Here is a 110,442-nt window from a genome sequence, read left to right as displayed (position 1 = left end):
ATACCCTTAATCCCAGCATTCAGAAGACAGAGACAGGCAGGTCTCTTGAGTTCAAGGCCAAGGGCCTGGACCACATAGCGAGTTCCAGGCCAACCAAGGATACACAGTCTCAAAAACAAACAAAAATCACATGGCGAAAGAGCTGGGAATGGAACTCAGTTGGTAGAGGGCTTGTCTAACACCCACAAGCTCTCTGAAGGTTTGGACAGAAGGATCAGAAGTTCAACATCATACTCAGCTAGGTTTGAGGCCAGGCTGGGTTTCAAATAAGCCCATTAAAATAAAATAAGAAAAAAATATCACCTTGTGAAACCCACAGCTTCTCAAAAGAAATCCTCATATGTTGTCTTTGAGAATGTGAATTATTATAGTCATTATGGAAAACAGTAGAGATATCTTGGGGAGACAAACCCTGAAGATAGCACTACTATGATCCAGCAGTCTAACAGGTTTCAATTCACAAACCAAAGTGCTGTCTGTGCTCCCAGCTCACACATAATATTACAATGACACATTAATTACAATAGCTCAGACACAGACTAGATATACTTGCCTATCAATGCAATATAGAGAGAAAACATGTCATATATACACAACAGGGTATTATTTATCCTTTAGGAAGGAAACTGTCATTTGCAACATGGATGAACCTGGAAGACAATACTGAGTGATATAAGCCAGGAACAGAAACACAAATTCTATGTGACCTCATTTTTATGGGAGTCTACAAAAGTCAAACTCAGGAATGAAATGACTTCAGATCCCAGGGCAGTGGTTCTCAACTTGTGTGTCGCAACCCCTTTGGGGGCCAAATGACTTCTTCACAGGGGCTGCCTAAGACTATTGGAAAACACAGATATTTATAATTCATAATAGCACCAAGATTACTGTTATAAAGTAGCAATGAAGTAATTTTATGGTTAGGGGTCACCCAACAGGAACTGAAGGGTCACAGCATTAGGAAGGTTGAGAAGTACTGCCCTAGGGCATAGTGATGAGGAATAAAGGAGATTTGGGTCAAAGAGTATATGGTTTTTACTAAATGAAAGGAAGATATGTCTGTAAAGTATTATAGGAAGTGAAAGCTACAAATAATAATAACGAACAGTCTTCAAAAATCCCTGAGAGCAAACTTTGGCCAAAAGAAAGAAAAAAGTGAGCTGATAGATATTTGTAAATGGATTTACTTATTCCAGAGTATGAACATATATCAAACATATTATACCCCCATAAGCATATAAAATTCCTGTCAAATACATAGAAAAAATAAAACAGCTTCTTATAATTTGCAATCAAAGATGTTTTCTTTGAAATGCTTGGTGCATAAATTTCCCCATTCTCCAGAGCTCTTAAATCGAGTCTCAGCTGTCAGTGGGTGACTTCTCAACTGCTCCCAGCTTATCTCGTGTTCATTCTTCTAGAACATGTTTTAGATTCATCTGTGTGAGCAACACCTACAGTTCTGTACGAGGACAGCTGTTTATTCGATTGTGTGTGTGTGTGTGTGTGTGTATGCACAGACAAGTTTGTACAGCATGTGGAGGCAAGAGGTTGCTGCCAAGTGTCTTTCCTCAGTCACTTTCACTGAGAAAAGGGTTCTCACTACCTGGAGCTTCACCTGCTCCTGTCTCCCCAGTGCTGGATTATTCGTATGCACTGGCACACCTGGGTATGTGTTGAGGATCTGAATTCAGTCCTACGCTGGTGAAGAAGCACTGTACTAACTGAGCCATCTCCCCAGAAAAGATACTAGCTTCTGATGTAATGAAACCTTTTCTATTGGTGATTAAAATATGTACAATAATGGAGCAAATGTGTTCTAAGCTGTGTGGTAGACTGATAGTCTTGTGGCTACCCCTGCCCCCATACAAATTCACATAGCAGGTAAATTACAGCAACCATAACTATAAATGCATCGAAAACTCAAACCACATGGCCAGATAGTACCATGCCCAGTTGAAATGTTCACAGTGGCATTCCTTAGATAGCAAACACTAACAAACAACCTAAAAGTCCATCAACAGATCAACCACATTATAGTCACAACTATATAACAATAAAAATAAATGGACTTGTAAAAAAACAAGTCACAAAAGCAAACATACATTGTGCCATTTGTATAAAATTCAAAAACATACAATAATAACAGCAGTGCAAACACAATTCAGAATAATTCCTGCAAGAAGGGACACATAGAACTTTCATAATAACACTTATCTCTTACGCTGCAGCCAGGCACCCAAACGCTTTCATTTTCTAGGTTTTATGTCTTATATACAAGTTTATGGGCTTCTGTGATATGAAATGATAAATTTTTAAAAGACTGAAACTATGAAAGATGTTAAATATTAATGTTACCACGTATGCATAACAATAAAATTTATATAAAAAAGTAAACACCAAATGCCTCCCTCTCTTCCAGAGCCCCACAGCATCAGTGTGACCTGAAGGCAGCGGTGCTACCATGGGAAGGAACTGCAGTCGGCGGCGCACCCACGTCAGGCGGGGCAGACCTGCTGCACTTGGTCTGCCTCTCTGCTCATCGGTACTTGGATCTTTCTTTATCCTTGCATTTCTTTGGACTTCTGCTTCGGTCCCTCTTTCTGCTCCTCTCCCTCTCATAGGGATCTGTCTGGTACTTAGGTTTGTGGCTGTTGCTATAGTGGCCATCCCTTTCTCGAGATCGGCTACGACTGCGGTTCTGACGGCGGTCTCTCTTTTCATTCTTCTGTTTCTCCCAACAGCTTTCTTCTTCTTCATAATGGCCAAAACCCATTTCCCTGTAGATATCCTGTCAAAGAAATGCAGTGTTAAAGTCAATCAGTAAAACAATCATCTATGAGCTATGTCAATTCATGAAGCCCAGAAAAACCTGCCATTGCAACAGCTCAAATTCATTCTTTTATCTTTTACTATCATTTTTTCTGCAGGCTCAGCTATGTAGCCCGAACTGGTAATAACCTCATTCATTTCTTTAGCCTGGGCTTCTCTCGGACACATGGTTTCAGTGTGTGTACTACCACTAATACTAGAATTCATAAACGATATTAAAGCAAATAACTCAGAAGAGTTAACCTTTTTTTTTTTTTTTTTTTTTTTTTTTTCAAGACAGAATTTCTCTGTGTAGTCCTGGCTGTCCTGGAACTCACTCTGTAGACCAGGCTGGCCTCAAACTCAGAAATCCGCCTGCCTCTGCCTCCCAAGTGCTGGGATTAAAGGCATGCGCAACCAACGCCCAGCGAGTTAACCTTTTTTAAAGGTCTACTTGGTTCACATCTATTTTAGTTGACCTGAAAGATTAGTCCCAAAACCATGGAGCTGAAGCAGCCACATAAACACTGAAAAGGTCTTGTTTGTCTTCCTAATAGAGTCTGTGGAATGAGCCAGGGCTTCACACATGCCAGGGAAGTATTCCGTGACACCCCTAGCCCTAGTGCAAAGCCCAGTGTCCCAATAATATAAAGCCATAACTCCACTTCTCGTTCTCCACTTCCCCAAACTGTGGTTCCATCACTGAACTGCAGGGAAACTAGTAAAGTTCCCTAATAATTCTACAAAGAAAGTATCACTCAAATAACACAGTAGGAAGTGTGCCAGTCAGGCTAGAATAAAAATAGACACTGCAAATTTTGGCTTGAACAGCCCCACAATCCCTTCCAGGCTGGTCTTAAACTCACTCTGCAATCAAGGCAAGTCCTGAACTCTTTGATTCACCCTATCTCAACCTCCTAAGTAGCTGCAATTAGAGGCCTCTGTTGCCATGCCTGGCTCATTAAAAATAAAACAAAACTAACTTAAAAAAAATTGCATTGGGGATCAAACCTAGGGCCTCTTGCATACTAAGCACACATTCCACTACGCCACCAGCCCTGGTTAATTTTAAAGTGTTTTATAATGTTATATCTATATATCTTCTAATACATTTTCTATGGTCAGACTGAGCTGATACATGTGTTAACACTCTTAGTATGTCAGACATTTAAGGTGGTACATGCCTTTAATCCCAGCATTTAGGCGACAGAGACGGGTGGATCTCTATGAGTTTAAGACTAGTTTGATATACATAGCAAGCTCCAGGACAGCCAAGGCTACACAGTGAATCTCTGCCCCCAGACAAAGAAAAATATCCTATTCTTAAAAGTGAATTAGGAAACAATGTATGCTGTCAAGAGAATAAAATGGTGTATCTGGGCTGGAGGTGCAGAGGTAGACATATTAAGAGTGTTACTTGGCAGGGTTATAGCTCTCAGTTCAGTGTCCAGTTTGACCCCCAAAACATGGATATTTGGAGAAGTGAGGCCCATTTTGACTACTTCAACTAGATACTACTCAAGTTCCTGTAACCTAGTAAAAATTCAAAACCTCAACAACACAAAACAACCTATGGAATTAAGGCATGAGGTAAAAAATTAAACAGATGAGTTTCTGAACTGAATCGCAAGGCTGCCACTCAACAAGCAACAATTTAAAGAAATAAGTTAAAGTTCCCTTCAGAAGCCAAACTCTCCCAGCAAACAGCAGCAAATAGGAAAATCTTAGCTACACTTACAGCTTGTACTGAAATTCCCATTAGTAATTACGTCTTTGAGACTGAAATAGAAAACAGCGATGCTGAGTCTTCTTACCCAGAAAAGGAATACAGCTACATTATCAAATCAAACTACGAAATCCAAAAGACTTACTTCAATGTACTTATAGGGAGAAGGTTAGAAAAATATATTTTAGAATCTAACACTTTTATAATTACAATCTCCATAAATTATTTTAAAACTTAAGAGTGGGTGTCAAAGAACAACTCTCATGGGGACATTTCCTTCCACTGTGCCGAGGCTGGGCCTGCTCTGTCTTTATTTCTGCTAGGTTAGAGTAGCATGTCCCCATGCTGGTCCTCAAGCTTCTAGGGGATTTTCCTGTTTCTACTTTCCACATCAACACAGAAGTACAGAGATTACAGATGTGTGCCATAAAAGCATGTTGTTTTGTTTTTCTTTTTAAAGGGAGGTTCCAGGGACTGGACTCAGGTCATCAGATTTGCATGGCAAGTGCTTTTTACCTACTGAGCCATCTCTTCAGCCTTTAATTTAAAAAAAAAAAAAAAAAAGCAAGAAAAAAAGAAAAAGGACTGCCATTGTAAAGTCTTACTTAAGTAATCAGAAAGTAGAGGCTAGGGAGATAACTCAGTCATAAAGTGCCGGCATACCAGGACAACGGTCTGAGCTCAGATTCTCAGAACCCGTGTGAAATGTTAGGTGAGGTGGCATGTGCCTGTGACCCTAGCTGGAGCAATGACAAACAGATCAGCAAGCTCTGAGCTCAGGTAGAGATGCTGTCTCAAAGAAAACAAGATAGAGTACAACAGAGGAAGATACTTAACTTGAACCTCTGACCTACACACACACACACACACACACACACACACACACACACACGCACGCATCCCACAGATATATATACACCTGTACAAAAATGCAAAATACCATAAATATACATTTAAAAATACTCACAAAGTAGGGTAAAAAGGTTCCTAACAGTGGGGAACTTAAAACATGCAGTCTTTGAATTTCTCTAAAGCTATGATTATGTCTCTCAGGCCTGGATTCATTTACTGAAATAAATACAAGCTTGAATACCTATAGCTAAAAGCAACATGTGGAGAGGGGGCTTAAAGGGCTTTAGTAGAAAACATGTTAAATATTCATAGGAATTTGATATGATATCTATTTTTAAAGATTGGGGTGATCTAGAACTAAACTAACAGAAATCAAGAGAAAAGAATTGGGCTATGGAGATAGCTTAGTGGGAAATTATTTATAGGCCAAGCACTGTGGGCTGGCAGAGACAGGAGGATGGCTCAAGTTTGTGGGCTACCAGTCTAGCTGCAGGTTTGGTAAGAGACCCTGATGTAAAGGAATAAGGTGAAGAGTGACAGAGTATGAACTGATACCCTCCTGTAGTCTCCAGAGCATACTCCTTGCATACACATCTACATATGTGCTAACCCCCCCCCCCACACACACACACAAGCATACATAAGAAATTTTGTGGGGGAGGGAGGAGATACTTTGATTAGATCACCTGGAATGCAGCAGTATGGGTCAATTCTATTAGAATAACAAAGGACTAAGGAAAGAGGAGGAATGAGAATATGTTCCCGGTAAAAAGAACAGCAGTAGACTGTGAATCTGATCTAAATTATGGTTCCATGGCATACTATCTGTTGTGAAATGGGGGTAAAAGACCTTACCTTACATTTTTCGGACAAAACAGTCTTTATTCCTTTTCTTTTTACATATTTATTTGAGGAACACTTGAAGAAATGGACCAAGATAGTTTAAAATCTGAAACAGGATGTGAGTGATGACAATCTTTAAATAGCTAACAGGCCATAGAGAGACCATGGCTCTGTTAGATGACAGTGGGGAGCAGGAATGCATGCTATCTACGAGTATTTATCAAATATATACTTACTAAAATAATTTAGATCTAGGAAGATACTGAGTACCTGTATTCAAATCTCCAGCACTCACTCAAGCCGTGTATGAGTACAGTTCTTTAACCTCAGAGCTGGGCCTGAGGGAACATAATGATTTTGGGAGCCCTATAGCCAGCCAGCCTGGCCAAAACAGCAATCAAGTTCAGTGATAGACTATCTCAAAAAATAAGGTAGAAAGCTTACACAGGCAAATATACTTGAACATCCATGTTAACACACACACACACACACACACACACACACACACACACACACACACACACACAAAGAGAGAGAGAGAGAGAGAGAGAGAGAGAGAGAGAGAGAGAGAGAGAGAGAAAACACTGTTAAATGAATACCAATATAAAAGATATCATCATCTACAAGAGAAAGAAAAGGGGGGATGGGATAAGGTTCAAGTTCTGCTTGAACTTATATGTACTAGTCTGTAGATTTCTTCTTCCTCCTCCTCTTCTTCTTCCTCCTCCTCCTCCTAGTCCTCCTCTTCTTCTTAACCCAGAGCCTCACTACGTAACTCACCCTGCCTTCAAACTCTTGACCTTTTTGCCTCAGATTCCCAAGCACTACTGTTATAGATGTGTACTATCATAGTGTTCAGTTAGATTTTATGTTTGAATCTTACTGTTTTAAAAACTACAAACCACTTAATCACACTACCTGGGAGGCAAACAAGCAGATCTCAGTTTGAAGCCAGCCTGGTTTACATAATGAGTTCCAGGCCAGCTAGGGTTACACAGTGAGATCCTGTCTCAAAACAAAGCAAGCCACAGAACAAAACTATAAACCAAAACAATGTTTTGCACAATCCATTAATATGAAACAGAAAATGAGACCCATTACCTGAAATAGGAACCAAACCAATGTCATAGCCACAGGAGACCTGTAAGTGACCTTAAAGCTGCATCTTGACAGTACTAGCTGAAGTGATGAGATTAGCCAGACATAGAAAATGCTTGCCCACATTTATTGTAACAACTGTCTGAGCAGTAGCTCCTTCGTCAAAGAAGGAAACTGTGACTCAAAGTTAACTTGCCCAGGTCACATCAATGACAAGCAGTGCAGAATTGTCACTCTTAACTCTCCTGACAGCAAAGCCTTGACTCTGCCTACCCTGTCTATCTGTGTCTCTGCTTCACAGGCTTACTCTCCTGTGTTCCCTCCTCCTTACCTCAGTCTACCAAAATCTTTTCATTCACCAAGACCATCTCAAATGACTAACATGAAATAAAATAAAAGCATGTAGTTAGGATGAAATGACTTTTTTAAAAAAAATTTACTTATTTATTTATTTTATGAGTACACTGTAGCTGTCTTCAGACACACCAGAAGAGGGCATCAGATCCCATTACAGATGGTTGTAAGCCACCATGTGGTTGCTGGGAATTGAACTCAGGACCTCTGAAGGAGCAGCCAGTGCTCTTAACCACTGAACCATATCTCCAGCCCCTGGAATGGCTTTTAAAAAATTAAACAAAGGGCTACAGTAGGCTAGAAATGATTTCCTTTCATTATTACTGTTTTATAAAATATGCTGCTCAGGAGAGTTTTGGTGTGATGTTTAATTATGAGATCAATTGTTATTTTACATCTACAAAACAGGACATAAAAACTTTAAGGGCTAGCCAGAGATTAAGAGCTCATGGCTGTCATCCTATCAATTGGAAGGTGAAGAGAATCAGTTCAAGGACAGCTGCTGCCACAAATCAAGTTCAAGGCCAACCAGGACTACCAAAAACCCTGTCAGTAAACAAGCCAACCAAAGGACTCTTAAAGCCCACTGGCAGTGCTGCACATAAAACACATGGTGAGCACCATTCACAATAGCTGTTATGGACACAACTAAGTGTCTAACAACAGAGGAACGGGTGAGCACAATGTCAATCGCCACAAAGGAAAACTCTTCAGCCACAAAGTGTGATGTCCTGTGTAGTAAAAGAATGTAACTGGATAATCATCTTCAGCAAATGAAGTCAGCTTCAGAAAGACAAACTGTGTAAGTCTTCTCTCATTTGTGGTTCTAGATTTTATACAGTCATGTACATATAGATTAAATATAGGGGGACAAGGGGACTAATAGGGAGTGGAGGAAATATTTGCAATATACAATACATACACATGAGATTTAAAATGAAATCAAGAGGCTGGAGACGTTGTGCCTCAGATAGAAGTGCTGACTGTACAAGCATAAGGAACTGTGTCAAGGCAAGGTCACAAGCCTTAACCAGAATACTAAGAGGAATGGAGGCAGGAGGATTCCAGGTTCAGTAAGACCCTGTCCCAAGGGAATAAGATGGTGAGTGATAAAACAGGTCAGAGTGTCCTCCTGGGCTTCCCTGCATGCATAACCCCATGCACATGCACTACACACAAGTATACATACACATAACCTTTTAACTTAGTTTGTAAAGTGCTGAGGGGCTGGCAGGTGCTCAGCACTTAAGAGGACTTAATGGCCTTCCAGAGGACCCATGTTCGTTCCCACCACCCACGCAAGGTTGCCCCATAACTGCCTTTAACTCCAGCTCCAGGGGATCCAACACCTTCTTCTGACCTCCAATGGCAAGTACCATATATTTACAGACATATATGGATAAAATAATAATAACAAGTCTTTTGAAAAGTATTGAGAAATTACGCTAGCAATTGAGAAGCAATTTTTAACATAGACACATTTGGTTTTATAATGAGAATGAGTATCCACAGGTAAGCAGTCCAGTCTTGATTACAATGTAAGAATATATAACAGATTACTCTGAAAACAGTATTTATATCCTGTGGGATACATTTTTTAAAATGAAAGAACTTTATTCTGTGTGTCCATTCTATAGCTCAGAGTAGGAATTGCTATTCAAAACTATCTTTTACCTCCTAAATCACATACCAAGATGCACTGCACAAAACTATAAACTATTGACTTCTCCATTAAGCCTGAATATACCTGATTAGGATTTCTGATTGGCATGTAATCTTCATCTTCTTTTTCTTCAGAGCAGTGACGCGTTTTCTTTTTGTGTTTTTTACTTGTATGTGAGTGACTTGATTTTGCGTCTTCTGCCTGCTCATCTAGTATAAGATCATATTTTGTACTGAAGCATTTAATTAAGGACAAATGGTATAAATGATGGATAAGAAACAAGCCATAAGAAATATAGCAGATAAGAGAAGCCATAAAGCAAAATGTAACTTAAAGCAAATAGCATCTGAAAGCATTGCATACATTTCTAAAACATGTAACACACCATCTTCACTGCAATCCAGAGAACTGGGAGGGATCCTGGAATTAGCCAGCTAACAATCACCAGGCAAAAGTTATAAAAAGGACAGACACCAAAATCTATTTGTCAATAATGAAAAACTTATATTTAGAAAGTGAAACACATCACCAACTAAAGAAACTAAAGGTATTATGAACCCCAAAGCCAGATACACTCTACATAAATGCATTGCATGACTCTCCTTAGGTCAGCTGGGAGAGGATTTAGCAATAAACAGTGATGATGTGGAAATTTTTATAAGAATTTATAGCAACTAAAACTGTAAGTCACATGAACACAGATATACACATTAGAACCATTTTTAGTTATCAGAAGGTAAAAGAATGTTTAAAAATATATAATTATATTTTAGTATCATAGCATGATGTAATATAAAAGGAGTTATTAATTATTTTTAAATGTAATGAAAGGCCTATATGAGTATTAAAAGTGAAAAAAAGTTTAAGTCAAACACTATGTGAGATCCCAGGACTCAGGAGACAAAGCAGGCCAATTTCTGTGAGTTTGAGTTTGTAGCAAGCTCCAGGCTAGCCAGAGTTACAAGGTGAGTCCATCTCAAAAGAAACAAGCAAACAAAACTACACAGACTGAAAAGTTAAGAGCTAAGAGTCTTACTGTTCTTCTAGAGGATCTATGTTCTGTTCCCAGCACACAAATCAATTAGATTACAACTGCCTGTAACTCCAGCTCCAGAGATTCAACGCTCTCTTCTGGCTTCTTCACGTACCCTCATTTAACCATGTGTATAACTATGCATAGATACACACATAAAGCATAATTTTAAAAAACAACAACTTAAAAAAAAAAAAAAAACTTCATGCTCATATTTGTAATCCCAGCTATTCAGAAGGACGAGGAAAAGAAGAGATTAGTCTGAGACTAGCCTGGGCTACAAAGTAAGAGCCTGCTGGGGAAAGGATGGAGACCCCACATACACATTACTGTAATTTTAACTTCAATAAACTCTATTAAAAATAAAGGACTGAAAGAAAAAAATAAAAAGCACTGTAAAAGTATATCTTATTCAGCTGATGTAATTGTCATCTCTGAGGCTTACTGCCTGCTTGCTAACCTAGGCCTAGTCCTGGAAGCTTCTAGCCTCAGTATAATCTACTCCAGATCTAGAATGTTTTCAACCTCTGAGACTTACTGTTCAATAAGCTCACCCTTTCTTGTTCTTTCTGTTCTCTTGCTGGCTGATTCAACTCAGCTGTTCTGGCTCAAAACTCCTCTCTAAACTGACTGATTCAATCTGGCTTCTCTCTTTCAGCCTCTCCTGAATTGCTCTGTTTGGCAATCTGTTTAATCTCCTGGCTCCTTCCCATTCTCTAGCTTGTTCTGATTTCATCTAGCTCGTTCGTTCTCTCTCTCCAACCTGTTTTCTATAACATTCTCCCAGTAAAACTGTCTCTTTTTTTCTGCACTGCCCCAAGTTGCTTCCTTTACATCTCTCTTCTTGGATAGATCCTATTCTGTCAAATCAGTCTCTGATTCGTCACTTTGTCTGCCACTCAATTAGACACCGCTTTCAAACATGGGTGCTTTCTTCTACAAACTAAGTTTACCTTCATTGTGTGGGATTACTGGTGTGTGCTAAGGGCATGACTATATTCCAGCCAGAAAGATTAAGGTGTGTGCTAAGGCTGAGCCACACTACAACTAGAAACAGATTTCCTTTCAGTAAATAACACAATCTTGGGACTCACAACGTGATCAAATATCCTGTAGCAAAGCACCATTTGTGAAAGTAACAGAAGTGAGCAAATATTTTCTAAATGTTAAATAAAATGTGTCACTAAAACTTTAATTGTAATTGGAGAGAAGGGTGTAATGTAGCTGTGTGGTAGAGTACTTCCTATCATGCAGAAACCCCTGGCTTCCATCCTAGCAAAATAACAACAACAACAATGATGATGATGTTTTAAATCGGAAATAAAGTAATTTCGCTAATGTAATAGAAAGCCTTAGAATAAAATAAAGCACACACTGGGCATGGTGGTGCACACCTTTAATCTAGGCACTTGGGAAGCAGAGGCAGGCAGATCTCTTATGAGTTTGAGACCAGCCTGGTCTATATAGTGAGTTCTAGGACAGCTACGTATGTAGTAAGACCCTACCTCAAAAATATAAACTAAAAGCATAGAACTAGTGTAAAAATAATCCCAGTCTCTGTAGTGGACTCTGAGAAGGCTGAGCTCTGGAACATGAGAAGTATGAGGAAGCCTAACATACTATTTAGGTTCAGCTGAGACAGAAGTTAACATAGTCATGTTCTTTAGGACCAGAATGTAATGCCTGTTTTCATACGCATACGCACAGCTTTCTGACGATGGGAAAGAAAACTCCCAAGGCCCAGGATATAGCTCAATTAGTAGAGCTGGGGTATAGGTCAATTAGTAGAGTGGTTGCCCAACATTCATTGGCTTCCTTATAATCAGAAGGACCTACGTGGTAAGCAAGCTTCTGTACTTTATGCCCTACATGTACTTGATTTGTTCTTCCATTGTAAGTGGTTAGTCTAAACTTTCCTTTGCTGTGAGGTAACATTTGCACATGCTTGTCTAGGCCTTTTATGACTGTAACTTTAATAACATGCCTTCTAATGTTCTTTGTTAAAGACGGGCCTCAGCTTGCTGTGAAGACGGCCTGTGAAGACGGCCTGTGAAGACTTAGGGTGATGCTGTCAGCAGCCTTCAGACACATCCTGGTGCTTTGTGAAGCGCAGACAGGCAACACATTTTGAATAAAGCATGAGCATCTAAAGGCCACCGGATGCTCATCCTCCTTGATGAACACTGGGAGAAGACATGACTATTTAACACAGACGAGAGCCTCTTTCCATCATCAGAAACAGGAGACAAAGACACATTTTACCAAAGATAGTCACCAAATAAACGACCTTTGCTACGTGTAGTGTGATAGATTTATCATGGGAAAATCAGTTATAGTTGAGCAAATAGAAATGGCCTAACATGAGCAGTATGTTTCACTGCTTTTTAACTCTTTGAAACTTGGAAGAACCTGAATTACACGGTCCAATCAATAGACTTCTTTTTAATCCTATAAATGTTAATTCTTGTACCAAACAGGAAGGAGCCCTACATAAAAATTTAACGAAAAGATTTAGCAAATCTTTGTTAAAATGACAATGTATTATATAGAAGAAAAAAAGCTACTCATGTGGCAGAGAACTACAAGATTGTGTTATTTAAATAAGGAAATAAATTATAAGAGAATGACTAATACAGGATATTCGATAGAAAGGAATTTAAAACATTAAATATATATAAATAGTATATATAAAAATAAATTTATTTTCTGAAGATCATTTGAGAACAGTGGGTAAGTAAGTAAGGTATTTATCATAAGAGTAGGAGGTAAGATATTTAGGCCTAAGGTTTCCTTCAAACCTAACTTTCTCCATAATACAAAGTATACTGAAAAAGTCAAGTCTATAGGAAAACACTGACCGACTGTGACAACAAGCTGTTCCCTCATAAATGACCTACACAGTGTAGGCCAAGCATACTGTTCTTGTAAAGGATACTCCTGTTTGGGCTTTACTTTTTCTTTCAGAACCAAATTGGCTGGTTTATCCTGTTCCTTTTCATACTCCTTGAAATCACTCTTGGTGTATTTCCCACCTATTTATTAAAAGGAAAAAGAATTAGTATCACATAATGATACACTAACAACTGTATAAAACACAAAGGACTATGTATGAAAGGCACACATTGGGAGGTAGGGGAGGTGAGGAAGAACATAAAACTTCAAGCCTGTCTCTGCTGTTACTTTCGTTGAAAGTGATGTCCAGTTTTCTTGGTAGTCATATGCTGCCACCTAATGACATGTGTGAATATTGCAACATCCAACCGAATAAACAGCCCTACTACATTGTTCAAGCAGAGCCACTAAGACCACTAACTCTACTGCCTCAGCCAGCAGCTTATACTACTCCTAAACAGACATGTGACCACCCACCACCAATAGGACCTGTGTTTATAACATGTAAAAAACACATCAAGAGGCTGGTTTGGGAAAGGGTATGGGCCTGGTAAGACTGGTAAACCATGCTGGGACAGGTTTCTTCTTCAACCACAAGAGAAGCCAACTCAGAGAGAAGCTGAGCCTTCTGCACTATGATCCAATTGTGAACACAAAAGCTCTTCTCATGGAACAAAAAAACGTCAGACTCCCTCTAAGCAGTGGGTTGGAAATGAACTGTATGTGAGAACACTGAAGGCGAGGCGCTGGTTCAGGCCGCAGTGTGCACTGAACAAGAGTTTCCTCTACAACCAGCCTCTGGCGAGGTAAAGGCTGTCGTGAAAAAACAACGTGGAGAAAAAAACACAGACCAGATATTTCTCTCTCTGGATTTTTTTAAATAGACCTTAACAAAAAATATTGAAAAAAAAAATCAATTCATTTTCACGAACCACTCAAATAGGAAAGGAATCTTAAGGGAAACAGAGAGAGCACATGGCCACAGTCCAAGTCACTTCCTCCTGAGAGATCACAGCTTCCAGTGGCCTTCCAACTGACAACTCTAGTCATTGATTTCTCCCGTTCTGAATCCTCATAAGGTGACACAGCCACTACTTACTACCCAACAGCCCTATTTACTTCTTATTTCTAAAGTGCAGGAACATCATGGAAAACTAATTATAAATGGTATAGAAAAGGTAATCTTGTGGCTGTAGTGATGGCTCCATGGTTAAGAAAAAGGTCTTGCAGGGAAACCTGGGTCCGACTCCAAGCACGTACACAACAGCTCATAACTTTTTATAACTTCAGTTCCAGAGGCTCTAATGCTCTGGTCTCTGCTAGCACCAGGCACACACAGTACACATACACATAGAGAGATAAAATATTCAGACATATAAACTAAGAATGAATCTTTAAAAAAAGAAAAACTGGTAATCTTCATTTTCCTGGTAAAATTTAGCATTACATGTGAATAACTACCAAAGTGAAAACTTTTTTCTGTTGTTGTTATTTTGTTGTTTTTCTGAGACAGGATCTTAACTATGTAGCCAGTATAGCCTGGCTATGAAGAAAACTGGGCTTGAACTCAGAATCTGCCTGCCTCTGCCTTCCCAAGGCACAATCCTAAGTGAAGTCTTTTTAAAACACTGTAAAAAGATCTTTTTAAACTCAGCTACACTTTTTAAACTTTTAAAAAGTTTGTATCTAAAAGAACCAAATTATTAAAAAGTCACAATTATTTCACCAGTAGATGTCTTTAATAGGCAATTTAAATAACTTATAATCAAACATTAAAGACAAAGGATTTTCATCCATCAACAAATATATACACACACATTCTAGATAGCAGCTTTATAAAATCCTAATGACCTGAATTCTATTAACATTTCTCTTAATTAACAGCAAAAAAATTAAAGCACATGCATGCGCGCGCACACACACACACACACACACACACACACACACACACAAAAGCAGAACATTGGTAAAAGGAGATAAACCAACATACCTTTTCCTTTCCATTTAACCTTTGCAACAGACTGGCTAAAATCCACATGTATTCGCCTGTCATCTATAAGTACATTATCCATTTTGAAGAATGCTTTCTCACAGTCTTCTTCCTAATAGTGATTACAAAAACTCAGGCATAAATGTTTTCAGGAGAGATTTCTGCAGCTAGAACAAATACTATGAATATAAAAAGGCTGTTATTACTAAAACTGATATTCAAATACTTCTTATACACCAGATATTAAATGTATTGCATCTACTATCTCAACCATGGTAATAACCTTTTGAGGCTACATCGATTTATTATCTTTATTATTTCAAAACAACAACAAAACAAAAATGAGAAAAAAAAAAAGCTAGAGGACTCACACTCTAAAATGTCTAACATGAGCATGGTACCAGCACCTAGAACTAGATTTTAAACACATATGAATGCCTGGTTTACAACAAAGATGGTCCCATAGAGCTCTGGGAACAGGAAGGCCTTCATTTTCAGTGGGACTGGGTCATATGAGTATCCAAAGTCAGACAAATGAAATGCAATACAATCTACACAGGGCACAGACAAATCACAGACCCCATTGGAAACAATCTAATAACATGGCTTATGAAAATAGTACAGAGGGGCTGCAGACAGGTGGCTCAGTAGGTTCTTGCATTTGCTACTTTTGCAGAGGACCCATAATTGGTTTCTACCACCCATTAGCTCACAATCATCCATAATTCTTTTTAGTGAGTACAGAGCTCTCTTACAACCTACAAGGGCAGCATACATAGTACATGTGCATATATGTAGACAAAACACTTATATACATAAAATTAAAATAAATAAAGCTTTAAAAAGAATATAGAGAATATTCTCATGTCTTTAGAGTAAGCAGATTTTTTAGAGGCCATCTGGAGAAAATGTTGACAAATGAGACTAAATTAAAATTATTATTTTTGTGTTTATCAAATGGGTAATCCACAGAACACAAGATATATACGTACGCCGTATATTTTTAAAAAGAGCTTACAGCCGGACAGTGGTGGCGCACGCCTTTAATCCCAGCACTTGGGAGGCAGAGAGTTCGAGGCCAGCCTGGTCTACAGAGTGAGTTCGAGGCCAGCCAAGGCTACACAGAGAAACCCTTTCTCAAAAAAACAAAACAAAAAAACAAAAAACCAAAAAAACAAAAAACAAAACAAAACAAAAAGCTTACATTCATAACATATAAAGAGTTCCTGAGAGTCAATAAAAGGCAGGAAATGCTGTAGGAAAGCAGGCAAGTACCCGTTAATAAACTTGATGCACAAAGGCAGAGTGAGGGGGCAGGAGATCCTGCACGGGTACCTTGTTTCAGGAGTACACTTGGCCAGTGTGGTGACTCAGCAGGTTGCTGTGCTTGCCACACATGTCCAACAACCTGGGTTTTATCCCTCAAACCAACAGAAAAAGCCAGAGGTGGTGGCGCTCATCTATAGTGAGAGCACTCCCTAGCAAGATGGGAGGTAGGGACAGAAGACTTGGGAGCCTAAGTCAGCTAGCTCTGCAGCACAGCAGAGACAGAAACAAGAGAAATCTTGCTTTAGAATAAGATGAAAGAATCAACACCCAAAAGTTGTCCTCTGACCTCCACATGTGGGCTATGGTACATGTGTACCCCCCACATACTAATTACAATATTATTTAAGCTTATATTTTGAGATTTTATTTTTCTGTATGTATGAGTGTTGCCCTGAATGCACGTCTGTGCGCTGTGGAAGCTCTGCTAATTAATGTTGAAGTCTACCAATGACCTTCTGGGAGTCAGCACATAATAGAGGACTAAGAGTTGTACATATGACATTCAGAAGAATGAGGTAATGTCCGTCATGAAGTAAGCACTTGGCCAACCAAGCTATCATCACTAAGGCAGACCTAGCAGCTGCTACCTGACCCAGTCCTCACACTACACACTAAGGAGAGGAAAGCCTTGGGAAAAAGAGCAAAATAAGTGAGCACTGCCCAGTAGCTAGCCAGTGGTTGACCCTAGATTGAAACACTCCACCATTTCTCTTTCTGGTATTCAGTTATATAGTTAATAGTATGTGAAGGACTTTCCTAAAACAATAACGCAGGCAGACTGTAGCTGAACTTTACAGCAAACAAATGTCAACATCAGTAGCTGTTGGATTTATTTCTAATGTAAAGTTAAAATAGCTAATGTTCTTGGATACCTAAAGAAAAGCACAACCCTAGAAACTGAAGAGAGCACTACAGCTTTTCGTCTTTAAGACTTCTCAGAGACAGACAGTCCATGCAGTGATGCACAGCTCTAATCCTAGACACATGGAAGCAGGAAGATAACGAGTATGACATTAGCCAAGGCAAAAAGTAAGGAAGAAAAAACAGAATCTGGTATATTTACACTATGACATACCTTTTCAAATTCAATAAAAGCATAACAGAGGGACTCTCCTGTTTTCCAATCCCGGATAACTTCACAACTGAAAAAAAAATTTTTTTTTTTTAAAGTCACTTTAAAAAAGAAAGCAAGCAAAGAAACCATTTGCTCTAATCTTCACACCAGAACAAAATAAGCCAGCTGTTAAACTCACAGAACTCTATGGCTCCAAAGTCCCAGTTCTATTTAAACACATACACATATAGCTTATCAATCCACTAAATTAATTATCTAAATTCTATTCCAAACACACAAACCAGGCTGGGAGAGCCAGGGGGAGGCTTCCTTTGACCAAAAATAAACTGCAAAATTATTTTCATTTTAAAATTATTTTACTTAGTTTTACATTTCTTATTTTTAGATTTCTGAGGTAAGGTCTTCTGAGTATCCCTGGATGGCCGGTATTCACATGAAACCCAGGTAACTTCAAAATCACAGCAATCTTCCTACCTCAAAGATTAAAGATTTGTGTAGTGTGTACTGAGATTAAAGGTGTGTACTATCATGTCCAGTAAAATCTTTAAATCCTAAGTCTTTTTTAGTCCAAACATAAAAGCCTTAAACATCTGTTACATATAGCAGTTCTTAGTATGTTCATGCTTTGGAATTTGTCACAAGGATCCACTATATAGCCCTGGCTAGCCCGGAACTCAGTATGTAAACCAGGCTGGCCTTGATCACTGAGATCTCCCTGCTCCCACCTCCCAAATACTTTGATTAAAGGCACAAGTCACCATGGTTTGAGCTTATGCTTTGGATTTTAAAGTAAATGAGCCTCAAATTTAATGGTAAGTACAATTACCATACAGAACTAATAACCAAGGGAAATACAAATGCAATTAAGTACAATTACCATACAAATAATAACCAAGGGAAAGAGTCAAGAAGGTGAGTTGAGACCAACTGGCTTGTCTCTCTCCAGGTATTATATAACATGAACCATTTTAAAAACATTAAATGAAAGGACATGCTAACATAGCACATGTTAACCAGTTAGAAAAAAGTCTCCTTACTGGTTTTGAATGTTTTCACATTAATAATATAGGGAAGGTACCCACGAGATGGTTCAGAAAGGAAAGCCACTTGCTCCTGAGACTGATAAGCTAAGGTTACTCCCCAGCACCTACATGGGAGAAGGAGAGAACCATCTACTACAAGCTGTCCTCTGATCTCCATATGTTCCCAATAAATAAATGTATATATTTCTAAAAAGCCAGTAACAGTTTATTTTTATGATGATGATGACGACGACGACAGATAATGACGTCTGGAGAAATCACTCTGGTTAAGAGCACTCGCTGCCAAAGGACCCAAGTTCCACTCCCAGCAACCCAGTGGGCAGCTCACAACTATAGCTCTGGTTCAGGGACCTGGTGCCCTCTTCTACCCTCCAAGGACACCTGCACACATGTGGCATATACTCACACAAGACACAGACACACACACACACACACACACACACACACACACACACACACAGACACACACACACACAGACACACACACACACAGACACACACACACAGACACACACACACACTTTTAAAAATAGTAATAAATATTTAAAATACTCAATGATAAAAAATAACATAGGAAAAATTAATCAAAAAAAATCTTTTTAAGATTTATTTATTTATTTTATGTATGTGAGTACACTGTCACTCTCTTCAGACTCACCAGAAGAGAGCATCAGTCCCATTACAGATGGTTGTGAGCCACCATGTGGTGGCTGGAAATTGAACTCAGGACCTCTGGAGGAGCAGTCAGTGCTCTTAACCAATCTCTCCAGCCCAAGAAAAAAAATTATTCTAAATTAATTCATTTTCATTTTATGTGCATTGGTGTTTTGCCTGCATGTATATCTATGCAAGGGTGTAGTTAAAGACAGTTATAAGCCACTATGTGGAGTCTAGGAGTTAAAACCAGGTCCTTTGGAAGAACAGTCAGTGCTCTTAAACACTGGGCATCTCTCCAGCTCAAGAAAAAAAAATTTAATTGGGTTAGCCTGGTAGTTTATAAAATGATTGCTCTGAATGCAAGGGGACCCAAGTATGCAGTGATGTGAGCTTATAATCACAGCACCAGAGAGGTGGAGACAGGTGGATCCCCAGGATTCAAGTGTGGCCAGCCAGTGTAGCCTAGTTAGTGAGCTCTAGCCAGCAAGAAATACTGGCTCAAAAAAAAAAAAAAAAAAAAAAGTAGACACTCCTTGAAGAGAGCAGCCAAGCAGCTGTCTTCTGGCCTCCATACATTTGCACATACAAAATAAAAATACAACCTACAACAACAAACCAAAATTTTTCATTTCTGAAGTATGGTGATATAAACTTAGGCTGTTATAGTGAGACCATGTCTTAAAAGCCTAGTACACACACACACACACACACACACACACACACACACACACACACACACGACATATAGCTTAATTGATGAAGTTTGTCAAGTATGCAAGAAGCCCTAGGCTCAAACCACAGAAACAGTGTGGTGGTCACCTCTAATCCTAGTGCTTATGAGGTGGAGGCAGAAGGATCAGAAGGTTTAAAGTCATCCTTGGCTACATGGTAAGTTTAAAAGATAAACACATAAATTTGGAAAATTTCATTCTGACAGACTGCTGATAGTTTTAGGAGCAGAATTAAATGAGTAGGAATTTTAAATATTAAATAAGGTTGAGAATATTATAGAAGTAGTCTTAAATTGCTCAACTCATATATTCTATTATGAAAATTTGTGCTAGAAATTGAAGAATCACTCAAATATTAAATTAAATTAATGTGTCTGAAAACATACTTTTCTTTCTAACAGTTGAAACACTTACTTGTAAAATCACCAGTATGAAACTCACCTTTGTGTAAAATCACACAAAGGGGGTGGGACTATGTCTCAGAGGAAGAGAACTTGCTTAACATGCTTGATGACCTAGGCTTGATCCTCAGCCCCACAAAAAAATAAAATAACAAAAAGTAAATTTAAAAATTCACTCAAAGCTGGGTGGTGGTGGTGCACGCCTTTAATCCCAGCACTTGGGAGGCAGAGGCAGGTGGATTTCTGAGTTCGAGACCAGCCTGGTCTACAGAGTGAGTTCCAGGATAGCCAGGACTACACAGAGAAACCCTGTCTCATAAAAAACAAACAAACAAAATCACTCAAAATTGACAAACTCACCAAAAATGTGTAATTAAAAAGACTCTGCTGAATGGTGTGACATATGGCTTTAAGTCTTAACACTCAGGAAGCAGAGGTAGGCAGATCTTGAGTTCAAGCCCACTATATGGCAAGTTGCTGGCCAGTCAAGGCTACATAATAAGATCCTGTTCCAAGAAGACAAAACATAAAACAAACACCCACGCCAATCAATTAATACCTAGATATTTCAAATTTCTCTTTTACTAAACCTGGGATTACCTTCGTATTGGCCCAAATCTTGAGAATATTATCTCCAAGTCCTCATCTGTGGTCACTGGATTCAATTTACACACAAATAGCACGTTTTCTGGAGGTTTAATATCTGCATCAGGTAGGTCTCCCACCTAAAGTTACAAATAATCAAGCATACAAATCAATTCTTTTAGTTTCCATTCCAAATATTTTTGTCCAAGCCCACAACACTGATTTCCTAAAACCATCTAAATTTACACCATGAACTATAGGTTCAGGGTGAAAAAAATAATCTAAAAAATATTTCAAGGGCTTAGAAGATATCTCTTGGGGTAAAAGTGCTTGCCATCCAGCCCAGAGACCTCAGTTCTAGGACTCACATATACCAGAACATGGTCCAAAACGGGAGTCATGTGAGATTTCTGAGTACTTATGAGAAAACTCCAAGAAACCAAGATAAGAGTCTTATGAACTCAGTTTCTTCAAAATCATGGAATTATTCTTGGATTGTGTTTTTCTGCCTCTCCCATGTGTAGCAGCAGATAGGAGTGAGTTTACTTCAGATTATGTGTCACAACTGGCTATTGTTATCTGTTTATATGCCTGTATGGGAAAACATGCTTTTTGCCATGTGCAGTTTGCCCGTCCCACTTGCAACTTGCCCTTGTGATTATTATACACTCACGTGACTCCTCTTAACCCTGAGAGTATAAATTGTGCAATGCTCTGAATAAAGTGAGCTATTGCATGAGACTTTAGTCTGCCTCATTTATCACCTTCATTCTCCCAGGTCCCACTGCCTTTAAAGCAGTAAATACACATGGTGGAAGAATCAACTTCCAAAATTTGTCCCTTGACTTCCACATGCAAACCATAACCTGAATGTATTTACACACATATATACAAAAAACAAAATGTAATAAAAATTTTTGTAAGTAAACTGATACTGTATCTTTCCTGACATTTTACTTTATTTTGAATTACTTTATTTTGAATTAATTGTAATATTAATATAATACTAATAGCTATGTTTTTACCTAACTTGATAATTGCTGCTAATTTTTCAAGCAATACTATCATGTTTCTATCCCATTTCTTACTTCTAAATTTTATTTATATTTCAGACAGACTCTTACTGGAGCTCTGACCAGACTCAAATCTGCATCCCTACTACCCAAATCTTTTGAGTACTGATATTACAGGCCAGTTCCACCATACCACCCACACTCTCCAATGTAAAGGCAAGTACAGTGAAATCAAAAGGGTTATAGCTAGGACACAAATCCAGATCTATTGTGGCTTCAAAATCCAAATAACACCCATGTTTTCTTTCTTGAAGTATTTTTGATATACTGCGTGTAGAACATAGGTTTTGAAGAATAACAATAGAAGCCACTGGGGCTAGCTCATTGGTAAGGCATCTGTCATCAAGCCTGATGACCTAAGTTGGACCCTCATGGAACACAGATAACCAACTCCAGTAAATTGTTCTCTGACCTTCAAACATGTACCTAACTAACGTACAACCACACACAAAATAAAAATTGTACATTTTAAACTTAATAAGAAACTACCTGCTAAGAACAAATACTCTCCCCTGGTCCCACTGTCCTGCTTCTCTCTCTCTCTCTCTCTCTCTCTCTCTCTCTCTCTCTCTCTCTCTCTCTCTCACACACACACACACACATCACATGTTTTTTATTTTCTGTTTCTATTCCTTATCACACCTCTAAGATGTTTACCCCATATATCATCAAGCAATATATTATTTAGTTTTGCTTGTTACTGAATTTTGAAAAACGATTATGTAGTCTTCAGTCATACCCAATTCTTTCCAGACTGCTTTTCAATATGGAACCACAATTTCTGCATAGTTTTCTTCCTTATACTCTCAAATTTAGAACTTTTCTACACAGTTTTCCCAATTATACCTTAGACCTTTTACTTTATCCAAACTACAGCCAAGATCAACGTCCGCTGCTGCAGCAAGCAGCACACTGGAGGGTGCTGGCACGCTTCCTACTAAGGAGACCACAGAGGGCAGCCGTGAGGTAGAACTTCGAGGACAATAACATACTTCCCACAAGCATTTTGAGGGCAATAATACCCTTTATATGTATATCTGAAAACTGAATTGCTGACTGAAAACCGAATTGCTGACTGAATAAACACACCAAAAGAAAAATCTTGAAATTCAGCAACATAAGAGCCATGAATCTGCTCAACATTTCCAAAGCCAGCCAATGGCAACAGCAGCCGATTAGCTATGCCCGAGAGGTTTCACAGCCAGGGATGGTGGCACACATCTAGCATCCAAGATACTTGGCAGGCTGATGAGCCTAGGAAACTGAGACTAACTTGAACAGCAAGTAAGACCCTGCATCAAAAAAAAAATTTTTTTTAAAAAGTATCATAACACCAGGAGAAAAAAACAAATCAACAGAAATCCATAAATGAGAGAAGGACAAATGAGAAACATTAATGGGAAAAAGATGCAGGAGGCTGAAGAGATAGCTCTGTAGTTGGAGCATGTACTGCTCTTTCCAGCTACATGAGGACCTGATATATCTGGTCTCCATGGGCACCTGTGCTCACCAAATTCACAAACACACATATACACATAATTAACTGGGCTGATACAGTTAGCCAAAGAAATGTCAATCAGTGTAGGGAATGATTCATCACTTTAAAATAAACTTTACTATACAAGAAGATGTAGTCTTCAAAAGTTGTATGAATACTAAACTAAAATTCAAGTAATAGGTATAAATTAGATAACCATCTCCCATTTTTTTAAACTTCTTTTTTTTCCATTTGTGTGTGTGTGTGTGTGTGTGTGTGTGTGTGTGCGCGCGCGCGTGTGTGCGCGTGCATGTGCATGCCATGGTGTACAGACAGAGGTCAGAGGACAGCGACAGGAGTGAGCTCTGTCCTTCCACCACATGGGCCCTGGTGAACCCACCCAGATCATCAGGCAGGTCAGCTAGTGTTTTTACTCATCGCCTCACCTTAACCCTTCTCTTTTTTTAAAACAGCACCCACTAATTTATGGAAAAACAGAACCAATCTGTTTATTTTCATGGTACTGTGTCCTACAAAACGCATTGGTGGCACACACCTTTGATCCCAGTACTCAGGGGTCAAAGGCAGATAGACCTCTAAGTTTGAGGCCATCTTGGTCTATAGAGTGATTTCTAAGACAGACAGGGCTACACAGAGAAACGCTGTCTCAAAAAACCAAAAAACAAACAAACAAACAAAAGTAATCCAGAAAAAAAAATCTCATTCAAGTTTTACTAGTTTATTATCACAAAAACAGACGAACTCCCCAAAATGTGTTATGTAAGTTACATAACAATTATCTTACCATCTCTAAAAGAATAGCTTGAGTTTTAGCCTCTTTTTCTGCCTTTATTTCTTCTACTTCTTCAGCTGATCTTCCTTTGAAGTCATCAATTTCTTCATCTGCTCCTATTCGACCGCTCTGTAATACAGAAGTTAAAACTCAGAAGACATTATGCTTTACTCTTAGCTTATCAAACATAACAGAATAGAAATTTACAAACATTTGGGCATTCATTTAAATTAATTCTATAGTATTTGACAGACTTGGCTTTGGAGTGATTATAAAATCAAAAGAAATATTTATATAGATACTATTATCCAATTAAGTGTTCAGTAGAAAGAATACATAATTTTAGAATTAAATACCAAACACAACCATAAATTCAGCTTTGAGAAAGCCTATGTATTTATACTTTAAATACCTGAATGTTCTCTGCCATCTACAGAAATGGCTAGGTCTAGCCTGGCTCCAGAATATCCCCACTGAAAAAGTGTCTTCCAAGACAGTCATTCAGTTTGACCCTGAAGCTATTCTCCTAGGGTTAAGTGATAGAAAAACTTCCAAAGCACTGTTTATATAAAGTTTCATAACTGAGACTCCTGGTAGAATACGAACTAAAGAGAGAAATTAAGGAAATAAAGAGACAGCTACAAAAATAACCATCTCTGTGGGTGAGAAAGAAATTCTAAACTTGCTCTGTGTAACAGATCAAGCAAGATAAGCAATAGAAAGAAATGTCTTAATTTACCTGTACAAGAAGGTGCCACTAGCTGGGGGGTGGTGGGGGTGGGGGGTGGTGAACTCCTTTAATTTTAGCATGAGAAGAGGCAGGCAGAGCTTTGTGAATTCGAGGCCACCCTGGTCTACATAGCAAAATTCTAAGCCAGCTAGAGCTACATAGAGAGACTCTGTCTCAAAAGAAAAGAAATGAACAATACCACCAAGGTACTACTTACATCTAATTGTTCCTTTGTAGGTTCTGGTGATCGATCAGGAATTAATAAATCAGGAGGGTCATCAAATGGATCATCTAATATCACTGTATGATTTATCCTTACAAAACAAATCCAAGTCAAATGTTACATTTATTTCAGAATCCATACTTTTTTCATAGACTTTAGCACGTAAGTTATTTCTACTGCCCAAAGACTCCACAGGGCTTGGACCTCACTGACCTACAGTATGCTTGTATAATGAGCAGCATTGTACTCCCTTTGACACTGGTGCTCTGCATGACTTTATGATGTAAAGTAAGCCTGGCATGACAGCTGGCATCTGTAACCCCCAGCATTCAGGAGGATGAAAGAAGAGAATCCCAAGTCTGAGGTTAGCCTGAGCTAGAAAGTAAGTTCCAGGAAAGCTGGGCTACAGAGTGAGACTTTGTCTCAAAATACATACATGAAAAACTAAACAGAGAAAGAAAAAGTAAATACCTAAACCTTGCTATTTACACCTTATTTTTTTTAAAAGAATCTGCTTTAAAAAATAAACTGAAGCAAAAGTAATTCTAATCAACATAACAACTAGTACAAAGAAATATAAAAGCTCCTTTTCACAAGGATTCTAATGATCTCATATTAATTCACATTTTGAATTATTAACTGGTTGTGATGGCTAATTTCAATTGTCAATGTGGCAGAATGTGGAAACTCCTGGAAAGGGAATCTAGATTAAAGTGGTCTGTGGGAATGCCCGTGGAGGATCTGCTGAACAGAGCTGATGGGACAACCTTCCCTGACCATGGGAGCACCTGGACTGAATGAGGAGGAGGGAGCTGTGCACAAGCACTCCTGCTTTATCCCTGTGGATGTAACTAGTTGCCTCAAGTGTCATTTTAACTACCCTACTGCAGCCTGGAGCTGTGAGCTGAAGTAAACCCTTTAGTCCTAGAGTTACTTATGTCAGAGAAATTCATTACAGAAGAGTAAAAGAAACTGAGGTATTAGTCCTATGTGTAGAAATCTCACTCATGTCAGTATAATACCACAGTGTTAAAACATTCTAGTATATTAAGAAAGTAAAGCTAACCACACCTGATATCTTGATATGGTACAAAATCCTTGTCCACAAAGGTCTCATTGATTTTCTTAACTATATCCATGCCTTCTGTCACTTCGCCAAACACTGTATGAACACCATCAAGGTAATCTAAATCTTCTCCTGTAGTAATAAGAAACTAGACCAAAAGGCACATAATAAATATTTGAAAACATATATAACTCTGAAATCACTCACAACTATAAAAACCATAAAACCAAGACTCTAGATTTACTGTATCAATTCTTATATACTGATTTTTTAAACTAAATAAAAAACAGAGATTGTGTTTATATCAACAGGTACAAAGATGCTCCCCTGATAGTTTAAAATACTTCAACAAGACAGGTGTGGTGGCACACCAGCATGTATACAGTGCCCATGGAAGCCAGGGGCCATCAGATGTCCTGGGACTGGAGTCCCAAAGCACTGGGAGTCATCATGTGGGTTCTGAGAATTGAGCTATAAATTCTGGAAGAAGAGTTAGTACTTTAATCATTGAACCATCTGCCCCACTCCAACCCCTGCACTTTTAATGTGGAAAAGAAATAATTTGACATTTCCCCTAAAAATGTCCTTAATATATTTTCTCATTACTGAATGACTTGAAACGGTAGCTTCATAGGCTCCACTCAGTTCTTCATGCCTAAGCAAAGCTCATCTCCATCCATGCACGTCCTAACCTGAGATCCATGTTGATCACTGCCATTGTTCACCATGGACACAGTGCCTTTCTTCTTGTGCTTAATCCTTGGCACTTTTTCTGCCTCAAAAAAGCTTGCTTGATCACCATACAGTTGTCTGAAAGTATATAATAAAGTTATACAACTTCAATACAATATCAAAATGAAATACAGACGTACTGCAACAGTGTGGCAGCGTCTTTATAAACAGCCCACTGATCCAAACACTCTTTCCTTTTCCTTACAGGCATTCTGGGAGCTTAGGAAACCACTATAGAGCTGGAGTCATATTTTAATGTGATGATTGAACCACCACTGCCTGGAAGATTGTAACAAGTTTGAAACAAGCCCGGGCAATACAGTGAGTCCCAGGACATCCTGGACTAGAGTGAGATTCTGGCTCATGAAACCAAATCGACAATAACTGAGATGGACGTGATGACGCACATCTATAATCCAACACTTAGGAGGCTAAGGCATAAGAATCTTCAGTCTGTCTAGAGGTGGTGGTACACACCTTTACTCCCAGCACTTGGGAAGCAAAGGAAGGCAGATTTCTGAGTTAAAAACCAGCCCGGTAGCCAGGCAGTGGTGGCACAGGCCTTTAATCCCAGCTCTTGGGAGGCATAGACAGGTCGATTTCTGAGTTGGAGGCCAGTCTGGTCTCCAGAACAGCCAGGGCAATACAGAGAAACCCTGTCTCACCCCCCACTCCAAAAGAGTTTGTTTGTTTGTTTGTTTGAAATACAAAGCAGCCTGGTGTACAGAATGAGTTCCAGGCCAGCCAGGAATAGAGACATCCTTTCCCACAAAAAATAAAAAACAAAACAAAAATTTGAACCAGAGCCAAGCCTAAGCTACATGGTGAGTTCTAGATTAACCTGGGCTACAGAATAAGACCACCTCAAAAGCAATCAATAAAAGAATAGATAAATAAAAACAGAGGGTAGGGATATAGCTCAGTTGGTACAATGTATGTTTAGTATACACAAATTGTATGTTCAGTTGCAGCACTGTAAACCCAGGTGTAATGGTGCATGCCTCTAATGTCAGTACAAGAAAAATGGAGGCAGGACAATCAGTTTAAGTCCATTCTCAGCTTGGTAGGGACTGAGTTCAAGATCAACTTGGGTTACATGAGATCTTGTCTCTAAACATGCGCGCGCGCATGCACACACATACACACACACACACACTCTCCTGCCTGGTTATTCTTTTATCAGCTTGACAGATGCTAGAGTTAGTTATCTGGGAAGAGGACCCTCATTTAAGAAAAGGGCTCTATCAGGTTGCCTGTAGGCAAGTATACAGACCATGTTCTTGATTAATGATGGACGTAAGAGGGCCCACCCACACAAGGGTCAGTGCCACCCTGGCAAGTAGTTCTGGGTTGTATAAGAAAGTACACCAAGCACACTGTGAGGAGCAAGACAGCAAGAAGTGTTCCTTCATGGCTTATGCTTCAGTCTCCCTTAAGTTCCTGTCCTGGCTTCCTTCAGTAATGAAGTGTTACCTGAAAGGAATAAGCCCTCTCCTTTTGAAGCTTCTTTGGATCATAGTGTTTTATGATAGTAGTAGAAACCCTAACTAAAACGCATGCATAGGAACTTACCCAAATATAGACTCTCCTCCACGGCCAGTCCCTGTGGGATCTCCTGTTTGTATGATAAAATCCCTCTAGAATATACAAAATTCCTTGTTACTTCAGAGTTTGCTACATGTTTTCAGTAACAAAGAACATGACTAATACCTACCAACTCACCTGTACACTGTGGATGAGGCAATAGTTGTAATATTTTGTTTTGCACAGCTTCAAAAAATTCAAGCAAGCTAAAAGAAAGTAAAAACTAAATTACAGGAAAGCAAAAAATCAGTTTTAGACAAATTGATGACAAAGAAAAACAAAGGTTCTGTGAGCTGAAAATTTTAGGATGGGAGCCTTGCCAAAGGAAATTTATCAGTAGGAACAGGCTTTGAGCATTCCCAGCCTCACCCTACTTCTGGTTCACTCTCCCTGCTTGGTGTGCTCTGCTAAAGATGTGATCTCACAGCCGCCTAATTCAGCCAAAAGCTGACGTGCCTGCCACACAATTATGACCTGTCCCTCTGGACAAAATATATTTATTTATCCCAAATAAAGCTTCCATAAGTCACCTTCTGGTCACCATGTTTTGTCACACCAGCAGAAGAGTAACTAATACAGCCTTCTAGATATTTGGCACTGGCTGGCATCACAAACATCAATAAATTATGGCTCATGCCCTTGAAGAACTTATAGATACATGCTAACAAGTTCTTAAGGCACTATGAAACCACACAGAAAGTAAAATACATGAAGCTTCTTGCCTTCTGTAAATTCTATTTATGGGACTAGGGTCATAACCAGGTATGACGACATATGCCTGAGAAGAATTAGAACCATGAATTTAAAACTAGTGTGGGATATACAATCAAAAGCAGACAAAAAACAAACAAACAAACAAACAAACAATAAAGGTCCTCACATCTAAACTAATGACACTGGTATTTCTAATAAAACCATCTATGTTATTTAAGTCATTATATATACATAACTATTACACACACAGAGAGACACACAGAGAGAGACATTCTCAAGTCAGGGTTTCTCTATGTAGCCCTGGTTGTCCTAGAACTCCCTCTGTAGACAAGTATGGTCTTAAAAGTGGAGATCTGTCTGCTTCTGCTTTAAGTCCTGGGATTGAAGGCATGTACCAGCTCTGTAAAATAATTTTCAAAGATAGTTTTAAAAATGCTACAAGGGTTCAAAAGAAAAAAATGTTTACAGCTGGGGAAGTTAGAAGACTATATGGAGTAGACATGAAAAGAATTTGATTGTATCATATCTTCTGTTCCTCCTCCTTCTTCACGACAGGGTTTCCTCTTCTTCAAGACAGGGTCTCTGTGTAGCCCTAGCTGTCCTGGAACTCATCCTGTAGACCAGGCTGGCCTTGAACTCAGAGATCCAAGTACTTCTGCCTCCTGAGTGCTGGGATTAAAGGCCTGTGCTACCACTGCCCAGCTTGGACCAGGGTCTTAAGATACTGGAGATATTGAGGTACAGTTCCTGCTCTCCTTGCAGCACATCACTGGGAGGAGACAATCATCCACATAGTTCAGGACAGTAAGTACATGTTCTAATAAAATGAGTGCTGTTCTGATTTATATAGCCAATGTGGACAGAACAGAAGAACGAGATTAATTGTGGCTGATCTTTATTGGAGCTCCTCTTATATATAGTCAGGAAGTTCTCAGAGGGACAGGCGTGGAGAGGAGTGTGGCCATTGGTAACAGTAAGGATAGGGAAAGGCTGCAACAGAAAGGGAAGTGTTTGTGGGGAGAGGAGGGACAGTTGAGCATGGAAGGTGCACACAGCAGGAGGAGCCCCCTGTGCGGTTCTCTTTCATTTCTGCAGCTTCTTTCATTCTGTGGTCATCTCTGCAGTTCTCGGGCAAGGACAGTGACTGTGGCTAATCTCTCCTGGTTTCCCAACGGACACATTCTCCGCACAGCTGCCCATTATCTCTCCAAGGCAAGTATGCCATGCTATAGTCTTGCTCATGAAGCCTTCAAAGTCAGTCAAACCATCAAAGACCATCGACATTGCACATAGGGCTTATTTGGCCTGACCGTAAGTCAGTGGCAGCTGTTGCACTCCACATACCAATTCATCCCAGCCATGCCAGATTTCTTGCTATCACCAGAAAAACTCCAAAGAAACTGCTAAGAAAAACCTTACCTGCCACTCATCTCCAAAATATCTAGGTTTCTTCCCACCTCTCTGTTTTCCATCGCAATGTGCACATCCTTCTTTTAAGACTCTAAGTCCTAAAAGCCCGCTTTGTTCTCTCTCAACTCTCTCAAACTCTAGCTTATCAGCCACACAGGCAGACACCAGATGTCATGTAGCCAGGAAGAATCCGACCGTCACCTTCCCGAAAAACGGACGTGTCCTCCCTGCTTTCATCATGACAAATGATGTCATGTCAAGACGTATTTAACCCTTTTTCCTTTCACGAGTAAAAGAAAGCACAGCAAAGCCACGAAAGCTATGGGTATCGCCTATGCAGGCCACCTCACACAGAGACACAAGCCAAAGTCCTTCAACACACACACACACACACGCCACAGCCTGGGCCCGCTATGAAACAGGGCCACCTCACACAGACACACACACACACACACACACACACCCCACAGCCAAGGCCCGCTATGAAAAACATACACACACACGCCACAGCCAAGGCCCGCTATGAAACAGGGCTCGAGCCAGAAACAGCGAAGGAAAGGGAACTTGGGCAGCGGCTCACGGCCCCGCCGGGTCGCGAAGGCGACAGGCCTCACCACGCGGACGCTCCTCGGTGTACAAGTCGATGACCACGTCGCCCAAAGTCGTCTCCAAGAGAACCGCCATGGCGCCGGCTTCTCCGCGGGAACAAACGCCCAGGTAATGACAGGCGCAGGCGCAGGCGCAGCCAGCGCGCGTCTACGCCTTACGTCACAATCTGTGCGACGGCGTTTGGCGTCACCCGGGGGCGCCGTCGCCCACCTTGGAGGCGCAACTTGCGGCAGCCTGGTGGGCGGGTCATTTGACTCGGCGGCTGATTTCCGGTGCCTGTTGTCTTACTGCTATGGAGGCTGTTACAAGACTCTCCTTCGCCCTTGGTGACCCGAATAAAGCCTCTCAAGAGGGCCGTTCCATAGGAATAGCGTAGCCAGCCGAGAGCTGCAAGACCTCCAAGCCCGCGGCGCATTCTCCCCTCGCCTTTTTAAGAGGTTGCTCTGCGGTTTCCATAGTCTCTCCATCAAAAAACCGCCAGGCCGGAGGCATCGGTTGCTGCCTGAAAAGGTGACTAACAAGCTTTGGTTTGGGGGTTTTCTTGCTGTTGATTTTTGAACATGCTAGTGTGCACCTCAGGACTGTACATGGTTTAACGGCATAGAGTTTTTGTGCAACAAATTAGAATACAAAGGCTTCAGTCTTCTATCGGAGGGGTGTGTGTGTGTATATACATACTACCGGTTTTTTGTATGCTGATACGATGTTTCCATGTTTTATTACACTCTTTTCTAGTCAAGCATCTTACTTTTATGTCGTTTTAATGTGTATTTGTGAAAATCAGAGATACGATATGACATCATAGGCATATCCAGGAAGATGGGGAGAAAGGACTTTTTAAAGGTAAACTTTTTATTTTTATTTTTAAAGGTATTAGGAACAATCCCATGGCTCAAAGTGTTCACCAAGCATGTATATTCTTTATATTCCAAGGAAATTAGGAAACAGAAGATGGTAAAGAAAAATGAATTTATTTACAGCCTGGTGCCATTTAGAAGGGTCTAGTCCAAAACCCTGCACCTGTGACCATCTTCTAGCTTAGAAAATCATAGGATAAGGGCTAGAACACATGTAGATTTAACTGCAGGAGTTAATAAGTCACTGAACTAATTTGTTCCTTTACCAATGAAGCCATTGTGAATAAATTTCTCTGCCTTTTACTATTATTTATCTCTTTCATTGGCATAGTTTGGATGGATAACTAAGCCTGTCTGGTTTGAATTGGAAGAAAACAAGATTATCCTCAAAGAAATTCGAATGGCAGTACAACATTGCCTTGCATATGTTTCAAACTCTGGTACCAGAGTTTAGATCTGGTTTTGCTAAAATAAATAAACAAACAAACAAATAACAAAATAAAAATTTCAACTCCATAAGGTATTTAAAAAAAAAAAAATGAAAGCCTGTGTTCATGTTCTTTACTTTGGTTGACAGTACTTGTCGAGGCCTGAGCAAAATGTTGAGAACCTCTCCACTCCATGCTTGGCAGCCACTGTATCCCGGCCCAAGTTGCCACTCCAGTCCGCGGGTTGGAGTTCAGCAAGAGAGAGAGTGAGGACGGACTCCAAGAATAGAGACCAGACAGAGTGTGTTTCAATCCCATTTATTCTTCAGTCTCTCTTCTTCTCTCCAAGTCCCAAGTCTTGAGTTCCTAGTTCCTAGTTCCTAGTGCCTCCAAGTTCCAAGTTACTTCTTCCAAGTTCTCTCCCAAGTGCCTGCTTCTCTGTCTCCTCTGTCTGATGTGTCTGATTCTCTGTTCTCCAAATTGTTCTGTCTAGAGCCAAGTGTCTTCTACCTAATGTCAAGTAATCTGTTTTCCTCCAAATTGTACTGTTTCTCTGTCTTCTCTCTGCTATGTCTGATTCTCTGCTGTCTGCCTCTGCCTTTTATATGTCTCACTTCTAGGCCATGCCTTTTGGTCACACCTATAATCATGCCCTTAGGTCTTGTCTCTAAATCTGATCTCTAGGTCACTTCTAAGTCACGCTCTTAAGTTACACACCTTTAATCTCACACACCCAAGGTATCTAAACCAAGATTATTGGAGTGTGCTCAGCTGTTTTAGGCTATTGTAATCCAAGTCTTATGTCAGGGTATATGGCTCAAGATGGCTGCAAAGCTGATAGCCTCTTTCTGCTAAAAGTCGGCCCCCAACAGGTCCCCCTTTTAAAATTTTTTTCAAAAGGGAAGACTGGGAAAATTTACGGAAACCGTGCCTGTCCTAGGTTGGAACAAAGGACCCCAGCCTCCCTTTCCCATCCTTGGATACTCAACAGCCATTGGTTGAGCTCCTGTCTTAGGATGGTGAGGCCTCCCTTCTTTTAGGGGCAAGGGTCTCGGTATGCTCTCTTACCCGTCACTATCCGGCTTAGCGAGTAAGTTAGGGTATATACCTCATTAGTCTTGATTACCAACCATTGCCTGCCTAAATGTTTCTCCTAGCTGTCTCTTTACAATTCTCATGATACTCTGATTTCCAAATAAGATAGTCTCCACCGCTAAGAACTGCTCTCACTAACGTATTCCAATCACTAGAAGTCAGCCACTCCTCTGCCATAGACTCTAAAATTGCAAGAGTAAAGGGAGCAGTGGCACCATATTGAGATACTGCATTTTTTAATTCTTTAATAATTTGAAAATTAAATCCTGTGTGATGTCTCCAAGCAATCCCTTGATTGTCTCTGGTCTCTGATACAGGGAAAGCCTCAGAGTTTCCTTTCTCCGATGATCTGTGGCTAATCTTAAGCTAGACGACAGAGACTGTCTTTGGACTCCTGGTTGAGGAACACAAGGAGCCAGGGGCTTTTCGCAGTTTACCTCTTGAGACATCTTTCCTGTCTTTAATTTTTGTAGCTGATTAATTAAGTCCTGATACTCTTTTTCTAACTCTATTTGTTGTTTAAGAACAGATATTTTTTCCTGTAACTCCCTTATGGGATCTATAACCACTATCTCCATTGAGGTAGCATTTGGAGGTGGAGGTGCATAGGGAGGGGGTCTTCCGGAAGAGGGCCATTCAGGGTTATAATGTTCAGCTGCCTCTTCCTCTAGGTCAGCACAATCTGACAAATCGTCATCAACCTTTGGTTGTATTTTGGATTCTAACTTACGCTTCTTTTTATTTTGAACAAAAAAGACAGCATTCAAGAACAAAAGCAGAAAATTAACACATGTGAGCAGCAAACAACAAAACCAAAACAGAGAGTTGAATTCAGGCTGACTAATTTCTTGTCCCATTTTCATTACCTTTCTCGAAGCAAACCAAAACAGTTGGATTCAGGTTGACTAATTTCTTGTCCCATTTTCCTTACCTTTCTTGAAGCGGCACATTCGTGATCACCTTCTAATTTTTCAGTCAACCCTTCTTCCAGTAATGTCCCTCACTGGATCTCTCGTTCTCGCTGCCTCTCGTTGAGCGCCAAAAAATGTTGAGAACCGCACTAGCCCACGTTTGGGTGCCGAAAATGTTGAGGCCCGAGCTGCCCCACTTTGGGCGGCCTAAAATGTTGCGGCCCTCTCCACTCCATGCTTGGCGGCCACTGTATCCAGGCCCAAACTACCACTCCGGTCCGTGGGTTGGGGTTCAGCAAGAGAGAGAGTGAGGACGGACTCAAAGAATGGAGACCAGACAGAGTGTGTTTCAATCCCGTTTATTCTTCAGTCTCTCTTCCTAGTCCAAGTCCCAAGTCTTGAGTTCCTAGTTCCTAGTTGTACTCCTCCTAGTTCCTAGTTGTACTTAATCTCTGTTACTCCAAATTGTTCTCTACGTTGTACTCTCTAAAGTGTCTGATTCTCTGATCTCTCTTCTGTCTGCCTCTCGCCTTTATATGTCTCACTTCTAAGCCATGCCTTTTGGTTACACCTTTAATCATGCCCTTAGGTCTTATCTCTAAATCTGATCTCTAAGTCATACTCTTGAGTCACACACCTTTAATCTCACACACCTTTAATCTCACACACCCAAGGAAAGTCCTGGGTATCTAAAGCAAGATGTTATCAGAGTGTGCTCAGCTGTTGTAGGCTATTGTAATCCAATTCTCATGTCAGGGTATATGGCTCAAGATGGCTGCAAAGCTGATAGCCGCTTTCTGCTAAAAGTCGGCTCCCAACAAGTACTGATATGTTAATGTCCTTAACATTTCTTAAGACCATAATGGACTCTTGGAACAGCAGAGATTCTCAGGAGAGATACCCCTCAATAAGGGCAAATCTAATAGCCAAGCCACGCCAGTAGGACAGGAGTGATAATCTTGTGAGAATAAGATTGAGTTTCTCAGGCTGAGATGGTGGTTCAGTGGCTAAAAACACTTATCATCCCAAGGCTTACAGCCTGTTTGGACCTCGGGAACCCATAAGTTAGGACAGAACCAACTCAAATGCTACCCTCTGACCTCCACATGCACACCATATCCATGCACCCTCACACACATTTTTTAGAGATTTTTGGAGGGAGTGCAGAGATGCATTTGTGAGTAGTAGCACTGGCTGCTCTTCCAAAAGACCCAGTTCAATGCCTAGCATGCCCATAGCTGTTAACAATAATCTGTAACTCAAGTCTAAAGAGATCACACATCCTCTTCTAGCCTCTAAGGGTACTGCATGCTCATAGTGCACAGACATACATGTAGGTGAAATACCCATACACATAAAATAAAAATAATTTTTTACAAGTTTCTCAAAGATGACTTACTAAGGACTTTGTCAAGGAGTAGTTGGAGATGTACCTCTGTTGATACAATGCTTGCCTAGCATGGATACAGCTCAGGATAATGTTTCTAGCACCTTATAAACTAGGAATAATAATAGTACATGTCTGTAATCCCAGCACTCAAGTTGTGGAAGCAGGAGAATCAGTTAAAGATCATAACCACTGTAGCAAATAAAAGCAAACCTAGGATGCATGAGGTCCGGCCTCAAAGCAAACATTTGAGTCAGATCTGCATATCCTTCAGTGAACTGAAAACCTGGTAGGACCTAAAGTATACATAGGAACTTATATACAGACTCTTAGCAACATACAAGACAGTGGGAACAACTACACAGAGGCAGAGCCAACATTTGCAACCAGTGGTCCTGAAGGAATTGGCAGAGGCATGACAAGTCCTGGCAGTCCATCTGTGAAACACTGCCCACTAACTAGGACAGCACTGGTAATCTGATCATCCTAAGGAATATTCCCATTGCAGAGGACTGCCCAAGCTACAAACAGGATCTAGGACTTAGGAATAGAATGCAAGAGAATCCAGAAGCAATTCAACAATCAAGTGGGGCTGGTTTTGTGTCCTATTTCAATCTAGCTCTCTCCCCCTCCACACCTACACTGTCAGTGCCATTTTAGGATGCCAGTTTTCCCCGCTCTTCCTTGCCCTATATACCTGCCCTCATCCCTGTTCTCGTTCATTCCAGATTTCCTTTTACTTTATCCTCTCCCTGTGAAAATATTCTGGCCTGGTTTGCAGGGCCTATGTTCATCTGTCTCCAGAGAGTCAGTGTTATTTGTGTTAACTGATAGCCTAGCTTTACCTCTTTCTTGAATGTATTCCCTTCTCTTCCCATACTCTTTGCCCTGTAGTCCTCTACTATCTATGTTCTCTTCCTCTTCATTATCTCCATCATCTAATCTTACTGTAGTTTTCTTTTTATTTTGGACCACACTATTAAGTAACTAATATATTAAGTGACTAATATATTAATTGTCTCTGCTTAGATGGAAGGGTATCCTGGGACTTGGAAGCTCAGAAACCGTAACAGCTCTGAGGGAAAAAGATCCCAATAGAAGGGCATCCAGAGACTCAGGAGCTCAGGAACCATACAGCCCTAAGATGAAGCCTCCTCAGCATTGCAGCTCCCAGGGGAGGGATTCCCCCTGCTGAGCTGAGAAGCCTCAGCCCCACTCCTTCACTTCTCTTTGCTTCTTGGCTTCTTCTGATGAGAGAGTCACTCCAGGCAGTAAATCTCATGAAAGAGACTTATTGGAGGGTCCAGGGTGTAGAGGGACAAATCCAGGGATGGCTACCTTCTGCTCCCAGGAGCAGACATCAAAGAATTGGACAAAAGGAAGGGCTTATATAGAATTTCTTAGGGGCAGAACTTGTCAGGGCACAGATTTCCAGATTGAGGATGAGTGGGATTTCAAGTCCTGAGCTTGGGGAGCTCAGGAATTGTTGTGTACTTCTGTTCAGAGATTAGTGGGTTTCCTGTTCAGGGACTGATAGGGTTTATTCACTTTCCCTGCCTGTGGCCCATGCGTTAGGGTGTGAAGTCCTTCCTAGCCACAAGCAGCTTTGGCTTAGGCTCCATCTCTGTGGAGCTGCTCTAGGAGGCTGGAGAGAAGGTGCTGCCTTCTGTGGACAGCTTCTGTGGGACAGCTCATGCTGTGGTATATTTGAGCAAGGTGGGAGGCTGAGACAGGAAAGAAGGTATCACCACTGTGGACAGCTCCTCATGAAAGCAGCAAGCTGAGGTATTGCTATTTTGACAGATGTTGACATTTTGACAGCAGCTGTTTTTGACAGCTTCTTTGGGGACATCTTTGGGTGGCAGTAGGCTGGGGTGAGAAGGAAGGACCAACTGCAGCTTTGGTGGATTTTGCAAGACTTAGGACTACACTGTCTCTTCATTGGAAAAGATGTATGTTGCCTATTCACACCAACTCAAGTGGCAGTTAACTCCTTTTGCAAACTTTGTATACTTTGTAAACTTTATAAATCCCCAAGTCAGGAAAGGGGCTGGCCCCAGGCCTAAGGATCTTTAGAGGCCAATCTCATCACCCCTGCAGGCTTCCTTAACAGCCCTGGCCTTAGTGTTTTCTGCCAGCTTTAACATTGATTCCCAGTCCCAAGGTGGGAAAGTAGCCAAGCCCTGCCCTACAAGGGAAAAACTCCCGTCAATCCCTAAACTTCTCCAAGCTCAAAACTTGAAATCCCACTAATCCTTACACTGGAAAGCTCCACCGCCTAAAAAATCCTAAGAAAGCCCTGCCTTCTGCTCAGTTTACTGTTTATTACCCAAGCAGCAGCAGCCACCCTCCTGGGTTTTTCCCTCCCAGTAAATCTCTGTGAGGTTTGTTGTGCAGTGTGACTTTGTGGTATTCCTTGGCTCCTGATTGCCAGGATACCTTTCTGGGTACTTCTGTAGAGGAAGACTTTCCTTTCAGAGCTGCGAAAGGCAGAACCTCTAGCAGACTGAGTGGAGCCAACTAACTAGGTCAGCTGGCCCATGAACCCTGGGTTCCAGGAACTTGGCTGACCACAGAATAGATGGTTACATGTGACTAAGTTCTAGAGAAAAACATGTATAGGATGTTTCCCCTGTGACCATAGTGACTGTTTCAAGAACCTTGTTATACAAACTGAACAAGGAACTGTGCTTTCCCTGTGATCCCCCCCCCCCAATGTTCCCCCTGGCTGTTGTTTTTTCCTTTAAATACCCTGCTGTCCTCCTGCTCTGGGTCGAACTCCTCTGCCCTTGCGTAATTTAAGAGTCTCAGCCCCAGCTCGCTGGTCCTGACAATAAACCTCTTGCTGCTTACATCAAGATTGGTATCTTGTGAGTTCTTGGGTGGCCGGGACATCTCAAGACTTGAATGAGGGTCTCCCTCTTTGGGGGTCTTTCATTTGGAGGCTCATCTGGGATTTGTGACCACCCTTATCTCCAAGAACCCATTTGGAGGTAGGAGTCTCTGTTATTTTTGTCTTGATTTGCTTGTCCATCCATCTGTCTGAGTGGTCTTCACAAGAGGAAACGAAGGGAGCGATCAGCAGACGTGCTGGTGGATCACTGACTGTAGCCCCGGGAGACGTCCCAGAAGGATAGGGACCCCAGGGACGCCTGGGTGATTCCCATCTGGAGGCCGGGAGGAGTCGGTGGTCCTCTTGGAGGAGAGGACATGAGAGGTCACAAGAGACCTCTCAGCTCTCTGTTTCTCTGAAGTGTTGGCTTTCGAGATTGAGGAGGATTTTTGTCTCTGTGAGTCCTGTGTCGGTGTTTTGTATTACTCGTGACAACGGGATGGACTGTGATGACTCCCTTAAGTTTGACACTGGATCATTGGACTGAAGTAAGAACAAGAACACATAATTTGTCAGTTGACATCAGGAAAGGACCATGGCAAACTTTCTGTGCCTCTGAGTGGCCAACATTTGATGTAGGATGGCCACCAGAAGGTACTTTTGACCTAAACATAATTTTTGCAGTAAAAGCAATTGTCTTTCAGGAAGGACCAGGGTCTCATCCCGATTAACAGCCTTATATCACCGTGTGGCAAGACCTGGTCCAAGATCCCCCCCCCCCCCCCCCATGGGTTAAGCCTTGGGTGTGGGGAAGGAAGCCAGGCTCCCGAGCCCTGGCCCTTCGAGAATCAGAACACAAACCGAAACCAAAAACATTGCCTGAGAGAAAGACCTCAGCCCCTCCCCAGATCTATCTCGAGATTGAGGGACCCCTGAATGGCTGAACCCTCCACCGCCTCCCTATCCACAGCCCCCTCAGCCTGAAAACAATGGGCCACCCGCTCCGGGGCCACAGGGAGTCGAAGGAGGAGGGCCAGCCGAAGGAGAAGGGCTCACCATAGGGAAACGGAGCCGGAGAGGACAGAGTCCGGAAAGACCGGACTTTGGACCCCCGGTGTCCCCACCAGCTCTCTAGCGGCTACAGTACTGGCCATTTTCCTCTGTTGATCTATATAACTGGAAAACTAACCACCCTTCTTTTTCTAATAACCCCGCTAGCTTGACGGGCTTGGTGGAATCTCTAATCTTCCAGTTCCAGGTGGGAGACACTGTCCTTCTTCGATGCCACCGAGCAGGGAACCAGGAGCCCCATTGGAAGAGACCATACCTGGTGCTTCTGACCACCCCCACCGCGGTGAAGGTAGAAGGAATCCCTACTTGGATCCACGCCTCCCACGTGAAGTGGGCTCCCGAACCTTCTAAAGATGAGTGGGAGTTGGAAAAGACTGTGGACCCTCTTAAGCTACGCCTGCATCGCAGGCACTGCTCTGAGTAAGAACACCAATCCCCATGCCCCTCAACAACTCACCTGGCAAATTGTGGACTCAACTACTGGTGCCGTTATAAACAGTACCCAACAGGTTGCCCCTCCAGGGACATGGTGGCCTGCCCTATACTTCTGTCTCCGTCAGATCAACCTTGCGGCTAGGAGTTTTCCCCCCAACCTCGTACGCAGCTATGGGTTTTACAGTTGTCCTGAGTCTGATAAGGATACATACTGTGGAGGACCCCAAGTTTTCTTCTGTGGAAGATGGAGCTGTGTTACCTCAAATGATGGAGATTGGCGGTGGGCTACATCATCCACTGGGGATAGGCTGACGTTTTCCTTTGCCAACTCAGGACCAGGCCCACATGCGGTAATGGAACTATATAAAGACAAGCCGTGCTCCCCAACCGATTTAGACTATATAAAGATGCAATTTACTGAAAAGGGAAAAGCGACAGACTTTTCTAGATGGCACAATGGTATGACCTGGGGCATAGTCTTTTATAAATATGGAGGTGGGATGGGATCTCACCTTCTTGTTCGCCTGAAAATAGAGAGCCCTCCAGCTCAATCTTTAGGCCAACAAAGTGTTGTCTGAACAAGGTCCCCCAGCCCCCGTTCCACCTCCTAAAGAGACCTATGTCTCCTCAGGGGCTCTTACACCTAGGCCCTCTCTCCGGGGTCTTCAATAATACCACTAGTCATGATGCTTGTGGCTGGGGGACTAGACATAGACTGACACTCACTGAGGTCTCAGGCAGAGGGACCTGCCTGGGAAATCTACCAACTGCCTACAAACATTTATGTAATGAAACTCTTAAGAGCCCCAAGACCTCTGATAATAGGTACTTCTTTCCTGGTCTAGATATGTGATGGGCTTGTAGCTCAGGACTGATGCCTTGTGTCTCAACATCAGCCTTTTATGACACTAAAGATTATTGTGTACTTGTACAGTTAGTCCCTAGAATCTTTTATCATTCTGCCAGCACCTTCGAAGATGAATTGGATGTGCGTCCCACCGGACAGTTTCGGAGAGAACCCATCTCTTTGACTCTGTCAGTGATCCTAGACTTCAGGGTGGTGGCCAGTGTCGAGACAGGAACAGCCGCTCTAGTACAAGCCCCCCCTCCCCCCCCCCCCCCCCGGTATTTCCATGCATTAAGATCAGCTATAGATGAAGATTTAAGAGCTCTAGAGCAGGGGCTGGAGAGATGGCTCAGTGGCTAAGAGCACTGACTGCTCTTCCAAAGGTCCTGAGTTCAATTCCCAGCAACCACATGGTGGCTCACAACCATCTATAATGGGATCTGATGCCCTCTTCTGGTGTGTCTGAAGACAGCTATAGTGTACTCACCTACATAAAATAAATAAAATCTTAAAAAAAAAAAAAAAATAAAAGAAAGAAAAGAGCTCTAGAGCAATCTATAGCCAAGTTTGAGGAATCATTAACCTCCCTTTCAGAAGGGAGTCTTACAAAATAGAAGAGGATTAGATCTGCTGTTTTTAAAAGATGGTGGTTTGTGTGCTGCTCTTAGAGAAGAATGTTCCTTTTATGTAGACCATTCAGGAGTGATCAGAGACTCCATGAATAAACTTAGAGAAAGACTAGATAAAAGACAAAAAGATAAGAGAAGCACAACAGGGATGGTTCGAGAGTTGGTTTATCAGGTCTCCGTGGATGACCACTTTGATATCTTCCCTTATGGGACCGCTCTTGATTTTGCTTTTGCCTTTGCCTATAGGACCCTGTGTGCTAAATAAGCTAGTCTCCTTTGTTAAAGAATGAGTAAGTGCTGTTCATATTTTGATGCTTCACCAGCAATATAGAGCTTTGTGGGTCAGGAAAATGCAGATTATGATGATACTGAAATTTAGTTCTATAATTAGAACTATGCACCAGAAGTGGGGAATGAAAGTGAATGGAGCCAACTAACTAGGTCAGCTGGCCCATGAACCCTGGGTTCCAGGAACTTGGCTGACCACAGAATAGACAGTTACATGTGACTAAGTTCTAGAGAAAAACATGTACAGGGTGTTTCTCCTGTGACCATAGTGACCGTTTCATGAGCCCTGTTATACAAACTGAACAAGGAACTGTGCTTTCCCCATGGTTCCCCCTCCAATGTTCCCCCTGGTTTGTTGTTTTTTTCCTTTAAATAAATACCCTGCTCTCCTCCTGCTCTGGGTCAAACTCCTCTGCCCCTGCGTGGGTTAAGAGTCTCAGCCCCAGCTCGCTGGTCCTGACAATAAACTCTTGCTGCTTACATCAAGATCAGTCTCTTGTGAGTTCTTGGGTGGCCATGACATCTTGAGACTTGAGTGAGGGTCTCCCTCTTCAGGGGTCTTTCAGCTGCAACACTTACAATGTACACACTTGTTTTCCACCCAGAGGGCTGCAAGTGGATGTTGTTAACAGCATGGTGATCTGTGCTGTTTATAGGGCCACACCATACTATTATGTTTATCCCAGACTCTCCCTCCCTCTTTACCTTTCTCAGGCTATAGGACCCTCCTTAGAAGAGATGCCACAAGTTATTTGTAGCCTAATGCCCTCTAAACATCTGAAAGACTGAGACCAAGCCAGATCCTAGGCACTCAAGCTATAGAACCCATCTTCATGGTAGAGGTCACATGTACTTATGTAAAAGAATTTCAGTGAAATCACACTGTAAGCTTTATTTTACACACTGAATTGAGATAACCATTACCAGAAATGATGTTTTTCTCAAGTTGTAACATACTTAAATATATCTAAAACAAACTGCCTGGTATCAGATTATAGAAGTATGAACCAACACCAGCTAACTAAGTGGTGTTGAACCAGGTTTCCTTCTTGATGAATACAGACTGTTTCTCTGCCAACCTTGACATTTGCCAGAGCCCCATGAGTCTCTATGCAAAAGCACAAGTAAAATGAAAAAGACAGTAAGGTTTCTCTCAAAAATACCAGTCCCAGAGTGTTGACACTCAGTGGGAATCGTTTAGAAGAAATTTCAAAGAATTCAGAGAGTGATGATATGTTCAAAGACATGAATGTGGGCATGCATAAACTGAATTAATTCCAAGAGAATATACAGCCAAGCTAGGGGAGGGACTCAATGTGTGAAAGTGGAAATGTTAATAAAGAGAAAGGCTAAAGATAATTATAGCAAAAAAGTGTCCCAAATGTAAGGTAAGAAACATACCTGCAACAAATAGGATCAGAATAGAAATTTGCATCATATTATGGTTAAAACACTTAATATAAAAAACAAAGGAAGTGTATCAAGAGCTCCAGGAGAGAAAACACCAAGACACATATAAAAGCAAACTTGTTAGAATAATAGCTTAGTTTTCAACAGAAACATTAAAAGTCCCAAAGGTGCAGAATGTATTTCAAGTTCTGAGAGACTATGGCTGCCAACCCAGACTACTATACCCCAGAAAACTATAATTGATAGACAGAAACATTCCATGATTTAAAAAAGGCTAATAGAATTTATGAGCATGAAGCCAACTAGCTCTACAGAGGATACTAGGAGAGGAACTCTTGAGACTGGGGAATGATACATACATAAAGAGGATACAGGAGAGAAAAGTAAAAGATGCTACAACAGTAGATAGACAAATGAGGATCAAGGAAACAAACACTTCATAAAGACAACAAAGTGGCAGGGATTAACACACCCCTTTCCTGAATATCCATGGCCTCAGTACCCAATCAAAAAGAGGAAGGCTTGCAGATGTGTGTTTAAAAAACAAAAGCCAGGTGGTAGTGGTCTACACCTTTAATCCCAGCACATCTTTTATTTGCTGCCTCCACCAAAACCTACACATCCAGCAAAGACAGAATTTGTCTTAGAGCAAAAGGATGGGGGAAAGGTATTCAAAGCAAATGGAATTAGGAGAAAGTAGATTTTGCTACTCTAATATCTGACAAAATAAACTTTAAAACTAATCAGAAGATACAAAGGAAATCACTTTGTATTGATTACAGGAACACTTGTTTTAGATGGTACAGTTCTAAACAAATCCACTGAACACGTGAACCCAACTTTATAAAGCAAACACTGCTAGATGGAGCCATAGACGTAGCCCTACTCTCTCACCAATAAACGGTTATATGTATGAAAAACCTAGAAACACTGGAGTTAAATGACATCATAGATCAAATGGGTTGAACAGATTAGAACATCCATCCACACACTACAGAATACACTTCTTAGGAGCCTGTGGAACTATCTCTAAAATAGATCATATATTAGGAAAAAAGTCAAGTCTCAACAAGTCCAGAAAAATTGAGATAACCTTTTGTATCCTATTTGGCTATAATGGAATAAAAGCTAGAAAGCAATAGAAACCACACAACAGAAAATAGGAAGGAACAGAAAATTCACAAAGTATATATTAAAACTATTGAATATGAATGCTAAACAAAATAAAGGAGAAAAATTTTAAATTCCTAGTGTTGAGTGAAAACAAGGATAGAATGTACCAAAACCTATGGGATACAACAAAAGCAAACTTAAGAGAGACATCGGTATCACCCCTCCATGGCTCAGGAACACTGGAGAAGTGGGGTGCAGAAGGGATGAAGGGCTGAGGGAGCAGTGTGGAATGCTGTCTTCCAGGCATGGCGTGGCTGTAGCATTGCTGAGCTCACAGCCGCTGTGGTTATTTGCACATGTTTGAGCCCATGAACACTGTCATACAAGGGAAGGGTCCACAGGGCTCTCCCTAGGGATTTATATGTAGTTAATGATTGATGGGAGAAAGAGGTTTCCTTCAGTGGAAAAGAGCCCATGTCATTTTACAAACTCACCCATGTCCAGTTAACAACCCTAATAAAACTCATCTGAAAGAGAGATGAAAGTGGAAGAGTTGCTGCTAGTTGGGAAGAGGAAGGCCATTGGTGGGAAGGGAGGGAGAGGGTAATGGGGGGTGGATAAGATTGAAATAAATTGTACACGTATGAAAGGTTGATAGTGAAACTTGTGCATACTTAGTACACGCTAGTGAAAACACTTTTAAAAAACACTGATGTAGCTGTGATGAAAGTTGTAGGTTATTTTGTATGTAGTGTATTTATGTTTCTTTTTGTATATAAGTCTCCTAGAATGCAAGGCTTAGAAAAATGCACGACAAAGCGGGTGTCCTGCAAGCTAGAATTGTTAATGGTGCTACCATTTTCTAGCCTTGTGTTCCCGATTGTACTGTGACTGCTATTTTATTTTTGTTGTAGTTTTTGAGGCAGGCTCACTACCATCTCTAAAAACTATTTATCTATATGTGTGGTTCTGTGTCTCTGTGAGTGTGTGCAAGTATCCATATCCAGAAGACAGTGTTGGATGCATTAGAGCTGGAGGTACCAGTATCTATGTGAACTGCCTGATTTGAGTGTTGTGATCCAAAGTTCACCTCAAGATTGAGCAACAGTTCCTTTTAACTGCTACGCTACATGCAGGTCATGACTAAAATCTTTAAGCAGCAGTACTAGATAGATCTAAGCATTCAAGAAATGCCCCTGTAATAACTGAAAATACCAGACATTGGTCACTGTTAACTTGTTGTGGCCTAGACTCCTCTCTTGAATCACTTTGGATTCTAAAACAGCAAAACCTTGCCGTGCGGGTCATCTTGTTGATGAGACCACACTCTGGAGCAGAAGTGATCATCTTGTAGGAGCCGGAATAATACTCTAATGGGATGTGATGAAAGCGATAAGGATTTCTTTGGCCACTTTGCAGAACCAGACCTGAGACAGTGGCAAGACCACAATGTGACAAGCAGTGTTTATGCATCCTTTCCCATATGTACTGATTCCTCCTCTGTTTAAGTCCAGAGCTCATGCCAGTACCCTGAAGACTAACGTGGAGATCATTAGTCTCTTATTTGTTCTTTTTCCCAATGTGGCTACACTAAATAAATCTCTCTCTGCTTTTCAAAATTGTCTGTTTAATTTGTACGTTGATAACTGGTGGCCAAACCTACCTTTGGGGAGAGCCAAGAGGGTGTTGCAAGACTTCCATGCTTTTTGGCTCGAAACTTCAGTTATTAAAAACAGACACATATTATCATGAATTGTTATCATATATGCGGATTGTTGTCTATATGCAGGTGAGGTCAGGCACAAGATAAAGCCAGAGCCTGTGACTGGGCAGTGGATAAAGAAGGCGGGCTTAGAGTTTTAGAAATGGGAGAGGTAGGGAGACACAAGGAGAAGGAAGGAAGATGGAGGAAGAGAAGGACAAACCAGATCTCTATGGCTTTAAATACCACATGTAGCTATGAATATCATATAAGAGATGGATTGTTACAGGACAATTTGTCCAACCTAGGTGGGCAGTTTATATCAATATCAATTGGCTCTGAGTTCATTGTGTGGGTGTTTTGTGGGTTGAGAATTTACTGATCTACATCTGACTGAAAAATTACAGGCCTCTAGAATTTTGAGTTTTCTTGGGTTACAGGGATTTGTGACGGCTAACCACAGGGGGCAGATGGCTAGAAATTTGAGCAGAATCCGCAGCAAGAGAACTGAGAGTTGGGTGGTCACTGCATGGGGACCGTGGAGACCTTGGGAGCGGGGAAACCGAGTTATTAAAACATGGCTGGTGCTAGCGTGGGATGCTTTTTATATTTCACACAACACATATATTAGATTTTTTGTGAGGTTTAATAAAATACATAAAGAATTTAAACAAAATTGCATAATACGTGTTGACTGGCAAAGACATTTCTTTTTAAAGCCTTATTATTTTGAGTATGTCTGTGTCAGTGTGTGCCATGGCACATTTGTGGAGGTCAGAGGACAGTTTGGCAGAGACGGTTTGTTCCTTCCACCTTCACATGGATTCTAGGTATCAAACTCAAGTCATCAGGCTTAGATGGCAAGCACCTTTGCAGCTGAGCCATCTTGCTGACCTTATACTAATATTTCTATTACTTAACTATTTATACGAATATGGCATATTATCACTGGGTCTAATAAAATTTATTTATTAGCCAGGCATGGTGGTGCACACCTTTAATCTTAGTAGTTGAGAGGCAGAGACAGGCCAGCCTGGTCTACATAGAGTTCCAGGCCAGCTAACGCTACATAGTGAGACTCTATCTAACCAAACAAACAAATAGAAGAATACAAAATAATAATAAAAAAAAAAAAAACCCAAGACTTTTATTTTTAAAACAAACATGGATAATAAGGTTCCAGTAAAAGCAGTTTTAAAATTTCTTAGAAAAGCTGGGCATGGGCACCTCTAATTTTAGCACTCAGGAGGCAGAGGTAGGTGGTTCTCTGTGAGTTTAATCCCACCCTGGTCTACAGATGGAGTTCCAGGACTGCCAGGGCTGTTACACAGAAAACACACACACACACACACACACACACACACACACACACACACACACACCATACACACAACAAGAACAACGAAAACTTAGAAAAATGAGGTAAGATTTGACTGCCTATGATGAAACACCATGATCACAGCAGATTGGAAAGGAAGGGGTTTACTTGGTTTACGCCTCCCAGCTCTGGTCCATTACTGAGGGGAGTTAAGATCGGGTGGGAACCAGGAGGCAGGAACTGATGCAGAGGCCATGGAGAGGTGCTGCTTCCTGCCGTGCGTGCTTGCTCTCCATTGAATGCTCAGCCTGATTTCTTATAAAACCCAGGACCACCAGCCCAGATGGCCCCTCCTACAATGGGCTGGCCCTTCCCCATCAATCAGGAATTTTAAAAAATGCCCCACAGTACAGCCCCATTTTATGGAAGCATTTTCTTAATTGAGGATCCTTCCACTGAGGTGACATTGGCTTGTGTTAGGTTGACATAATACTATTCAACAACAACAACAAAAAATGTGTTTTTTTTTTCCCTCTTGTACTCTTCTGGGAATCTTTGGGAAGTTCAAAAATATGTAGTTGGCTAACTCTGGAAAACACCAAATATGATGTGTTGTACTGAAAGCCCTGTGACTCACTCTGTTCCAAAAATTGCATCCAGACAGAGCACTCCCCAGATTTCCCTTTCCTGGCAAGCTTGCTTTGCATCACAGAAAACAGTAAATTCAAATTTTGATTGTGAAAATAATAGAAGTAACAATGAAATAAGTTACTTAGGAGGCAGCCATGTCCATATTTGGGTTCAAAGGTTATTATTAATGATCAGTTAAAGGTGTATTCTGTGTTTTACATACTTCACTTTCTAAGCTGTTAGATGTTTCAAAATATTTTCTGCCTCAAATATCAGAATGCATCAAATGTGCACATGATTAGATTGGCTGGATATTAGATAAATTGAACCCTTAGATGAGATTTGTGCTCAAATCCAGTTTACATGAGCTGACTCAAAAGAAGATCAAAGTGCATACTGCATTGATACTGACAGGTTTGTAATTCATAAGCAACTACCAAGTTAATTCTTGATTTTGCATATGAATGTGAAAGTCAGGGGGATGAGACCGTTTTCTTCTGAATAGAAAGTGAATAGAACCTTTCAACTAGGTATATTCAAAGTTGGGTCTTGTGTGGTTTGGGGGTCTTGATAGCTCATCATAGTTGTGGTAACTTTATTTTTTTCAAATCATGTGATTTATGTGTGCATGCAATAAGATGGTACTCAAAGAAAGCAATGCCATACATACAGTAAAGTCTCTCTTTACCAGATAACCTTTTAAATACTTGGTCCCTTTTTTCCCCTTTGTCCAAAGAATAGGTGCCAAGGAGAATCTGTTTGAGCTGGCTCCATGCTCCAAGGTTTGGCTGCTTCTTCCTGGAGCTCATGCCACAGCAGAGACAGTGAAATAAAGAAAGAATAGACTGGGCCAGGTGGTGGTGGCCCACGCCTTTAATCCCAGCACTTGGGAGGCAGAGGCAGGCAGATTTCTGAGTTCGAGGCCAGCCTGATCTACAGAGTGAGTTCCAAGACAGCCAAGGCTACACAGAGAAACCCTGTCTCAAAAAAAAAAAAAAAAAAAAAAAAAAAAAAAAAAAAAAAAAAAAAAAAAAGAAAAAAAAGAAAGAAAGAAAGAAAGAAAAGACTGATATTAGGAAAAACTCTCTTGCAAAACAAGCAGCCTTATCTCTCCTACTACCTTGTCACACACACGTACTTTGGGACCTTTTGCATATATTCTATATATTCTGCACTCCACACATGTCTTTTTCTTAACTCTGGATTAATTTTTTAAATATTTATTTGTGTGTGTCTGTGTTTGCATGTGTGAAGGAAGGAAGACCATAGATCCTTTGGAACAGGTGGTTGTGAACCACCCACATTGGGCCCTGGGAACTGAATCCCAATCCTCTGGAAGAGCAACAAGCACTCTTAACTGCTGAGCCATCTCTCTAGTTTTCTAGACTCATTTTTAATTCCAGAAGTTTATCATAGGGTGAAATAGCCAGTGGTTCTAGATGACCACAGAAGTAGGTAGGATTCATTATAGAATCCACCTATAAGTTAGTACTGATGTACAGTACCTCATAGTGGTTGAGTAGTTAAGAAGTGAACATTTTCTGGTCAGTAGTGGTTCACACCTTTGATCCCAGCACTTGGGAGGCAGAGGCATGTGGATGCCTGTGAGTTCAAAGTTATCCTGGCCTACAGAGTGAATTCCAGAACAGCCACGGCTACACAGAGAAACACTGTGAATGCTTGACCAGTCCTTTTTAGCTTTGCTATGAGGAATCTCATCCTAGTTTCCTCTTTGCCCTGTGTTGTCTTTATCAAAAAGAATTCCGAGACTCACAAATGTAGTGTAGAGATAGATAGAGTTTATTGCAAGGTAAAGTGGGGGTACTCTCAAGGTTGACATGTGGTCAAGGAACCACATTACGAAGGAAACACTCTCAAGGGGTGAGAGTGGATAATAACCAGAGAGCTTTCCTGAGGGATGGTTTTCCTGTCCAGATGATTGACAGACCCATTTCAGTTAACTCGTTTTGTTTTGTTTTGTTTGTTTCTTTTCTTTTTTAAGACAAGGTTTCATGTAGCCAACAGTGACCTTGAGCTGATGGGATTATAGTCCTGTATCACACCCAGGTTTTGTTTTTATTTATTTATTTATTTATTTATTTATGTATGTATGTGTGTGTGTGTGTGTGTGTGTGTGTGTGTGTGTACACGCACTTGTACCACGGTGGTATGTGGACATCAGAGGATAACTTGCAAAGACTTGGTTCTCTCCTTCCATCATGTGTGCTCCCAAGAGCTAAAGTCAGGTTTTCTGGCTTGGCAGCAAAAGCCTTTATCAGCTGCACCATCTTGATGTGCCCACACTTAGTGCTGGGAATGAACCCAGGGCTCTCAAGCACTCTGCCAAGGGAGAGGTGGATTAATTCTTAAGGAAGGGGACAATGATATGGCTGTGCTTTACTAAACAGCCTCCAGCTAAATCGTAATAGACTGCTGTGTCTCCACTCAGATCTCATACGTTTAACCAGTAGTCCAAGTCCAGCAATTTCATTTCCTGGATTTACAAGCTGCCAGTTATGCAGGAGGAGGTCCATCCTCAATGACCTATAAGCCTGCTAATATCTGAGTGCTACCTAGCAGGTTACTGTAGTTTAAAAATAAGGCATATGCAAGAGGTGATAGGAGATAAATGGCTTCAAAAACAGAAAAAAATCCTTTTTATGGCAAAGGTTTTATTTTTTAAAAAACTAAATAACTTTCTTATTCTGCCTAACAGGCCATATGTACAAACACTTGTCAGTCAGTATGCAGTCCAACATTAAGAAAACTCCTTCCCTGGGGGAGCAGTGAGCATCTACCCCTACTTCTAAGGTCTATGGCAAACCAAAAAACCCACTGGCATTCCCCTGGGGGAATCCTTGGGTTTGTTGGGCTTATACATGAAAGGGGTTAGTGACAGTGATGTGGGAACCCCAAAGCAGTGGTGGGAAATCATCTAACATGGCTGAGGGCTTCTCAATAGCCTCCTAGCAGGAAGGAGCCCATGTCAACTACTCTTCCCCAGCCAACATGTTCCAGCCCCTCCCTGAGGCTCAGTGCAATTAGGACAGAATTCTTTTCCAACCTGCCTCATGACCTGAATTGGATCCCCATAAACCACATTGTAGAAGCTGAGAATTGACCCCAGGCTGTTGTCCTCTCACGTCCATAGGACACCCTGCCCCACAATAGATAAAAGTAAAGGGTTTAGAATGTTGGTTTGGACAGGTGATGCAGAAGTTGCCCCAGTACTTCATAAAACTGCTTAAGAAATTCTCATCTGTATCCAAAGGCAACTTCTGCATCAGCAGAAATGGTGGTGTTTGCCTGTAATCTCAACACTCAGGAGGTAGAGGCAGGAGAACTGTTACAAGTTGAATGTCAGCTTTCTGTAGATAACGAGTTCTGGGGCTGCATAGTGAAAACCAGTGTAAAAGCGAATACCTCTCCAAGTGCTAAGTGTTTTATTTTTCATTCGTAACAGCTTGTAAAATGACTAGTTGTGCTTTTACTTTGTAAATATATGAACATATTAATACTAATTAAAAAGTACCATCAAGGTTGAGCTGACAGGGTGTCACATTACTGTAATTCCAGCACTGAGGAGGTCGAAGCAGTAGGATCAGTAAGTAGTTCAAGTCCAGCCTTGGCTACTGTTTTGAAGGAGAAAACAGAAACACACTCCAAAAGTAAAGGCTTCGTAAAGAATTGCGCTTGTTTGGAAAGAAATTCCCTTTCTTATCCCAAACGCTGAGAGGAAGCTCACGAAGTTGGCTCCGCCCATAGACGTCAGTGGGCCCGCCCCTCCCCGCGGCCCCGCCCCAGCCCGGGCCGCCACGCCCTCACCTCCCACCGCCCCGCGCCGGTGTAGTTCAAGATGGAGGGCGCCCTTTCGGCGCTGCTGCGGCTCCGGCTGTTGCTGTTCGTGGTGCTGCCAGCCGCCGGGTGGCTGACTACCAACGCTCCCAGGCCGCGGTCCACAGCCCCGCAGGTAGGGCCGGGCGGGCGCGGCAGGCCGCTCCTCTGCCGGGACCTCCGGGAGGCCGGGCGGGGTGACCCGGAGGTGGACAGCCCGGGGTGCCGGGCTGGACAGGGTCTGGACGCCCGGAGAGAAGGGGAGGCTTTCCCGGATGCCAGTCGGGGTGGGACCCCCGAAGGGGAACGGACGGAAGGCCCGCAGGCGTCCTTGAAAGTGTGGTCAAGACTGCGGCCGTCGAACTTGAGGTTCGTAGCGCCTCCCGAACCGGTGCGGGTCCTGCCACGCTTTGCTGTCGAAAATGCTGTCGCCAGTGACCTCGGACATTTGTAATGGCTCCTTCCTGACTTAGAGCCCGGCCCTGGCGGTGTTTGTGTTGCCCAATTAGCAGTTTTCCAGGCCACCTGTGCCTGCTCAGCCGCGACCAGGAGGGAGCGCCTTTCCAGGTCGCGGGGCCACTTGGGCTGGTAACTGAAGGAGGTTGAAGGTTTTAGCGCTTCCCGGAGGGGATTTTTATTGGGGGTGTGTGTGTGTGTGTGTGTGTCGGGGCCCTTCATGCCATTGCAATATTCAGGAGGAGCCCATTTTTTTTAAACGTTTGTTGCCACATTTGGCCCTTTCAGTTGTATAGTGGGAGAAAGTTTGGAGATTATAAAATCCGAGTTTTTTTCAAATGACAAGAAACTTAGGAGATTAAACACATTATTTTGTAAGAACACACTAAATACAGAAGTGACTGTCATGATAAATGCCACTTTTTATTTTTAAAAAGTTACTTGTTATGAGTGTGCATGCTGTTGGAACAGGAACTTACGACCTAGCAATGGAGGTCGTAGGATAACCTTGTGGAGTCAGTGTTCCCCATGGTCCTGTTTTGCAACAAGTGCTTTTTACAACCCATGAGCCATCTCTCCAGCTCTTTATTCTGCTTATAATGTTTTATGCTAGAACTCTTCTGAATACAGAAATCACAAACATGCCGCGGTGTCGGTAGCAACAACCTTTGCAAGTCTAGCATACTTGTATGTGAAATTGTAGTTAAGCCGCAGTTGCTTCTGGGTAAAAATAGTAACAGTGCGGACAAGCACCAAGGAACCAAATGAATACTGAGTGATTGTAAAGTTATAGAGATACAGACTTATTTCTTTTTTTTAGAATTTGGGAGATTCTACATCATCACTTGTGAATCTAAGAAATATTTGAACCTGTCCACACAGTCAGGAAAAAACACCTTACTTGGAAGGTTCAGTCCAAACACTATGGGCTAGCTCTTAGTGACTTTATCATTTCATCTCCCTTTCTAGGTCTTCATCCCACTTTTGGAGAGCAGGAAAAACACCCATACACATAAAATAAAAATAAAGGTTAAAATTTTCTTTTAAAATTCTCAGAGGAAGAATTGTGACCTAGATCTGAATTTAATGTCAGATGGAATTGTCTTTTTGCAATGAAGCCATTCAAGAGCATCAGAACAAATTGTCTGTGTGTGGATGAGTGGAGGCATGTGAGATCCTTCAAGCATGTCAGAAATGAATGTCATATGCATGCACTTAGGGGACACACCTCTGGGTGTGTCTGCAAGGCCATCTCCAGAGGTTTAACTGAAGAGAGAAGACCCCCGTGTACATGCAGGTGTACATGGACACACACTCACAAGCACATGCACACGTGTGTGTTAGAGATGGAGCCCAGGCCTGTGAACCTTCTTAGGCTCTGTTGTTGATCCATATCCCTAGAAGAGAATTAAACTTGTTTCTTTGAAGACAAAACAACTAATACATCTGTATCTTTTGTCTTTCACAAACCTTGTGCTAAGCAAATGAGAAGATGTAAGTGTAATAAGTTACAAGTGTGTTGTGTATTTATTCTTGAAAGGCAGAAGCAGTAAAAACGATTCTCAGAGGCTTTTTTCGGGCTCGTGGAAGATTGGTAATCTCTGATCCTCCCATGATGGGAGGAGGCAGAGCAAGAGTGTAAAGCACCTGTTCAGACTGCACTGCAGAGAAAGGGCTGCTGGTGTGCAGCTGGCTTTCTCCTTTGTCTCTTTATATTCAATCCAGAGTAGCCCATGATCTGGTGCTAGGCACACACTCAGGATGGGTCTCCTCAGTTAAACCTCTGGAGATGGCCTTGCAGACAAACCCAGAGGTGTGTTTCCTAAGTGGTTCTAAGTCCAGTCAGCTTGACAGTGAGGATTAGCTATGGGCGGCGGGGCAGTGTGCTGTGGAGGCTGGTGTGTTATGGTGAGATGGCTCAGTGGGGAAAGATGCCTGCTGCCAAGACTTGTGATCATTTATAAATTAGTTTATGCACACAAACTAATTTAAAGTAACAGAAATAAATTTTAAAATAGTTGATAAGTTATTTCTAATTGGACATAGGGAGCTCAGACCAATTTGGCAAAATTTTTGGTAGGTCAGACATCTTTGAACACAAAGCTCCCTGGTAGAAACAAAGACCCGGTCTTTGTTCTGGAATGGGCTGCCTCTGGGGCAGCCTCAACTCATCTGAGAAAGCCCAAAGGTTCCTGGACCCGAAAGATTAGGCAGTAGCTGGGGATGGGTTACTCACCAAGTCCAAAGTTGATGTATTCTGTAGAGAGGATAGGTCCGGGAAGAAGTGATCCCCATTTGGCCAGGAAAGACAGGGGCCACCAGGCTTGGGACTCCTCCTGGTTTTTGGCACCATCTGATAAGTTATATCTCCCCTAGTAAAATGAGTCAATTCAAGCCAGATTAAAATATATATATATATATATGCAGGTTTGTTGGTAAGCTGCTATTGGGTGGGCAAGCTCACCCTTGGGTGGCCCCGAGGAAGGAGGGCAGGGAGTCACCATGGGAAGGGAGACAGAGGGGAGAGGGAAGAGAAAGAGAGAAAGCACACACAGAGAGGAGAGAAACCAAAATGTCTGGGTTATATAGCGAAGAGCCTGTGGGGCAAGGGCAGCTCAGCCCCTAGGTGGAAAGTTCAGAGTTGGGGGAGGGCTATGCCAGGGGGGGACTGAGCAATGTTGGAAGATCCTGGAGGCCAGGTCTGCTTGGTAAAATATACACTTCAGCCTCTTGTCCTGGGTTCTGAAACCAAACAATAATAAAAGAAGAAATGGGAAGTGAATTGGTTCTTCTAGGTGAATGGCTTAGCAAGGAAAAGCAATTGTTTCGAAGCCTGACAGCCTGAGTTTGAGCCCCAGAACCCAAAGGTGGAAGGAGAGAACAGACTCCTCCAAAGTTATCCTGAGCTCCATAGATACACTGTAGTGTGTGTGAGCCTGCACTCATGTGGACAGCACAATGATAGCAAATAAAAATGTAAACGAAGCAGGTGATTTTAGATATGGAAAGTGCACATCTATCCAACCTATACCTTTGTTTCACAGGATGGCATCAGAATTAATGTAACTACCCTGAACGACAATGGGGAATTATCTAAAGAACAGGTTTGTCTCCTTTTGATTATATTTTTACTATAACATTTAGCAAGGAATTTTTACTGATTGTATTAGTCCATTTTCTGTTATTACATTGACATGTCCAAGGCAGACTACTATATATAAATATATGAAATCTATGTCCAGCTATATGAGGCTTTGCTAATGAGGCTGGGTGTAGCATCTCATTCCTGTAATCCCAGCACTCTGGAGGTTGAGGCTTACCTCAAATTAAAAATCAAATTAAAATCAGCCTGTGCTTCTTAAGTAGTGAGACTGTCTTAAGAAACCAAAAACCAAGGGCTGGAAGAATGGCTCAGTGGTTAAGAGCACTGGCTGCTCTTGCAGAGGATTCAGGTTTGATTCCCAGCACACCCATATGGCCACTTACAGCCATCTGTAACTGACCTAGACCAGCAGGTCATCCTTCAGTGACAGGGTTCTGAAGGTGGGGGGGAGAAGATAAAGAAGATAGAAAAATTGGGGTTGGAGGGGCTTGCATAAGCTCTATCTTATGTCAAGCAATCTTATTATGGTGTACAGTGTCTTGTGTGTGGTTTTTTATGGGAGAAATGGTATATTGTCAGTAAAAGTCTACCATTACTGTGGGAAGAAGTCAGCAGGAAGTGATTCAAGCAGTTCTACACAAGGGGAACACTGGATATCTCAAGGGTGTCAGAGGATGGGGTTGGGACACATAACGTAGCCCCTTAAGGTGAGAAGTGTTGGATTCTCAAAGATCAGAATCTGTAGCTGTCCCAGTGTGTATATGTGTGTGTGTGTGTGTGTGTGTGTGTGTATGTATGCATATGCATGCATGCATGTATGTATGTATGTCCAGGCCATACTGATTCTGCCAAGCATGCTCAAGGTTTAAAGAAGGTTTAGAAGAATGTTCCTGCTCTACATCAGTGCCTCAGGGAAAGCCTGGGATCAGCCTTGCCTTCAACATGTATCTTCACTGCCAGGGGACTAGCATCCTGTTTTCCTCTTAGGCACTACACACACACACACACACACACACACACACACACACACACACACACGGTGCACAAATATACATGCAGGCAAAACATCCATACAAATAAAATAAAACTAAATAATTTTTTAAAAAAGAAATCAAACAAAACAAAATCACTAAGCAAAACCAAAAGGGCTTTTGTTGTTTGGGTTTTAGCTTAGTTACAGAGGTTCAAGGACATACTGCTGGTGTAGGTTGTCTTTGGTCATATGGCAAATGGGCCCACAGTGATAGGAGCTAAGAGGAGAACAAATTTATTTTGCCAGATACCAGATAAGAGAGACTGGGTCCCACTGTTCCTTTGAAGACATTGTCCTAGGGATTACACATCTACCACTAAACTTTGTATCTTAAAGGGTTACCCCTCCCCCAAATATCACCACCCTGAGAGAGAACAAGCTTCCAATTCGTGGATCCTGGAGGGGCAAAGCATGTTCAAACTATAACACATACAGACTGCCACATACAGACTTAGATGATGTGTTTTTGATATGAAGAGTTTGTGGTCATTTATAAACCATTGGAATTAATGTATGCTGCTTTATTTTAAGGTTGTTCTTAACATAACCTATGAGAGTGGACAGGTATATGTAAATGACTTACCTGTAAGTAGTGGTGTAACCCGAATAAGCTGTCAGACTTTGATAGGTGAGTACTACTGAACTGTTTCCAACATTACTCTGTCTTTAATAATACTAAATTAGTTCTGAATGTGAAGTACCACCTTAAAGTTTCTCTAGTAGTTTCTCTAGTAGTAGCTAAGGCATTTAAAACTATGTTGATTATTGATACACTGTTTACGTGTTCCTTCCTGGGACTGGCCTTTAGTTTCTGGTAGTTTAGCAGTGTAAGAGTGGACATAGACATGGGCTAGCCAGCTCAAAAATCCTAGTTCTCATCCTGGTTGTAGAAGATAAACAGATACTAACTGTGTGTGTGGCTCCTCCTATATTTCTCTTACTCATCTGTCAACAAAACGCTTTTCTTTTTAAAGACTCATTTCTTTTTTTTGTGTATGGTGTTTTCTCGGCATGTATAGCTATATACCATGTGTGTACCTGCTGCCCAAGAAGGCCAGAGAGGATGTTGGATGCCCCGGATCTGGAGTGGTAGGCAGTTGTGAGCCACCATATAAGTGCTGAGGACTGATCCCCAGGTCCTCTGTGAGAGCAGCGAATTCTCTGAACTGCTGCTGAGCTATCTCTCTCTCTCTCTTTTCTTTTTAAACCTTAAGGGCTCTGGTTATTTAAAGAATCAGATAATGTTATGTTGGACTATATAATTTTATTTGAGTAACATAAAAGGCATGGGAGGTGTCACTCCTGCTCTGTGGCTTGTGAGAAGTAATGACTGGGCCTGTCTGGCACTGAGGTGGGGAATTAAGCTGGGCTGTTCATTCATGTCTGGAAGCAAGCATCACTGACTCTTTCAGAGGAAGTCAACATCAGGGGCTTTTGCTGTTCTGAATTTATTTTACAGTAGGAGTATGAGAATTACCTCTCTGCTGTATTTTTCTTGTGCCACAAGCTGTGGTTTTAGCCATGCTGATCAGGCTGGAAGGGACACTAGTGAGTAAACAGGCAACTAAAACACTGATTCATTAAGCCAGGCACTATGACATGCAGATTTGTGTTTCCATAATCCAAGCTCCTGGGTTGGCTGAGGTAGGAGAATTGCTGGGTCTGGACAACTTAGTGAGGGAAGATGCATGCCTCCTGCCCCAGCTCAGAGAGGTGCTGGAGACAAAGTTCAGTGGTAGATACCTGCCAAACAAGTGGACTGCCGTCCTCAACACCACAGTAAGCACAACAAAACCACTTAGACAATAAAAGAGGGGATGCTGACGTGCCTCTCTGAAGGAGAGCTAGTTGATGGTGCCAGAGAACTCAGGACTGACAGCACTGGAGCCCAGAGGGCACTAATTACAATTACATCATGGTCACATACCCTAAATTACCGTAGTGTGGTATGGCTAGAGCCTAAAGGGGCTCTGAGGTGACCAACAATACTAAGTGGTTAATGAATTGGTATCCAGTGTTCTAGATCAAAGGAACAGCCCTTTAATGGCTCACAACGAATATAAGCCCCTAGGTGTGCATTTAGGAATGTATATTTGTGTGCTTTTTGACAAATAGTCCTCATATTTTGGAAGCAACAACTAAATGACCATGTTGTGGCAAATCAATTAGTGTGTATTGCTTTAAAAGTGTTTTAAAGGTTTATGTTGTCTATGCAGGTACCCAGAGGTTAGAAGGGAACATTTTATCCTATTACAGCCATTTGTAAGATGTCTGCTGTGCATGCTGGGTTCTGCATTCAGATCCTCTGATAGAGTAGTATGCTCTCTTAATGGATGGGCCATCTCTCTAGTCCCCTAATTTGCCTTTTGGAAAAAGTCTTCTTATGTGGCCCTGCTGGCCCTGTGCTGTCTTAGCTGCCCAGGTGTTGGGATCAGAGGTGTGCGCTTCTATTCCTGGCTGCTTTACTCTTTTAAAATGTTTTCTTTATCTTTGAGAAGTCCATACATGAATACAATGAAATATGTTCAGATCTTTCCCCATCACCATTACAGAGGGAGACTCCTCTCTCTTTCCTCACTCCTGATCTGTCCAGCTGTAAAAGTCACTTATTGGGTGCAAAGAGTTGAGGAAAGAAGTAAAAAGTAAAGCCTTGCATGTGGGCCCTCCTCACTGCTTATTTTGTGAGCATGAGACTGACTCCCTGGCAGCTTGTTGTCCATGTGCACTGCGTTGCTCTTCACTGGCAGACACTATGAAACCCTAACAGAGGTGCAGCCACGGTAGCATGGCACATTCCGACTGCAGACCAGCAAGCGTTTCCTTATCCAATGAGTGGACGCCATTGGAAGGACTTGCCAGCTCATCTTTGCTTTTATACATCTGAGGCTGGTAAGGTCAAGGACAAAGGAAGCCAGTAAAACACGTTTGCTGCAGTCCTGTTCCAAGTCAGTGTCATAGACGTCATCAAACTGCTGTAATGGCAATTTTTGTCCAAAGTCTCACTACGTTTGTTTGTTTGTTTGTTTAATAGTGAAGACTGAAAATCTGGAAAATTTGGAGGAGAAAGAATATTTTGGAATTGTCACTGTAAGGATCTTAGTTCATGAGAGGCCTGTGGCATTCAGTTACAGTTCACAGCTAATTGTCATTCAAGAAGAGGTTGTGGAGATTGATGGAAGACAAGTAAGACACTATGCTTCTTAACTAGGGATTAAATTTGTGTTCTGTCTGCAAATGTTGATTGCTTTTGTTTCTGAATCAAAGAACAAGAAGGTACTTGTCTTAGTTACTTTTCTATTGCTGTGAAGAGACACCATGGCCAAGGCAACTTAGAGAAGAAAACATTGATTTGTGAGTGGCTTATGGTTTCAGAGGATTAGTCCATTATCATCATGGCAGGACACGTGGCAGTAGGCAGGCAGACATGGTGCTAGAAAAGGAGCTAAGGGCTCTCTGAGAGAGAGAGACTGTGTCTCTGAGCTCACCTCCTGTGACAAGGCCACACCTCGTAATCCTTCCCAGACAGTTCCACTAACTGGGGACCCATCATTCAAACAGCCTGTGGGGGCTGTTCTCATTCAAACCACAGTACCCTAGAACTGTCTGGGTCAAATCACATAGAATTTCTTTTGTTATTTTTGCATTTGGCTTTTTACATATCTGACATTCGTACTCCTTTGTATCTTCTGAAATGTGCCAAGCATCTGCAGACAGATGGAGGGACTTGGTAATGTTTGTAGTTCTGTTGCCATTTCCACGGCGCTGTGTGAATGAAGTGAAGCTGCAGCCAAAGCTGTAAATGCCACACAGTAGGGGTGGGAGGGGGAAGCTGTAAATGCCACACAGTAGGGGTAGGAGGGGGGAAGCTGTAAATGCCACACAGTAGGGGTGGGAAGGGGAGAAGGAGGATGAGTTTCTTAGTTACAAAATGAAGGAGAAAGGTTCACTTTTAAACTGTAGGGCATTATTTAAAATTAATGGTACTTATTTTTTTCTTTCATAGGCTCAACAAAAGAATGTTACTGAAATTGACATTTTAGTTAAGAACCAGAGAGTACTCAGACATTCAAACTATTTTCTTCCTTTGGAAGAAAGCATGCTTTATTCTATTTCCCAAGACAGTGACATTTTATTCACGCTTCCTGACTTTTCCAAAAAAGGTATTTAAAATATTAATGAAATTATTTTGCTTTATATACTTAAAAAAGATTATGTGTGTGTGATGTGTGTGTGATGTGTGTGTGTGTGGGGGGGGGGGGGTGACGTGTATATGGATACCTGCAGAGGCCAGAAAAGAATCAGACCCTAGAGCTGGAGTTCCAGCATGGCTGCTGAGAACTGAACTTCTTGAATCAGTGCTACTCCTGTTTCCCAAGTCTAGGGTTACAGGAGTGAGCCACCATGCCTGGCAGAACTCAAAATGTAGATTTTTCTGTGTGACCAAATGGTAACTTCTGTAGCACCTCTGGTGCTAACTCAGTAAATAAAATTCTTGTTCTGTCACAGTGAAATGTATGTTAGTGTCGTAATCACAGCTATTATTGCTGTGCTCTGGTAGGGCTTGGAGCAGATGCTGGCTGCTGCTGCAGTTTGGTAACCTTGTTCTCCCTCTTCAGTAAGAACTGGTAGCTCACTGCAGACCAACAGCCACTACCTCATCGGGAACGTGGAAACCACTGTGGGCGGAAATGCTTTACCTGGCAAGTTGCCTGAGACTCCTCTCAGAGCAGAGCCTCCGTCTTCATACAAGGTAATTCAAACACTTGGTGGTATCTTTTCGTGGTGCTGCCAGAAGCAGTTATGGTTATGGTGAAGATAAATGTATCCTTTAGGATGAGATAGAAAACATGAAGACAGACAGAATAGCGGATCATGTTTAATGATGCATTTGGTTTTGATATTGTTATTTCAGACTGTAGCCTAGGCTGAACTCCTAGCAAAGCCTCCTGCCTTTATCAACGGAATGCTGGTACTATAGGTGTGAGTCACCACGCTTGGCTCAGTTGGGGTTTGTTTTACTTTTTAAACATTTATTTATTCTCTGTGTGTGCACACAGGCATGTGTGTGCTGTGCATGTCAGGGACAACTGTCAGGACTTTGCTCACTCCTTTTACCTGTTGATCCTAGGAACTGTATTCAGGTCATGAGGCTTGACCACTAGTTTCTCACTGAGCTATCTCACTGGCCATTATGTTAATCCTAATGTGGTTTTCATGGTCTTCCTGTTTCCCTCTGAAAGCTTCACTTAATGATATAGTCAGGTCACGATTATCAAGGTCATGGACTTCATTTAGTTGGGAATCTTCAGTTTCAAAGTTCATTCTTACATTTCCACCTTTTAAAAATCATTCAGCTCTCACTTTGTGTACACAAAGGTGCAATGTGCCCCGAGTTCCCACACAGTGATTGAATGTTGCTAAAATGATACATTTGGAGTCACACTGTATAGGATTAAAATGTGATCTGCTGTTCATTAGTTAATGCAACCGTGGCTCAGTTCTTAACTTATTTCTTAGAGTAACCTGTGCTTACTCTATCAAGTACTGTAAAATGTTGCATCAAGGTGTCATAAGGAATAAATGGGTATTTCATGTGAAACTACATTAATACCCACTAAGAACATTCATATTACACATGACATTTACAGATATAGTTCAGGGAGTATCCTAGTATGTCTGCCCCTGAATGGGTAAGGTCTATGCAAGTAATTCTCACTGAAGATCAAAACTATTGGTTTGGGGTTCCTGGCATCCAGGTTAGTAGGGCAATGTGCACATTGGTATCTTCCAACAGTCAGCCTCAAAGGGGACTGTTTTCATAGCCTAACCTTCAGGGCCCATATTTGGATCTTTTCTTGCTCTTAAAGCATGGAACATGTATTTATCAATGGGCCACCCCCATTCTAAAAGCTGTGGAGTTTGTTTCTTCCTTTCCTTGTTCTTTACCTGCAACAGTGGACAAGCTGTCTACTAATCAGTCAGCATTAATATTCCTCTGTGTGTGTGTGTGTGTGTGTGCGTGTGCGTGTGCATGTGCGTGTGCACATATGTGTCTTGGGAACATAAATTTTAAATTTGTAAAATAGTTTATTTAGGTGCATTTTAAAATAAAATTTTGTTGTTATATGTGCCCTGCAGTCACCCCATGCCATCACTGTAGAATAAGGGAGAAGCACTCATTTTTGAGCTATTTATTTACCTTACCCAAAACCAGGCTTTTTTCTCCCTTTCTTTTTCTTCCTTCCCTCCTTCCTTCCTTTCTTTCTTTCTTTCTTTCTTTCTTTCTTTCTTTCTTTCTTTCTTTCCTTTTTTTGAGTTACTTTTGACATAGATGTAACCACTGTTAGACTCAAGAAACAGGTTGTTTCTGTCAACCCAAAGCCAAAACATTAAGAAATTTGGCCAGGCATGTAGTAAATAACCCCCAAAATATTACACAAGAGGCCAGGCATATGCCTTTAACCCCAGCATTTGGGAGGTAGAGGCAGGTAGATCTCAATGAGTTTGAACCCAGTCTGGTGTGGGGCTAACGGGCAGGGCCACCAGACAGAAGAACTGGTAAGGTTGAGCAGGCTCAGACCCCAGGGAAATCTCAGAATTGAGAATGGTAGGAGTGGAGCCAGCTCCCTGCCAAACTACCTGATCTGGAACAGATAACCATGACACCCCACTGAGAGGTCCATGGCAATCAGTAACATAGCATAAAAACCTGGAGTTCTCCATGCTAAGGAGGTATCTAGATAGTCCCCAGTGTTCAGCCAATGAGCTTCCCTTCCTGGGCATTCCTTCCTGCAGAAGGTATTTAATTCCTAGTTTACCCTGAGTAAGGTGTATATATTCACATTCGCCATCAAATAAAACATTTTGGGCAAGCAAGGACCATCTCCTTCATCAAGGATCGCCATGGGCCTTTGTCATAAAGATTTGCCATGCCTAAATCTCCTGGAGAAGGTCTTCCCTCTCCCAGCCCCTCCAGACTCTTGACACTCACTGGGAACCAAACCAGATCCTGCCCCAATCCGAGGCTCAGCCTTCCCCTGCTCCAAGTAAACGCCCTGAGGGAAAGCACTTCAGGACAATCGCATACCCATGGGACCCCCATTCCCAACTCTCAGCAGTACCCAGTGGCACCTGGGTACACAGGAGAATGGAAACCAAAGCAATTGTCCCAGACCCCACTGTTTCTCACCCAAGAAAACAGACCGAGGACCCCCATTATGGACTGTTGTAGGGGGAGGCAGAACACAGTCTGTTGTGTTCTGCCTCCCCCCAGCTGCATGCCAGTGGGACCCCAGTGGCAAGGCAGACATGCAGTCCCACAGAGAGAGGCCCCATCTCAAAAGAAAACAGAAATTTAAAATCTCAGTTTATGGAACAAGCCTTTCTCATCAAAAGCCATTTCCCAGGTGATGTGCCAGTGGATGGAGAAGTTCAGGAAAGCGCTCTGTCGGTTCTGGAGCAGCGTGGTCCCAGTGCTGTTCATGCTTCTGAACGTCATGGTGGTTGGAGTTCTGGGAGCAGCAGGAGTCATAGCGGTGTTAAAGCTGCTTTTCCCAGTGTGTGAGAACAAGTGAGTAACAGAGTTTAGAGACATCATTGATCTTAAATACAAAAAAGGAGGTTGTTTCACTGTGTGTGGTAGAAAGTATTGTCTAGTACATAGTAGAAAGGGTCCAACAGTGAGAGAAAAAATTACTTTTTTTAGCCCATTTTCCAATTTTAATGGAATTACAAAACATTTAAGTACTATTTGAGATCACCATGCTTTCAGAGATGCAATCATGAACAGAGATTTGCTGAGTCTCGTAAGAGTAGAGAATGAACAGGAAAACTAGGAAGTGTATGACTGGAGCCAGTGAGACCCACACCAACTAGTCTCGACTCCAGAGCATCAGTTTAGTTCATGTCAGAAGACCAGTGGGGACTTCCCCTCGGCACCATGGGGAATACAAACAAAAGCACCAACATTCTCGTACTGAGGAGGTAGCTGAGGATGGCTTTGACTTGTGATCCTCCCACCTGCACCTTTGAAGTGCTGGGATTATAGGTGTATGCCAGCAAGCCTGGCTGGACACGGAATGTTCTTGATTTCATTTGATACTGTGGCCACTGGCAAACAGGTTTGTTGACTCCACTCCACTCTTCATTACTCTGACTCTCAGCTTTTACATCACAGGTCATGAAGTTGATTACTGAATGGCTAAGAAAGGACTAAAGTGGCCACAGAGTTCTGAGGGCGAGAGGCAGAGAGCCTGTACAGTCACTGCCTGCTGTTAGAGTTCAGCACAGCTCATTAGCTGTTCAGACACTGGCTGTGCTGCCAGCGTTCAGTGCTGGCCGTGAGCCCAGTGGTTCTGAGAATGGCAGTTCCAGCAGATCTGGTCAGGCAGGAACAGAGTTAGGAGCATTAGTTACCTGTTAATCCTGATGACCTGATGACTGCTTAGTTTGTGAATGCTGCCATCCAGTCTTAGGTTCCTGCTCTCTCGGTTTGAGTGTTTTTAGATGGGTCTCCGTATGCAGACCAGGCTGGCTCTGAATTCACGAATGACCCTCTAGCCTGTGCCTCCTGAGTATTGAGATTCTAGGTGTGAGCTTATACAGGACACGGGTGGGGGGACTGCATTATCCATGGGTCTGGTTGCTTGGTAACCACTGGCCTGCTTTCTCTAATATGCTTTTAAGCCCATTTGCTAAGTTAGAAGGTAGTAAACTTATTTAATTCAGTCATCAGCCTTTGCATCATGGCCTGTGTTCAACAGCTGGTGGGGACTGAGTTGTCAGAGCAAAAGGGAGAGTCACTGTGTCAGCATTTGGAACCCAAAATGAAGCAAACTGCTGCATTGTATGAAATGGACTCTCTTAGAGCAGGATGCAACTCGAAAACTGTTGTTGTATGCCATACAGAGTCACTTAGAGCGGCACACAGCCTGAGCACATGTACAACAGCTTACAGAGTCACTTAGAGCGGCACACAGCCTGACCACATATACAACAGCTTGCTTGACTTTAAACTGACCTTAGTTACTGTTTTAAGGGTAGAAGTCAGGAAAGGTAGCATAGGATCTTGGGTTCAAGATGAAAACCCATTGTGTGGTCAGGGTTGTGTGTCCTTGGACAGTGTCTGGAAAGCTGCCTGAGCTTTGCTTGCACCAACGTCCACCAGTCCAGGGCAATGACAGCTCTTGCCTTCATGTAGGACCAGGCAGTGGTCTGTTCCTTTCTGGTCGTTCTGTGTGTTTGGTTAAAGAGAACTTGGAGCCAATATCTGTACAAGCTTTATAAGCCATGAGAAGGAAGGAGGACTGTAGCCTAAAAGCAGTGTTGTTGTATACCAGCTGACTGGAGATGTGTGATGTTGGCAGTAACAACTTACCTTGCATTTCAGAGGAATTCTTCAGGTGGATAAAATGAATGGGATCTCTGTGCCTATCATCTTATACCCAGACAGCGGCTCTGAGAAAACAGCAGAAAAACTTACAGATAAAACGGATATTTAAAACACCATCTTCAATCATGGTCTCTATTGTCTACTGTCCCCAGACTTGTCATATAAATACCATTTTATTTAAATCATTAATCAATCAATTTATACATAGAAATTGCCAAATTCCCAAGACCTTTACAGTTGGCCTTTTCAGTGCTAGCTTACAGCTTACCTCGTTTCACACATGGGCTGGCTGTTCAGAAGACGTGGAAAGATGACTGATAGAGAACCAAACTGAAAGGAGAGGTGAGACAAAGCCAAGTGCCAAGAACTCCCGGTGCCTTTGCTGCAGAAATTGTATCTATTTGATTACTATTGTAAGATTTTATAAGAAGCACTTTATGAAATTCTAATTTAAAAGCTGGAGAATTTAACACTTATTTTTTTTTACTCAGTACAATGTGCCTTTATATCACATACATGACTCAGTATAAAAATCACTGAAGTGTATCATGATTTGTGTCTGTACCAAAACTCCTTATCTTGAATGCACCAGGATTTGTAATAGTGACATGGTCTCACTCTAAAATAAACTTTTTTTTTTTTTAAGAATTGCTTTATTTTTAATTATGTGCATGGGGAGGAAGTTTGTGCACATGAGTAAAACTGCTTGTTGAGGCCAAATTGGGCACTGGATCTCCTGCAGCTGGAACTGCACAGTGGTTGTGAGCTGTCTGCCTTGAGCAATGAGAACCACACTCAAGTGGTGTGTAAGAGCAGAAAGAACGCTTAGCCACTGAGCTATGGCTCCAGCCCCGACACAGGAGGATAGATGTTAGAGGGTGGTTTGGGGCACTATGCATTCAGACATCTGGTTGTGGTCCAGTCCAAACATGATGGCATGGTCAACCATCTCCAGTTTCTGTTTTCTATCACCCCTGATCAGCCCCTGATCAGGCAGAAGAGAATAGTGGGGGGAGAAGTGTCCCAGAGAGACCAAAGTGGGAAAAGTAGAGAACCAGAAGGTGTGGAGAAGCAGTGTGGGGAGGTCAGGATTCACCATGAGATCAGGATGAGAAAGCAGCCACAAGGAGACACATGGACCAGAGCAAACCAGGGCAAGACCAGATGGCAAGTAATGGGGCTCAAAACCTGCTCAGCTTAGGCTTAAAAATACTAGGACTTTGTGTTTACTTAGGAGCCAAAATGGGCTAGAGCAGGCATAGCAACGCCCTGCAGTTATTTGGGAACAAATGGGGCATAGAAACCTTACCAAAGAATTACATTTACAGGTAAAATATGGCTGTTTGGGTTAAGCAAAGTTTATTTGAGAAACTCCTGCAAGTGGTATAGTATATAGGTCCTGTCATTCACATGGCTGAAACTAAGGCTCAGCTTTTGAAGAAGTTATCATGGAATTAAGGCTATGGCCTCAGTCTTCTGGTTCTAAGTACAGTATATCTATAAGCACGTTTCATCCTGTTTCTTTACTGTGACTCAGAATTGCCTATTTCAACAGTGTTATCTGGTACACACAGCTTATTTATTCCATGCAGTATTTTTTATTCTATTTCATTTAAAGAGTTTTGATATGGCACATCTGTAGTCCCAGTACTTAATGACATGATGGAAGACCTCACTAGGCCAGAGTGAGACTGGGTAAGCTTTTTGGTTGTAACCCATTGTAAAAACATGGCCCAAAGAAAGTACTTGCTATTGTCTTGCCTTTTCTACCAATAGTAGGGAATTGAACCCATGAATGCCAGGAAAGCACTGCACTGCTGAGCTACAGGCCCAGGAAAGCACTGCACTGCAGAACAGGCCCAGGAAAGCACTGCACTGCTGAGCTATAGTCCAGGAAAGCACTGTACTGCTGAGCTACAGGCCCAGGAAAGCACTGTACTGCTGAGCTATAGTCCAGGAAAGCACTGTACTGCTGAGCTACAGGCCCAGGAAAGCACTGTACTGCTGAGCTACAGGCCCAGGAAAGCACTGTACTGCTGAGCTATAGTCCAGGAAAGCACTGCACTGCTGAGCTACAGGCCCAGGAAAGCACTGTACTGCAGAGCTACAGGCCCAGGAAAGCACTGTACTGCTGAGCTATAGTCCAGGAAAGCACTGTACTGCTGAGCTACAGGCCCAGGAAAGCACTGTACTGCTGAGCTATAGTTCAGGAAAGCACTGTACTGCTGAGCTACAGGCCCAGGAAAGCACTGTACTGCTGAGCTATAGGCCCAGGAAAGCACTGCACTGCTGAGTTATGGCCCAGGCCTACTGGGTAGGAAGGATGACAACTGTGACATCTAAGTTGAATCTTGTTGGCTTTTGATCACTTTTTATGTAGTCCAGGCTGCTCTTAGACTCAACATGACCTTGATCATGGATTCTCCTGCATGCTGGGATTACAGGTAGGTGACACTATGTTTGGCTGTATATAGAGCTGGAAATCAAACGTAGGGCTTTATGTAAATGTGACATATCCCTAGCCCCAGCTGGATTGTTTGTTTTTTCAAGACAGTGTTCTTGGTGTAGCCCTGGCTGTTCTGGAACTCACAGATAACTGCCTGCCTCTGCTTCCCAAGTGCTAGTATTAAAGGTGTGGGCCACCACTGCCCAGCTTAGCTGTTACCCACTAGTACCAGTTTGTCTTTGCCGATTCCATGAATTGTTAGAAAAAGCACCAGTTCCAACTCCAAGTGACAGCGGTGACTTATATGTTAACCACACACTCAAAGATTCTAGTGAGATGTACTGTGATTTCCTTCCCTCCCAGTAAGACGTGTGACCACAGCACTGTACTGAGTTTACCTGAAGGTTTTCTGCTGCTAAGATGGTTAAGTGCCTCCTCCCCACAATGTGCATGTGCACCCACGAAGGCCAGTAGATCCACAAAGGATCCTTTGGAGCAGGAGCTTCCTAACTTGGGTCCTGAGAATCAAACCCAGATTCTTTGCAAAGGCAGCAACTTCTCTTAACCACAAAGCCATATCTCCAACCCCAAATACATTATTTTCTTCTCAGTGGAAATGGAACCCAAAGTTTTATCCTATTACCTGTGGCTGCATGTGTGCATATAGGCCAGTCATCAGCCTTGGGTAGTATTCCTTGAGGTACCATCTACCTTTTTTGAGATAAGGTCTCTCAATGGACTGTTAGACTCATCCAGTAGGCTAGGCTGGCTAGCTAGAAAGCCCCAGGAATCTGCCCATCTCCGCTCTCCACAGGTGGGACTACAAGTACATACCAAGACGACCCTTTTTTTTTTTTAAATCTGGGTGCTGGAGACCTGATCAGAACCTCGTGCTGGCACGGCAAGCACCTCCGAGCCCATGACATTAGCTTTCACTGCACTCACTGCTTTTATCTGTGCCATTGCTCATCTGTCTCAGTCTGATGCTTATTGTGAATGTGAGGAAATGGACTGATGAGTCTGCTAAAGGATGATGAACAGCATAAGTGTAGGAATACGACCGGCACTGCATAGCCTTTTTCAAAGGCAGAATAAAGTCACCTAAGCCAGGATGGTGACACAAGCCCCTAATGCATAGGGGAGCAGAAGCAGTGGACTTTCTCTCAAAGAAATTATTCAGAAAATACTACATTTTCTCCACACCTCTTAAATGAACATTAGAGAGTCCTAATTTCTTTCCTGAAGATTTTTAATTGTGTGTTTGTGTGTGTGAGTGTGTGTGTGTGTTTAGGTGTCTAAGGATCTCAGAGGCACCATATCCCCATGAAGCTACCCTACGTGCATACTTGCAACTCAATAGAACATTATGCATGCACTCTTCAAACTACTCAGCCAATCTCTCTAGCCCCAAGAGTCCTAGTCTTACTCCGAGAGAAAGAAAAAAGCTACCATGATATCAGACGAGAAGGAAGACACACAGGTCTAGCTATGCTTTAACTAGCTGCATGTGTGTGTTCACTAGTTTTCTGTTACTACCACGAACAACAGTAACAAGCAGTGGGAGAGATGCTGTTCTTAGCAGAAGCCAAACAGTGCTAAATTAAAACAATCAATGTGCAGTTCAAAAATATTGTCTTTATTCAGAGCCAGAAAGAATTTAAAAATCACACCATTATGAAAGTTTAAAAAAATATAGCACTCAATGCACTGAAATACTACATTTAATTGTTTTTCAAAGACTTAAGGCAGATTTCTCACAGTTTACATGTGAGAACTTAGCTAGCACGATCCAAACTCAACTATCCATTTCTCGTATCTTTCAATGTCTGCAGCTGATACTGATTTAGAAACCTTCTTTAAAGCCATTTCAAAATCCTCCATGGTGGTAGGCATGTGCATTTCTTCTCTTGAAAGGTTCCGGATTTCTTCTGGGCTCAGACCCTCAATCCGTCGTCTCATGGCCATCAAAGATGCGTCCCTAGGTTTTAAATTAAAAAAAAGCCCAAAGTGTTATTTCAAAAACAGAAAAGCAAAACAAAAACAAAACCTAACCAAAACAAAAAACCTGTTAAATTCTCTAAGATCTTATACACATTATATGCGTACATAATACATTAAAGCCTACACTGGAAATGAGAGCTGCTTTTAGCTGCTTTTTAGCAGTGTCTCTTCCACAGTGAAGGAAGTACAATTTCATTCAGTTCAGTATAAATGCTGACTATACAATCCGAGACAAAAGTAAAAGGTACAATAAAGAAAACTGTATTAGGGCTGGTGAGATGGCTCACTGGTTAAGAGCACTGGATGCTCTTCCAGAGGTCCTGAGTTCAATTCCCAGCAACCACATGGTAGTTCATGACCATCTATAAAGGATTCTGATGCCCTCTTTTGGCCTGCAGGTGTACATGCAGCAGAGTACTTAAACATTTAAAAAAAAAAAAAAAGGAAAAAGAAAAGCTTGCAATTACATCTACATATCTGCTCAATAAAGAATAGATATTCACCATGGAAACAGAAAGGAATGTTATCTACAAAATTAACCATTTTTTCCACATAAAGGAAAATCAGGTCAGGCAGGGTTTCCCCTTTCCCTCTATTATAGGAACAAGACATCAAGAATGTCTTTTATAAGCTGGGCAGTGGAGCACACACCTGGAAGGCAGAGGCAGGCAGATCTCTGAAAGGAGAGGCCAGCCTGGTCTACAATAAGTTCCACAATAGCCAGGACTACACTCTTTAAGAAAAAGTTTTATGTAGCTCAGACTGACCTCAAATTGTCAGTGTTCCAGGGATGACCTGTACTTCTGATTATCCTTCCCATTGTGTCCTGAGTGCTAGGATTACAGTTCACCACGGAATCTTAGTCATATGTGGCACTGAGGATCAAACCCAGCCAACTGCTTCATGCATGATAAGCAAGCATTCTACTGCTTGAGTCATATGCCGCATTCTTTGACCAAGTTCATTCTTAACTGCAGTCACCACAGGGACAGTAACTTCATTTGTATACAATATCTCTGATCCTCATGTTCTGTGTGATGTGCTCACTTAGAAATGAAGAAGTATGTGCAACCAGGCCCCTGAGACTTAGGTTAGGACTATGTCTTACATTGAGGACACAGTGACTGAAAAGAACTCTATCACTGCACCCCATGAGTACATTAAGCACACTTCGGGGGAATCCCACCTAACACTGCAGAGAAACAGTACTTTTTGGACTTGTAGCTTCCAAATGAACTGTGGACCATCATATGCAAATATCTTCCCAATACTTATCACTAACTTCAAACCAACTTGCAACCATAAATGTATTGTAAAGTGGGGCTCTTCATTTTTTACAGTGCTTGGGATCAAACACATGGCTTCACAAGCTATGCAAATACTCTACAAAGGAGCCATAGGCCTTGACCAGTGTCGGCCGTCTGCCTAATATAAACACCTACAACTGAAGTTCATGCTTACAAAGTATGAGAGAAATCCATACCTGCACACATTGGTAATGTCTGCACCCGAGTAGCCTTCCATGTTTTCTGCAATGCTCGCAAGGTTAACATCGTCAGCCAATTCCAGCTCTCGTAGACTTATTTTTAACAGTTCTTCCCTGCCTTTTGCTAATGGGAGAAGCACATTTGAAAATTTAAGCCTTCAATGGGAACAGAATACTGTTTATCTTGCTCAAGCCTACTTTCTGATATAGTTTTAAAGATGATCTCATAATTTGGCTCAGGTGGCCGTGAATCCTCCTGCTTTAGCCAAAGAGAGGTGATATTCAGGCTTAAGTGACCATGTGCACTTCAAGTGCACAGACTACCAAGAACTGTTCTTCAAGTCTTGGGACGAGCACGCTTCTGATGTTATCCAGCCTTCCAGGTGTAGCCAAACAGCTACACAAGGAAAGAGTATATATCTAACTCTTCAAGGAAGGCTAGTATCAAATTTTAAATTATAAAACACACTTGATAACTGGTACCCCTGAAAGAGCTGTAATACCCGATGGTAACGGAATGTAGATTCTTTTCTCCAGACGGCGTCTCAGAGCCTCGTCTATGTCCCACGGGAAGTTAGTAGCTGCCAGAACCATAACCATTTTGGAAGGGTCATCATTTTCTGAGGCACCTCCAACACCTAAAAGGCAGGAAGAATAAGTTACTGAGTGGGAGTCAGGAAAGAAGGCTCAGTTCTTTCTTTACAGACTGTGATATCCGTGCAGTGATGCACGGCAGTGCAGTTTTCCAGTCTCCCTAAGGCCCATGTGAGTCTGTGACGCAAGGAAAATGAGGTTTTACAGCACACAAAAATGTCAGCACACAAGGGATTTCATGGTAACACCAGATCAGATCAAATACTTGCCAAATTATTAAAAAAAAAAAAAAAACCATTGTGTATATTGGTGCATGACTTAAATCTCAGCACTTGGGAGAAAGAGGCAGGCATATCTCTGTGAGTTTGAGGCCACCATGGTCTACATAGTCTTGAGACAGCCAAGACCATGTAGAGACCCTGTCTCAAAACAAACAAAACCAAACCATCAGGCTGGAGGGATACCACAGTGGTTAAGAGCACTGGCTGCTCTTCCAGAGGACTTGAGTTCAATCCCAGCACCATGTGGTGGCTCACAACTGTAACTCTAGTTCCTGGGGCTGTGACACCCTCTTCTGACCTCCTCTGGCACCAGGTATGCATAAGGTGAACATACATAAATAAATATAAAACATTCATAAAGTATGAATATATTTAAAGAAGTATTCCAAATATATATATATAACCTCCAATGTTTGCATTTCTAATTGAGTTCTGTGGCTAAAAATAAGAGACCAATATATATACCAAGAGGGGTGTGTGCGCGCCATTATTTATGATGTGTCGTTCTCCAAGAATACCCATTTACAGCTACTCATCTCAAGTGCCGTCCCCTCTGTCTACCTGCAGTTGTGAGCACAGACTGCATGTGCTGGGCTAGCACTACAAACAGAGTCAATCCTGTCCCAAGCTCGTCTATGCACAGACATGCACATACCATCCATTTGAACCAGCAGCTCGGCTTTCACCCTTCGGCTTGCTTCATGTTCTTCAGAAGTTCCTCGGCGGCTACAAATGGAATCTATCTCATCAATAAATATGGTAGCTGGGGAGTAAAACCGAGCCTAAAGGAAGAAACCAAGCAATACGAGGTTTTAGAGGTTTGAGTTTTCCTGTTTAAAAATAATCCAAAGCTGAGGATGCAACCTAGTGATAGAATGCTTGCCTAGTGCTTACGGCCCAGTGTTACAGAAATAAACAATTTATAGATTAGAAACTGGGAAACATGGGGCTGGAAAAATGGCTCTGTACTTCTCTTGTAAAGAACATGAGTTCAGTTCGCAGACACCCAAATGGACAACTCACAGTCTTCTGTAACTGCAGTTCCAGGGGATTCCACACCCTCTATTGGCCTTCGGGAACCAGCATATACATGGTGCACAGACATACACAGAGGCATCATACATACACAGACAACATAAAGAGACTCTTTAGGAACGTGGAAGACAGCTGAAGAGGCTGCCATACTGCACCTTTCCCTTTAGCCTAATGGAATAAAAAGAAGGCATGGCATGTAGTTTAAGGTTTTTTTAAAAGTTATATTTATTTGTGTGCATGTGTGTACGTGTCGGTGTAGGAGAGCCACACAGCATATATGTGAAAGGACAGTTGGCAGGTTCCTTCTCTTCCCACCATGTGGGTCCCAGAGATCAAACTGAAGTTGACAAGCTTAGTGGCAAGTGCCACTGAATAATCTTCTTGTCCTATCTTTTTTTCTTCTTTGGACACAGGGACTCATGAATCCCAGGTGTCCTCAATGTATTATATAGCTAAAAGAACCCATTTATTCTGCTAGGATTTTAGCAGAGCAGTCAAGCAAACAGGTCTGAAACAGCTTCTAATGAAAACATAGATGCCATTTTTTCCCACTATATAATTAAACTGGCTCTCTCTCAGAAAAGTGTGTACGTGTGTGTGTGTGTCTATAAAAGTATGTATGTGACTGTGTGTGTGCACAGGCATCTGTATTTCTCTCTCTCTCTCTCTCTCTCTCTCTCTCTCTCTCTCTCTCTCTCTCTCTCTCTCTGTCTCTCTCTGTGTGTGTGTGTGTGTGTGTGTGTGTGTGTGTGTGTGTGTGTGTGAGATAAATACAGGGTTACCCTGTACCCTATTAATAGTATGAACAACTGTGGTTAAGACATTTAGAGATATTGGTAGTTAGTTTCAAGTTCTATGAAAAGCTTGGTTGAAACCATTTCCTTACATTATAGAGTCTAATAGAGAAATTCTAGATAGATGGCCAATTTTTACATAAAAATGTTTACATTTCTATACATAAAGCATACTTTAATGTTTTTATGTACACCGTTAGATATTGCTATGTTCCAAGCACATCAAAAATTTACACTTTATTTTGCATGTTTTCATACCAAGGAAAACCCACTATTTCTGACTGATTCTTCTCAAGGTCTGAGTCAGAACTGTCTGACTTCAAGCAGAGACTACAGGACATAGGCCAAACTGGTTTTGATAGGCTTAGAGAGATACCATGAGGAGATTTTCTCTTTCTTTTTTTCGTTCATTGTTTTGTTTTGCTGAGATGGGGTTTCTCTGTGTAGCCCTGGCTGTCCTGGGACTCGCCCTGTTGACCAGGATGGCCTGGAACTCACAGAGATTTGCCTGTTTGTGCCTCCCAAGTGCTGGGATTAAAGGCCACCACCACCTGGCATGGAAAAGTAACTTTAAAAAAGCCCTATATAGATGATACTTTCTGCTTGACTTTAAAATAAAACTTAACAGTTTAGACAATTTGTAATGTCATATGAAAAACCATGGACATTTTCATTGAATTTAAATGGTCTTATTTAAATCCAGGCCTTTGGGGGCTGAAGAGACTATAGCTCAGCAGTTAAGAACACTGGTGTTAGCCAGGCACTGGTGGCGCACACCTTTAATCCCAGCACTTGGGAGGCAGAGGCAGGAGGATTTCTGAGTTCGAGGCCAGCCTGGTCTACAGAGCAATTTCCAGGACAGCCAGGGCTACACAGAGAAGCCCTTTCTCAAAAAAACAAAAATAAATAAATAAATAAATTAATTAATTAATTAAAAAAATGCCTCCTGGCCTATGAGTTGTCTAAGTCCAATAGGCAATAGAAATAAAAACAGAAACAGAAAGCTTTCCAGAAAACAGCTCTGAATATTTTAGTTTCATTGACTATTCATTTATTTATTTGTACTTTTTGACCTTAGAAAGTGTAAGATCTGAGATAGTATCAGCGCCACCTCAGACTTTTTCCACTAGAATTAAGTATTCATGTCTTCTTCCTCCCCAGGACTAGCTCTCATAGTATCTGAAGGTACAAGGTGAGCCGACAAGGGAGAAAGGCAATCAATAGTCCAACCCAGCTAATACCGCCAACAACAACCCCACACGTAAAGCTATAGGGATAGCACATAAGAGGATGCAGAGACTGTAAGAGCCAAAGGACCAGGGAGACAGTGTCTTCTAGACATGGCAGGGAAGCTGCACCCATGAAGTCCTAACAATATGGCTGCCTAAACAAGACCTGCACAATGACACCACCAGTTAACATGCCAATGTGGATGGAGGAACTCCCTAAGGCATCAACCTGAGATGAAGGCTTACATGCAGCTAATGGCTGCACAGAAGGGGATAATCAATCTTCTCTAGGGACAAGACTCCAACGGGGTTATCTAATTCCAATGTCAGCATTAGGTATACATATGACAGAGAGGGGTTGGGCAAGAAAGAGAAGGGAAGGGGATTCCTATCTTCGTCACTAAGTAATGGTGTGATGCCACCCTATTATGGAATCAGTTGCACTACTTCTTAGAGGCAAGACTGTAGTCATCGGTGAAGCTTAACAAAGCCTTTAAAAGATAGGCAAGTTCAGTCCAAACAGTACCACAACTTGTAGAATTATATTGTTCTTATTGATACTAGCATTTGTGAGGGGAAATCAGAAAGAGAAACTCAAGTTACCCCTGCTCAGAGGTCATGGTAGGCAGCAAGATGGCAGTCAGCAGCAGGGTGACTAAGTGAAGCCTTCTGCTCCATTAATAGGGTTCCCTGACAGAAGGGTCAGTCTAAACTCGGTGCCTCAGAAACTTCTGCATCAGAAGGGCTGCCCATCACTGCACTTTTATGTTTTAGTACATACGTATTTATCTGTGGGTTTATTAAAGTATTTTTCCTTTTGTATTCATTCTTCATTCATTCATTTTTCGTTTATTATGTGACAGGATCTTACTATGTCATTTTGGTTGTCCTGCAATTCACTATGTAGACCAGCTTGGCCTCAAACTCACAGATCATCTGCCTCTGCCTCTCAAGTGCTAGGATCAAAGATGTACACCACAAGTTTGGCTTCTCGGGGTTCTAAAGTGAAGCATACACCTAGATTTGCTGATGCACCAGGAGCCACTAGACACTGCAGAAATAAAAACTACCTCAGAAACACAGAAGAAAGCCTGTACCTCAAGAAAAAAAATGGAATTTATCCAATGTGAAGATCCAGAATTATCATCGTGGCATATAGAAGAAAAAAGAGAAACTTAAAATTAAGAGCTGAAGAAAGTAATTTGACAGTCGGGGCTACACAGAGAAACCGTCTCGAAAAAAAACCAAAAAAAAAAAAAAAGAAATTCATACACTGGGTCACCACACTCAAGGTCACCACACTCAAGGTCACCACACTCAAAAGTAGGAGCTGCAGAGACAGATCATAGGTTAAGAGGGGTTTTTTTTTGTTTTGTTTTGTTTTTTTTACTGCTCTTGCAGACAACTGCAGTGTAATTCCCTGCACCCACAAGAGACTGATCACAAACACCTATAACTAACTCCAGCTACAGAAGACTGAGCACCCTCGAGGTCTCCACAGGCATCTGCACTCATGTGCAGACACAGACATACACAAATACACACAATTAAAATAAAATTAATCTTAAACAAGTCCCTGGCATAGGTGATAGACTGGAAGTGATCAAAGTTCCATAGCTACTTAAGATTCTTGTCTTAAGCTTGTTAAGGTAGAGCACTTACCATGTCACAAACAGGGTGCTGTTCAGCAGACATAATTACAGAGCTGGCAAGATGACTCATGCACATAAATGTACTTGTTGCACAAGTGTGAGCCCTGGAATCCACATAAGGGTGGGAGGAGAGAACCACACAAAATTGTCCTCTGATGTCTACTTGAGTGTGGTGATATGCACATGCCCACTCCCCATCATATATATATGTGTACACACACAACATTAAAATTTTAAACAAGCCAACTGGCCATAATTATTTTAGACACTTACAGCACACTAGTAATGCTCAGAAAATTGATGTGGCTCCACCTCTGGAGGAAGGGAGACAAGCAGAAGCTCATGATCATGAAGGATACGTCTATGTCAAAGGCATGGACTCCGGTCCTAGGCAGTGTCATCCTAACCATGTAATGCAGAAAGTCAGAGGTAAAGAATCTCTTTTAGAGCTGTTTCAAACATTACCATTTCAAACAGAAGACGGACAAGCTTCTCAGACTCTCCTCTGTATTTGGAAGTCAGAGTTGATGAAGAGACATTGAAGAATGTTGTCTTGCATTCTGTGGCAACTGCTTTAGCAAGAAGAGTCTTTCCAGTGCCAGGTGGGCCAACCATCAGCACACCCTGTGGGGAATATAATGGTGTAAGCAGACTCCACATGCCATTGCTATGACCTTACCTCTTGTTGTTGTTTCTTGAGGATAATAAACACAGATGTGGCCTTGACCTCCTGGGCTCTAAGGATCATCCTTCTCCACTCTCTGGAGAAGTGGGACTATCAGTGGAGACTACCTTGTACAATAGCTTGCCCTGGTTCTAACTAATAACACTAAGTACTAAATTTTACTACATTTATATACAACACTGTGACAAAGAGAAAAGAGTAAAATGAATATTTCATATCAAAAAGTTTATTTATTTATTTGTTTGTTTTAAATAGGGCCTCATTAATTTAGCCCTGGCTCTCCTGGAACTCACATGTAGACCAGGCTGGCTTCAAACTCACAGAGCTCCACCTGTTTCTGCCTCCCGACTGCTGGGATTAAAAGGATATGCCACCTCTACCAGCACAGATAACTTTTCTATGACACAAAAGGAAGATAATCACATTAAAAGTTTAGAACTCAATTAAAAAAAAAAAGGAAAACAGATAATTTATTAATCATTATCAAAAGATTAACTATTAGTAATTGGTATTTTAAAGAGGCAGATGTTTACTCTTAACCCAGATTTGTTTAAACAGCTCCTTTTCATATTATCCCAGGATCTTCAAAACCATCCATTATGAGATAAACATATTGCTGAATTTGTCTAAAGAATTCCAAATCTACCATGACAAAGTATGTGGTAAGAAAAATGAAATGCACTTGCAAACCGGGTCCTATGTGCAAACAGGTCATTCTAGGAGTGCTATGTATGGGTAGAATGGTTTTGAACACTGTATTGCTTACTCAGAGAAGCCTGCATTAGCTTTTGATCAAAACACTCTGAATACCACATAAATTCTTTCTTTTAAAAGCTGTTTTGAGATAGGGTCTTATTCTAATCCAATCTGTCCTAGAATGCACTATGTAGCCAAGGCTTACCTCGAAGCCAAAGTGATCCTTCTGCCTCAACTTCCCCACTTTCTCCAATATAATAAGCAAAGGTTCTCCATAGCAGCACTATTCCCTCTGCTGGGGATGAGGGTACAAACTTACTTTCCATGGCCTCCTAATGCCCTTAAAGAACTCTGGCATCCACATTGGTAACACCACTGCTTCCTGAAGCAACTTTTTGGCTTCTACTAAATCAGCAATATCATACCTGAAAGAAAAGATACTTTATCAGCCAACCCCTTAGATCATATATCCAATACTATATCACCCTGAAAACCATCACCAACACAGGTTTTTCTGCCACAAAATATTCAATCCTTTCTTGGGCCCTGAAGAATACACACATGACCAGTATATACAAAGGATACACCTTTGTCTTTAGTTCTTGGCAATAACAGTTTTCAGTTTAACAGATCTTCTCTGTTCACTATCTGTGTTGCCAGGCTAGGATAAAATTTATGCTGTGGTATGACCTAAGTTAAGATTTGAGCACTTCCTTAACTAAAGAGTTTGGGACCATGTTTTGGGATGGGGAATTTTTGCATATATTTCACTAATTGAACTTTCTCTAATCCAGAAACTATTATTATTAATTTCATCTAAAACTCTCCAAACTTTCTAAGGATAATGGCTCTGCTTTAAAAAAAAAAAAAAAAAAATGTGGCTCAGGGGCTGGAGAGAAGATGGCTCAGCGGTTAAGAACACTGACTGCTTTTCCAGAGGTCCTGAGTTCAATTCTCAGCAACCACATGGTGGCTCACAACCATTTGTAAAGGGATCCAATGCCCTCTTCTGGTGTGTCTGAAGACAGCCTTAGTGTACTCATATACATAAAATAAATAAATCTTAAAAAAAAAAAATGTGGCTCAAGGCTCTAGGTTGGAGAAAGAATGATATAAGCAAGCACTTAGGAGGAAGGAAGCTTCTTCCCACAGAGGAAAGTAGTTTAACTTGAAAACATATCCAATGCTGGGCTGTGGTGGCGCACGCCTTTAATCCCAGCACTTGGGAGGCAGAGGCAGGTGGATTTCTGGGTTCGAGGCCAGCCTGGTCTACAGAGTGAGTTCCAGGGCAGCCAGGGGCTACACAGAGAAACCCTGTCTCAAAAAATAAAAAAAAAAAAAAAAAAAAAAAAAAAATATATATATATCCAATAACCAGGCAGTGGTAGTGCACATCTTTAATCCCAGCACTCAGGAGACAGAGGCAGGCCAACCTCTTCAGTCTGAGGCCAGCCTGGTCTACAAAGTGAGTTCCAGGGTAGCCAAGATTATACAGAGAAACCATGTCTTAAAAACCAGTGCATTTCTGGATACTTAATTTTCAGGTTAGGGATGCTGAATCTGCATTATCATAGATGGCATTTTTTAAAATAAATTATTTTTATTTTATATGCTTTGGTGTTTTGCCTACACATGTATGTCTGTGTGAGGGTGTCAGATCTTATAGTTACAGACAATTGTGAGCTGGGATTTGAATCTGGGTCTTCTGGAAGAGCAGTCAGTGCTTTTAAGCACTGAGCCATCTCTCCAGCCCCAGGCGTCTTAGATCTCATAATGTCTTAGAAGAACAGTTGCTAAAAAATAATAAACAGCGACATATAGCAGACATCTGGTATGTTTCCAACTCTAAGAGGAAGACGTCAAAGTGAAAAAGTCGTCAACATCATTATGAAGTTCTCCCTAGACACTAGAGTATCTACTGGTGCTACTAGTGTATGTAGCAATTTTATATGAAAATAGATTTTATTTATAAATGTCAATTACTAGAAATATTTACATGTTATAAAAACACCTATTAATCATCTATATTTTAAAAGAAATAGAAAGTAGCTGACAATATAACTAACTTGTGGGAAAGTGAGCTTCTATAATATACTGTAAAAAGGTACAGACCTTTTATTAGGTATAAATAAAGTTGAGAATCTAGCACTAATTGCAAATCAAAGCAACACCTACCCTAAGCTATACACAAGATGCATACATTAAAGATCTCTACCTCGGGTTGGTGAGATGGCTCAGTGCGTGCAAGTGGTTATTGTACAAGCCTGAGGACCTGGCCCTCAGCACCCACAGGAATGTGGGATCCTCTGGTCTCTAATATGTGCCACAGCAACGCTCTGCCCCATCATACGTACAACAATAAAAGTTTGAAACAATAAAAACCTCAACCTTTTCAACATTAGCAGGGGATCCAAAAGATGAAATTTGTGCTATCTTTGTCCTACTTTGTATATGAAATATTAATTTAAAAGAATCTCAAGGAGCTGGGGATATTCAGTTAGCAGAGAACTTGCCTCACATGTATGAGACTGTGTTCAACACCTAATATTACACATCCAAACAAAACATAACAAAACAAAATAGAGGTTGGAAAGATGGTTCAGCGATTAAGAGCACTGGCTGCTTTTGCAGAGTGCCAGGTTTGATTCCCAGCACCCACAATGTAGCTCATAGGCATTTATAACTCTAGTTCCAGAAAACATGATGCCTTCTTCTTCCTCCAAAGGCACATAAACATACAATGACATACATGCAGGCAAAACACCCATACACATAAAATAATAAACTTAACAGTGCAAAATACAAATAAAGTTTTTTAAAAAATGTGAACTAAAGTCTGGGTAATATAGCTCAGTTCCGTTAGTCCTCATCAAGCATGCAGATGCCCTAGAGTCCTTGCCATCACCATAGAAGTTGGGCACGTGATGTCTGTCTGTCACCTCAGCACTCAGGTTAAAAGGACTGAGGTTCAATGCCATGCTGTCTACACAGCCATTGTGAAGCCAGCCTAGTCTACAGGAAACCCTGCCTCAAAACAAGCAAAAGTAAGACCCTCAAGACAGCAGACTGACACAGCTCAGTGGGAGTGAGCTTCACTGCACGCACTGCACGCACTGCACATGTCTGCACTGCACACACTGCACGCACTGCACATGTCTGCACTGCACACACTGCACGCACTGCACATGTCTGCACTGCACGCACTGCACGCACTGCACATGTCTGCACTGCACGCACTGCACGCACTGCACATGTCTGCCTCAAAGGCAGACGTCTAGCACACATCATGTTTTCTCCATCTCTGCTTCCACAACCGTCAGTTCAATGACCATATGATGTGACTTACCACCGAACGTTGGGATTCTGAGAAATGATATCTCTTTCCAAAGCTTCTACTAAGTCCTTGTCATACCCCGTGCTATCAAACTTATTTGCCTCTGGTTCTGTAACTGCAGCAGGTAATCTGTTCTACATGAGGAGATAAAAAAAAGAGAGAGAGAAAAGTTTTTAATTGACCAATAATTTGCATTTTTGTTTATGGGAGTCAGAAACAATAATCAGACCAAAGTGATTTTGCTGACTGAATGGTCTCCTTATATGGTCCCAACATTAAACAAATTTCTGATCTCCTTGCTTCCCAAAGTGCTGCCATTATCACCACACCTGGCCAAGGAAAACCAATCCTAATCAAAGTAGATTTCTCCAAAGAAACCAGGGAGGTCAGAAGGAAGTGATGCAGTATTTTCCAAGGTTACAAAGAAAACCCAAGATCCTTTCAGCATAACATCCTTCAGAAAAGACGATGAGAGCAAAGTATTCTTAGAGAGACAGGCATGGGCACACGTGCCAAAGATCCCAGAGACAAGAGGGCTGGGAAAGCATCTCAAAAATTCAAACCAAACTAAAACCAACCCCACTCAAAGAGAGAGAGAGAGAGAGAGAGAGAGAGAGAGAGAGAGAGAGAGAGAGAGAGAGAGAGAGAGAGACTGCAGATAAGAAAAACTAAGAGAACTTTATCAACCCTGAAACACCAGGAAGCCAGTAAACAATCCATGGAACTATGTAAGTCTGTTATGTTTTATTTCCTCCTAAGTTTTCTAAATTACATTTGACAGCAAAAGCAAAAACTACAACAGTCTGATATGTTTATAACTGTAAATAGGAAAAATAAAGGAATATCTGACTTCTGAGAACAGTACAGAGGTCATAAAATAACTATCAATAAATCACTTTGTACACACTCGTGCATAGACACACAAATGTAAAAACAAAACAACCCAAAAAACCTCAAAGCCCACTTCAAATTACAACTTCAAAAGGAGCTCAAACATGTGACAAATGAAGTAAGACAATCAACTCAGGGCCTAAATCAGGAAGTCAACAACATTATCAAAAATTCAACCAGGAAATTAAGATTCTGAAAATAAATGTTAGAAATGAGAGTCATCCATTAAAAATAACAACAAACACTTACTGAAAAGCATCACTAATGGATTAGAACCGTAAGATTATCAGGGTAGAAGATATAATCAGATACTATATTCAAACAACTACCACACACAAAAAAAAGCATAATGACAAGTTTCAAGAACTCTTGGATATGCTCAAAGCTGAAGGTAAGACTCCACAGTAGAGAATAAAAGCTCGGCTAAAGTCTAAAGTTACCTGGCTGGTGACATGACTTGTCCACTAGTGGCTAAGCCTCATTCATAACAAAAACTAAAGGCATGGAAAACCCCCTTCAATGAAGCTATATCAGAAAAATTCTCTGAGCTAGGAAAAGACATGGACATACAAGAGGCCTTTAGAACCCATACAGACATAATCGACTCTTTACAAGACCAATTATCATGTAGTATCTAATCAAATATTTTAAATCTATGGGACACAGTCACAACTGAAGTGAAAACTCAAGGGTTCTCTGAAAAGTTGGTTGGATGGTGTTTTACTGTGGCAAACACATGAAGAACGTTTAGCTGAAGCGGACACAGGAGCGAGGATGCTCTGCTAAAGCAAGCACATGAAAGGACACGTGATGACGGAGTCTTTGCTAACAACATGCATGTATTGGTCTGCCTTCCATTGCATAGTTGAGCTGCATTTGATTTTCCAAAGAGAATCGCACCAAAAACTGTCTGGTGTTGTGCCTTGGCTTTTTTGCCACTTCTGTGGGCTCAAGCTGATTGGCAGAGAGATGTTAGCTAAGATAGGTGCATGTGCTGAGGCGAGACCTGTGGAGGATACATGATATTTGGAGCGAGTATAAAAGGACTGCACGGACAGTGAAGGAGGCTGAGCTAGGCTTGCTTACAGAGCTAGTTGTTTGTGGGTCTCAAGTCCTCACTGATCTTCACTTCCCTGAAAGAGGCACAGCCAAAAACTTCTCCTGGTGTCCTTCCAAGTCCCTCCTGCGGGCTGAGGCCGAGGCCTAGCTGTCTTTGCTAGGTAGTGCCACCGCTGCTGATTGGTGTTTGCTATCCTGACTCCACAAAACTGTTTGCGAGAGGATTGAGCTGCCGCTGCTAACCTGTGAACTGAACTGCTGATTTCTTGACAACACAGAGGGGAATTGCTCCAAAGAACCTTCCTAAAAAGATCTACCCCCATCCTTTCTTTCTCACTGCCTCTGGTGAATGATGGGCAAAAAGAGAGGCTGAAGTGTTTAAGAACTATCATTAAAAGTAAACTTGGAAAAAATTATAAAGTTAAACACAATATTAAAGCTTAGGGAGAAAGGTGCCTACAAAGGCAAACCTAACAGAGCTCTCACCAGAAACACTATAGAAAACACTGAACACATTGTAAGTGCAGAAAAGAATTCCCAAAGCAAGATTATTATATCCAGCAAAGAGAGGTTTAAATCCTGTGGAGAAATAGAGACTTTCCATGATAAGTATGAATTAAAACAATTCAGGACCATGAGGTCAGCATTATATAAAATAAAATACTAAAAAGGACCTTATGTATAGGGAAAGATGACAATCACAAGTAGATCACATGAAAGAGAGAAAACAGATTAACAAGAACAAGGAGAGATCAAATGTATTTGTGTGGTCAGTCTCCATAATCAACTTGATGAGATTCAGAATCATCATGGAAGCCAATTTCAGGGCTGGACTTTTCCAGACTAGGTTAATGAGTGGGAGGGTCCACCCTAAGTCTGGGCTATGGTCCCAGCCTCGGTAAAAAGAAGGGAGCTGTGTACTGGCACTTGCCCTCTCTGCTTCTGACTGACACACAGTAAGCAGCAGCCTCACCCCTGCCATTATGCCTTCCCTGGCACAATGGACTTCCTCAAACTGCAAGTCAAAGTACAGCATTTCATCCCTTAAGCTGCTATTGCTACAGCAACAAGGAAAAGTAGTGACATGAAGTCCAATTCTGTACTTCAGCAAACCCTAAGATTCTATGATGGTCAAACACAAACAAGAACTAAATAAGTCAGGAGAGCGACCAAGACAATGGCAGCAATCAACTAGGATCTTGAACTAATTAATTTAAAAGTTAAAGGTTTCAGCTCTAATTAAAAGATGCAGACTATCCAAGCGGTGGTGGTGCACACCTTTAATCCCTGCACTTGGGAAGGAAAGGCAGGTGGATCTGTGAGTTCGAGGCCAGCCTGGTCTGCAGGATAAGTTCTAGGACAGCCAGAGCTACACAGAGAAACTCTGCCTCAAACAAACAAACAGACAGATGCAGGCTAGATGGCTGGATCAGAACACAAGATCCAACTACCTGTGTACAGAAGATATGAGTTACCAGTAAAGACATACACACGGTAGAGCAAAGGACAGCGAAGCATGCAGCAAGAGTGGGGGGAGGGACAGAGGACTCCTGTCCTCAGGAAAGCAGACGGTGGAGATACAATAGTCATTAGCTATTAATATGTTGGAAATCCATCCAAAGAAGGAACTGGAGATGCATATAACCAAACCCTGGCATATCTACTTCATAAAACAAACACTACTGAACACACAGGACTAGATGCAATAGCAAGTGATTTCCAACTTCATTCTCAGCAACACAGCAGAAGAAAAAATAAACCTTAAAAAAAACCCCAAACTATGACTGCATGTATGATACAAGCACACATATGCTACGCCATGGTCTGCATGTGGAGACCACAGAACAATTCTGTGACGTCAGTTCTTTTCCTCCACCTCCACGCAGGTTCTCCGATCAAGCTCAGGTTGTCAAACTGTCAAGGTCTTCATCTGCTGAGCCACCTTGCAGGTCCAGACAAAGAAACACTTTACATTTAGCTGGAATTTACCCGGTTATGCTAGTGAACACCTATAGCCCCAGCACTCGCACTTGGGAGGTGGAGGCTGGAGGATCAGGAGTTCAAAGCCAGCCTCCACTATATGAGTCCCTATCTCAAAAACAAAATCACTACCACCATCAACAAAATCTTAAACTACATTGATCAAATGGGCTTAACAAAAAACCCACTAATAACTGCCCACACACAGGTACAGAATAAGCACTCTACTAAACAAGCAGCCTATAGAACCTTTAACAACACACGTATAATTTCTTGTATCCTAACAGACCACAATGGAATAAGAGAAGGTCAGTGGTGAGAGAAACCACAGACACTACAGATGGAAATCAAACAATGTCCTCCTGACCTCCTGAATATTCGTGGGTCACTGAAGACACCAAGGAAGAAATACAAAACTCCCTAGGAAATGTCTCAGCAGGTGAAGGCTTTCACACCTGGCAACTGGCCCTTGATTCCCAGGATTCCTGTGGAAGGAGGAGAGGACTCACTCTGACCTCCACACATGTGCCATGGCACATGTACACGTATACACATACACAATCTGGAAAGAGAGGGAGATGAGACAGGGACTCTCTGTGGTCTTAGCTGGCCAGGAACTGACTACATGGACCACTCTGGCCTAAATTCAGAAAAACTGGCTAGCCTCCACCTCCTGAGTACTAGGATTAAAGACACGTGCCACCACACGTGGCTTCAAAAGTTTTTTAAAAAGAAACCTGTATAAAACCTAATAGCAACCAAATGCCTCCAGACTGGTGAATGTACAGCCAAGACCCTATGGTTTACAAATTTCTAAGGTTAACAAATGACTCACTTAAAAACATTTTGAGGGACCTGGAGAGATGGCTCAGCAGTTAAGAGCACTGGCCACTCTTTCAGAGGTCCTGAGTTCAATTCCCAGCAGCCACATGGTGCATACAACTGTCTGTAACTGTATTCCTGTGTAGTTCAATGCCCTCTTCTGGGATGCAAATGCAGACAAAACATCCATATACATAAAATAAATCTGAAAAACAATTTTTTTCTCATTTATTGTTGGTGCGCGTGCATGCGTGGGTGTGTGTATATGTGTTTTTGTATGCCACATGTGTGCAGCTGCCTGCAGACACCAGAAGAAGGCATGGGATTCCTGAAGTTGGACGTACAGGGAGTTGTGAGCTCACCCATGTAGGAGCTGGAATCTAACTTGGGAAGAGCAGCAAGTGCACTTTAACCAGAGCCATCTCTTCAGGTCCAACTTTCACTTTGAAGATGGTAACATTTACCTTTTCCTCTCTTCCCTTATTCTGTTCTTTCTTTTCACGACTTCGAACAGCTTTCCCTCTATCATTGTGAAGATTCTGTGCAGATGGCCGATGAGCTCTGACAACTGTGCCTGGCCGGTTATTGTGTGGCTTAGGGTCACTGTGCTGAGAGGACTGGCGTTTTCTGGGTCCTGGTGAGGGTCTAAACAACACAAGGTCATTATAACCATAATTCCTGAAGGAGTGAGCATACAGAGAACACAATGGTGTAACAAACCTGAGGACACTGCACCCCAGGGTCTGAGATGTAACCCTGGAGTACCCACTACAGCCAGGGACAGGAACACAGTGCTATTGTATTTACAAGCAACTAAGACAAAGTGGAAGTCATTTCTACTCAGGACATCACTGTACAAGCTACATCCGAGTGCTGGAAAGTGGAAAAGAGCAAGTATCAGAGACTAGTGTTCTATCACAGCTACCAGAATAGAATGCAAATGCTAGGTATCTTCTGCCCATAGCTACATGTCCAATTCACTGTGATGTACTTAACAGTATATCATAATTCTCATTGTTTAACTAAAGGCTTTAATAATCTCTCCATTCTAAAAGACTAGGGTGAAAGTTGTGTAGGGAGGTACGTGCCCTTTAATTCCCGAATTTGAAAGACAGAGATACGTGGATCACTGTGAGTTTAAGAGGCCAGGCATACATAGCATGTTCCAGGGCAGGACTACATTGTGAGACCCTGTCTCAAAATAAATAAATAAATAAATAAATAAATAAATAAATAAATAAATAAAGGTAGGTGGTGGTTGAAGAGATGGCTTAGCGATTAAGACCAGTTGCTGCTTCTGCTACTGACCTGGGTTCTCAGTTCCCAGGATCCACAGAGTAGTTCACAACTGTCTGTGACTACAGTTCCAGGATCCAATACTGCTTCTAGCCTCTGCAGGCACCAGGCACAGAGGTTGTAGACATATACATGCAGACAAAACATTCATACATATAAAGTAGGTAAATAAAAATAATGTTGGTGGAAATTACAAAAGCTAATGGAACGTGCCTTCCATTCACATAAAACCCACTCGTTTCATTTTGATTTAGCAGCAGAATTTAGACCTCCATATTTACTGGCTCTCTGACTTATGTGGGATGAATAAAAAAAAAAAAAAATCCCCAAAGAATAAAGCAGGATAACCTATTCAAGTGCCTCAGGGTATACTTTGACACAAAGAAGGTATGTTACCTAACGTCAGTACACTTTTGATTGGAAGCTTTATTATGAGAAATAAATGATCTATACAGCCTGGACAATACTTAAAAATCTACAGATGCTCAATATGAAGGACCAGTGTTTTCAAAGTACAATAAAAAATTACAAGAAACAAAGACAGATTATCTAAACTGAGCCATATCCTAGTGCACGGCTCTCAAACCAGTTATTGACAAAGAGTCAAGTCAGAGTGTTCTTTCCAGATAGCCCAAAGATTCATATATTACACTATGATATGAACAGGAAATCTGTCATGTGAAGCAGGAAATGGACATCTACATACACATTTGTCACTTAGAAGTGTGCCGTGAAAGCAGCCATGATTCAGTAGAAACAGCATTTTCAGTCAAAGCAATTTCATTGTTTTTTTTTTTTTTTTAGTATTTTTAAGACAGGGTTTCCTCTCTGTCGTAGAACTTGCTCTGTAGACCAGGCTGGCCTCGAACTCACGGAGATCTGCCTGCCTCTGCCCAAGTGCTGGAATAAAAGGTGTGAGCCACCACCATCACCTGGTACTTGATTGATTATCCATTTGCTATTGCTTGGTAGTAGAAAGCTGGGGGTAAAAATTCCAAGTAAAACCAAGCAGGCTCAAAAACCTGTCAGTCTAACTTTCTCAATTTACATAAGAAAAAAATCTGAGTTCTAGACAGCATACATGATTTCCAACAGCTACAAAGAGTGAAGACTTCAGTTTCCAGACAACTCAGTCCCTAAGACAACAGTGAGTCTGCTACTTTTAGCCCATGCAACAAAACCTCATTCTGGCTAATTTCCACCTAAACTTGATACATATTTAAACAATCCTAAAAGGGTGTTCTAGTACAAACCTCAATTCCAGTCCTGATTCTGTCCCAGCAATTCAGTCCTCATCCTAGACATGCACCAAGGTAAGGCTGCCAGCTACCTAGGCTGGTTGATTTCTTAGTCTCCACTTACCTTCTTTCAACAGGTACAGGCAAGGACCAGACCTCTCCTTCAGAAGCTGGAAGTCCATGCTGTGCCCCTTTCCAAGAAGGGCTGTCCAGTTTAAAGCTCTCGAGTGTTTTCATAATATCCTTAACATGCTTAGCCTCCACATTTATTTCCTGCCAAACCTGGTATCAAAGAAGAATAAGACTAACTTTCTATAATAAATCACTGCTGAAATTAAATTTAAGATGGTTTTCTATGTCTCAGCTTCCACTTTGAAGGACAGCCAGCAGACTACATCAAACATCTTCACAAAACTGCAATGATTCTTTTATTTTCTGTTTTCAATTGCAAAATTAATTCTGAAAGCATGAATAAAACTGCTGATTAAGGGGCTGAGGAATGTCTCACAGGGTAACAGGCTGATCTTCCATGGGGATCTGGGATTGATTCTCAGCACCCACACAGCAGCTCACAACCATCTATAACTCCAGTTCCAAGGGATCTGATGCCCTCTTCTGGCCACCTTGGGCAATGTATGCACCCTGTGCACAGGCTTGCATGCAGGTAAAACACTCAAAACACACAAAATAAAAATAAATCTTTTAAAACAAATCCTTGCTAAATTGCTACCCACATAATTCTTACTAAAACTGTTTAGCAATTGAAAGATTAGCTACAACTTTCAAATTTGACAAAAATAAAACTTCATCATGTTGCCTTTTGATGGTTTTATACTATTTAACTGATTTTTATTTATTTTTTTATGATAAAAAAAGTGCATATTTAGAATTAGCCATCTGGGCTCAGTTTAGATGATCCCAATCTTGTTGGCACCATCTAGAGCACCACAATCAGGAGCCAAGCGAACATACGCCTTCTTGTCTCCATCAGGCCTTATCAGCATATTGACTTTGGCCACATTAATGTGTTCTAATAATAATTTTAGAGAAGTACACTTTTTCTTTTCTTTCATTCTTTCTTTGAGACACTCGGTGGCCCTGGCTGTCCTGGAATTTGCTGTGTGGGCTGTGATAATATCCTCATCCTCAATTCTCTTGTCTCTGCCTGCCCAGTCCTAGTATTAATGATGTTCCACCATACCCAGGCCCACTCATAGTGGACTTTATAAAGACACTGGTGAAATTGCAAATGACAGCAAATTCTTCAAGAACCTTATTTCAAAAAACCAAAACCAACCAAACAACCAAACAAACTACTGTCCATCATTAAATGCCAATGTACATTTCTGAGCATTAAACACAGCAGCCATGGCTCTTACCTGTTGCCACTTCTGACGGAGGTATATATCCTTGACTGAGCACAGATACTTGTTCATTTGGTCAAGAACTCCCTGATAGTAGACCATTGCAGAGTCGTAGTTTCCCAGCAATGCATATTCACGAGCCAATTTTACATTCTCACTAATCATTAGAAGACTCATGCTCATATGTAACCTAAGAAAAAAAAGAAACAAGAAACATTTTGGTGTTATATATCTCTAATTATAAAGTTTCTTTAAAATATATTTTCCAGGACTCCTTTAATAAGGACGTTTACAATGGGGCCAGTGAGACCATTTAGTAGATGACCCAACTTTAATCCAATGAACTCAAGTAAAGGTAAAACAAGAAAACAAAATCCATAAAGCTGTCCTGACCTCCATGTAAACATACCACAGTACATACCTGCCCCAAAACTGACTAACAAAATTTTAAATAATTCATTTATTAAATATTAAATAACTCATTTGTATGTATGAGTATTTTGTCTTTATGTATGTCTATATACCATGTGCATGCAGTGTGTGCAGCGGCCAGAAGAACGTGTCTGATAATCTGAGGCTTCAGTTACAGATGGTTGACAGCCATAATGTGTGTACTGAGAATTATTCCAGGGCCCCTGGAAACACAGCCAGGGCTCTTAACCATTGAGCCATCTCACCAGTCTGAACAAATCAATTTTACAAATTAAGTTTACAATAACAAATGTAACACCATTTCTACATTCACTCCTATAGTTTCCATCCTTAAAGAAACTGCGTGGAACTTGGAGATAACGTTCAGTTCAGTGCTAGACTGCTTTTCTAGCGTGCACTAAGTAAGGCCCTTGGTTCAGTGCTCAGTAGCAAACAGACACATAAACAACAACATACGACAAACAAAACAGTTTGAGCTGGAGATAGAGTTTAGATATAAAGTACATAAGACAAGGCCTTGGCTTCAAGTTATAGAACCACCAAAAATAAAACCCATACAAATACACAAACATGCTGGATTTAGTTCCCACTTCTAAGCTCCACCATAAAGGTGAACTTGGACATCATTTCTTAGGTTAACTCAGTTCAAAACAAATGTTCACCTATGTAGGTCCTCTGGTATTTTACTGGAATTTTTATCAAGATATTTGTCTGCAGTCACTCTACATTTATCTCAACTAGACTAAGTTCTCTGAGCATAGGATATACATGTAAATTGTAGAATTATCTTCAGTGCAGGACGCACACGTTTTTCTAAACATGTGCAGAACTAATGCTCACTCCTGGGCATAGTTTTGAGAAGTACAAATTAGCAGATAGTATATGAGTTTTGATGTTAGAAAAACCTTGGTTAGAATTCTAACTCTGGGATTGGAGAGATGGCTCAATGGTTAAGAGCACTGACAGCTCTTCCAGAGGTCCTGAGTTCAATTCCCAGCAACCACATGGTGGCTGGGAAACACAGCAAGTTCAAAGTGAGCCTGAGCAGCTCAGCCAGCCCATGTCTCTGAGCAAAGATAACAAGGAAATGGGTGCTGGGGATACAGCTCAATAGAGGAGCACTTGGCTAGCATGCATGGGGTCCTACACTCAATCCCTAGTACAAGGTAAATAAATAACTTGGTGCCAGGCATGACGACAGCTCAGGCTTCTAAATCCAGCACTAGGAGTACAAGGAAGGAAGATGCTGAGATGGAAGCCAGGCCATACTGTTCCACAAAAGAAGTTTATCTTCAATGAATGTTTCTGCACATGAGAACTAAGGTATTTGCATTTAATAGGATATGAATATGCAGAGATGGACATAAGTAAAGCATTAAAAGTAGGCACTTGATAAATGCCAGCTTTGTTAATGGAGACAATGAGTGCTATTCTGTTAAGTACAGTTAACAGCAGGAGATGGTCGGAAGGATCTGCATGTTTGTAGGAGGGTGGTGGTCATGAGACTAGCAAAGCAAACCTGCAACATTGTGGGCAAAGAGCTGCTGGCGGCCTGGACATTCCCTGCACTACAATAAGCAGCACTTTAGGCTTAGGGAAGTGTCACGGTCACCAACGGTCACCAACGTCACAGGAAAACTAAGGACAGAGAAGTGTGAGGGGAATGAAAGGACTTTTTACTCCTTTTGTGTACCAGCAGAATATTCAGATGGGAGCTGTTGGGCAGTAAAGGATCATCACAAGGCTGGGACATGGCTCAGTGATTAGAGCACTTACTGCTCTTGCACACTGTCAACTGTCTGTAACTACAGAGCCAGGAGATCCGAAGCCCACTTCTGACCTCCAACTCCATGCACACACCCAGGCACACACAGTCACGTAAATGTTTTCTTCTGTGTAGGAACCCTGCCCCAGCTTGGTCTACCCACGCCATCCAAATGAACTCTGCTTTGACTCATGTCACCCACAGTCAAAAGCAAGTTAAATCATGATTTTAATGATTTTTTTCTTCCTTTTTGTTTTTTGAGACAGACTGGCTTTGTTCGTACTTATTATGTAACCCAGGCTGGCCTCTAACTGGCTATCCTCCTGCCTCAGTCTCCCGAGTGCTGGAAATGCTGGCATGTGCCACCATACTTCACGAGACATGAAACAATCCTTCTTATTTACTTTTTGCACAAGGACGTCTTTGTCCAAATAAGTAAATTTCAAATAAAATTTACACCTCAGATAAATTTCCTCCAGTATAATCTTAAGTAGAATGCTTGGTCTGGTGGGCAAGCATCTGAGGAATCAATGAGCCTGGCTACTAGGATTTTCTGCCAAGTAGCCAAATTATAAGCAGCAGTAGGAAATGTTAGCTGCAGGGAGAGCTAAGATGAGCACTATTTACTAGCGCACGTGAGGCTAGCACTACATTCCACAGAAGAAACCTTATTGAGGGATGGCGTTACAACCTCAGCTGAAAGGAAGGATGTCAGGATTACTCTAACCTCAGACTCATGTTCTATGCTGTCCCTCAGAGTTCTCATCCTTTATCCAGCCAGTTATAACTACTAATCCTCTTCTGAGCTAGATTTGATTAGAACACGCCATGAGCTGTGTATTAGGTGCTGTATTAGAATCATCAAACTAAAAATATTTCATCTAATTATCAGACTCAATTTCCAAGCACAAGGAAAAGACAAGAGGACCAGACAATGCCAGTACCTTACTGAGCCAATCCTAGGGAGTCACAAGCAGTTAAGGAAGAACATTCTGAAAAACAAGAAAAATGACAAGGCTGGGTCCCAGCATGGGGGAGGAGTAACAGTAACCTCCATGGAAACAGACTAAGAGTTTCTAACTTTCACACTCCTGGCACTGTTTCCCCACCTCTTAGCTCAGCACAGGGTGGAAAAGCATCAATGCCAGACACAAAGCAGGAACCTCAGCGTGCAGAGCCAGCAAGAGCAGGGAGTGAGAGCAGGAGAGCAGCAACTCTTCAGGTGCTCTGTCACCTTCTTCCTCATCTCAGACTAGAAGGACCACAACTAAGAAAACCCATTCTTAGAGAAGGGTGGCTCCTGGCCCAAGATGTCAGCCACACTGGGGTGTTGGGGTCTCGACACTGGGGCAAGCATACAGTATCAAAGTGATGATGGAGTGGGATTACCACCCAGGGAAGAAATTCTCTTCATCCACTACTGAAAGACAGAACAAACACGGCTGGAAAAAAGACTAATGGCAAGCTAAAAATCACCAGATACTATAGAAATAAGGAAATGGTCAAACAATAAAACACAAAAAAAGCACCCCATCTCTCCAACTGGAAAAGAATTCTAGAACTAAAACCTGAATCTTTGAAAAACTGAAAACAATTCTTTGCTAGAATTCTGATCATGAAAAAACAAAAAGGTGTGTATGGGGGCGGGGGGGGAACCTAAATAAGAATTAAAATGTAACACAATTTAAGACAAAACAAAATGGATTTTTTTCTTTCCTTCACTGTTTAAAAAATAAAATTTTAGCCATGTCTGGCCATGCAAATGCCATTAATCCTAGCACTATAGAAACTGCAGAAGGCAGATCTTTGAGTTTACAGCCAGCCTGATCTACATAGATAACAAGCTCCAGACTACCAGTGCCACATAATAAATGCTGTTAAAAAAAAAAAAAAGGAAGAGACACTGTAATAACTGTTATAAAGAGTCCTTCTTTAGAAACCTTAGGATAAGGGCTGAAGAAAATTGCTCTTTCAGAGGTCCTGAGTTCAATTCCCAGCAACCGCATGGTGGCTCACAGATCTCATCTGTAATGGGATCTGATGCCTTCTTCTGGTGTGTCTGAAGACAGCAAGTGTACTTATATACATTAAAAAAAAAAAAATCTTTAAAAAAACCCAAAACTTTAGGATGAATTGGGCACAGTAGTACAACATGCTTTTAATCCCAGCACTCTGAAAGCAGAGGCAGATGGGTCTCTGTGAGTTGAAAGCCAGCAAGGTCTGGAAAGCAAGTTCTAGAATAGCCAAGTACACAGAGAAACCTTGCCTTGAAATAAATAAAACAAACATCAAAAATCAAAACTTTAGATGTTTTTTACATGGGGGGGGGGGGAAGAATGGGAATGGGGGGAGGACTGGAATGGGGGAGTCAGAGTAAGGGGGTAGAGATGGACATACAGGCTAGTCTTCCTAAAGCACTGTCCACCTTATTTTTTTGAGACAGGGTCTCTTAGTGAACCTAGGACTGACTGGCAAGCTTGGCTTACTGCAGGTCTCAGGGGTCCTGTCTCTGCCTCCCCAGCACTAAGATTAGAGGCATGTGCTCTAGTGCCCAGTGGCTTCTGAAGATCCAACCCAGATTTCTATGCTTGCTGAGCCATCTCCGTAGCTTCTATGGGTACATTTTACCTACCTTCTCAACAGCAAGAATTCTAATTCATCAAAGTTGATAAAGGAAACAAGGGAAAACTGACCACTCTCCTTCTTTCTCTTATGACGGCTGCTGGTGGAAGACAGGACCTTACACATGCCCCACATTCTACTACTGAACTATATCCCCAGTCTTCTGACCAACTCCTCTCATGGGTTTCAATTCTAAATCTGAGTAAGAACAATATAAAAGTGAATTTCTTACAGATAGAAATCTTAAACACTAGGCAACCTACAATGCACCAACACACAGATACACACATATACCAGGATCTAGAAGGGTTTATCCCAGGGATATAAGGATAACTAAAGATCAGAAAAATCTATCACTGTAATTCCTGACACTAAAGGACAAAGTACTTTACATAAAAAAGGGTAAAGAACATAAAAATCAAGTCACAAAAGAGAAAATTCAAATGTTTAACAAGTATGGACATTAGTAAGAGATTCTTTTACATTTATGAAACTTAAAAATATAGTAAATTTGAGGCTAGAGAGATGGCCCAGTGGTTAGAGCACTTGCTGCTCTTGTAGAAGACCTGGATTAGGAGCCCACTTCCCACAGCAGACATCTCACAACTGCCTATAACTCCAGTGCAAGGATCCTAACGTCCTCTTGCCTCCACGGACACCTGCCTGTAAGTGGTGTACATAAACTCATGCAGGTACACGCTTTTCTATACACATAAAAAAATAAAGCTATCTTTAAAATATAGCAAATTCAATAATGTTAAATATGAATGGGGATTTGGGGAGATAGAAACCCTCATAATTTGTGGGAATAAAAAACAATCTGGCAATACTTAGGGATATCTCTATGTATTTATCAATGGCCATATGCAGAAATGTTATAACCAGCAATTTGACTCCTTTGTAAAGACTCCAGAGGAAGCCTCCCAGTGATTCATAAAGGGACTTGATTCTAGATCTTAATAGAATTATGTGAAGAATCAAGCAGCTGAAAGCAGGGGAATAAAATCAAAGTGTATTATGTGTATGTATGAAAATGACTACCTGTATTATGCACAATTCATATATTTGATTCTAAAATACGGGATTCTTGTCTAGTTGAGACATCTGCAGTTGGGGAGTCAGTAAAGTTGTCTCTTCCTGTGTGGCCATGGTGAGGACCAAAGCAAACTGTGTCCCAGGAGCCTACAGAAAGTGGTGGCTTTTCAAGCCCCCAGGAAGGTGCTTGGCTCCTCCACCTTTGTCAACAATTCTTCCTCAAGTTTGTCGAAAAAAGCTGAAAATAAGTACTCAGGAGGGAACCCAATCTGTGTGCACCCAACTCCCAAGTGGCAAAGAGGCATTGGGGAATTCCTCAGTTGTGAGAACCAGACTCCTGAAGAGGCAGTAAGCAGCGGCTTAGGAAAAGCAAAGAGAAAATCGTGTCCTTTGCAACCTGATCACAGAGATGATGAAAATGAATAGAACCTACTCATCTGAATACTGTCTTCAGTTTACTTACATAGTCTAGGATGTAAATTTGGGTAAATCAGTTTGTCCAATTGACTTGTTGATTAAAAAAAATGAGGCTAAAATTTAGCCATTCAAAAGAAACCAGCTAGAAAAGTGGAAATTTTTTTTAATTTGTAAATTCAAATTGCATACTTAAATTTATGTCATATGCTCCTTCTTTTACATGTTAAGCTTCTTCTTAAAATCAACATTACCTGAAGCTCTAATTACTAATCTACTGTCTTTGCTTAGATTTTTGTACTGATGCCATTTCATGGGCATTGATTATGGAAATAGTGCCATATTATTATGGCATGTTTGCTTTAAAATTTTGACTTAGTCTTTTTTATATTAAAAAATTCAATAAAATACCACAAAAAAGTTGGAGAAAATCTGTTAAGAAAATATGGTAAAGAACATAGTTAAATATATAGTACATTGTTGGGGATGGTTCTGTGCACTGTGTATTCAGATGCTGACTTCTGTGCCCAGAGATCTGGTTGCAGTCCAGGTGTTGTCACTGTCATGATTATTGAAGTATCTCCTGTCTCGCTGATGTGTAGAAATTGGTTTCCATCACTTCTAATTGGTTAATAAAGTGCTGTTCAGCCAATAGCTGGGCAGGAGGAGAGGGGAGGCAGGACTTCTGATCCCAGTCAGGGGATCCCAAGGAGAGGGGGGGAAATGAACCATGAGGATTGACCATGAGCAGATCATCAAGGGAGTTGCCATGAGAGCTCATACAGAGCAGAGTGAGCCAGGGCAAGACTCAGATGGGGCCATGTGGCTGGAGAGAGGTCCAGGCCAGCATGATTGGGTTGGAATAGATGAGCACTGTCCAGCTATAGCGCCTGAAGCCTTTTAATAAACTTAAGGTCTGTGTCTTTATCCAGCAGCTAAATGGGTAACAGGTCTAGAAAAGCCCCCAGAAGTCCATCTATATTACATGGAAACAATGAACAACTTTATAAACAGCAACACAGATTAGATCATCAAAAATAAAGGGTTGGGAAACAAAAATCTTAGCCATAGAACAATGTCTAATTTGAATACCATCTGATTAAAGTAAAAATTACTTATGCTACATAAACACTTTAAAATATATACATGCATATCTAAGTATATTGTATGTGCCGGTCTAAAGAGGGTGAGGAGGAAAACGTGAATCAAAGAATCAGGCGCAAGTGTACACCCCTGTAATCCTAGCACTTAGGAGTTCAAAGCCATCCTCAGCTGTGTATTGAGCTTAAGGCCAGCCTGAGCTATATGAGACCTTGAGTTTGTGCTTGTAAGCAGGCAAAAAGGTTGGGTAGCATTTTCCTCCTGGTTTAAACTGTGACTTCAATTCTATTCACCATCTCTTTTGTATCTGCTCAAAGGAAAACCAGCTATTATGTGGCAAGCTCCTCTGTGAAGTGGCTCACGCCACAAAGAAATGAGGGCAGTCCCAGGCCAGCAATTAGTGATGAACTGACATTCTCACACTAAGTGCCCATGAGCAGCTGAATCCTGTTAACAATATGAATGAGGCTTGAGTCCGCCTTTGGTTATGTCTGGAGATGACTGAAACCCAAATGATGTCATGACAGCTTTGTGGAAGACTGAATCAGAGGCAGCCACAAAGCCACACATCCCCATGTTTTAACACTAGGCTATGTAGTAACTGATTAATGCAAAGCAATACAGGTTAGGCCTGAGCTAATGTCACCTTATCAGCATCTGAAGTCCAAAAGAAAAAGGGGGAAAAATATCCCAGGAGAAATGAGTGCCAGAAGTTGTGACCATTCATGTTGCACCTCAATAACAGCTCCAGAGCAGAGCCTACAGCTTTCATTTGTTAACCACTGTACCCTTAGTACCCAGGACCACACTTGGCACACAGATCTCAAAATACCTTTGAATGGGTGACTGCTGCTAGGGTTGCCTTGACTACAAACCTTCTTCCCTGGGTCTAGCTTCTGATCCCCAAAACTCTCACAACCCACCAAGCTGGGACTACTATTTGATTCTTTCGTTGAGATTTTATTTTATGTACTAGGATGTTATGCCTAAATGTCTGTGCACCTAGTGCATGCAGTGCCCACAGAGGGCAGAGGGAGGCATTGGATCCTGACACTGAAGTTGCAGATGCTTGCAAGCAGCTACATGGGAGCTGGAAATCTAACCTGGGTCCTCTGGAAGACTAAGCCATCCTCCAGGCCCATTTGATTCTTGTGTGATTACTTCTGCCTTCAAACTATCTTTGCTCTATAGCAATGTCTAGTCTGGGCAGCAGCACTGAGAGAGAGGAACCTGGCCAGCCCTGGCCAGCTATGGAAGTGTACAGTGGGTCTGTATGGCCCAGTGCAGCAGGTCTCTCTGACTTTATTATTTTTAAATTTTTTGATGGTCATAGTCAGGACTCAAAGCCCAAAGAAGTTATTCCTAGCCTTCTTCAATGGTATACTGTTTTGAATTTCTCTTTCTAGTCAGATAAAATTCCTTTCAAGCCAAATCTGTTTCTTTCTTTTCTTAGGGAGGGAAGTGGAAGGATTTCATATTAGTTCTGTTTGGCCTAAAACCACAGTGGCTCTCTTGCTTAGCCTCCCAAATGCCAGGATTACAGACGTGAGGTTCCATGCCTAGCTTGGTATTTTTCTAACAAATAGTGCAACATCAATCCAAGGCTATATAACAGATGACATGCAAAGTCCTTGGCTATCAAAAAACAAATAAAACAGAACCCAAAGTGTTTATGGATATACTGTCAAAGCACTCTTATTTCACTAAAAGTTAGATAAAAGAATCATTATTTTTCTATTACTCCAACAGTATCTAAGCCAGAATATTAATATCTGTATTTTTTACATTCTTCAATTTCTCTCATCATTGCTCAAATTCCACTGCAGATAAACAGAAACTGGGTTTATCTAGCATAGTATCTGGCAGAATTTGAGGAAGTGTCTATGTAGGGGGGGGGGAGAAGTTAATAGGCTCTTAAGATTTTAACTACTATTAGTTATAAACAGTACCTACTGGCTCAAGGTTAATGTGACCCTTCCCTCATCCTTATCCCCAACCCACCCCGCCAAAAACCAGTTGCCTCAAGATTGAGAATCTTAGTTCTTAGAAAGACAATCTCCTGCTTCATCTTACTCAAGCCTTCCTTTACTACCCAACACACTCTGTTTACAAGACGAGTATAATTGTGACCAAGAAGCTACAACAGGAAATTTTAATTTAAGCATAAATTTAATTACATACAAAAAACTTACAGATGTTTTTAGCAATCTTAATATCTGACCAAGTAAAGTTCTTCTACAAAGAGACAAAATACTCCCCCAACCATGTACAACTGGAAAAACCAGCAACTGAGAGCTCCAGAAGATGCAGCAAATCTAAGCACTGAGTACTGAGATCTAACCACCAGACAGAGGCTCTCCCTGGTCCACATCTACACAGGACACCACAGCTGTCTAATTTCTAAAGGTATGTAAGGCTGGGCACCACTGAGAAATGCCATTTTTACTGTAATATGCACAGGTCAATCATTCAAGAAACATTCACAAAGCAACGGATTGTAAAAGAGTTGCTTTGAAGATAAAGGACAGAAGTAGATGAGCAGCTGAGGTAGTGAAGACAAAGGTCATCGTTGGCTTCAGAGCCAGCCTGGACTATATGACAGCCTGTTTCAAATATATACACAAAAATGAATACTAGCAATAAACTTTCTAAGAAAAACAAAGTGTGTGGCCCAGAGCATGTGCGGAGGTCAGAGGACACACCTCGTGGGGAGTGAATTCTCCTGGTTTCAGGAGCTGAGTTCAGGCTGGCAAAGCACCCTCAAATATGCTAGAGACAAACAAGCAATTTCAGGAAATTTACCTCTAGTATATGAGGGGTTAGTGATTGGCAGTCAATGGCTGAAAAGAACAGTCACTGTCCTTTGAGGCCATGAATTCTTGCCTGCTGGCCACCCATGTGCACACAGACAGCACTAACTAGACTCAAAGGTTTACTAATAACAATGGGGTTTATTAATAAAAGAACATAAGATCTGAAGTTGGAGAGATGGAAACACTTGGGGCATGTTAGAAGTAGTGTTTAATGGATACAATCAACATACACGGAAAGGATATGGTAGGTTTTATTTTTATTTATTGATATATATCATTATTTTAATGAGAGAACACAGGAAGCCAGAATGTTTCTAAAGCACAGTATGAAAATATCAGCTTTATAATACAGTAAATTCAACAAGATTCACTGATCCTTAATATTTATCAAAATTTTGGGTTGGGGGGGTGGTTTCAAAATCAGATACAGACTCCTTTGCAGATTTTATTTACCCACACACACAGTCACAGGCGCGCGCGCGCTTGCACACATACCCTCACTTCCAATGCTGGAAGGCTAAAAAAATCTTTGAATATTTATCTGCATAGACTGGGGATGTAACTCAGTGTGTGAGTGACAGCTTAGCAAGTCCAAGGCCCTGGTTTTGATCCACAGTACTACAAAAAGTAAAAACAACAACAACAAAAAAAATTAAAGTTAATCAATCAGTCTATAAATGTATCTCCTGGAGAAAAAAAAAAAAAGTTAAATTAAAAACACATAAGGCCTGCCATGGGGCCAGCAAGATGGCTTCAGAGGTGAAGGCCCTTGACAGCCAGCCTAACAACAACAGCTCGTAAGATGGAAGGCGAGAACTAACTGCTCTGAAATACTGAGCCACCTCTCCAGGTCCTGTGCTGAGGGTGTAGGTTCTGGTCCCAGCTCGCACAACTGCCTGTAACTCCAGTTTTAGAGGATTCAATGCCCACGTCCGGCCTCCTCAGGCATGTATGTAGTGTACATATGTATATACAGCAAGTATTCATAAACAATAACAAATGGCTCTTCAAAACAAAGCAGAAAGGAGTTTGAGAGATTGCTTGGTGGTTGAAGTGCTTCTGCTCCTGCATAGAGAACCCAAGTGTGGCTCCCAGTCCCGACAATCACAGTAACTCCAGCTGCCTCTGCCTTGTTACTGGGATTACAGGCAGCTAAACCTCCCCTAGTTCAAGGCTTTATTTAGTAATCATTAGTACTTTTTATGTAATTAACTCCCAGCAGACAGTCAGGGCAACACACAGAAATAAGACAGATAGACGGAGAAAGAAAGAACGTCAATATTATCACCCTTAAAAACAACAAAAACAAAACAACAAACGCAGGTGACTCGGCTCAGCTGGTAAAGGCATTTGACCAGCATGCTCCGCTACCTAAAACAGTATGAAAATATCAGCTTTATAATACAGTAAATTCAACGAGATTCTCTGATCCTTAATATTTATCAAAATTTTGGGTTTGGGGGGGGTGGTTTCAAAATCAGATACAGACTCCTTTGCAGATTTTATTTACCCACACACACAGTCACAGGCGCGCGCGCTTGCACACACACCCTCACTTCCAATGCTGGAAGGCTAAAAAAATCTTTGAATATTTATCTGCATAGACTGGGGATGTAACTCAGTGTAAAAACAAAGGCAAGTACAAAGAAGAAACCACAGAAATAAGTAAATCATCAAAAAAACAGTACAACTCCAACCTTACAAATTGTACGGGAAAGAAAAAAAAAAAAAAAAGTTGAATCCCAACGTCCAAGGTCTGGGGATTTTACCGGGCGGAAGTTTCGGGAGTCGGGGCGTGAAAGCTTCGAACGCGTTCTCTCTCGGGTCGGGTGTCGCGGAGGCCGGACAGGGAGCACGGAGGCCCCAGCACTCACCTGGCGCGGCCCAGGCTCCAGGACACGCTGCTTGCCGCGTGGCGGGGAATGAGATCCGGGTCGCGACGTCGTGCTCCGAGCTCCGCGAGCTGCACGGCCCAGGCCCGGGTCACTGCAGTCCCCGGTCGCTGCCAAGTTGAAATCAAGCGGGGCAAGCCCTTCTTATAGGGCCCTCCGCCAGTCCGGCACCTGCGGGGCCACGCCCCGGAAGTGAGGGCTCTACGGGCGTGCGCGCGCAGGCGGAACCTGCGAAGGGGTGTGGCCGAGCTCTGGATGCGTCTGCGCACTCCGTGCCGCCCATAGGGGATGGGAGTAGGCGTGGGGAGGGGAGGTTGGCGCCGCGAAGGACTTGGCAGTACCCTGTCTACTTCAGTACTAACCCTGTGGACCATTATTTCTTCTCAGGGCTTCTTCACTTTGCCTTCGCGGCGACTGACACCAAGCTGCTCTGAGGTTAGGAGGTCAGGGGCTCTCTTACCGGTGAGTGTCAGTGCTCAAGCAATTCGTTTATGACAAATCTTGCTTTAGAACCCGGTACTTAGAATATGTAGCCTGGGACCCATGTCGCGGTGTAACACAAGTACTCAACATATGCTAGAGGTGGGATTTTATTTCCAGTTCCAGGGGATCCATCACCCTCTTCTGGGCTCACAAGACACAAGGCACCAACTGGTACACATACATACATGAGGGCAAGCCACTGCATACATGAAATAATGTTTTACAGGGCTTAAAAGTCTTCTAAATTTTTCACCCAAAATAGAAAATATATTTTCTGCTCTAGTGGATGTGAAAGTTAGTGTCACAGAGCACAGCAAACTATAATCAGTACATCAGCAAGATTTAAAAAGACCATTTAGAGAGATATAAATTACTCCAAGAGATGGATTTATAATCTATATGAATGCAAAGGCCTGTTGATTTATAAAGCCGGATTATAGTTTAAAGGTGCAAAATGAATGTATATGGTATACTTAAAAATATAGGAAATCCTAGAACCTACATGATGAATCTGGAGTAACAGTGATCAGTAGTAGCCTGTGGGAGTTAGGGATGACGTTCTATAGTGGAGATGTTTTCCCAGGTATACATTTTTATACATGAGATGAATGTGGTAAATTATACCTCAGTGGGGAAGGAAGAAAAAATTGCATAGCTTCTGTCTGGATAGGCTACATGTCAGTTGCCCTCACATTTCATTACCCTGAGCAAATCATATGGTCAGTCAAACTTCGAAGGGACAAGCATGTGTAACTCTGCAGTGTCCCCTGGAGAGAGTGCCTAGGAATCACCTGCTCATAAGTCATTATTGTTTCAGTAGTCATTGATCAAACAAGTGCATCTCAAGTGGGGCTTAGAAAACAGGACTATATTTTTTTCTGGTGAACAGCCAGACTAATGTGACCTGAGAAGCTATGGGGTAAGAAGCAGAAAGGTAGGTGCTTATAGACTGTGAAAGGCAGCCTGGTTCCTGGTTGAGCAAAGGCTAGAAACCCTGGTGACCCTAATTGGACGCAAGGCATTTTGCCCCTCTCCTGGGCACCCAGCTCCTGGCACATAGCTATAGCCCCCCACAGCCCTCCATAGATTTGTGGCCATTAGTCATGTAAGGGCAACGCCCTAAACCCCTCCACATGTAGAAATTGTGACCTGTGGTCACATAGGGTCAAGACAGATCTCCATTTTAAGGAGATAGCTAAAGGCCTGGAGGACTTAGCCAATAAACTTTCCTTCCCAGACACTCCTCCCTGCAAAAGGTATTTAACCTCAGGCCCACCCTGAGAAGCGGGGTATGGTTTTACTCATACTTTCCACCATGACAGTAAATGCCTTAAAGCCATGGACTGCCTCTTCTCATCAGGATCTGCCATGGGGAGCCATGGAGAAGGCTTTCACTTATAGAGCGACCATCTAATCTCCCATAGGTCTCTCTGTGCTCCCAGTCACGACCTCGACCAAGCCAAGCCAAACCCAAGCCAGCTGCCTACAAGCCAAAGACTGCCCCCAGCCCTGAGGGATCCAGCCAGAGATCCCCTCTTTTACCCCTCAACCCCAGGCTATATTCAGCCCGTGGGCCCCAACTCCATGCCTAGGTGCCCAAGAGCCTGAGGACCAGATGGTCTCAGCCTCCCTGCAGGCCTGGGGACCCCTGAATTAGCTCTGGCTGTCCCGGGCCTCAGACTGCACTCCTCCACCCCCGGGAATATGCTGGACTTGCTATATCATATTTAACAGCACATATCCATGTGGTGTCACCAGAGGCAAGATCTGCAGTCATCTCTCTTACGTAGGTCTTAGGTCATGTGGGTGATAGGCCAGGTAATAAACTGGAAGGGCTGGAGTGAAGTTAGACTCCCTTGAAGCAGTTCTTAGTGACTCAGGAGCCATCTGTGAGGTGGTGGCATGTGCTTAACCTCAGCACTCAGTGCTGACACAGGAGTATCACAAGCTTGCGACCAGCCTAGGCCAAACTGTGAGATGCTGTCTTTCAAAAATTAACAACAAGCTGTTCTGGGCTCTGGTGGTTTGAATGAGAATGGCCTCCATAAGCTCACATATTTGATTATTTGGTTCCCGGTTGGACTTTGGGAAGGATTGGGTGGTGGGGCCTTGTTGGAGGTGGTGTGTCACTAGAGGTTTCAAAAGCCTGTGCAGGCTAAGTGTCTCCCCTGCTCCTGTCTGTGACTCAGGATGTCAGCTCTTAGCTACTAACTCAGCACCATGCCGACTTGCCTGCCACCATGCTTCCTTCCATGTTAGGTATGGACTAATGCTCTGAGACCATAAGCAAGCCCCAGTTAAATGTTATTTTCTAGAAGGTGTCTTGGTCACAGTGTTCCTTTACAGCAACAGAACAGTTAAGACATGGGTCTCAGCCAACTTAGTAACAATGAGGATGAAAATGATCAATTAGAGGAAATTATGAAAGATAAAAATCATTTATGATGAAATCCAGAGTACAGAAATGACCACCTTAACTAGTTCTGCAAACTAGACTATACATATTATGGCCTTTTTATGCTATGGTGTGGATTTGGTGCCTGCAATGGAATTTGTATTTTTGTGTCTCGTATTGTAGTTGATCAGCTCCCAGAAGAGAACACTGTTGCACACTATTTTGGGGCTTCTGTTCATTTTGTTCTGGTCCTTAGTTGTTGGGAGCCGACTTTTAGCAGAAAGCAGCTATTAACTTTGCAGCCATCTCGAACCATATACCCTGACAAGAGACTTGTTTTTCAACAGCCTACAACAGCTGAAGCACACTCTGATAAACATCTTGTTTATCCCACATAGCTTGTTTTGCTGTTTAGTGACCCCAGCTGCATGGTGCACGTGGTAAAGTGTCTTCACCTGAGTTCTCCTGCTTGTGCTTATAAATACCCAGGATTTCCTTGCAATAGAGTCAATAGGAGGTGTGAATATGGTCTATGGGAGGCAGTAAACGAGACTTGACTACAGACCCTCTGGCTTGTCTCCATTCTTCAAGTCTCTTCCCCCCTTTCCCCCCACTCTCTCTCTTGACCAGAGCACTTAGCCCCAAAGCGTGGGGCAGTGTGGACAGCAACATAGTAGCCCCAAAGCGTGGGGCAATGCAGTCCTCAACATTAGTGGCGCCCATTGTGAGGCTCCAGTAAGCGGGATACAGTGAAGGACACCACAGGATTGGAAGCGGCCATCCTCACTCCAGCACTGGAGAACCTGTTGACTGACAGAGCTGGCTGAATTCAGAAGTGAAGCAAAGGTGATTGCAGCGAGACCAGTAAGTTATAGTGATGAATATGGGGCAAGAAATAAGTGAGCGGAAACAGATGAAAAAGGCTTTAAAGATGCAAGGAGTAAATTGCAGGCTGCTCTGAGTCAAGAGAGCCAAACAGATAAATAGAAGGCTGCTCTAGGCAGAGAGCTGAACAGACAGTGTTAATCAGTTGTATTAGATTGATTTAACTTTCAAAATGGGTGTGATTCTGAGTTGTGTAATTAGATTTTTCCTCTGGATAAAAACTCAATGTAAAGATTTTTCTGGTTACTGGCTTAAGCAAAGGCTGATTTGGGAAAAAAAAGGTTTTTGTATGTGTTTTCTGAAGAGGTCATTAAGGTAGTAGTTATATCTTCCAGAATTATATGGATCAGACATGACAGAGGTAGGCCTCCAGAAGACTAGATTTCAGAGAATCAAAATAATTATCTTGATACTAAAATATTTTTTTGAGATTTGTATATTACAGAATACACAGCTTTAGTGAATGAATCTTATCACCTGCATGTTCACTGATGCCCTGGACTTCCAGCTGGATGCAGTTAAGACAGACGTCAGAGGCTTATCAATTTACCCTTCCCCTCATCCCTCTTCTAATATCTCAACGCCCATGTTCAGCTTGAAGAAGTTAATGAAGAGTCGGTTCCCCAATTCCCTGGACTTGGGGACTGAGGTGGTTAATATTAGGCTGTCTTTCTAGGGAAAAGTAATGGTTTTATTGGAACAGGAAGGAAGAGCTAAAATTGATTACACAGCCATAATCTATTGGTAGAAATCTGTATAATTGTTACTAAGTTGATGCAAATTCAAGGATTTCATTGGTATAATTTCTTCTATTGAAAATTTGTGGGTACAAGGCTTAGACCTATTACTTCTCCAACAGGGGAAGTTGTGTGTTGCCTTAAAGAGTGTTGCTTTTATACCATTTAGGCACTTAGTCTCTTGTCTCTCGGGTTCATGCTGTTCAACAGACTGATGGCTTTTGTACAACAACAGATAGACGCTATTTAAATGAAACTCATACAGGTCCACTATTACAGGCTGGAAGCAGGGGACTCTGAAACCTCTGTCATCAAGACTGACTAGGATTAACCCCTAACTTACGCGCTAAGCCCGATAGTCAATGACAGGTAAGAGAACACTTCAAGACCCTTGCCCCTAACTGGGAGGCCTCACCATCTTAAGGGAGGCTGGGGTCTTTGTTCTGACCTAAGGCAGGCATGGTTTCCGTAAGTTTTCCCAGCCTTCCCTTTTGAAAAAAATTTAAAAACAGGGACCTGTTGGGAGCTGACTTTTAGCAGAAAGCGGCTAGAAAGCAGCTATCAACTTTGCAGCCATCTCGAACCATATACCCTGATAGAGACTTGTTTTTCAACAGCCTACAACAGCTGAAGCACACTCTGACAAACATTTTGTTTATCCCACACAGCTTGTTTTGCTGTTTAGTGACCCCAGCTGCATGGTGCACGTGGTAAAAATGTCTTCACCTGTGTTCTCCTGCTTGTGCTTATAAATACCCAGGATTTCCTTGTAATAGAGTCAATAGGAGGTGTGAATATGGTCTATGGGAGGCAGTAAACGAGACTTGACTACAGACCCTCTGGCTTGTCTCTATTTTCGTGTCTCTTCCCCTTCTTCCCCCAACTCTCTCTCTTGCTAGATCCTGACCTGCGGACCAAAGTGGCAGAGCAGTCCCAGACATTTTGGCCCCCAAGCGTGGAGCGGAGAGGGCCACAACACTTAGTGATTTCCTGGTTTTTCTGGTCAAAATAAACTCACCTCTATGTCCATGACTCATCCTGTGGAAAGAACGCAACAGAAAATAGAGAGCAAGGACTTTCAAACTTACTGTGTAAAATCTCCTCCTGTCCTAGTGATGGTGATAGCTACATGTAACAAATACGTAAAAACAGAGCCTCTTACTGAGACTGCAGAGGCTGTCTGTAAATGAGGAATGCAGAATAGATGCTGGTTACAAGAAGAGCCTCTGTTGTTATTCAGCCTAAGACTGAGTTATTCCTGAGTTAAGCATTGCAGTATGAGAAGCCAGCTCAGAGCTCCTTTCACAGATACTGGCAGACACTCTGCTGGGTCACTGTCAGTACACCCAGAGCTAGAAGACTTGCTATTGAATCTACATCAAAAGATGGTTATGCCGGGCAGTGGTGGTGCACGCTTTTAATCCCAGCACTTGGGAGGCAGAGGCAGGCGGATTTCTGAGTTCAAGGTCAGCCTTTTCCACAGTTCCAGGACAGCCAGGGCTACACAGAGAAACTCGAAAACAAAAAACAAAAGATGGTTACATCCAGTGGCTAGCAGCTTCTTCCCTGACTCCTACCTGAGAATCAGATCCTGGCTTCCAGCTCTTGCTAGGATCTTCTCTCAACCCTCAAAATGGATAAGAGGAGGCTCCATTCTCTTTAGAGACCACATTGTGCTGTCTGTCTGTGGTACTCAGGTCTAACTCTCCTGCCCTCTGTCTGTCCATGGCATGACTCCAATAAACTCCTTAATCTCCAGTAATCCACCTCAGTGTTCTCTTGAACCATTATCTACCTCCATTCACAATTTAGCTCTGAGGACCTATTCCCCCCCTGCTGCTGAGGAACTCCTCCCCAGTAGAAACAACTTAGTTACACCCAGATTGTGAATCCAGGAAGCTGTGTCAGGTATCCGGGTCAATGACAAAATACTGGCTACTGGGGCAGCAACCATCCATGCCTTAAACATTTCTGGCAACTTCTTTCAGATATAAGCAGATAGGGGAGAAGGGAGAGTGTCACCATAGAGAAGTATCTTAACAATGTGAAGCATGACGAACATGGGCCCTGAAAGTAGTGGAACAAATCAGGAATATTGCATTTGGACCAATCAGATTAATTTGGCCTCATGAAGGTCAAATTAAGGTGTAAAAACTAAGGGACAAAAGAAAGCAACTGGGGCTGGTGAGATGGCTCAGTGGTTAAGAGCACTGAGTGCTCTTCCAGAGATTGTGAGTTCAAATCCCAGCAACCATGTGGTGACTCACAACCATCTGTAAAGGAGATCTGAAGCCCTCTTCTGGGGTGTCCGAAGATAGCCAGTGTACCTACGTATAGTAAATAGAAAAGGGCCAGAGTGAGTGGGGCCAGTGGACTGGAGCAAGAGAAGGGAAGGAGGGAAAAAAAGCAACTGTAATGGTAACACTTGTAATGTCTTCTGTTCAACTGATCTGAGAGCACAGCTGACGCTGATTTGTTGTGATAAAGGATTGCATGTGAAGGGAAACATCACTTTCACATTTAAAAATTATGTTCAGGGCCAGCCTGGTCTACAGAGTAAGTTCCAGAACAGCAAGGCACTACATAGAGAAATCCTGTCTCAACACACACACACACACACTGTAAAATGTTTTAGAATGATGTTGAACATAGAGTTTAGGAAAGTGTTTTAGGATGCAGATGAGATGGCAAATACCTATAATCTAGCACGCAGTAGGTAC

General features: G+C 41.9%; 3 protein-coding genes, 2 long non-coding RNA genes and 1 pseudogene across 11 annotated transcripts; 4 read left to right on the top strand and 2 right to left on the bottom strand.

The window, feature by feature from the left end:
* Positions 1 to 1,166: 1,166 nt before the first annotated feature.
* Positions 1,167 to 31,652, bottom strand: Ppil4 (peptidylprolyl isomerase like 4). The gene is made up of 13 exons (XM_076926822.1): positions 31,500 to 31,652; positions 28,900 to 28,967; positions 28,750 to 28,814; positions 27,138 to 27,255; positions 26,451 to 26,593; positions 25,374 to 25,470; positions 24,439 to 24,555; positions 21,099 to 21,223; positions 17,667 to 17,733; positions 15,263 to 15,374; positions 13,316 to 13,412; positions 9,432 to 9,579; positions 1,167 to 2,791 (listed from the first exon to the last, which is right to left on the bottom strand). The coding sequence occupies exons 1-13, from the start codon at positions 31,567 to 31,569 to the stop codon at positions 2,540 to 2,542; spliced, it is 1,479 nt and encodes a 492-aa protein (XP_076782937.1). The 5' UTR covers positions 31,570 to 31,652; the 3' UTR covers positions 1,167 to 2,539.
* Positions 31,653 to 31,713: 61 nt separating this feature from the next.
* Positions 31,714 to 42,761, top strand: LOC143440141 (uncharacterized). 3 transcript variants are annotated; one of them, XR_013108008.1, is made up of 3 exons: positions 31,717 to 32,004; positions 32,230 to 32,337; positions 32,929 to 42,761. It is a non-coding gene; the product is annotated as an uncharacterized LOC143440141 (long non-coding RNA). The 3 variants fall into 3 exon arrangements; XR_013108007.1 differs by having other exon boundaries at positions 32,683 to 42,761; XR_013108009.1 differs by lacking the exon at positions 32,230 to 32,337 and having other exon boundaries at positions 31,714 to 32,004; positions 40,224 to 42,761.
* Positions 42,762 to 52,253: 9,492 nt separating this feature from the next.
* Ginm1 (glycosylated integral membrane protein 1) lies at positions 52,254 to 66,907 on the top strand. Its single transcript, XM_076926821.1, has 8 exons — positions 52,254 to 52,418; positions 55,783 to 55,842; positions 57,406 to 57,502; positions 59,906 to 60,057; positions 60,878 to 61,034; positions 61,491 to 61,624; positions 64,281 to 64,444; positions 66,263 to 66,907. Exons 1-8 carry the CDS (start codon positions 52,305 to 52,307, stop codon positions 66,372 to 66,374), a joined length of 990 nt encoding a protein of 329 aa, XP_076782936.1. The 5' UTR covers positions 52,254 to 52,304; the 3' UTR covers positions 66,375 to 66,907.
* A 3,419-nt stretch (positions 66,908 to 70,326) lies between these two features.
* Katna1 (katanin catalytic subunit A1) lies at positions 70,327 to 103,649 on the bottom strand. 2 transcript variants are annotated; one of them, XM_076926819.1, is made up of 11 exons: positions 103,205 to 103,649; positions 91,164 to 91,338; positions 89,909 to 90,066; positions 87,715 to 87,895; positions 82,511 to 82,632; positions 79,484 to 79,589; positions 78,249 to 78,407; positions 73,729 to 73,855; positions 72,702 to 72,836; positions 72,196 to 72,322; positions 70,327 to 70,689 (listed from the first exon to the last, which is right to left on the bottom strand). In XM_076926819.1, exons 1-11 carry the CDS (start codon positions 103,594 to 103,596, stop codon positions 70,491 to 70,493), a joined length of 1,881 nt encoding a protein of 626 aa, XP_076782934.1. In that variant the 5' UTR covers positions 103,597 to 103,649; the 3' UTR covers positions 70,327 to 70,490. The 2 variants fall into 2 exon arrangements, with proteins under 2 accessions (XP_076782934.1, XP_076782935.1); XM_076926820.1 differs by having other exon boundaries at positions 103,100 to 103,225.
* Positions 97,115 to 97,428, top strand: LOC143439966 (PCNA-associated factor pseudogene; annotated as a pseudogene).
* LOC143440138 (uncharacterized) lies at positions 103,539 to 109,484 on the top strand. 4 transcript variants are annotated; one of them, XR_013108004.1, is made up of 3 exons: positions 103,539 to 103,684; positions 106,731 to 108,091; positions 108,622 to 109,484. It is a non-coding gene; the product is annotated as an uncharacterized LOC143440138 (long non-coding RNA). The 4 variants fall into 4 exon arrangements; XR_013108006.1 differs by lacking the exon at positions 108,622 to 109,484 and having other exon boundaries at positions 106,731 to 107,634; positions 108,002 to 108,555; XR_013108005.1 differs by lacking the exon at positions 108,622 to 109,484 and adding an exon at positions 108,391 to 108,555.
* Positions 109,485 to 110,442: the final 958 nt, after the last annotated feature.

The sequence above is a fragment of the Arvicanthis niloticus genome, chromosome 28, assembly GCF_011762505.2.
Source record: "Arvicanthis niloticus isolate mArvNil1 chromosome 28, mArvNil1.pat.X, whole genome shotgun sequence".
NCBI lineage: Eukaryota > Metazoa > Chordata > Mammalia > Rodentia > Muridae > Arvicanthis > Arvicanthis niloticus.
Note: the sequence above shows the minus strand (reverse complement) of the source record. Positions and strands in the feature narration are given on the sequence as shown.

What these genes read in the sequence shown, in the direction of transcription:
- Ppil4 (XM_076926822.1), bottom strand. Translation starts at nt 31,569, where the DNA reads ATGGCGGTTCTCTTGGAGACGACTTTGGGCGACGTGGTCATCGACTTG. An exon ending in GCCTCATCCACAGTGTACAG is followed by an intron (nt 28,815 to 28,899) that starts GTGAGTTGGTAG and finishes TGTATATTCTAG; the next exon opens with AGGGATTTTATCATACAAAC. An exon ending in GTACCATATCAAGATATCAG is followed by an intron (nt 25,471 to 26,450) that starts GTGTGGTTAGCT and finishes TTGTTTTGTAAG; the next exon opens with GATAAATCATACAGTGATAT.
- Ginm1 (XM_076926821.1), top strand. Translation starts at nt 52,305, where the DNA reads ATGGAGGGCGCCCTTTCGGCGCTGCTGCGGCTCCGGCTGTTGCTGTTC. An exon ending in CGCGGTCCACAGCCCCGCAG is followed by an intron (nt 52,419 to 55,782) that starts GTAGGGCCGGGC and finishes TTTGTTTCACAG; the next exon opens with GATGGCATCAGAATTAATGT. An exon ending in TTCCCAGTGTGTGAGAACAA is followed by an intron (nt 64,445 to 66,262) that starts GTGAGTAACAGA and finishes CTTGCATTTCAG; the next exon opens with AGGAATTCTTCAGGTGGATA.
- Katna1 (XM_076926819.1), bottom strand. Translation starts at nt 103,596, where the DNA reads ATGGTCCACAGGGTTAGTACTGAAGTAGACAGGGTACTGCCAAGTCCT. An exon ending in TCCGTCTTCTGTTTGAAATG is followed by an intron (nt 73,856 to 78,248) that starts GTAATGTTTGAA and finishes TTCTTCCTTTAG; the next exon opens with GCTCGGTTTTACTCCCCAGC. An exon ending in GACATTACCAATGTGTGCAG is followed by an intron (nt 70,690 to 72,195) that starts GTATGGATTTCT and finishes TTTAAAACCTAG; the next exon opens with GGACGCATCTTTGATGGCCA.